Here is a 134,428-nt window from a genome sequence, read left to right on the forward strand (position 1 = left end):
AAAAAGAAAAAAAAAAAACCCAACCCCCCAAAAAAACAGCGACCAAAAGCCTTTTTGTTTGTTGATTTTAAATCTGCCTTTTACTCCACCCCGCTCCCACTGGCCTCCCGGGACGCCGGGTGCAGGAGCCCGGCTGCACCGGCAGCTCCCCGGCGCTGGAGCGGCCCTTGCTCTCGGGTGGGTCCCTGCCCCGAGGGACCTGGCGGTGGCCGTGCTCGTCCCCAGCCCCACGGCAGCGCCGCCGGCCCTGCCCCGCTGCCCGCCGCCGTGTGCCAGCCAGGCCGGGCGGCCCCGGGCCCGGATTAGCCCCCGCTCCCCGCTGGCACCGGGAGCGGCTCGGCCGCCCTTGCCGCGGCTCGCTGCTCCGTAAGCCCGGCTTTGACGTAGCCCGGAAAGTAGGCCAGTAAGAGCAACCGCAGCCGCTCGAGGCTCTCGGGGGACGCGGCGCTCGGGCTGCCGAGGGAGGGCTGCGTGTTCGCACCGCGGCTCCGGGGCTCCCGTGGCCCACGCGGTGGCCGGCGACAACAGGGCTTTGTCCAGGTTCTCCTCGACTCGCACCCTGTCTGGCAGCCTGCGGCCGGCCCTGCTGTCACAGGGAGAACGACGATCAGGCTGGGGAAGTCCCCGCAGGGAGCCACCCCAGCCCGCAGCCGTGCCAGGTTCCCCAGCCCGTTCCTGTCCCCTTGCAAAGGGCTCTTGCCCCCTTCCCTGCCGACCTGGGAGGCTGCAAGTGGGCATCCCTGGCATCCCCCTTTCCTGCGGCAGACTTGGAATGCGTTATTAATTGAAAAACCCCAAGCTGCTGTACCCAGTAAAATCATTTCTGCAGAGAAGTCAGAGGGCCAAGTGTTGCCTCGATGTGGGGGCTCCAGAGAAGCCTGTGCTGTAGCAGGAGCCTGGAGGGACGGGGATGACAGCACCAGTGGTCACCCCCCACCAGGGTCCCTCCTATGCAACCCAGCAGCTCATGCTAATGCTGTCCCCATTTATTTTTGAAGCATCTCTGGATACTGGAAGCCCCAGTTCAAGCCAGTCCAGTCTGCTGCTGCCGTTCCTCACAGGATGAGGCAGCTCCAGATGTGTGGCTACAGCTGTTCCCTCCCACGCTGAGCATCACCCCCACTCAGGCTGCCAGATCCACCAGCCCTATGTGACACAGGGATCCATTCAGGGATCCACACCTCAGCAGGTCTTGTTGCTGCTCCAGGTGATCCAATTTGTGACAACTGCAGCCCTGCTTGCTCCAGGTCTGAGCTGGTGTTACACTGGTGTTACTGAGCTGAGGCCTCGGTCCTCTGCAGGATCTGCCCCTGAGCACTGCCCTGGTGCCACCATCTCCCCGGCCCTGGAGGGAGCATCGCATCGGATCTGGGGAGGTCCCAGCTCAGGCTGGAGCAGGGCTAGATCTTGCGGGGCAGTGCTCCCCTCTTCAGGGACACAGGTGACACCACGCACAGCAGCAGCATCCTTTGCCGTGGGGTGGGCCCAATCCGGGGCTGAAGGCACGTGGGGGGTTCCCCCTCCCTGCAGAGAGGACAGCACCCCGCAGGTCCTGCTGAGCCCGAAACAGCTCTGCTGTAACAGGCCCCCCGGACCGTTCCCAGCCCGCGGACCCTGAGCATCCCGGGGCTGGAGCCGAGGAGGTGGGCTGGGTGCTGGAACAGCCCATCTTGTCTAGCCAAACACTGTCCGGGCTGGGGAGGAGGAAGGCAGAGCCATTGGCCAGGGCAGGCGAGGGAGGGCCCCTGCAAGAGGGACAGGGATAGCGGTGCCGCGATCTCCTGGCCTCAGTGGCAGGAGGCTGGGGGCGGTTCTGGGGGACTGCAGGCAGGTGGAAGCGCTGGCAGGGGACGCTGCCTCCCCCTCTTCAGGACGCTTCACCTTTTATTAAAACAAACACGACCCCCTCCGCCCTTCACGACATCTCCGAGGCAAAGGTTTCCCATGGCAGAGGCACGCAGGCTCTGCTGGGGCCACCAGCCTCGCGAGGGGCTCTCGGTGTCACGGCACGAAAATGCTCTCTGCTTCCTTTCCTTTTTGTTTTTTCCCCCCCAAGCAACACAACCGTGGCCCCATCACGGGCCAGCGCCCTCTGACTCCCTGGCCCCGGGTGCTGCAGGGGCCAGAGGCACTCGGGATGGGTCCCCGGCAAAGCTGTGACACGTGTCCCACGCCAGCTCCCAGTCCCCTCCCAGCCTAGGAAGGGCCCTGCGGGAGTCTCGGATACCTGCAGCCAGCACGGAGTACCCCGTTTCTTGCTCTGACCCAGCTGCAGAGAAGGGCGGCCGTGGGGACAGGCCGTGCCCAGGGCGGGCTGCAGTGCCAAGGTGGGAGGAGGCGTCCTTGACACAAGGGACGTTTCCTGGGATCAGCAGCAGCTCCAGCTCCTGCGCTGGGGCTGGGAAGTTTTTCTCCAACTGGTGCTGAGCACAGGCCACGTTGTAAGTTGGGGGAGAGGCCTAGAGGGGTCCCTGCCCAGTCCGTAAGGCTCTGGCACATCCCTCCACTTGTGCTGAATGCACCAACCACCCCCTGAGAGGCACCTCACTGTCCCACTCTGAGGGGTTGGAGATGGGCAGCCGTAGTGGAGGCTGCCCGTGGACAGAGCCAGCTCCCAGCACGTGCAGAACAGCAGAAGCACCTGACAGAGCCATTGCCAGGTGATCAGGTTTACTAGGGCTGAGCAGGTACTTTGGGAGTGCAGGTGGGATCTGAGAAACACTCCCGAGGCCAGGCTCAGCATGACAAGGTGGGGAGAAAGCCCCTTTGGCCAAGATTTAAAGATCTATATAGGTACAAAAATGGGGATATAAAAGACAAAGGACAGGATGTTGGCAGCTATTCCAATCCCTCACCATGCTCCTAGACATGCCCCACTATGAGCTCCTGACCAAACTTCCACCCTCAACTCAGCCAAAGCACCTGACCCTGCATGGACCCCAAGGAGAGGATGAAGGGCCCAACCTAGCCCTGGACACTGCCAAGGCAGCCATGCAGACAGCACAGGAAGGGCAGCCCTGGGTTTTATTGCAGAGAAAGAGGTAGAAGGAACTGGACAGAACCAGGAGCTGCTGCTGCTGGTTCCTCCGCTCGCTCCAGTTTGAGCCTCCAGGCTGCAGACACAGAGCTACTGCGCTCTGCAGCGCCGGGGCTGTGCCTTCGCCCCAGGAACAGCCTTCCCCCTGGACACAGCCTTCTGCCCAGGCACAGCCTTCCCCCTGGACACAGCCTTCTGCCCAGGCACAGCCTTCCCCCTGGACACAGCCTTCTTCCCGGGCCCAGCCTTCCTGCTGGGCATGGCCTCCCCCTCAAGCCTGGCCTCGCTGCCAGGGGCCGTGTTGGAGACGTCCTCGGCCGAGATGGGCTGGATGATGTGGCCGGTGCGGGTGATGACTCGAGGGGCTGTCAGCTTCTGGAAGGCACGCTGAGTGTTCCACGTGGGGCCCACGGGCGTCCGCATGCTCTGCTCAAACTGCTGGTGCCGCTCGAAGGGGAAGGGCAGCTCGCTGACCTGTGGGGACACCACAGGGGCAATGGCCCTGAGCCACCCAGCCCAGCTTTTCCAGCCCATGCTGCTCCCAATGCTCACTGCTTCCCATTTGTCCAGGACCCACTCACACTCTGCTTCCCTTTCCGTTGCCAGCAGAGCCCAAGAGGGCTGGAACAACCACCACCACCAAGGGAGCAGCCCTGTACATCCCTCCTCCTTCAGTTCTGAGCTGTTTAAGCTGGAAGCTAAGCTTTGGGCAGGGATTTCAGGCAGGGATTGTGGACGTTTTGGGAAGGGATCACAGGAATGCCCCAGGCTTGCCCAGGTGCTGGAGCTCTTATGGAGACCAGGTGTGCCCCACCTGATGCGCTGCTGCGTGGATGTTGCGCTTCTCACTCATGATGACGTGGGGCAAGTGCTGGTCCTTCCGCTGAGGCGCCGGCGGTGGCTTGATCAGGAACCTGTGGGCAAGTCAGGGGTCAGGGCTGGCACAGGGCTGGGCGCAACCCTGAGCTCTCCCCCACTCACCTCTTGACCTTCCTAGCGCTGGGTTTCAGGCCCGTGCCGCCCCACTCGCCCCAGCCTGGCAGCACCAGGTTCACCGGCTGCGGCTTCCCTGCCTCCTCTGCCTTGCGCTTCTCCCGGCGGAAATCAGCGACCACATCATCCCCAGCAAAGGCCTCCGTGATCATCCCGCGCTGCTCGATGCCACCCTCCTGCACGAGGACAAGACTGAGTGGGTTTAATGGTTACTGGGGGAATTCGGAGAGACTGGAACAAACTGGAAGGCGAGGGTTTGTGGGTACTGGGGAGAATGGGAAGGGGGTGAAAGTTACTGGGCATTACTGGAGGGGGTTTGGGGTGTACTGTAAGGGGGTTTAGAAGTACTGCGAGTTACTAGTTTGGGGCTTCTAATTACTGGGAGGAGGTTTAGAGTAACTGGCTTGGGGTTACTGGGAGTTACTGAAAGGAGGTTTGGGGTTACTGGAAGGGAGTTTAGAGTTACCAGGAGAGGGTTTGGGGTTATTGGGACTTAAAGGTTTGGGCATTACTGGATGGGTGTTTTGGGTGCTGGGGAGCATGGGAGAGGCACGTCCCACTCACCTCCTCTTCCAGGACTACAGGCAGGCTGGGGCAGTCCATCTCCTGGGGCTTCCCATCCAGCACAGCCTCCAAGCTGATCATCTTCCTCTTGGCTGGTGCTTTCTTGGTATGTCTGTCCCCAGCTCTGCCTTCCTCCTGCTGCTGTGCTTGCTTCCCTGCTCTCAGGACTACCAGCTTCTCCTGCTCTTCCACAAGCTCGTCCTTAGCCAGATTCTCCACATCCTCCATGGTCCGCACGCGGCGCGGCTGCTCCGAGAGCAGGAGCTGTTCCTGGGCCTGAGGGGGAGGCTCTAGCCCTGTGCTCACCAACTCCTCAGCACAGACTGGGGGGACTGGGCTGTCCCTGGGCTGCTCAGCACCAATCTCAGTCTCATCAGCACCTACTTGTTGAGGGTAGAAATGGTCACTCCACAGGGCAGAGAGTAAGGACAGCTGTGTGAAATCAGCCAAAAACTGTCCCCAGATCCCCCTCCCTTTGTCCAGCCCCCAGCACTCCCAGCCCACCCAGCTCTGGGCCTTGAGCTCCTCACCATGGTCTCTGCCCTGCCCCTCGGGGCTCCCTGTCCGCTCCCGTCGTTTCTGCTCGAAGTCTTGCAGCAGAGCTTCTTCTTCTGACAGCTCCTCTTCCTCCTCCTCCATCTTGTCCTTGTTCTCCACAGCACCAGGCACTATGTCATCTCTTGGACCCTCCTGTGCCTCAGGCTCTGGGGCCAGGCCACTGGGCCTGCCCAGCATCCAGGGATTAGCCCCGCTGGGCATGGGCAAGGCCGTGGTGTCCTCCTCAAGCACCTCACACAGCTCCTCCTCAGGGGGCTCCACCCGCACCTTCTGCATCAGCTCCTTGTTCCTGGCCAGCTGCTCCTGCATGGCCTTGCGGGCCTGGGAGGCACCGAGAGGCTTTAACATAGGACAGAGAAAACATTCCCAACCTTCCCCGCCCACCCCAGCCTACCCCCCTTCCCTAAGCAATGCTGAACACCCTGTCATGGCATTCCAATATATAAATGGGATTATAAGAGATAGAGAGACTTTAAACCGTGGCTTGGAGGGACAGAATAAGGGGGAATGGCTGCACACTGACACAAGGCAGGGATAGACAGGATATTGGGAAGAAATTCTTTCCTGTGAGGGTGGCGAAGCCCAGGTAGAGATTGCCCAGAGAAGCTGTGGCTGCCCCATTCCCAAAAATGTTCAAGGGCAGGCTGGCCAGGGCTTGGAGCAACTTGGTCTAGCGGAAAGTGTCCCTGCCCATGCAAGGGGGTGGAACTGGATGGGCTTTAAGGTCCTTTCTCACCAAACCATTCTGTGGCTCCATCTTACCTCGAGGTCATACTTAGCCATAATGGCCCTGGATTTGGCCCATTTTCCCTTGTTCTGGTGCTTAAGGCTCATCCGCTCCTGGGGGAAGAGAAGCATCACACAGAGCTCCTCAAGGAGCAGGGCCGTCCCGAGGGGTGAGGCAGAGGTGCCAATGCAGCACCTGCATCCTGAGCTGCTCCAGCTCCTCCAGCCGTGCCAAGGCGGCTGCAGGGTCCGATTTGTGCAGCTGCTCGAACTCTTTCAGGGCCTGGCGCCTCCGGCTCTTCTTGAGCACACGGTGGTACCTGCGGCACAGGGGCGGCTCAGGAGCCGGGCAGGCCCCGGGTGAGGCAGGGCCGCCCTGCCCTCCCAGCGTGCCCAGCCCAGCTCAGGCACAGCCTCACTTCTTGCTCTTGATCCGCTTTGCTCGCCGAGCCTTGGCCTCATAGTAGGACTGCACTGCCCGGGCCTTCTGCAGCTCTGCCCGCCGGCGCCGGGCCTGCCAGGGGGAAAGGGGTGAGGGATGGGGAGCATGGGGTGAGGCATGGGGCAAAGGAAGAGTTCCCCATAGCCATGCCCCAACGGGGTGAAGCCTCACCTCCTCCAAGCTCATGGCCTGCACTGAGGCCATCTCCTCAGGTGTCAACAGCGGGTCTGTGACAGGCTGCTGTGTCTTGTGGAGCAATCCAAAGATCTCCTGCTCCAGTGGAGTTCGAGCCTGTTGGGACAGTAGACATGGCAAGAGGATGAGGAGAACTGCAAGGGCCAGTGCTCCCCTGGATGTCCCCATCCATTCTCACTGTGGAAGGCCCAGAGAAATGTCCCCCTGCCTTGGGGGACTGAGTGGTCACAGCCCCACTCGCAGGTCCCACACCACAGCCCTTGGGCACTCTCCCAGTCACATGGCCAGATGAGAGCAGGTAGAATTCCTCTCACATTAGAAAAATGGCCTCCTAACAGCCAGGCAGCAGTGGTCAGGGGGCAGAGAAGCATGGAGCAGGAGTTCCAGGCCACACAATGCCATTGTCCCTCCAAAAACAGAAAGAGACTTTTGGGCAGATCAGTGTGAGTGACAGGTTTGTTGGGAGTTCAGCAGGGGCTGCCCCTCCCTCACCTGGGCATCTGACAACTCCCAGGGATAACAGTGGATTCCTGCCAGCAGCACAACCCAACAGGAACTTGCATTCAAACCTAAACATAGCCCTCTTTTGTAAGGAGTGTTTCCAGGCTTGCAGGATTTGGCAAACCAATCCCTCTGTCTCAGCACTTGTGGCCAAGGCATACTTCCATGTGCCTGGCCCTGAGAGGCTACAAGGAGGAGAAGGGACAGAGCAGGCTCCAAACCCTCTCACTTGGCTTGTCCCAGATGGCATTTGCACACCTGTGAGACGAACACAGACTGCCCTTCTAACCTTCCCAGGCTGGCGGGCACCTGCCCAGTGTCACCGCTGGGCTGAGCCTGCCATTACTGCTCCCAGCACAGCCAGGGGACATCGACCTGCCCCAGCTGCTCCTGGAGCCACCCTGGCTGCTCCCCCAGAGCCACCCAGCCTGTGACCCGCAGTGGGCACCTTCCACGCCGAGGTGACTCTCTCCAGAGGGGTGACGGTGGCGATGTCCTGCCGCAGAGGGAACACCAGCTGCTCCGCGCGCCGGTTCTGCAGCACCACCTGCTGCCACTTCCCCACGTCCTTCGAGGTGGTCACGTAGGCGGCCTCCCTCACCACCTGGGGGGAACAGGATGGGCAGAGAAAGGTGATGCCGGCATCAGGGAGGAGCACGGGAGTCCTGGAGACTCAGCTTGGACCCCCTTGGCTCCCTGCACTCACCCTCTTGGCCTCCTCTTTGCTCAGTGGCAGCTCGACCGCTGCCTTCCGCTTCACTCTGGCCAGCTCCTTCCTCACACTGCCCAGCGTGGATTTGGGATGAATGGGCTGCAGCAGCTCCGACAGGACCAGCTTTTCCCCAGCGCCTACGCACAGGTGTGGCACTGCCAGGTGAGGGAGCTGTCCCAGCCCTCAGAGTGGCTCTCGGTGGGCAGCGCCATCCCAGATCCCCGAGCTCTGCCCAGCTCCCTGCCTCACCTTTGCAGGTGACATTGAACTCAGACACCTGCCCGCTCGCCTCCGAGCGCTCTGCCAGCTTCCGCCTGCGAGAGAGAGACAGAAAACAACCCCAAAGGTTCCTCGTATTCCCCGGGTGCTCTGGAGCGTTTGAGGCCGGTGCCGAGGGCAGGAGCGGGGAACCGTCCCCCCTGCCCCCCCTTCCTGTGCAACCTCTCGCGATGCGGCTGCTGCAGGAGCCCCCGGGCCTAAACGCGGGACGCCCGTAGCCCCCACTCACCGCTTCCGTCCGGACAAGGCGCTGATGGCCTCCAGGAGCTGCCGGTGCCGCCGCTCGCCATCCTCCTGCTACACAGCACATGCGGTCACAGACCCAACCTGGCAGAGCGCGGGCATGGCCCCAGCGCCCGCTCCCACGTGCTCCTCGGGGCCCCCACGGCACCGCCCGGCCGGGCCCCGGGCCCGACATCCTCGGCCCGATATCCCCGGCCAGGCCACGCCGTCCTCCGCTGCGCCCATCCCGGCCAGAAGAGCGCCTGGAGCCCCGCTAAGTGCGGCGAAGGCCGCCCGGAGAGCCCGTCGCACTCTTTCCGGCCCCGCTCACCCCCTCCTCGCTCTCGCTGCCGCTCCCCGCCGCCGCAGCTGCCGGGTCCTCCTCCGCCATGGCCCCGCACGCCGGTACTGCCGCAAAGCGCCACCGAGTGTCGCGCCGAGACCTCGCGCCCTGCCGCAAAGCGCGCCCCTATGACGTCCAGGTTGCCATGGCAGCGGGTCCGGCGGGCGGGGTGGGAAAACCGGAGGGGACCGAGGGGGGCCCGGGAGGGAGCGGGGCACGGACAGCACCGTCCCGGCCTCGGGCGGCGCCTCCGGGACGGCTCTGGCGCTCCCGGGACGCCCCCGGCTCGCCGGGCAGCGGTAGCCGGCGGTGCCACCGCGGGCCAGAGCAGCTCTGAGGGTCTTCGCTCCGTCTGTGACCCTCGTCGGTCCCGCCGGTCCCAGGGATTGCAGGATTCGCTGTTTCCCCCTGGGACGCGCCAGTGGGCTCGGGGACGTCGCTGCCGCACCTACGCTTCCTCCCGCCCGGCCGGACCCGGCTTCTGGGAGCATTTTTGGGGTTGATGGGATCCAAAGGTTCGTTGGAGCAAATACATGGAGTTTTCAGCCACAAAGCGGTGTCAGTGTTTGTCACTGCGCCCGCAGCATCCGTCCTCCTCGTCGTTCTTCTCCTCCGTCCCGAGCTGGGCGCACAGGGCGGACAGGGCGCTCGGGGCAGGAGGGAGAGGGATAACGAGCTGTTCCCGTCTGCTCCAGTCTCCATAGCAACAACCGCAGGAAAAGTTCTGTATTTTCCCTCAGGTTTAACGCTCCGGGCCCTGCCTTTGCTGGCAGCCACGTGCCCAGCGGGAGCGCTGTGTGTGGGATTCCAGAGAGGGCTGCCGGGGGTGGGATGCCAGGGGCGGGACGCCCCGAGGTGGGATTCCGGGGATCGATGGGATGCCGGTGGCAGGATGCCGGCGATGGGATCCTGGGGGGCTCCCCGAACCCAACCCCACGGTCTGGGTGTGCAAAACCGTGGGAAAACTACTGTGCGAAATGTGGGAATGTGCGGATGGGCTGGGAGGGGCGGGGAACCCACGGCGGGAGCATCCCGTGCGCTCTCCGCGGCGCTGGGGCTGGGAAGCCCGGTGCTTGTGGGCATCCCGTGAGAGAAAACGAAAAAGAGGAACGGAGGGCGGCGCCGGTCGTGCCCCGCCGGGGGCTGCACCAGGAGGTCTGGCGGGAGACGCCGGGGGGGCCGGGGCAAGCCGAACCAAACCGGAGCACCGCCGCCCGCCGCCCGCCGCCCGCCGCCCGCCGCCCGCCGCCCGCCGCCCGCCGCCCGCCGCCCGCCGCCCGCCGCCCGCCGCCCGCCCCGGCTCCGCCCCGCCCACACCCTGCCCTCCCTTGTCCGCAAGGGCGGGGCCAACCACGCGAAGTGGCAGCGCATACGGCCAATGGGCGGGCAAGAAGCGGCGGGGAGGGACGAGTCGCTGCAAAGTGACAGCGCTGGTGACCAATGGAGTGGCGAGAAGCGGCGCGGTGGGAGGATCTGCCTCGGACTGACAGCGCACGCGCCCAATGGAAAGGCGGGAAGCGGCAGGGCGGGGCGGAGGGCGCGGCGGGACCAATGGCCGCGGCGGCCCCACCCCGTTCGGGCGCGGGGCGTGGCGGCCCCTCCCGGCGCGGTGGGAGCGACCGGCGCGGCCCGAGCGGCACCGGCATCTGGTGAGCGGCGGCGCGGGCCCCTCCCGTCCTCTTCCCTCCCTTGCCGTCTTCTCCCGTCTCCTCTCTAACCCTTCCCTTCCGCTCTCTCCCCGCCGGCTCCCGGCACGCTCGCAGAGCCGGGGCTGCCTTGCCCTGTGCGGCCCGGCCCTGCCGCGTCCCCTCCCGCTGCGGAGCCGCCCAGCCGAGGGTCTTCCTGCCGCGCCCCGCTCCCCCTCCCTGGTGGATTCCCACGGCAACGCCCCTCCCGGGCGCGGGATTTCCATGGCGACGGCGGCCGCCGCCCCCCGTGCCGGTGCCGCCGCCGCCCTGGTGCTGACCGAGCGCTCTCCCCGTTCCCTCTCCCGCAGCCGCCGGCCCGGCCCAGCCCAGCTCGGCCCCGCGGGGCCCCGATGATGCTGGGCGCGCGGGCGGCGGAGGAGCAGCAGCAGCGCCCGAACGTGCGGCGGCCGCTGCCGCCCCAGTGACGGCCCCGCCATGTCGGTGATGGTGGCGAGGAAGAAGGTGGTTCGGAAATGGGAGAAGCTGCCGGGCAGGAACACCTTCTGCTGCGACGGCCGTATCATGATGGCCCGGCAGAAGGGCATCTTCTACCTGACACTCTTCCTCATCCTCGGCACCTGCGCCCTCTTCTTCGCCTTCGAGTGAGTTCCCCGGGGACCCCACGGGATGGGCATGGGGATGGACCCGTGTGCCCGGGGCCTCGGGAGAGGGAGGGGAGCCTGGCACAGCGCAGCCTGGCACGAAGTGTGGCTGTCCCTGTCCAGATCTGCTTCCTCACCCTCAGCTGACTGACCCCGGAGGTTTTGAGGGTAATGGGCCCTGCTGGAGCCCTGCCAGGGGGTGACACTGGCCCTGCTTCCCCGTGGGTCACCTTCTGTCTGGGACTTGGCAGTCCCTTGTCCCGAGTGTTCCTGGCTCCAGGATAGTCGGAGTGCAAGGGTACTGCTGCTGCAGCCCTGGGGCACAGCCTGTGTCCCCACCCACAGGGGGATGTGCAGCCCCCGCATCAGCCCCACCAGGGGGGTGACCCCAGCTGGAGGATTAATAAGGAATGAGCTTGGGGGTCCTGCCAGTCTGACCTACCCCTAGCCCCAGGCTGCACTGCAGCTGGAGCCATGCTGGTGTTTCGGAAGGATCCGACCACCCCTTACATCACCTTGGCAGCCTAAAGACCTTCAGCCAAAACCTTTGATCCTGATAAAAAAGAGGGATCTGCCCCCTCCCCTCAGCTCTCCCTGGGAGCTGGGCTGGGGAGTTGGACTGGCCTTAGACTTATCCTAAAATCAAAAAATAACAAGCAAAAAGGGAAAAGCATATGTTTGTCTGGGCTGATGCTGTGGGAAGGGGCAGGATACCTCTGTTGTGTAGCTAGAGGATGAACCTGGATCAGCTAAACAACTGAAAAACTTCCCTTCCTCTGTCTCCTTGGGCGTGTTTGTATTTTGGGGCAGCAGAAGGGCTGAATCAGGGTCGGATGATAGAAAAGGTCACAAAGCCAAGAAGAACGAGTGGAAGGACCTGCTTGCTGGCTAAGCCCTGGCTATTCCTGCAGTTCCAAAAAGCCCTTGGCCCAGATGCTGTCCTCTTCAGCATCGTTCCTAAGCCAGGGAACTTGTTTCCACATTCCCTGGCCCAGCATGTCTCTCCCTAGTTTCCTGCCCAAATTATCCCTGGCTCAGTCTGAGGTACCAACTGACACCACTCTTGGTTTGATGTTTGGGGTTTTTTCCATCTGAAAAATGGAAGGGCTGAGCCTTCCTGCCTTACAGGAAGAACTAATAAGTGTTGCTGCTCCAGAAACGCTTATTGCTGCACCAGAAACACTGATTTGAGGTTTAATTGCTCTGGCTCCCTGTGGATCCTGTCCGTAGCAGGAGAGTGAACCACATCCCGCTCTGCTGTGGCTGCGCTAAGGCAGAGTGAGCCGAGGCTGTTTTCCAGACCTAGGCTGTGGTTAGTCAGGAACGTGACTGGAAATTCCTTGAGAAGCCCCTTTCCATGCTCTGGCAGGCAGAGGCCTGTGGAGGAGTCGCTTGCACCAAGACATCCAGGCCGTGCCTAGACCTGGAGGGTGGGCTCTGTGGGGGGAATGCTGCTGGGAACAGGATCACCTCTGAATTTTGGTTAAATCATTCAAGGGAGATAAGGAAAAGTTTGGGAAAATCCAAATACCCATTTGGTTCTTCCAGTGCAGAACACCTCAGTGTTTTTTTGTTTGGAAGAGAGAGGGTTGTTTTGAACTTGTTTGGGGGATTTTTGAATTTGGGATAGGGATGAAATGTTGCCTTCCCAGCTGGAAGCACTCCCCAACGTCTCTGTTGCACTGATCAGGCTGAGATAAGCAGCTTGGCTGCTCAGGAGCCCTGCCTGCCCTGCATGTGTAGGGAGCTCTGGGTGAGGATCTCAGCCTCGATCTTTCACCGTGTTGTCCGTTTGTCTCGGCGTTTGGCAGATTCTTTAGTGTTTGCATGGAAATTCCTGGTTTCCCCCTTAAAGTTGGTGTCTGGATTTGGAGCGCGGCAGCCGGCGGTGGGCGGAGGAGCCTTTCCCTGGCTGCCCCTCACTGCAGGCTGCCTGTGCCGTGCTGCCTGCTCCATTCAGCTGAATCACTTGCGCAGTCACACCTTGTCTGAGCACGGCTCCGGGGTGCCTGGAGCCAGGACCTGTCTGGCTGCTCGCCCTGCGCCGGGCTGGGCTCGATCCCGGCGCTCCGGGCTGCGCTGGCTCCGGTTACAGCTGAGGCCGGTGGGGACCGGCACCCACGGCGGCAGAAAAGCCGCAGCCCTTCCTTCCCAGCCCTGGAGCCATGGTCGCACTCGCGGGGCTGCTGCTGGTGCTGTTTTTTCCTCCCAAGTTTCTCCAGTGCTGCCAGCTGCTCCGCGGTGTCCACAGGCGAGCGGGCTGAGCGCCTCAGCCTGTGGGTGGGAATTCTGTGTGTTCATCCCCAAACCGCAGCGCTGTGTTCTGGGACTGGGGAAATCTCTCCAGCCAGGAGCAAACAGGAGCCAGAGGCTGGCAGAACTCAGTGCTATACCTGAGATCCGACTCCTCCCTCGTAGATAAGGCAGAGGGACGGAGCTGTGCTGGCTCTCGGGAAGGGCTCTGCAGCCACCACTGAAGTCCTTTGCCCAAGGGCACCTCTCAGCACTACGGGAGCAGCTCCCGCGGCCTGGGGCTGCTCCAGCAGAGTCCGAGACCTGTGCTTAACTGGGTCTGCTCCATAACACGTCCCATAAAATACAGTTTCACATCCTCTTGGCATTATTTCAGACTCCTAATGGTACGTCAGCCCTGTGGTTGGGCACTTAGCTGCTGTCTGCTTGAGGTGTTCCAGCATGAGGAGACCAGATAAAGCATTTGTAAAAAATGCCTTTAGGAGCAGGGATGATGGGATGCAGTGCCTGCTCTCAGGCTGGAAGTTCCCTTTACAGTTCCTATCTCTCCTGGAGTTCCACGCTCAGCTGAAGGGAATGAGATTTCTTTTGTCTCTGGCTTTTCAGCACAAAACTTGACATCTGTAGATGTTAGAGGCATGATAGCACCAGCAACATTGGCTCCTCGTGGGAAGGGGCTGCTCTTGGATTTTCCAGTGCCCAGGCATATTTGCCACTTTCTTTTTCCTACTTTTTTAGCTTTGTAGAGATGAAAATGTCTTTGTTTTCTGATGAGTTGAAAACACCTACATTGCCCTTTGTGTGACTTTATTTTTTAGTTTTGATTTCCAAAGCCCAGAGACCCAAGACTCAGAGGGGGGCCTCTGAGCTGCCGTTACCTCTGGTTAGATCTGTGTCAAGCATGGTCAAAACTTACATGTGAGTTAATTCATGCTTTTTAATCACTGTAATTTCTCTCAATAGAAGTGAGCTTTTTGGTGTCCAGAGTTCAGCTTGTTTTGTTTGTGTTTCTGGGGGAAGTGGCCACTCCTGGGGTTTGGATTGACCTTTTTTTCATATGTGGGCTCCTTCTCAGGAGATGACTTTGCCCTCTCTGCAGCCTCCACATCCTCTGTGGCACCCCAGTTCCTGTGTGGATCTTGGGGTGATTTGTCTGTGCAGAGATTTGAGATTTTAGCTGGGAAAGGAGCAGTGACATTGGCATAACATACCTGTCTCCTGCCTCAGTTGTGTCAGAAACACATGCTGTGTGCTGACAGTTGATGTGTCACTGCAGGCAGGTAGGGAGAGGTTCCTGGGAGAGCTCCAGCCCTGACTGGTGCTGCTGGAAAGGGCCTGGACACAGTGGTGTGGTGTGGTGTGGCCGGGCTTTGGAGCAGCTGCTTCCACGCTTACTGCAAACACAGCAGCTGCTAGACACCATCCCTTCCCTGGTGTGAGCACCCAGCACAGCCAGGCTGAAGTGAGGGTCAGGCACTGGGGAAAGATACAGCTCTGCTGGCACCCAGAACAGGCACACAGTGTGGCTGTGCTGTAGCTGAGGAAGGTTAAACAGGTGATTTGCAGGTGAGATGTGGGTAAGTGATACTGTGGAGCTTGTGCTGAGCCCTGGTGGGGCCTGCCTGGGGGATGTCCTGCCCTGTGGCCATGGCTGTGCAGTCCCTGTGGCTTTTCCCTTCCTCCAGAGCTTTGCTCAGCGTGCAGAATAACCAGCCAAGCACCATAACTCATGGCACCTCCCAGCTGCTTCTCCCCCTGCTCCCCATTCCAATGATCCCTTTGTTCAGCTTTCCTGCCTCAGCCCACCCCACTGTGATGATGAGTTGTGATAGTGCTGTTATTGTCTGCTTTTTGGTGACAAAATGCTCCAGAGCACAGAAATGGTGCTGGGAATGGGGGAGCAGCATCTTCACAGGCCAACAGAGCATCTCTGTTGGCTCTGAGCTCTGCCAAACAAAAGGTCTTTAAATGCCTGTTCCTGAGCAGTGAAATCATCTTAGAGACAAGGCGTAGGCTGAAGATACCCCAGTGCTAGTGAGTACCTGAGTACCAAGTCAGGACCTTGGGTGGCTGCTTTCCCTGCCATGGACAAGTTCCCTGGAAGTCACATGAAGAGTGAGGCCCCATCAGCACAGGGAAAGTGGGAGGCACGTGGGGGGCTCCACACTGGGCTCCATGCTAGGCCTGGCAATGCAGTTTCACCGTGGTGGGAGCTCCTCTGGCTCTCACCTCTGCCCTCGCCTGCAAGGGGCCACAGACACCAGCCCAGCTAAGGGGAGCTAAGCTAAGCCTGTGTGGAAGCAGGAGAGCTGTGGCTCAGCTTTAACACAGCTCATGGATCCATATTTAAACCCACAATAGGTTCATGTTGTCACAGCAGTTCCAAAAGCTGGACAAGGGTCAGGCTGCAGCCTTTTGGGGCAGGCAGTGTCCAGCTCTTAAAGGAATAATCACAGAATTGTTTAGGGTGGAAAAGACCCCCCAAGACCACCAAGTCCTGTCACTGGTAACCACATTGTCAACCAGACCAGAACACTGAGTGCCACATCCAATTGTTCCTTGGACACCTCCAGAGATGGGTGGTTCACCACCTCCCTTGGCAGCCTCTTCCAATGCCTGACAGCCCTTTCTATGGAGAACCTTCTCCTGATGTCCAACCTGAACCTCCCCTGGCACAGCTTGAGGCTGTGTCCTCTTGTCCTGTCACTGATTGCCCGGGAGAAGAGGCTGACCTGCACCTAAATTCATGTTCCATCTTCCTAACCCCATACTTCTACCCCAAATGGGCTCCAAGGCTTTTGTTTACTTGCTGACTGACTTGCAGCTGTCCCTGGACTTTGCCCTTGCAGAGGGAATGCAAAGTTATCTTAGGCTGCCTGAAGATGATAAGCTCGGCACTCCAGTTCTTTGTCTGTGGCCAGGGCTGGGCACCGGGACATTGTTTTGGGGAACAGCAGAGTGTGCAGTGTCCGAAGTGAAGGATGTTGGTTTAAGGCCCAGGCCCTTTGTGTTGCTGTGGGCTTCTGGTGTTGCAGCTGTGACTGAAGTGTGCTGTAACTTCAGTGTGCAGGCCTTCTGTCCCTGCCACACGTGGGGGACAGCGCTGGAGTCAGGCAATGGCCCACGAAATGTTTCTGCAGTGGGCCTGCGGAGCCTGGTGCTGCCAGCTGGAGCTGGAAACTGCATTGTGTTTGGGGAATCTGTGGTGGGAATGCTGTCCAGAATTAAATAGTGCTGTGGAGGTAATGGAAATGGCCTTGCTTGGGATGGCAGCCCCCCAGGGAGGATAATCCCTGGCCCCTCACTGCAGTAGCCTGATGCTTGCATGGAAAGTAACAGTGGAACAGCAGGAGTCTGGGTTGGATCCATCCCTCACCAGCAGGGATAAAGGGTGCATTCTAGAAAGCCAAGTGCCTGAAAGCCTGGGTGCCCAGCTGCATCAGGAGGCTGGGGGAGGGATACGTGCGAGGAGTGGTGAGATATGACACAAGTGGTGGGATTTAGGTGAGGTTTCCCTTAAACCGTAGCAAAGCTCCATAGGAACTTCACCCCAACATCAGTAGGGTTTTCTGAAGGAATCAGGGTAAAATATGGATTTTTTCAGCCCAGTATGTCTCTAAAATGTGACTTCTGCCCAGGCCTCCCACATGGCTAGGGCTGCAGCACCTCTGGGGACATGGCTGTGAGTGTCCAGGAGCAGCACGGCCACGGTGAGATGAGTCCCGTGCTCCCTTTGCATCCTCTATCAGCAGGATCAGCACCATAAACTCCTCATTGGGCCTTGTTGTATTTATAGAGGATACAAACCTTGTTCCCCTTTGAGCTGGGGGAGTCTTGAAGCAGGAGCCTTTCTGCTTTATTTGGAGTGTTCTAGTCCGTTGTCTCAGGAAAGCCAAAGGAAGCCAGATGTCTTCTTGCATGGGAATGTTGCACTTTCACAGGAATCCATTCCTAAGAAGTACAGGATCCACTTAATCCCAATAATTTCTGTGATATGGGAAGCTCCTGCTCTTTAGGGGTTAGCTAGAGATTCCCACTATCCCCACAGGCTTCTATTCCTTCTTCCAGCTTTCCAGGTATGGGGTCCCTGACCAGGCCTTGGATGCTTCTCCCAGTGGTCTGGCCCATTCCTTGGCAGCAGGAATGTAATGGACAAGGTCTCTCCCGCTGCCTGGTTGTGTTTCTGGCATTGCTTAAAATGGGAGCTGAAAACAGAACAAATGCTGGGAAATATCTGTGCCTAGCTGGTGGAAAACGTGGAGATGCTGTGATGGTGCCTGGTTGTTGGAGCTGCCCCAGGAGTGTTCCCCTGTGGTGGTGGGATCAGAAGGATGTTCTGAACAGCTTCTCTGCTCCAGATCTGAGCAGTGCTGCGGAGTGCCCGGGCTCTGACGCTGTGCCAGGAGATGAGACTCTGACTCATTGTCTCCTGCCCCGTGTCCGCAGGTGCCGGTACCTGGCGGTCCAGCTCTCCCCGGCCATCCCCGTGTTTGCAGCAGTTCTCTTCCTGTTCGCCATGGCCACGCTGCTGCGGACAAGCTTCAGTGACCCTGGCGTGATCCCGAGGGCCCTGCCCGATGAGGCAGCCTTCATTGAGATGGAGATTGGTGAGTGAGTGTGGAGTGGCCAAGCTGGTGAGGGATGGAAAAGCCTCCCTATTTATGGCATATTTCTAGGCTACAGTCCCTGCAAGAGCTTATCTTCCTGGCTGGACCTCCAAAAGTGAGGATTGCCCCAATCTGCTGGCTCACCGTACTTGGCCAAGTTTCAAGAAAGCAGCATGTTGTACCTGCGTCCCTCTCTGGGAGCCATTTCACCTGCTGCTTCCTCTCCCATAGGCGTGTACATACAAACTCAGTTTGCTTTTGAGAAGGGGTGCAGAAAGCTTGGAGTGGTCCCCTTGATCCTTCAGGGAGGGAGGAGGTTTGGTGGATGCAGGTGATAACACCCAGCCCACTCTCAACATGCCCATGAAAGCTCTGGCATCCCTTTTCCTGCCTCCAAGCTGCCAGGTTGGCTCTGGCCTGCATGAGCAGAGCTGCAGCCTCCAGCTCCAGAGCCAGCGGGCTCCGATCCCGCTGGGAGGAAAGGCAGGGAAGCGAGTTGTTGTTTGAGGCCTGTCATGTTGTAGCAGCAGTTCTGACCTGTGCCCGGTTCTCTCTGGCAGAGGCCACCAACGGGACCGTGCCGCAGGGTCAGCGCCCGCCCCCGCGCATCAAGAACTTCCAGATCAACAATCAGATTGTGAAGCTCAAGTACTGCTACACGTGTAAGATCTTCCGGCCACCCCGCGCCTCGCACTGCAGCATCTGCGACAACTGCGTGGGTGAGTGGTGCTGGGCCTGGCCTGGCCCTGCTCCTCACGGAGAGCCTTGGCACAGGGACAGACCCGCGCCCAGGCTCGTGCTGGGTGGCTCTGGGCTGCTGCAGTGTCCAGGCTGCCTCATCTTGTGCTCGAGGAGCTTGAGGTTTGCTCAGAACCTGGAGCCAGGTGCTTCCTCTTTGCCAGGACTTTGGCAATAACCGAGTCCAGCTGCTGTGTGTACATGTGCAGCCCATTTTTGAATCCCACTGGACTCTGGCCTTGCAGGACTGGAGGGTTCCAGTGGAGAGTTGTGTCTCAGGTGACAGCAGATCCTTCATCAGCACAGAGATTGTGCCATTCCCTGGGGTGCCCTGGTTGTTGTCTTCCTTCTGTGTATGTAACTGGCTCATGTTCAGCATCACTGCTCCAGGCAGAAATCCTGTCCTTTTGGACCCCTTTCCTCCTCTTCAGATTCCCAGCCTTTGTGTGTTTATGCAGTTTGTTGAACCTTCTCCTGATTATTCCAGGGTAAGAACATGGGGACTCCCAGGCCTTCATCTAATCCATGTGCTGTGGCTGTTGTCCTCCAGGGAGAGAAGACACATGGGGGGGGGGTCAAGCTCAAATTCTCTCTTAATGTGCAAAATGACTCATTATAAAACAATTTTGGACTTTTTGACCTCCTGAAAGGAGGCCAGGATATGAGGTCCTGACTGAGCAGAGGGTTGAACTTGGCAGTTTTTGTCAGCCTGGGGGATTTTTGAAGTGGAAGCACAGGGGCAAGGATCTAGACGTGGGCAGGCAGTGCTAATTTTCATCTTGGCTTCCCCAGAGCGCTTTGACCATCACTGTCCCTGGGTGGGCAACTGCGTGGGAAAGAGGAACTACCGCTACTTCTACCTCTTCATCCTCTCGCTTTCCCTCCTCACCATCTACATCTTCACCTTCAACATCGTCTACGTAGCACTGAGTGAGTCTGCCTGGAGAGCTGGAGAGCTGGGAGGGAGGGAGTAGGACTACAGATGGTGGTGTGAAACCAGAGTTAGGGAGTGGGAAAGGGAGCTGGACTCAGTGGGATGTTCCAGGTGAAAAAAATCTCTCTTTCTGTATTGCAGAATCTCTGAAGATTGGGTTTCTGAACACGCTGAAGGAAACCCCAGGGACATATCCTTCCATGGTCCCAAGTGCTTGACCTCTCCACAATTGGGGGTTAGTGGGAGCTGCATTGTGGAGTGGCTGCTTAGACCACTCTGAGTCTTTCCGGGCGTTTTCCCCTGGATGACAATGTGGGGAGCAGTTTCTTGGCTCTTGGGAGAAGAATAAAACAGAAAACAGTGGCTAGGAGAGGAAGAGAAGTTGATGTTTGTGGGGGCAGTAACAGGTGGGCTGGGCCTGCTCTCAGGCTGTTCCCGTCCTTAACTGTTCTCACTGTACTGGAGGTGCTCATCTGTTTCTTCACGCTGTGGTCGGTGGTGGGGTTAACTGGGTTCCACACCTTCCTGGTGGCACTGAATCAGACAACCAACGAAGACGTAAGTAGAGCCTTCCTCTTCCTCTGAGCTGTCGGTGTTTCTCAGTGTGTCAAGGCTGAGCAGAACACAGGGATCTGGGGGCTGGGGCAGGGCGGCCTTGGAGTAAACCTGAGTTTGTGCCCAACTATTTCAGATTAAGGGGTCCTGGACTGGGAAGAACCGTGTGCAGAATCCCTACAGCCACGGCAACATAGTGAAGAACTGCTGCGAGGTGCTCTGCGGGCCCCTGCCCCCCAGGTGAGCTCTTGAGTGGCCTTGACCTTTGTCTTCCACCAGCACTTCTGCTGGGAAGAGAGGTGGGATTTGGGGAGACATGGGTGTCTGATGGCGTTGCTGTGTTCTTGCAGTGTCCTGGACAGACGGGGCATCCTGCAGCAGGAGGAGAGCACAGCTCAGGAGGGGTTGTGCCCGCAGGGACCTGGCACGCAGGAGCCCCTGGCCACTCAGGGCCCTGGGCAGGCCCAGGAGGGTGGCATGAAGCAGCAGGATGGCAGCATTCTTCCCCCCAGTGCTGTGAGTGATCCCCTTGGGAGCTGGGGGGGCTCTGGGAGAGTGGAAGAAAGCTCAGAGTGTGACTTAGGAAGGACAAAACTACGCGAGGGGTCATGTGAGAGGCTGCTGCTGAAAAGCTTGTTTGCTCTAACCTTGGAAACCAGCGTCTTGGTTTCCTTGGATTTCCTAAAAGGAGATCACAGCTGGCTGCTGTTTTGGAGATCAGTCCTGCCATGAGAGCACTCAGGAGCTGTTGCCCATGGAGCTCGGCAGGGCTGGGGAGGGCTGAGAGGTTGCAGACATCATGTTCTGGTTCTGCGTGTGAGCTGCAGGGCTGTCCCTGGGATCTCCGTCTGTGGAGAAAGCTGTTGTGGCCCTGAGCAGCCTCCTGTGTTTGAAATTAGTCTGCATTAAGGACACAGTTTGACAGGAGACTTCCAGAGTGCCCTTCCCACCTAAATTATTCCAATAACATGGTGGGAAATGCCTTGGCTTGCTCCTGCTTGGGCATGAGCTGCCCTTCCCTGGTGGGAAGTCAGTCCAAGACACCTTCTGCTGGAGCAGTCCAGTGCTCCAGTTCTTCCTGAAGCTGCTATGTTGCCTGTTGGGTGGCCCCTGATTTTAGTTTCTCATTTTCCCAAGCGCACCTGAGACTGCTGCTAGTGGAGCTGGAGGTGGAAGCGGAGCAGTGGGGCCTGTGTGCTTGGGCTCTGCACTGGGGGTGTCCCTGCAGGTCACTCTGTCCTCTCTCTCCAGGTCCCTGCCCCATCTGTGAGTGACACCGAGATGCCAGAGGAGAAGCAGCGAACGCCTGGGGAGCTCCCGGTGCCCCCCCTGGACACTGGGCGAGCGGAGCACTAGCATCTGCTTGGAAAGGAGAACTTTGTTGTTTTGTCTAATCGAAGCTGGAAGTGGTGGAGGAGAGGAGAAGGGCTGGATGGCAGGCACCTGATTCCCCATGGCCATTTTGCTTTAGTCATTACTCACCACGGTGCGGGCAGCGCTGGCCTTGCGCAGTGGCACCCCCCGGTCACCGTGGGGCACTGCCAGCACCAGGTCTGCCTGGGGCCGGGCCTCTGGCTCTGTGGGCTGTCCTGGATGCTCCATCCCAGCTCAGGGCTGGGGCTGTCCCCTCTGCCCGGGCCCAGCTCTGACAGGGTGAGGCTGTCAGGGCCAGCCTGCGACCTTCTGCTGAGGAATCCCCAAGGAAAGGGAAAGCAATCGTGGCAGCAATGTCCTCTCTCCCCTCCTCCCTCCTTCCTCTAATCCGTGGCGTTGTTTTGTGGTTGGTGTGGCAAGGCTTGTCAGGAGATGTTTTGGTGCCCCAAGGACACAAACAAGTGGGAAGGAGTTCTGCTGGCAGCGGTTTTTAGGTAGCTGTCTTCCTGTGCCCCTATCTGCGTGATGTAACAAGGCAGCAGCTATGAGGCGACCCTCCTTCCATCTGCTCTGGTGCTCACATCACCCTGGGCTTTGAGGGAGGGAGAAGGCAGCCAAGGTGGACAGCTGCAGGGAAAGGTTTGCCTGTGTGCCTGTGCCACTGGCTCCTGGCTGGTGCTGGGGCTGCATTTGTTTCTGGGTGTCTGCATTGAGCCCTCCCCAGCTGTGGCACAGCAGCTCTGCAGAACCTCAGCCCCAATCTGTGTTGTGTCATTGCATCCCCATGTCCCCCCTTTGCCTTGCTCTGCTGTTCTCAGCCATCCTAGACTGGCTTTGGGAGCCTTGGATCTTCCTAGGATTGTACCAGCTGCCTAGGGCTGGGCTTGTGTGTCCTCAACAGAGGAGGAGAGGCTGGGGGGATGGCAGGAGAGCTCTGTGCCGTGGCAGGGCTCCCCCACTCCACAGTCCCTGTCCTGCACTGGCAGGACCCTCACACCTCTGGGATCCCCGCAGAGGTCGCTGGTGGAGGAGAGGCCGTTCTGTGCCCTGGCAGCTCCGGGTCCCTTGTCACAGTGCTGGGCACTCACTCATTCAGTTCCTCCCGGCAGGTGTGTGGTGGCTGCTGGGGGGTGTCCTGACGGGCCAGTCCTGTCTGTGTGTCCGTGATGCTCCTGGCTGGCAGTGAGGGGTGTGGTTGAACCTGGCTCCGGCACTGCCCCCTCTCCCGCGGTGCAGGGCCTCTTCTCCTCGGTGAGAGGGCAGAGCTGCCACAGCTGCTCTCCGTTGGAATGTGGCTGGAAAAGAGCCCCTGCCGCCCTGCCATGGCCCGCAGCCAGCCCAGCCCCATCCTGTTCCATCCTCCGGGGACAGGGCTCCTGTGCCCCACCCCGTGGGAGTCGCCCCAACGCGCTACTGACCAAAACTCCAATTCAGTGCGGAAAACTGTGTATTTTGGCTTTGCTGCTCTCTGTTCCATGAGGTGTGTGGAGTGCTGCCTGCCGGGACCTGCCTGCACGGGTCAGGGTCTCCAGAAGGAAGGAACGGGGTTGGGTGAGGGCTGGGTGTTCTTTATTTTTTTCTTCTTATTATTTTTTTTTTAATTTTAAAACAATGAAGGAAACTTAATTGGTTTGAAAATGGCTGAGCTGTAGCCCCTGCGTTTCTGTGCTGCCCCAAGCCAGCTGCCTCTTCCCTCTTCCCTGTGCATTTCCAGGACTCTCCATCTCACACTTCCAGGGTGTCTTAGCTATGTTATTTGCATCTTGCTGTCCCCCATGGCAGGTGACGGGGGGGGGGGGTGGGGGGGGGGGGGTGGGGGGTGGTCTCTGTGTGTCCATGCTGAGAAGTGACAGTGTCCTAGGCAGGCTTCAGTGGCCTGCACACACAGCTTCCATCCCTAGCTCCCTTCCTGAGCCTGCTGGCAAACCTGGGGAAAGCAGCCAATGCCTGTGGTGTCTTGGCAGGGGGTGCAATGCCCCAGCATGCCCAGAGTCCCTGCCTCGGGGCAGTGGTGCCAGGCAGTGCCATGCAAAATGTCCTGGGGCACCTCATGCCCACCCAGCATCTGGCTCTGGTGCAGGGGCCAAGCTGGGCCCTGAGGTGCCACCACTGGGGCTCCCCTGTCCCCCACCAGCAGCCATCCCCTCCAATCCAGCTCCCCTATTAGGGCCAGAGTGGAAAGTGGCGGTGCTGGTGGGCTCAGGGGGATTCTGCCATGGAGAGACCCCCCAGCTGCTCCTCAGGACCCGCCAGCTGCTCCTCAGGACCCCCCAGCTCGGCCTCCTCCCGGCTGCCATCCAGGGTCTCTGATCCCTCGAAGCAGCCGGAGTCCCGGGGAATGTCCCCCTTGGGCTCTGAGGGTGATGGCAGGGCCTCAGTGCTGTCACCATCCTCTGGCTCACTGGCTGCTGGGAAAGGGGCTGTGGTGTTAGTGGTGCTGCTGGGGTACCCAGTCAGGGTCCCCGCCCCTCCCCAGGACTCTTACTGTCATAGTCCAGGAGGAGCTCGGCAGCCGTCAGCAGCTTGGCGCGGTGCTGGGGGTCCATGATGTGCAGTTCATTCAGGTGGGTCTCCCGCAGCTCCTTGAAGTCCTCCAGGGTCTGGTACCCATTCAGCAGGAGGGTGGGGGTGTGTTCCTGGGTGGGGGGTGGGGGTAGGGGTGAGCAGGGCATGGGTGGCTCCCCTGGCTCCTCCTGACCCCCAGTGATGGCCTGTAGCTCCCCCCTCAGTGGGTCCACGGTGGGCACTTAGCCCACATTACCAAGAAATGCCCTACATGTCCCCTCTGTGCCCCTGGGTGCTTGGTGGAAGGACCCACAAGGTGGGGGATAGTGAAGGGGAGAGGGCTTGGTCACACTGCTGGTCCCGTGCTGGGTGCTGCTGGGTGCTGGGTCCCTGGACAGCGGGGTGCTGCTGTCCCCCACAGCCCCTGTCCCTCACCTGCAGGTTGATGCGCTCCAGCAGCTCATGGAGGGTCTTGGGCTTGAGGCGCTTGTTCCGGCTGGAGCTCCGGCTCCTGCGGGCAGGGACCGTCTCCTCAGGGATCACATCCACGTAGATGAACTTGAAGGAGCCCACCCTGTTGTGGAGCAGCCCGGTCCAGGTGCCCACAGGTGGCTTCTCAATGATGCCGATGATGTCCCCTTTCTAGGCCAAGGGACATGGGATGGTGAGGGGCACAGGCTTGGGGACAGCCAGGGAACACTCCCAGCTCAGGGGGTCCCCAGCTGCCCTCCCTCCCTCCCCAGGGCCACAGTGACCATGGCTCACCCGCAGCTTCAGGGAGTCCTTGTCATAGGGGCTGGGGGTGAAGTCGGTGTGGACACGGGCCCGGCCGCAGAAGGGGCCAGTGTAGGCTGGGACGGTCTCCTCCAGCTGCTGGCTGTCCCTGGGATCGCCAGGGCTGGGAATGTCGCTGCCTGCAGAGAGGAGGGGGTCAAGCAGGATATGCCCGGCTGGGGATGTGGGACCAGTGTCCCATCGGGGCTGGCCTCACCGCTGGACATCTGGCGTCTGAGGGCTGGGCGCCCATCCTCCTCCTCCTCCAGCTCCAGGTACGACAGGGGCACCTTGTCATGGCTCTGCTCTTCCACGCTGCTGGCTGGGGACAGGGGGCATGGCCTCTCTGCCTCCACCTCTCCCTGCTGGGGGTACCGGGGTCAGGCCGAGGGAGGGGGAGCTGTCCCCCACTCACCTGTCTGTGTCCCCACGCCTCCTGCTCACCTTGCCCTCGGCCAGCGCTCTCACAGCCATCCTGCCCATCTTGCGGTTCATGGTGCGGGAGATGACTGCCCGCCACTTCCTGCCCAGCTTGGTCCCGCTGCTCCGCGCGCCCTCCTCAGCACTGGCACTGCTGGCATCATCCTCAGGGATCTGCCAGAGGGATGGAGAGTGAAGGCAGAGCCCCCCACCCTGGGCAAGCCTCAACAGGGTCACACAGGGACTGTGAGATCCCAAATGCCACCAGTGCTGACGCTCTGGGGCTGCTCTATGACATATAGGCCACTGGTAAGACCAGGAGTTTCAGGAAACCAGCCCTGAAATGGGCTGTTCCCAGGGGAGCAGGATGTGTCAAGGGTGCTAGGAACTCACATTCTCCTCCAGGCTGAACTCCTCGCTTGACACGGGGGAACTGACCTTGGACTTGTTGAAATCCTTGAAGCTGCTGGAACGCTGTAGGGAAAGCTGAGAGCAGGGGCAGAGGTGTGAGGGGGGAAATGGAAAGGTGTGATATGGGTTTCTTCCTGCATTCCCTGCCCCAGCTCCTCTCTGCTCTTTGAGCTGCTCTGCCAATCCCAGGGTAATGCCAGTGCTGGGAAGAGTTTTTTGCTCTCTTCCAGGAGCTGCCATGTGTCATCAACCCCCCAGAACTGGGATGTGGAGCTCTTGGTGCTTGTGTAGCTGCTTGGCACAGCATTCCCAGGGCAGGGATGCTCTAGTGTGGAGCCTGGCACTGCCATGCCAGGAACAGCCCAGGGCTGTGCCATGATGCCACCCTGGCACATGGGCCAGGACGTGGAGGCACACAGAGCTCTGCATCTCCTCTCAGCACAGGTGGGCAGGCAGTGAAGGGCAGGTAGCACCAGAGCAGCCCTGCTGCTACCCACAGGGTCAGCTGCAGGACTGAAATCCTGGAGCATTCATCACAAATCCGTGTTTTCCACCTGTGAGTGTCACTCCATAGCCCAGAGAGCACACCCCCAGCATCACCAGCTGGCTTGGTGCCACCTCCTGCTTAAGCCATCAAAGCTCATTTTGGATCTCAGTCCTGGTACACCTCTCTGTCCCTTGCTCTTTTTAGTCTTTGCTGTGCCCCCTGCCTGCCTTTCTCTCCATGGCCTAAGGTGCCTGTCTCACATGGAAGGGTTTCTTTACGCCAGGAACGTCCTTGGTGCCAGCACGGCCACATGTGTCCCAGGTGTCCCTCATCTCTGGATGCCAGCACCAGCGTGCTCACACACTGGGGCACAGTGAGCTCAGCTGCCACTGCCAGCACTCTGAGGCCCTCAGAGCACACACCACGGTGCTTGCTCTGCCATCACCACAACCAGGGATTCCTGTTCTCAAGCAGCTCTGCCAGCTCCTGTGGTGGCAGAGGCCTTTCCCAGCCCTGCACAGCCTGGCCCTGTGCTGTTCCCTCTTTATTCTCCTTCTCATCAGCTCCACCGAGCACCCTGAGCACTTGGTTTTGCCATTCCTTGCAGAGGGCTGGCTCACGAAGCCACACCCAGCTGCACACCCACTGTGGCTTCATGCCAGCTCCAGGTGCATCTGTGCAGACGGGATGCTGGCTTTTGCCCTGCTCCCACCCCAGTGCCTGAATCCACCACATCCAGGTCCACTGAACCTCCCAGGACTTCACTGCTGAGATAAAACAGCTCTGAGATAGAAGTGCCCCGGGGCTGGAGGAGCCATGGAGAGCCTGGCAGTGAGATGTGAGTCAGGGGGGTCGGGCTCTCCCGGAGCAGAGCAGGAGGGGGAAGTGAGAATGGCTGTCACTGGGCAAGGGGAGGGGATGCCCACTGGGACTGGCCCGGCTGGATGGGCCACCCCCCGTGCAGGGAGGGGACTTCACCCAGGTTTCCTGGCGGAGCTTGGCAGCACAGAGGAGCTGCCAGGGCAGGATTTGTGCCTGTCATGGGCAGGACCCTGCCACCAGGCACTGCCCCTGCTCCCCGTGGTGACTTGCTGATGCTGATGCCAGCCCAGCAAAGCTTGGCAAGAGCTGAAATGCCAGCTGGTGTGAGACCTGGCGGGGGATGAGGAGCCAGTTTTGGCCCCCACTGGTGACTTCAGCCTCCAGACTTCAGCCACAGGGTGGCACACGGCCGTGGCACGCAGGGGGCTCTCGAGAGGCCGTGGCACTGGCAGCTGTGCTCCTGTGGCTCGCACCTCGCAGCAGGGCTGCCGGAGGAAGCGGCTGGCGCACGTGACGAAGCTGCGGCCCCGACCGCAGCACCTTGCTGCGCAAGAGCTGCACAGCCGCCACCGCAGCCATGGCCCCCAGGAAATGACAGGCGGCCGCCCACGCCCGGGGAGGCCATGGCGGGGCGGGAGGCACAGCCGCCCCCAGCAGAGCTCTGCGCGTCCCACCGGCACCTGAGCTGGCACCCATGTGGATCCCGGGGGCTGTGCATCCCAGCCACACGTCCCAACAGGATGGCAGGCAGAGTGGGAGGCAGACAAGGCCAGGACCACGCACTGGCGAGGCCACGGTGGCTGATGGCAGCAGAGACGAACTGATGGCAGGGCAGCTGCCGTGCGATCCCAGCCCCCGGGGCCCTGCCCCAGCCCTCCTGCTCAGCATCCCACGGCAGCCCAGGCTCGGACAGCTCTGGATGCGCCGGGATGTCTGCGGTGCTGAGGGCACCTGGATTCCGCCAGGACTCACCTTCCTGTGTCCCGGCTCCTTGTCGCTGGCGTTGGAAGGCTTGCGGCGCAGCATGGCCTGGGGCTCAGCGTCCAGCAGCGGCGAGCGCGGCCCGTCCCGTCCCGTCTCGTCCCGCGGCACCGGCACCGAGCCGGGAGCGCACAGGAAGCCGGCGGTCACATGAGAGGCGCTTGCAGCCGTGCTCGGGGTGGCTGGCGAAGCGCGGGCTGGGGCAGGAGGAAGGAAACCCTCCAGCGAGCTGCTGCCCTGCCCGGGGCCCCTGGGTGGGGACGGTGCCTGCGCCCTGACACTGCTCGGCCGTGCCGCCCCTCGGTGATGCTGCCCGTGCCCTGCCTCCCCTCGGCAGTGCTGCCGCCCCTCGGTGATGTTGCCCCTTGGCCATCTGCACATGGGCATCGTGTGTCCCCGCCATGGAGAAAGTGACAAACCCCAACCCCTCCGTCGTGCCCACCCCCATGCCTGCTCATCCTGCTGGGACATGGTAGCCAAGCCCTATGCGGGACACTTGGTCTGGGATGTCCCCTGTATCCGCAGGTCCTCCCGGCTCGGCATCACACCCAGGTGGGATGTGCTCATGGTCACCCCGCTGCTAGCACCCGCGGGGACATCCGTGGTTGGCTGCCCTGCATCTTCTCACTCCAAATCCTCCAGCTTTTGCCCCAGAATTATAATCTGCCCAAATCCATCTCCTCACTGTCGCCGTTGGCTTGGTCGCCTCAGGGCTGGACAAGATGGCACAAGCAGGGTCACAGGGGTGGGCTTGAGGGCGGGACTCCAGCCCTAGCTGGCCGGCGAGGCAGCGCGCAGCACATCGGGCACAGCAGGGCCCGCCTTGCTCATGTTTAATCACAGACGAGCAAATAGAATACACCAAAAAAAAGGAAGTGAGGGCGGGGGAAGACCCGGCCGTGGTGGGGGGGTGGGGGAGTGGGGGAGTGGGGCCACGGGTGCGGGATCAGGCGCCCAGCCCGCTGAGCAGCACCGAGAGCAGCGAGACGAGGGCCAGCAAGCCCGCGGCGGTGCCGGCGCTGCTCACCGGGAAGGGCTCGGTGCTCTCCTGCAGCCAGACATATGCCGCCTCCAGCCGCTGCCGCCGCAGCTCCGGCCCCACGTGTGCCCGGATCCTCTCGTAGTAGGAGTTCAGGTACCGGATCTGCAGCCAGGCACCACGGGGAGCTGTCGGCCTGGGTGTCACACCTGCCTTTGGCCTTCCCCGTCCAGCTGCCCCACACTCTGACCACTGACCCCACCTGCAGAGCTCATTGCCCCTCTTCATCCATGCACGAATACTTGCTCTGTCCTCATTTACCCACTCCAGCCTCATGCCACGGTCCTGGTTTTTCCTGCATCCACCCCCTAAGCCCCTGTGCTGACCTTTCATCCCTGCTCACCCCAAGCACACAGCCGTACCTGCTCTGGGGACAGGAGGCTGAGGTCGATGAGGTTGCGGTCATAGGGCACCAGGGACACCACCTCGAAGGTCAGAAAAGGCTTCTCCCCGCTCTGGTGCTGCCACAGAGAGGTGTCATTGCACGTCCCCTACCCCCTTGGAGGTGCCTCCACCCCTGACTCAATGCAGGCCCATGGTGTGCCACCCCTGTCACCCCCTCCCCATTGCCCTACCTCAGTCTGTGCCTCCACCACGAGGGCGACATCCTCGATGCGGATCCCGAACTCGCCATCCTGGTAATACCCGGGCTCTGAGGGCCGTGAACGTGCCTGGTGAGCTCCCAGCCCCAGCAGCTCCCCCAGCCCACCCCCCAGCAGGGCTGGATCTGGCCCTGAGTGGGCTGAGAGCTGACAGCCCATCCCTGGTTGGGCTCTGTCCCTGCGGTTGTCCTGGAGAGCCGGCGTGCCGGTCAGGGTGCTGGGACATACCAATGGAGGTGAACATGCCGGCCTCCAGTGGCACGTTGTTGGACTGGAAACCCACGGGCCCTGCAGGGACATGAGGTGGGTTAGAGCTCTGTGGATGGCAGGTGCTGCAGGGACACCCCAGCAAGGATGAAGGTGCCACACCAGAGAGAACCATGGGGCCAACACAAGGACACCCCAGCAAGGACCACAGAGCCACCAAGGCAAGGACTATGGGGCCACCATGGCAAGGACCACTACAAGGACAAGGATCATCCCAGTAAGGACCTTGGGACCACCTCAGCAAGGATGATGGGGCCACCCTGGCAAAGACCACAAGATGTTGCAAGCGGGGATTTCTCTGCCTGTTATAGAGGCTCTGCTGGGAAGCCCCCAGTGAGCTCCTGTCCTCATCCCTGTCCCCATAGCTCAGCCCACATGCCCAGCACCAGTGCTGGTGGCACCTACACTCATGGACTGAGAGGAAGTTGCCAATGCCGTGGCCAGTCCCATGGCCATAGTTGAGTCCAACATCCCAGAGTGCCCGGCGGGCGAAGGACTCCACCGTTCTCCCTGGGGAATGAAGAGGTGAGATGGAGGCCAAGGAGTCTATGGGGCTCCCCTGTGCCATCCTGCACCCTGTGCCAGGGGTTCTGTGCAGGGCCAATGCTGGGTTTGGCACCCACCTGCTGTGTTGGATGGGAAGACGAGGCGGGAGAGGTCAATGTTGCCCATCAGCACACGGGTGTAGGCTTCCTGTAGGGCATGGCAGGGGGTGAGTGTGGTGCTACCCAGACACCCACCCCTGCACATCCAGCCCTGGCCAGGACTGTGATGCTGAGTGCCATAGGGAGTGCTGGGCAGTGTAGGGGTATGCTGGGCATCTCAGGGTTGCCCTGGGCAATGCAGGGGGATGTTGGCTGACATGGGAGGGGCTGGTACCTTCTGGAGAGGGGTGGGCTCGCCCCAGTGCACTGTGCGAGTGATGTCTGTTGTCCCATCCCTGCAAAGCGGCCTCATGAATGGGGCTGATGCAGCCCCAGCGCTGGCTTTGGGGGCCCCTGGATGTGGGCTGTGGTGGGGGGGGGATCTCTGTTCAAGGCTACGTACAGATACTGCCCTCCGGTGTCAAAGAGATACATCTCTCTCGCAGACAGCGTCCGGCTGCTCCCGTTGGAGGGGCTGCGAGGGGAGGGGGGTCAGAGCCCTCTCCCAGCTGCCCATTGCCCACTGCCCCCTGCCCAGTGCCCACCGCTGCTCCAGCCCTACCTGTAGTGAGCCAGTGCTGCGTTGAGCCCGCTGGCTGAGATGGACTCGAAGCTGGGCCCACGGCTGTGCTCCTGGGCCCTGGAAGGCAGCAGGGAGGAAGGAGGGTGCTGAGGGTGCCCGGCTGCCCTTCCCTGGGCAGGGCAGGCCCGAGGGGCAGCACTGACCAGCGAAATGCATCGATGCGCTGAGCTCCCGAAAACTCGTCCACCTGCCCCTGCGGGACTGTGTTCTCCAGCCACAGCAGGTACTGGATGACAGCCACTGCGTCCCGGACCTGGGGGTGCGCAGTGACAGCGGGGGGGGGGCATCAGCACCCTGCTTCCTCCGCTCTCCCCCTGATTCTGTAGGGCACTGTGGGGACGGGGACAGCCCTTACGTGGGCGGCTCGCAGCATCTCCTGCTCATGGGCGTTTTTCACAGCTTTGGCCATCATCACAGGCGAGTAGCTCTCCTCCAGCAGCTTCTCCTGTGAGGGCAGGCAGAAGGTGACACAGCTACCTGTCCCCTCAGGCACCAAGTGCGGCCACAACGTGGTGACACGGGGCCGTCCCCGAGCCTGCAGGACCCGCATGCCCCATGGCAGGTTCGGTGCCCACCTGGGGGATGATGGCGTAGAGGCCGTAGGTGGTGTACTCGGTGCCCAGCCACACGGTGACGTTGCCCTGGGCGTAGCGACGCAGGTGGGCGCTCACCTGCCCGTACTCCTGCAGCTCCACGCACAGCGGCCCCGGGCAGCCCGAGCGCAGGGACTGCCGCACCTGCACCGAGAGCCGGGACTGCTCCACGAACAGGCTGCGGAGGGAGCGGGATTGGGGCGGGCACAGACGTGGTCACCTGCTGCCTTTGGTCCCTCCAACTCCGGCCACGCCAGCAGAGAGGAGGGACCTGGGGGGCTGTGAGGGGATGCTGGGCTGGGAACGGGAGAAACTCAGGCTGTGAGGAAAGGGAGTGTGCCGTACCCTGGAGTGGGCTGGGAGCGGGGGGGGCGGATTGGGAAAGATGTGTGGCTCAGAAGGACAGTCAGTGGGGCTGGGCATGGCAGGATGGAGTCACTCTGGGGATAAGGGGCAACGGGGCTGAGAGGAGGGTCCCATGGGGGCTGGCTCAGGAAAGGAAGGCTGGAAGGGGGGGTGGGTGGTGGGCCCGCTCCAAGCCCTGTGCCCACAGGGATGTGCTGCCCACCTTATGGTTGTGTCGGTCAGGAGGGTGTAGGAGTAGAAGACAGGGTTGTAGGGGATGTCATCTCCGCGGAGGTTGAAGAGCCCTGCCGGGAACGAGAGCTCTGCATCCGCGACTGTCACTGCCCTCCCACCCTCAGGCTTTGAGCCCACGGCCCCTGCCATGGCCCCACGGCACCGTGCCTTCTTACAGGCCGTCTCCTCCAGCCCCGACAGCAGCACGGCTGTGGGGCGCCGCACGTGCTGCTCCATCCGCTGCCGGATCCCGGCCACCTTCTCCTGCCAGCTGCTCCCTGCGAGTTGGGCAAGTGGTCGGCTCAGGGCACAGCCCACTGCGGCCCCAGGCTGGGAGTGCTGTGAGTGAGCTGCGGGAGGCTGGGGTCAGACCTGTGAACTCTGCTGGGAGGCTGTAGATCTCACTGGAAGAGGGAGGGGGTCTCTGGTCACCCCATCCCTGATCAACAAGGTTGGTCTCGAGGGGGAGCAGGGTCCGGCTGGAGCCGTGCAGAGCCCGGCTGTAGCTGTTCCAGGTGTCTGGGGGGTGAACAGCCCGCAGGTTTGGGCTCCTGGTAAATTCATACCCAGGGGCTGCCCTCCCGTGGGGAGGGTGACCCCCAGTGTCAGCCAGCCCTACCGATGGAGAAGAGGAAGGGGTCCAAACTGATGTTCCCCTCCGCGGGAACCACCTTCAGGATCCACGTCCCGATGGACTCGATTGAGGCTGCAGGAGAGAACTGGGTGGCACCGCGAATTTCCACTGCATCCCAACCCACGCGGAGCCAAGAGAAGGCTGTGGCAGGGGCTGGGGGGGTCCCTGGGAGTGGGGAGACTCAGAAGGGCCCCATCCTGCCCCCACTGACTTGTCCTCTGCAGCTCCCAGTTGCAGTCCAGCTCCCGCTCTGCCTGGGTCCAGTAGCGGCTGTCGGTCCACAGGGCAGCCTTGTCCCGCGTCACCACAGCGGTGCCTGGGACAAGGGAGGGGGCTCAGGGGTCACCTCTTTCTCTGTCCCTGCAGCCGGCAGGGAACTCCCAGCGGCTCTCAGGGAATGGGACCATGCCGTGAGCACGGATCCCCAGGAATGAGAACCAGCAGGCTGGTGCCAGCCCCCGAGCAGCGACCCGAGGGTTTGGGGGATGCCCTCACCTGCGGAGCCGGTGAAACCAGTGAGCCAGCCCAGCCGGGCGTCCCGCTCGGAGATGTACTCGCTCTGGAGCCGGGATGGAGCCGTGAGAGGTGGCTGTGGGCAGGGAGCGGGTCTCCAGGGGTGCAGGGGACTCCCACCTTACCATGTGGGCATCCGTGGAGGGCACGATGTAGGCGTGGACGCCGTGGGTCCGCAGGATGTCCCGCAGCACGGCCAGACGCGCCGTCGTGTTGGTGGCCGTTGGTGGCAGGTACTGGTGGCACAGGGAGACGTGCTGGGACTGGGGGGGACCCTGTGCCCGGGGTGCCAGGAACAGGGAGGGGGAGCAAGGCGGGGCTCACCGGTGGGTCCGCGGAGCAGTCCCGGATGTCATTCCTGGTGGAAGGAGCCTGTGGCGCCCGCCCTGCAGCACAGCCTGGGGGCACGGCAACACCCGGGAGCCTCAGGCTGCAGCCTGGGGGCTTGCTGGACCTTTGCTCCCGCCCGGAACTGCACCAGGCAGCTGTGACCCTCGTCCCCAGCCCCAAACACCAGCCAGCCAAGCTTGGGGCTTTTTGCAAAACCCAGTGGTTTTAGCTCCAGGAATGGTGGATGAAAAGCAACGTCATCCCCTGGTTCAAGAGGAGGTAAATCTCCCTTAGGTGCCTGTGGGATCATCACCGAGATCAGCTGGTGCCCAGCACAGAGCACGGAGGGGCTGGCAGGAGCCTGCCTGGAGCATCCCAGCACTGGGGCTGCAGAAGGAACTGGCTGATGGTGGGGCCATGTCCAGCTGGACCTGATCTCTGCCCAGGGCTGCTCGACGTGTGGTTCCACTGCCACTCCCTGGGCTCTCCATCACCAGCTGGCACCTGGCCTCTCACTTTGGGCCAAGGGCACACAGCTTGGGTCCGTGGGACAATGCATGATGGAGTCATCCTCAGCATGAGAGGTCTTGGGTACCAGGTGTCTGCACCCTGGGGGTCTGTTCTTACCTGTCACCTGCCCCGGGTCCATCCCTGAGGCAGCTGGGAAGGGTGAGCCCCGTGATACAGTCTGGCTCCTACCCCGGGGTGGACCCACCTCTGCTTCACCCAGAGCTGTGGCTGGGACATCCCACGTTCCCCACATCTGGCTCCTGGGGGACCCCAGTTGCGCCGTCCCACCCCAGCGCCCCGCCCACCCTGTGCCGTACCGTGGAGCAGGAGCGCCCAGGCTGCGATCCAGAGCCGGGGGGACATGGCTGCCCTGGCCAGGCGCGACGGGGCACCGAGGGGACACTGAGCGTGACAGGTCCCTCCTCCTGTGCCTTTGCCCTGGGGGCAGAGGGATGCGGAATGGGAGGGACGAGGCCTCAGCAGATACAGGGCGTGGGGAGCAGGGTTTGTTGTCCCTTTGAAAAGTGAATTCCGCTGCTAAATAAAAGCAAACAGCAAAATCAGCACAAAGTCCAAAGATCCTGCAGGAGCAGAAGTGGGAGTGTGCCAGCTAAGCCTGGCACCGCCTGATGGCCAGGGAGAGGTCAGGGAAAGGCTTTGGTTCCTGAGGAAGCCCCGTGTTTTGGATCTGTGGAGAGCTGACAGGGGATCTCTGGGGTGAGGGCCAGATGCCCCCCAAGCCAATCAGCCCCCAAAGCCATCTGTCCTCCTCCACAGGACATGGAGCCATGCAGGTGGGCACCAGCCCCTGTTCAGTGCCCAGGACCAGCAGCTCTGCTGAGGCTGCACAGGGACCTGTGCTCCACACGAGGATTCTGCTGGGATGTGCCCTTTGTCCCTCCAGGCCCATCAGCTCCGCACCTCCGTGCATCTGCCTTGCTAAAACCTCATTATCTTCATGATAAGGAGCCTTGATCCCGAGGCTGTCACTTTGCTTGCACAGGTACTTCCTCCAGCGGCTTTAATGACTGCTTGTGGAGAGAAGGGCTGGGAGAGGGGCAGACTTGCTGCCACGGGCATTGGAGGTGTCCATCCCTGGCACAGACACAGATCTCCAGGGGTGAATGCACATCCCCACCCAGGACAGGTCATGGAGTCACAGATTGGTTGGGTCTGGAAAGGACATTAGAGATCCTCTCGTTTTGACCCCCTGCCATGGGCAGGGACAGCTTCCACTATTCCAGGTGGCTCCAAGCCCCTTCCAGCCTGGCCTTGGGCACTGCCAGGGATGGGGCAGCCACAGCTGCTCTGGGGAACCTCTGTCAGGACCCCCCCCACTTCATAGGGAAGATTTTCCTCCCTCTATCTAATCCACATCAACACTCTTTAATTTAAAACCACCCTGCCTTGATCTGCCAAAACAATTGTCCCCACAGATTCATATCCCCACCCTCCCAGAGCACTTCATACAGGATCATTACTCATCACAGCCCATGAAGATCTTTGGGATGTGACCTCCTCTTCCTGGGCTTGGGGTCCCTGCACCCCAGCTGCCACAGGCTCAGCTCAAGGCTGGACAAAGCTGGATCTGTGTGGGGACCACGAACCCTCCGAGCTGCTGCCTCTTCCCAGTGGCACTTCATGGCCTGTTGGGCACACAGGTGTTAACCCTGCCCTTGCAGTGACTGTCTGGCTGTGTCACTGCTCTGACGGTCCGGCTGTGTCCCCTCAGGGACTGTCCGGCTGTGTCCCCACACTGTACAGTCTGTCCACGCTTGCCTGTCCAGCAGTGTCACCATTCTACCCGCGGTGACACCGCTCCGGCTGTCCAGCTGTGGCACTGAGACCCTGCTCACCACGAGGTGGCACCAGGACTGCGCCGTGGAGCCGCAGACCCCTGTCCCGTGTTCCACTGTCCTGTTCCTAACCAACCTGCAGCTCCGGCAGCAGCAGCGCCGGTGGAACCCCTGGCCATCCGCTCCCTCCGGCTGAGGCCTGAACGCTCATGTCACGAATCTCTCGGGCTGTGTCTGGCGTCACCCGCTGGTCCCTGCTCTGCGAGAGGAACCCAGAAAGGGGCAGGGCGGGGTCCCCATCAGGGGCAAGACAGGGACAGGTGGGAGAGGGACACCAAAGCTGCTGTGATTGTTACGCAGATTCCCAAGGATGTCTTGGGGACAGTCAGACAGCGCTTTGCTGCCATCCTGTTCCTTAGTGAGAGGCGTTAATGGGGTTTCGTCCTCCCTGCCTGGTTCCTGCCGGGGCCGGGGATGGGGGTGCACCCATCACCCCACAGCTGCATCCCAGCAGGTCCCCACGGTGAGGCCCCCCCCGCCCCACCTTTATTCCTGCCCTTTGAGCTGCACCCTGCTGTGCCCTCACACCCAGGGCCATTCCCGGTGCCATCACCCGCAATGGCAGCCCCCTCCTGGCCCAGCCCGGGGGTGGCACGGGCCGTCCCCGGGGACCCCAGGGCCGCGTGTCACTCCGAGCCAGCGTCAACAGGACGAAGCTCCTTGGCCGCCGTGCGTCCGGTGGGGCCCGTCCCTCCCGCGGGAGGTTTCCTCGAAGACGAGCCGGAGGAAGGCTTTGGGGGGGACATCCTCCCTTTGTGGGCTATTGTTGGCCTTCCGTCACCTGCAGAGGCCGCGGGTGACTCAGGCCGGGGAGACGCGCCCGGCAAACAGGACGCGGGGCGGGCGTGCGGCCGCAGGAATGCGGAAGCCGGCGGTGGCACCGGGATGCTGCCAGGATCCCTGAGGTGCCCTGGCAGGCAGGGTGTGCCCAGTGATGCCTGCCCAGGGATGGGCTGGGGCGTCCTCCCTGCACCGCAGAGCTCGGCAGCCGGGCTGCGGGGACGAGGCTGCAGCTCCTACTCCCCCTGAAGAAGCACCGGAGGGGAGTGCTGGCCCCACATTGCGCCAGAAGCGGGGGCCGCAGGAGAACCTGGCTGGGGCGAGAGGCTGCAGCCAACAGGGCTGGAACAGGTTCGGAGGATGTGTCCCTCCTGTGGTACCACAGACGTGTGGGGCTGTGACATGATACCCGCACACCAGGTACAGCCCCTCCACACACCCCCCCCTCCTCCTGTAGCCCCTCCCAGAGTGCCCCCTCACAGCCCAATGCAGTCAGCAGCCCCTCCTAGAGCCCCCCGTACACCCACGCCCCACACAACTCCTCCTGCAGTCCCCCCATATGCCTCCCTTTGCCCCCACACCCTGTCTGAGCCCTCCGCTGGCAGGGGCTCTCTCGGGGTGCAGTTGTAGTTGTGATCCACCTTTTTGAGGGTTGATGACACCCACCTTTGTGGAGGCTCACCCTGGCCAGGTGCCCCCAAAGCTACTGCATCACTCCCTCTTCAACTGAGTAGGGAGGGAAAATGCAAGGAAAAGATCAAACTAAGGACCGGTACATCCCCAGATGCAGGCATGGGTAAAATAGACTAAATTTGGGGAAATTAATGGAATTTCATAAAATAATGGAATAATGGATTGGTTTGGGCTGGAAGGGACCTTAAAGCCTATCTTGTTCCAAGCTCCTGCCATGGGCAGGGACACCTTTCACTACCCCAGGTTGCTCCAAGCCCTGTCCAACCTGGCCTTGGACACTTCCAGGAATCCAGGGGCAGCTACAGCTGCTCTGGGCACCCTGTGCCAGGCCCTTACCCTCTCACAGCCAAGAATTTCTTCCTAATATCTGATCTAAATCTCCCCTTTTATATATTTATCACCAATCAAATCAGAGCAGGGTAATGAGAAAAATCCCCAAATCCCCTTTTCCCACCTCTCCCTTCCTCCTGGGCTCAAAGTCATTCCTGATTTCTCTCCCTTCTCCCCTCTGCAATGGTGGCTGTGGGCAGTTCACCAGACCCCTCTGCAGACACTGCCTGCCTGGGGGGGCTGGAGAGGACAGTGGGCAGGCAGGACAGACCCCTGCTTCCTTGGGTGCTGAGGGAACAGGGGCACTGGGAGGGGTTGCATGAGCCAGGAGGGTCCCAGAATCTGAGGATCACGCTGGGAGAGGGGTCTCAGGACTGGGGTGGAAGGGGACATGCTGGATCCAGGCTGTGCAGGGGTCCCAAGCCAAGCTGGCTGCAGTGTTAGGGTCTGGGGGCCATTCTGGGAGTGCACCATCCGGAGTAGGGAGTCCTGCACCAGGCTGGGCACAGAGACCGGGCTGGGCTGGGAGTGGATCCCAGATTCGGGCTGGATGGGGGTCTCCGGACAAACTGGGGTGGTCTCAGAGCACTGGGGACGCCATGAGGGGACCGTGGGCAGGGAATCCCCCGGAGGATGCGCCGGGAGGGGATCAGACAGCAGACCGGGATCGGGGGAAACCCGCGGAGGTGTTCCGGCTGCGGGGCGGGGCAGGGCGGGGGGCGGACACCTCCCCCCCATCCCGGGGGCCAGATGACGGGAGGCGGCGGGGCCGGGCCGGCCTCTCACCGCCTACAAATGCGGCTCCCCCGGCGGCCGCCCCCGCCGCCCCCCGCCATGGCCGCACCGCGCCGGCTCCTGGCCCCGCTGCTGCTGCTGCTGCTGCTGCTCGGGCTCGTCCTGGCCGCCCCCGGTGAGAGCGGAACACCCGCGGGGACCCCACGCCGGCAGCGGGGGATGAAGGGAGGCAGCGAGGAAAGAGAGGACCGAGGGGACCCCGCCGGGGTGGCCGCGGGTTGGGGGGGTCGGGGGGACCGGCACCCCGCCCGCACCGCCGGGATCCGCTGCCGCTGGGCTGGGGAAAGACAAAGCGCTTTCTTTGGAGCCAAAACCCTCCCGGTCCCCGTGCAGAGCGGGAGCGTCCGGAGCCGCGGTGACAGCCCCGGGCATCGCCGGGTCCCGCAACCGGACCCACGCGGGGCCCCGCCTGCCAACCGAGCCCGCGGGGGTGCCGGGACAGGAGCTGGGACCAAAGCATCCCCGCGAGGCACCCAGGGTAGCGGGACCGGAGAGTGCTTAGGGAGCAAAGCATCCCGGCCAGGGGCTCCAGGGCCCCGACGGAACGGAACCACTGGAGCACCAGCACCAGGCACGACGGGGATACGGGAACCGGCTCAGGGTGAAGGGCTGAGTGTCTCGGTGGCATAGAGAAGGGGGTGGCTGTGGGGAGGGCTGGGGCCGAAAGCAGAGGCTGAGCAGCCCCATGCCCTGCTGCTGGCCATGTTTGGCACAGGTGGCCGGGCCGTGCCGGCACAGGAAGCGCTTGGCACTGATGGCTCTCGTTGGGGACAATCCAGAAAACGGGCCGGCCCAGGGCCAGGCAGCCCCACGGCACTGCTGTCCCTGTCCTGCGTGCGGGGACACGTGGCTAACGCTGTTCCTGATCTCCTCAGGGCCGCTGGGGAAGGCGCCGGACGGGAAGGATGCCCAGGACGGCCTCACCCGGAGGCTAGTGCGGCCGCGGGGTGCACGGCGTGGGCCCGGCCAGCGGCCTGGGGGCTGGCGCAGGTACCGGCGGCCCCGGCCCCGGCTCTCCCACAAGGGCCCCATGCCATTCTGAGCCAGGTGAGCTGCAGAGGGGCACGGGGGATGCAGGGAAACCTGTGATGGTGCCATGAGGGAACTCATACGTACTTGGGCTTGCTCTCGTTGCAGGGCTGCCACCAGCCTTCCACGGACACGGCCTCCATTGCTCGCACCGTGTTCTCGCCTGATCTGCTCATCCTCCGGCCCTGAGCCTGGGGCTCCCCCTGTAAGCCCTCAGCCGGCCCCATCTTCTCCCGGCGGTTGGCCCTGGTGGCCCTGGTGCCATGTCTGGCACTGTGGGTGCATTCTGCCCCTCCTCACTGCCTCGCAGGGCCGGCTGGATCGGGGTTGCCCACAGAGGGGCCAGGGTTGCCACGATGCCCTGTCCCGGTGGGCACGGAACTGGCTCGGGCATTGGCCCGCTGGGACCATAGGCTTTGTGCACTTTGTCAGGCAGAGCAGCTTCTCCTCAGGGGTGTGTGATCTCCCTTGGGGTTCTGCCCCAGCCCTGTCACCCCCATGCCAGGGGGAGCACACAGCTTGTCCTGGGTCTATTTATTCCCATGGTGCTCATCTCACACCCTGGGTGAGTTGCCCTCCCTTTCCCGCTGGCAGACTCACCTCGTGATGGAGTGGGGTGCCCACCCAGGACACACTGTGGGGCCCTGGGCCCCTCTGCTTCATGCCATGGGACAGTAGGAATGGGGGGGGTACTGGGGTCTCTGTCAAGCTCTGCCATACACCAAAGGAGGGGCCCTGGCTCTGAGCTGGTCCCTGCTGATTGTCTCTTGTGTCTGTAAAGATTTATTCCATGTAAATACATCTTTATAATAAAGAGTTATGATTATTAACTCAGTAAATGCTGATTTCTGGAAGGGCAGGTAGGGGTTGCTCTCCTGCTGGTGGGGAGGGATCTCAGGTCCCTCTGCTGTCTCCTGGGGCTGTCTATAGGCACTGAGGGTCATGGCTGGGGCCATGGCAGCCCCTTTCCCAGCTCAATGATGGCAGAGAAGGTGCTCAGCAAGGAGTGAAGCCATGTGCTGAGCCTGTGGAATTGGCAAGGAGGGTGGGAAAACACAGGTCAGAGGGGCTGGGAGATGGAGGAGGGGATGCTGGAAGGGCACAGGGATGCTGGTCTTCCTGGGCATCCCTGTTCCTTGTGTTCAGTCACTGCTATCCCTGGCATCCCTGTTTCTGGTGTTCAGTCACTGCTATCCCTGGCATCCCTGTTTCTGGTGTCCCTGTCCCTGGTATCCCTGACATTCCTCCCCTACGTGTCCCCACCCCATGGGGCTGGGTGTGAGCATGACCCATATGGGGGGCAGGGTGGGTCAAAGCTCAGGGGAGTGAGGGTCCCAGAAGGACCCTGCAGATGGAGAGAAGGAGCTGAGCCCTGCAAAGGGATCGGACCCCATGGGACAGGACACCCCCAGCCGTGGCTGGGACTCTGGCAGAGGGGGTGCCCATGCGGGGCCTCCAAACCCCTGACTGTTCGCAGGGGGCTGCCCACATCCCGGGCACGGGGCTGCGGGTAGGGGTCGGCAGTGCCGGCGGGGAGGGGGTTAAGGGGCTGAGGAGGAGCGGAAGGGCTGCAGCTGCGGGCTGGGAGCGGGGCTGGGGAAGCGCCGGGACCCAGCTGGCCTCCATTAGCTCATCCGCCGGGACCGGGAGGGATGCGCTGCCCGGCCCCGCGCCAGCCACCGCGCCCGCCGCACGATCCACGAGCCCCGCCAGCCGCGGGGCCCTGCGAGCCACTGCTGCCCCACCGCCAGCTGCCCCGAGAGACCCTGCCACCCCCAGCTGGCTTCACGGCCACCCCACGAGCTACTGCCAGTGCCCCCATGACGGTCTGGGCGGGTGGGCAAGGGTTGCCTGCCCACTGCCCAGTCCTGTCCTGGCCACCATGCCCAGTTTTCCAGACCCAGCAGCCTCCCAGAGCTGGAGTGGGGCAGGACATGGTGCCCCAGCCACAGCCCCCTCCAGCTACCCCCAGCTCCAGCTCTGGGATGTTGAGGGGTTATTGTTCCTCCACTGCCAGCCTACAGTGCTGCTGCTACTGGTTTGAACTGGGAGGGCTCTCCCCCTGCACTTCATATTGCCCCTCCATGCCCGTGCTCTGCTTCCCCAGCTGCAGCAGCAGGTACCTTGCCCAAGAGATGTGGTGAGGTCCCTGACTGGGCACAGGCAGGACTAGCAGTGGGGGGCCCAGTAGACCCTTGGAGGAACTGCTGTGGCCATGGCAGCAAGGCAGCGATGTCCTACGTCCCCCAGGCATTGCCCAGCCCCAAGTGCTTGGGCTGCAGCCAGGGGTGGCACGGCTGAGCCCTGACCCCAGCCCTCCTGCACCAACCTGAAAGGAGGAGGCCAGGGAGGACCTCCTGGCTGGGCTGTGGCCAGCCTGGAAGGAGGAAAAGGCTTCTGGGCCGGGAGACCTAAGGAATCTCTGGCTCTTCCTGGCCTGGCTGGCTGCCCACAGGCAGGTGGGAGCTGCTGAGCTTGGCCGTGCTCCCTGTGCCTCGTGTGCCATGGCAGTGCCAGAGCTCCTGTACTGCAACAGGAGGTGGGGCAGAGTGAGCAGTGGGCACAGGGGCAGTGCTGGGGACATGGGCAAAGAGGCATGGGGCAGTCCTGTCCCACTTGCTGTGCAAGCAGGGCAAAGATGGGCTCTGCCAGGTCCCAGCTCACTGAGCAAGGAAAGAGGGATGCCAGGGGCACGGGGAGAGCGCTCAGCCGTCGTAGGAGCCCAACAGTCCTTGGGGACCTCTGGATGTCCCCAGGGGAGACAGGAGAGCTCACTGCCACCTAGGGCTGGCAAGGGATGTTCAGTGTGGCTGTGGGACAGCACCAGCTCCTCCAGCACCACCACCTGGGTACCACCCGCATCCCTCAGTGCCCATGTTCACGGTGGGCCGATGCATGAGTGAGAGCCCCAGAGCTGCACCCCCAACAGCCTCCAGGGTCCCCCACAAGGATCCCTGCAGCCTCATGAGGAGGAGGATGGGCAGGCCCAGGCTGTGTCCCATCCCCAGGGAGCATGAGAGCTTCCCTCTCGCTCCGGCATTTCCGCCGGCAGTGGCAGGAATGTGGTGGCCGCGGGAACAATGCCGGCACCTAGCACTGGTCACCTCGGTGACAGCACGGGAGCAGCTGCCAGGCACAGCCCTGCTCCCAAGGAGCCGGCAGGAAGCAGATGGAGATGACACCGGCTGCCATTTCCTGCAGCAGGACGTGCGGGCTTTCTCCACCACGCTGCCCTTGCTGGCCCAGCAGGGCCATGGGCACACAGGCATCACTGCTCTGGGCTGCCAAAGCTGTGTGCCACACACTGGCACCAGCACCCTCCTGCACCCAGCTGGACTCAGTGCCATCTCCATCCCGGTGGGGCACGTGCCACCACCCACTGTGGGATGGGCACTGGGCTGCAGTGCCAGCACATCAGGGGTGCACCCAGGAGCCCAACCAGCAGGAACCAGCAGCATGGGACCTTCTGCCACTGTCTCCACCTGTGCCCAGCACACTCCTGAAGTGGCTGGGGGAGAGCCCAGCCCTCAGCTGTCCCCAGAGTGAGCCTGGAGCTCCAGGCAGGGCTCCATGACAGTGCAGAACTGCATGAGGAAAGGCAGGTGTGCCCTGCACAGCCCCCAGGCCTTGCACAACGAAGGTTTATTTGGAACGAACAGTTTCCCAATAAATTATGTAATTTAAAAATTTTAAGGATAAGAAAAAGGCAAAAGGGAGGGGAGCCTGCAGCAGCTCAGCCAGTGCATGGGGACCACAGGGCCACACGATGCCCTGGGCTGAGCCCAGGCATCAGTGGGGGCTCTGTGACCACAACCTCCTCCCCTTGGCTTTGGCCTCCCTCACCTGAGGCCACATGGCCCCACAGGCCTTAGTGTTTCAGTGGGACAGACCACTCTTGCACCCTCAGTCACCAGCCCCAGGGCTGTCCCCTCAGACAGCTGTGTGTGACCCTCGCACAGCAGCCCCCGTGCACAGCCCCCACAGCTGCTCCTCTGGCCCCTGAGGAGCATTTGTGGCTCCTTTCACTCCCCCAAAACCCACACCCTCTGCTAGCACCCCAGGAAGGAGACAATGGACTCCATCTGCACCTGGTGACCCAGCCTGTCCTACCCCCACACTGTAGGCTGGGCGAGAGGGACAGGGGTCCCATCCTGCTCCAAATGCACAGAACAGCCCAAGAGGAGCAGAGGGCAGCTCATGGCTCTATCTGACCCTGGTCACTGCAAGCCACCCACCATCCTGTGCCCTTGGGGGAAGCTGAGGCAGGGAAGGGAGAGGAAATTGAAGGCAGAGTGGGGGGTGCAGGGACAGACTTGTGTGCTGAGGCCCTGTGTCCTGGGAGGGAGGGAGGGGAGAGGGGGGAGGCCATGTGAAGGGGAGAGGCCAAATGTCCAAACAACGTTCCTGGGTCAGCACGGTCCATAGCACAGTGATGGCATCAGGGCTGGCACGGCTGTGTGGCAGAGGGTGGCACATGTCCCACAGCAGTCTGGGGTGATGTACACACCAGCACACACACCTGGCACTGGAGGGACACAGTGTGCCACAGCCTCCAAGAGCACCAGCCATCCCCACCTTTCTCTACAGCAGCTCTTGGGAGATGGAGGTGACACAGAGAGAAGCGTGACCTGGGAACTGGTGATACTGCCACGGGACGATGGGTGCTGGCACAGTGCTCGGGTATCGACACATCCACCTGGCTCCCACGGGGAAGCCGGAGGCTCCAGAGGTGGATGGCAGTGCAATGAGCGTGCAGGTCCTCTGCAGCGTGGGGTATGGCGTGGCAAGGAGGGGGAACTGTCCCTTCCCACTGTAAACACAGCACTTGGAGAGCTTCGAGCCTTTACCCCTCGGAGCTGTCAGAGGCCCGGCTGGAGCGCGGGCCTGCCTTTGGCACACGGCACGAGTCACTCCTCGTCCCCGCTGAGCAGGAAGCTGTAGAGGAAGTTGATGGCACGCTGGCGGTCCTGCTGGGTCTGCCTGGCCATCAGGTTGGGCGGAGGGCGCAGGAGGAGGCTGGAGAACAGGGCAGCTGTGGAGGCAGGTAAAATCAGTCACTGGTGAGGAACGGAGACCTTGGGAGGCACAGGAAGAGGCTGGGATGGAGCGAGGGCCACAGAGGAACAACACTCACCGATCATGGTAGCACTGATGTTGTTGTCCTCTGAGTACTTGAGCAGCTCCCGCAGGAAGGACATTAGGTACCGAAACACGTTGCGGTGGCAGCTCGGCAGCTGAAGGATCACCTGCAAGGAAATGGTCTCAGGAAGCTCTTCCAGCTCCCACTGCTGCAGCCTGGGTATGTGTGGCACTCCAGGTTCCACAGCAACTTACCGACAGCTGGCAGCCCTAGTACTGATGGCACTTGTGGACTGTGGCTCCTGGTGACACTACTTCAAGGAAAGCTGTGTCACCAGGAAAAAATCCCCAGTGCCTTGTGGCTGCTTCCTGCTTGTTTTTAGTTGGATCCCAGCTCTCAATGCCTCAAAAATTCCCCATCTGCTCAGGGACATGCTTGAGCTGGCCTGCTGCCCCACCAGCTGTTAAGAGCCATGCACAGCCCTCCATGAAGGACAGGAACTGTAGCTCTGAGCAGGTGCTCAAGCCCTCAGAACCAGGGGTGACTTGGCCCCTCCCCGTTCCCCATGTGCTCAGGGTAAGACAGGGCTCACTTGGGGTCTCTCTGGAAGAGCTGTCCACTCTCCCAGAGCCACTGTCAGCCCCCAGGCAGGGAGCAGGGCCCAGGCAGGCCCAGAGGCATGGCACAGCCCACAGCAGCAGGAGCTGCCCTGAGCTGGCAGCAGACGCACCTGTCGGCACAGCCGGCTGCTGTGGGACCCCTCCAGGCATCGCTGGTACAACTCATAGCAGATCACAGGCTCTGGCAGAGCCTCCAGGAAGATGAGGAGAGCTTCAGCCACAGAGTGATTACTGCCCGCTGGAGGGCTGGGAATCAAGGGTCATGCTGAGCAGAGAGAGCCCCTCCCTACCCAGATGCTCATCTCACAGGAGGACACACAAGTTTCCTGCCTGTCTAACCTCTCCTTCTCCTCCACTGTCCCCCATCCATAAAAAACCCTACACTGCATTTCCCACCCTCTGGCTGCACAGAAGCCCCCTGCTCCATTAGCTTCTTCTCCAGACCATGCTCTTCAGTATCCCAGCTCCTGCACTTGGCACAGCCCTGCAGAAGCTTCCAGAGCCCCCGGCTGCTTTGGCCAGCCCTGATTCAACTTTGAGAGAGGTTGTGGGGGGACCAAGGGGAGCCCATCCTTGCCAGGAACCCTGCCAGGTAAAGGTGACAGACAAGCTCTCCCGAGAGTGAACTCTCCCAGCAGAGTTGAGATCCATCACAGAAGGATACGGATTGTCTCGGGAATGCTGGTGTCCAGGCAGTCAATGATCTGCTCCAGCTCTTCCTGCATGCCTGGAGTCTGGAACAGGTCCTCCTGTCAAAAACAGCACAGGAATGGAGTAAGTTACCTTCCCCACAAAGGCACATGGTGACTCCCAGTGAATGGTGAACCCTGGGACACCCAGCCAGTGCTTTCAGCCCAGGGAAAAGCCTTGCCCTGTAAACAACAAACTGGAGCTGATCACCAGGTGTGTGTGAGGAACCAGGTCACCAGGAGAGTGTGGCACAGGCCCCCTCCCTCCAGTGTGGCACAGGCCCCCTCCCTCACCCTCCCTCTCACCTGGTGGAGGGCATGCTTGAATAGGTGGTCCACCAAGAGCCAGATCTCCTTTGGCACCTGCAGCGGCACCTCACTTGCTTCCTCACTGTCCAGGGAGCCCATCTGCAGGATGGATTTCTCCTGGAGAGAAAGCACACAAGGGCTCAGGGAAACCTCAGTCCCTTCTGCCTCACTCCCTTAGTCCCTGGTAGGGAAAGCTGAGACAGGGGAAGCAGCAGGACCCTGGGGTGCTCTAGCCCTGAATCACTTCCACAGCACCAGCCATTGCCCCACAGGTCCTGGCTCCTCTCCCTTCTGCTGCCCCATGGAACAACCTGCCCGGTCTCTCCAACAGCCCCAGCCCCCTCAGACCCCCAGGAGGTGGCTCTGGCTGCCCACGGTGCCCTGGCCCCATCCCAGCTCCCATCCTGCAGCCAACAGAGGCTGGGACCCAGCCGGTCCTTGTGCTGCAGGAGCTGCCACACTGGGGAGCCCAGCCCCATCCCCACCGACCCCACCACCCCTTCCCTGCCTCCGGGTGCTCCAGCCACGGCTGCTCTCAGGGCTCTGCAACTGTCCTGACTCCTCAAGTTTCTTCCTTGATTTTCCCAAGGAGAGCTCTCACTGAGTAGAGGCCACCACTGTCACAGTTCCTGCTTACTCCTGTGGAGCAGCTGATGTGCTCCTGTGGCTCAGATGTCTCCATCACACCAAGCTTTAACCGGATCCACGTTCTTGGCTTGATTTTATTCTCACTTCACGATCGCTCACATTCCTGTGACCTCCAAGGAGGAAGCCATGCCCAGCACTCCCAAAGCACCCAGGAACCAGCAGCACAAGCAGGAACACAACCCCGCCACCAGCAGAGGAGTCCAAAAGCCACACAGAAAGCACCTCACACCAGCTGAGGAAAAACTGCCATGGCTGTTCCTGCAGCACACACAGCCACTGACAGCAGTCAGGGGCGGCTTCCCTGCTATGCCCAGAGACACACCAAGCTGACACAAGCCCTGGTGGCACGGGCAGTAGCCCCAGTTGCCACACAGCACAGCTCTGCCCTGCACAGCATCAGGTCTGACCCTGCCAGCAGATGAGGAGTCACGGCTGCACAGCTGCCTTGCTCAGCCGCATGCACTGGCAAGGTCGGGAAGCAGCATGTCAGGCAAGAGCATTACAGAATTTCTCTAAAAGGGAAAGGGGGAGAGCTGCAGACCCTCTCCCAGATCTGTGGACTCTCTACCCGGGCTGAGGCTCTTCTACAGAAACCCCGTGTCAGGGCATCACTGGAGCCAAGAGCTGGAGCAGCCCTTTGCATGACTGGGGGAGCTGTGGAGACCCCCATACAGGAGATCCCAGGTATTCAGAGAAGGCTCAAGGTGCCTCGGGGCAGACGAGAAGGAAGAGGAGCAGGGGGAGGAGGCGGGCGCACGTTGGCCGGGCCCCGAGCGCCCTCTCCTGCCGCGTGTGAGGAAGAGAGGTACGCCAGGTCCTTCCCACGGGAAGATGCTCCCAAAAATCAAAACTCCTCCCTTCTCCTCTGCCAGGAGGGAGTATGTGAGTTTCATGAGGTTAAACACCCGAGCTTGATCCCCTCTTGGAGAGGGAACATTCCTTCCCTCTCCTGTTGTGCTCTGCTACTGTGCTGACAGCCCAGAGAGGAACAACTCCCTCAGACTGGGAAGCCGGTGCAGAACCAGCCCGAACAAGTTACAAATGTCAGACCCAGCGCAGGGAGAGTTACTGAACACCCCCAGCATTTCCCACTTGCTCTCCCAAGGAAGTTTTCCTTGCTTGGCTCCAGCACCAAGCATGGGTGCCAAGGGAAGCAGTGATCCCACTTGGGCATTGTGGCCATCAGAGCCAGCAGTCTCAGCTCCCCTGCTTGAGGAGGCACAGAAATATCCACCTCCTGCACAAGGCCCTCCCTCGGCCTCCACAGGGACACAACCAGATGGAAGGAACAAAAGACCTGAGTTTCCTCCTCCAGCCCTCTTCTCACAGGTCTGAGAGGATGCTGTGGTGAAGCCCTCCTTATGGTCAGAGGTATGTCAAAGGCTGCCAATCTTTTTTGGGAATATCTAACATTGCTGTCAGGATCAAGAAAGTAATTTTTTTTTCCTCCCAAAGCGAATTTGATGAGCTTCAACATTGCAGTTGGGCTTGGCTCTGGGGTCACTCTATGCTTCTCCATGCTCTCATCCAGCCCACAGCTGTGCTAAGAAGCTTTGCTGGCAGCCATGTCCCCTCTGTGCTCCCCTCCCCTTCCCTCTGCCACAGAAAACAAGGGAAAAGCTCCCATTCTTTACAAACACACCACTGAGAAGCAGACTGCCACGCAGCAATTGCTCGTGTTACCTTTTCTAAGAAGCTGTCTTCTTCCTGAGAGCAGCAGGAAAGAGAGGAGAGGAAAAAGTGTGGTTAAGAGGGAGAAAGCACTCTCGGATCAACTCTTGTGATTAAGCAGAAGCCTAATTTGCATTACAAGAACCCACTGAACACCAGGTCCTTCACACATTTTGCTGACACGGCCAAAGTTAAACCTGTGGTGAGAGATTTGCCTGCCAATTAACAACAATCCTGCTCATATGATGCACAGCCTCATCAGGATTTCTGGAAAGCCCTCCAAGGGGCTTAGACAGCACTGTTCACTGGCCAACAGCTGGGCCATGGGCAGATGAGACGTGACCACCAAGAAGTTCCCTAGTCACAATCACTGTCCCTACATTATTTCAGCCATCTTCCCTTGTGATCAGGCCAGAGATAAAACGTTCCCTGGGCTAAATCTGTGTTTCTGAGTGTGTGGCAGCTGTGGAGCTCACAGGGCCCCTAAGCAGCTTTCGGTACCGTCAGGGAAATGAGGGTTTGTGCTCAAACCCGGCTGCTGCTGCTGCAGCCTAAGAGCATTAGCATTGCACAGAGAGGAGTGTGCCAAGCCCTCCGGCAGCACAGCCAAGCCCTCAGCATCCCCAAACAGCCATCCCTGTAGAGCCAGGGCCGGCTGGACACTGCTCATAGGTTTGCAGGAAGAAACAGAAGCAGGCTGTCCATACAGAGTCTTGGCAGATTGACCTTTTGTGGTGGGAACTGCCCCAGCGCATTCCCAGGCTGAGCTGGGAGCAGCTGCAGCTCCCATGGCACAGGGACACCAGGAGGGAGGAGCATCTCAGGGTCCCCTGTGGCCTCTGCAGTGCCTGCTTCCTCTGGAGCCTCCCTGAGCCACAACAGACTGTCCTCTTCCTGAGAACAGCTTGCTTCGAACAGGAGCTGGCACAGGTTTCTCTCCTGAGGCACAGGGGGAGGGACACAGTCACAGGCTTGGGAGGGCAGACGGCCACCTGCACTTTTTGTAACGGGTGAGTCATGTGCACCTCACCCCCCAACCTGAGCCTGGCTGCTCACCTCTCCACAGAATCACAGAGTGGTTCGGGTTGGGAGGGACCTTAAAGCTCATCTCATTCCACTCTTCTGTCATGGGCAGGGACATCTTCCACTATCCTCAGGTTGCTCCAAGCCCCTTCCAACCTGGCCTTGGACACTTCCAGGAATTGGGCAGCTCTGGGCAAAGAGTGCCAGGGCCTCCCCACCCTTCCAGGGAACAATTTCTCCCTAATGTTGAGCCTTCAGCACGATCTGTTCCACAAGACTCACCTGTTCCTCACAGGGGTTCTTCAAGAGGCTTTTTAAAACCCAAAATAGGATCCCAAGAAAAAACAGGATGAGACACTAATACTGAAATCCCAAAGGAGAGGTGCTCAAGTGACAGCAGCCATGTCACTGTCTCCCTCCTTGGAGAACCAGGAAAGCCATTCCCAGACAAACTCCCACCTGCATGGTGCTATCCCGCACCCACCTACCTCAGCCCCTCAGTGACTGGATCTCCAGACCTCTCTCCACTGAAATACACAGAAAAAGTCTAGCTAGGCTCAGGAAGATGTTTGGTCCAGTGAAGGATGAGCCCATGCAAGTGCAGAAGGTTCTTAATGCACACACACTGCCAGCCTCACACAGCCTGAGCAGCACAAAAACTCAGGGAACTGCACCCAAATGCTCCAGCTTGCAGGGCAGGCAGCCCCAGTACCACTGACCCAGGCAGCAAGTGCTCAGCTTGGTCTGATTCCAAGGATTTCTCAGCTCACAGGTAAAATCAGAACCAAAAAACTTAAAATATGCCCCCATGCCCATAAGGAGAGCTGTGTCCCTGCTGCAGACACTGGAGCAGGTGCTCCTTGCTGACTGTTTTGCCTGCTTTATTTCTAGATGCTTCACTGAGTAGCAGGAGAAGGAAATCTTTAGATGGAAGGAGAAGAAGCCTCAATGAACTCTTACAAATCTAACAGTGTGTTAGTGTCTGTGAGGGCAGAGCGAAGGGTCTGGGCCCAAATTCCTCTCTATCAAGCAAGAAGTTGGTGCTGAGCTGGAAAAAGCAGGTAGAAAAGCAACCAAGGCCAGTGAAATGTTCCAGACCCACTTCTAGAACAAGACTGACCATAACCAAATCCTCAGAAATCTGAGGAGCTGAAGCCTGGATCAGTTGCTTGACCTGAGGAGGCAAACACCGTATCTTGCCACCTGCATCCTGCCTAGCCTGATCAGTGTCAAAAAAGTCAAAAGATTAAAAAGTCAAAATTCTCATATAAAATGGACTTCTCTGTCTATTGGACTTGTGAGAAAAGTAGATACCTACAATAAAAGATGGGAACTGAAAGAGGCAGGGAGAGGCACTGGACAACTGCTGAAGGGATAAGAAAATGTGGAAACAATGGGAGTGGAGGCTGGCAAATCTACAGAGGTGGAAAAGCAGCAGCTTGCTGGACAAAAAGCCCCTCATGTAAGGGTGAGACTGTGAGATAGGAGAGGAGAGGAAAGATATCACATGGCAGAGAGACTCAAATAATGGGGCTGAGCTTTCAGGTGGAGAGAAAGAAAGGACTCTCCTGCCTGAACAAGAATGGGGACATGAACTGGCACTCGGGAGCTGCTGCACCTCACTGGAACATGGCCAGGTAAGGCAGTAAGGAGAGATGAAGGAAACCAGCCTGGAAATCAGAATTACATCCCCAAAATGGGACAACCACAGAAACAGCTGAGAGTACCCAAAAAACAAGAGGTGACAAGGGCACCACTGCACCCTCTCTCATGCACACAATGAGCAGTGGGAGGAGGAAAATTGATGCTGGGGGCTGGCATAGGCTGGGGAGAGGAACAGTTTGCTGCACCACAGAGAGATCTCTCCCTGATGAACTATCTCTCACCCGAGGCATTATCTCTCACTGTGGTTGGTGTGGGAGGAAATGGCCAGAGAGGCTGTGACATTGCTCATCTGCTGAGCTGTGTCCTTCAGCACCCCACACCACACACTTTGGTCCTTCTGCTTCTGCTTGCTCCTTCCCCTGAGCAGTGGGAATGTATCCAGAAGGAAAAGGCCTCCAAGGCACTCATCATAGCAAAAGAAGCTCATATACCTTGGATGAGAGGACGCTAATCACATCTCTTATGACACTGCAGTGCCATCCAGCTGAGCCTGCCAGCACCAGTAACACCAACATGAGGTGCTGGGATCACTTTTTCATCCCATCAAACAATATTCAGAGCTCACTCAGTAAAAAGGCTGTCAAAACCATTGGCTGTGGTAGACAGGAAGAATAAAAGAGCACCTCAAGCTCTGTGAAGTCACTCATCTCAGAGCCAGCACAGACAGCCTAACCTGCAGGTACTGCTCCTGCTTTTGGGAGCAATCAGGAGGGAATCAGGCTTCTCTGGGTTAGAAGAGCCCTTCAGAACTCACCAGGTCTATGAGTTTGGTGACTGGAACTTCTCGGATGGGTCGCTTCATCCGGCACAAGGCCTCAAGCGAAGTGCCAAAGCAGCTGGGCAGGTAGGTCCCACTGATGGTCAGAAAATAGTCCTTCCCTCGGTCCAGGTGCAGGACAAGAATATCCTCAATTTTATCCTCGCCAGAGTTCAGGAGGGTGACTGAGTCCTTGCTGACGTACACATCCAGGGAGATCTCTGTGCTCTCATCTGCAACACACTGGAGCACTCAAGAACAGACAGACACTCTCCAAAAGGGATGATGGGGACAAACATACAGTGGAAGGGACAAAGGCCACAACAGCATAGACAGACAAGACTGATGGCAAGGAAGGTGGGACACAGGAAAGACAGGAAGGACTGTATGGAAATGGGATTGGGGGGGTCTACAGCACTACACTCACCTGGCTCCAGGTAACCTTCACAAGGCTCGGCCCGAAGCCATGGCTTGCAGTAGTGGTTGTCATTGAGCTTTGGGATGAAGGAGAAGTGACAGGTGACTTGCCCATTATTGGTAATCTGGAACTTCTGTTTCTGCAGCTGACGGAACTTCACGTTCTCGAACTCGAACTGTAGAGCAAAAAGAAATCGAGCGATATTAGTGGCCAGGATATGGCCCATGGCCAGCCCCCCCACAGACTCTGAAGTGGCCCCCTGAGGCTGAGAGGAGCCCACCTAATGCAGAATTCCTCACAGAAGTCCTGCCAAAGAGCCAAGACAACATGTCCTCGCTAACCCAATTCCTGATCATAAGATAAAGGATAGAGTTCAATTTTCTATAATCCAGTTAATTGAAACAAGGTCTTTGAAAGAAGTTCTGGCACTTTGAAGGTTGTTGTGTTTGGGCAGGGACAGTGATCCCAGGTTCATCCTCACCTCTCTCCTGCTCAGCTCTAGCGAAGGAAGAAAGTCATTCTCCATCCTGTCCATTACACGAACAATGTCTTCAAACAGCTTCCGATACTTCTGCTCATCCACAACCTTCACCTGTGGGAGACAAAAAACACTCAAGGAAACTTCTGACTGGCTTTCACAGGAACTCTCTTGATCATGAGCTGCAGAAGTGAATTATTTATCTAAGCACTTGCTTCTGTAGCTGCAAGGCTGAGAGAGTTCACACACATGTGTGCAGTCCCAAGCTGTGTCTGCAACTTTACACAGATTTCACTGCTGCAGGTGTTACCAGGGTCTGTCTGGCCACTGGTCACACAACTGGGAGATCACTGGAGGCAACCTCTGTGAGACAACACTGGCATGCTGCAGCATTTCTCATGATTGTCCACAGGGAAAGGGGAAAGGCTTTTCTTTAAATAGACTCAGCCTATTCTACTCAGCGCAGGTGAGGCACACATGATATGCCATGTCTGGTTCTGGGCTCCCCAGTACAGGAGAGATATAGAGGCCCCAGAGTGGGGCCAACAAAAACTATGCAGATGCTAAAGTGCCTGGAGCATCTCCCTTACACAGAAAGGCTGAGGGAGCTGGGGCTGTTCATCCTCAAGAGGACACACAGCTGAGAGGGGCTCTGTCTGTTCCTGACTGCAGGGAGGGCTCAGAGCAGGGCCCAGGCTCTGCTCTGTGGGGGCCAGCAATGGCACAAGAGGCATGGGAACATGAGGAAGAACTTCTTCACTGTGTGGGTGACAGAGCACTGAAATGGATTTCCCAGAGAGGCTGTGAAATCTCCCTCAGTGGAGAGAGTCCAGAACTGCCTGGACACAATCCTGTGCCGTGTGCTCTAGGATGGCCCTGCTGGAGCAGGGAGATGGGACCCAACAACCGACCATGGTCCCTTCCAAGCTGACCCATTCTGTGACCTGAGCCACCCAGGGAGCAGGAGGTAGCAAAAATGGACATGAAGTGTCCCCATTGGCTGCGCCAAAAAACCTGAATTTGCTGTCACTCTCCACTGAAGACATCCAGGTGTGAAACAGATGACACATCCGACGCAGCACAGTACAGCCAGGTCCAGGCTGCTGCTGTGTCTCCATGTGGAGGAGGGAACAGCAGGACTCATGCATTCCCATGCTGCCAGAGGCAGCACCCCCACAGCAGGCACACCTCAGTTGGGTTCATGTGTCCTCTTGCAACTCTTGCCTTAGCAGAGGTGCCCTGACTCTGTCACCGCCTCCCACAGTAATGCCTGGAATGCCTGGCAGCGCTGGGATCCTGCCCCAACAAACACACAAACCCACCCCGATGCGGAACAGGGCGCTGACAGGCTTGTGGTCACTGGTCTTGAGGTCCATGTGACTGCAGTACCGGAGCTGACTGACATCCCCTCCTCTCCAAAGGATCCGGTCACACCACGCTGGCACACGACACTTACCACTACAAAGAAAAACAGGTTACCAGGGGAATCCAACAATCCTATCAAGCCATCCAAGCTGTTCCTCTTCCCAACAAGGCAGTTCTCTCCACCCACATCATCACAGCAGTGATGGAATGAACTCCTATCACTTACCCCAACTTGAATTCTGTTATTTCTTCTGCTCTCTCCGCCTTTCCCAATACAGCGGATAAAATTCCCATCCTTTCCAGCACCAGAAAACAAAATAACCCTCAGTCAAGCCCACCACAGCCTGACCCCATGTGTGCTGTGACCCAAGCTGCATGACTTTCTTGTGCTGCCAGACTTTCTGCCAACAATCCAACCCATCACTTATTGTCTCCACTCCAGAAAGTCTACTCAGTGACTAGTATTATGTTGTGAAGCCTGAATCCTGGGTTATCCTTCTTCAGATTAACTACTGTGGTGATTCATAAACATGGCAAGTCAAGTTCAATCACTACATTGTTTGGAAGTCCTTCTTGGGAGTTTCTCCCTTCGGAGCAGCCCCTGCAGCAGATGCAGCCATGTCTGTGGGAGGCACCAAGCAGGAACCACAGCTGCTATCACAGTGCAGCCACCCTGTGGGTGTGCAAGTCAGGGGACAGGGTGACTCAGAGAGCCTGTTTCCTTAGCTCTTCAATTCCTTTTTTATACTGTTTGCCTGTCCCTGGTAATAGAAGAAGGCCCCAGTGCAGGGTCACCTGAGCTCCCACTTCACCTGCCTTCATCCAGTGGGATCAGCAGCTACAGAGGTTTAAGGGATGTGCCTGCTCAACGTACACAGGGGGCTGCTTATTGCAGAAAGCAGGAAAGAAACGAAGGCCAAACATAACACTGACAGGTATGCAGTTCTAAGAAGCAGGAAATCAAATTTTGTGAAAAATGTGTTTCATGTCATAGGCAAATACACCCAGTTGCAGCCAATGTACCTGGAGTCCCAGCGATCTGTTTTAGAGTCATATTTATACGTGGGGATGAATTTAATATCTCCCTCCATGAAATCTGCAAATGCTTTCTTCTGAGTGCGCTGAATATTCAGCTAAAGCAGAAAAAAAAAGCTTTAAAAAGAAAAAAAACCAAACCCAACCAAACCCAAGAAACCCTCCCTTGCCACAGCAGTGTTAGAGAGCAGATCTACAGGCAGAGAAAGCGTGGCCTGTGGCCATTCTGTGGGATTCACAGACAACCCCAAACTGCCTCTCAGACCTCACACCTTTAACACACAAGTGGAAAGTTTTCCAAACAGACTGAGTACAAATGAGCATCGTACTGCTCACCAGACCATGCAGGCAGCTTCAAGCAAGAGTTAAGGGAAATATTAATTACTAAATGCTTTCATCAGTTTTCAGGCTTAGGATTGTCATCATTAATTGTTCCCCACCAATCATTTTAGCAAGAGCCTCCAGGATTGCACTTGCCTGACAACCTGGCACCACCCTCCTTTGCTCCTTTCCTCTTCTGGATGTTTTCCTCAGTAAGACCTAAGCTACAGCTGTTTCCTGAACAAAGCTCTGTAGCACAGCAAAATTGAGCTACAGAGGACAACCAACCAAATTTATTGTTAAACTGTGTCAGAGGTGACATTGCACCACTGCTGTTCATGTTTCCCAGGTGCAACCCTTCACCTGAAAGGAACCTGCCACCAGCTTCTGTGTGCTGCAGGGAAGTGCCGAGCAGGGAAGGCGACAGCACAGAATTCAGGTCAAACTGGCTGAGCAGATTTGGACTCCAAATCAATACCTCTTTCACAACACTGATCGCAGCAGCTTTTGTTGCTGTTACAAATGCTTGTGTTCAGCTTGTAGAGGGAACTCCTGCACTGAGACACAGACTCACTTACACAGTGACTGCCTGAGTTACCCAGTTACCCCAATATGGACAATTTGGTTTTGTTAGGGGGATGTTGCAACCAGCACACTCAGAGCTCTGTCAGGGTCCAGTGTCGATGTCTGTGTCCAGACCTTTATTGCAGTGTGCAATGGAATTACATAGGTTGGAAAAGTCCTCCAAAACCATTGACTCGAATGGTTCCTCCAGCACTGTCAAGGCCCCAACTAACCTATGTCCCCACGTGCCACCTCTACATGTCTGTTAAATCCCTCCAGGAATGGGGACATCACTGCCCTGGGCAGTCTGTGCCATGGCTGGACAGCATTTTCCATTAAAAAATTTTGCCTAATATCCAACCCGAACCTCTCCTGGCACAACTTGAGGCCATTTCCTCTTGTCCTCCCAGTTGTTACCTGGGAGAAGAGACCAACCCTGACCTGGCTGCACCGTCCTCTCAGGGAGTTGTAGAGAGCAAGAAGATCCCCCTGAGCCTTCTCTTTTCCAGGCTGAGTTCCTCCAGCTGCTCCTCATCAGATCTGTGCTCCAGCCCCATCCCCAGCTCCGTGTCTGCCAGCTCCTCCCTAGCAGAGGCACCTCCCAAACCAAGATGACCTCCCAGGGATGGGGTGAATGTGAGCGAGTTCACTCACCTGGTCATAAGTCAGCAGTTTCTGAAGTTCATTCTTGCTGATGAGATTCTTCACTTCACTGGCATCCAGCAGACACAGCCTGTAGTTCAGGTCTCCCAGCCAGATAACAACGCTGCAAACAAAGATACACAAACGATCATGGAATGGTCTGGTTTGGAAATGAGCTTAAGCCTTATCTTGTACCAGCTGGGGAGGGACACCTTCCACTCTCCCAGGTTGATCCAAGAGAACAGCACTGACTCTAATGAAGCAAGACCAGTGTTCACACAAAGTCCAGCTGGTGTTGAGGCTCTTCTCATATTAAGAAGAGAGCCATGGTGTAGCTCATTAAGCAGAGTCAGCTGGTCATCCAGTGGGACAGGTGAGGCATCTGCAGGGTTATCCCTCATGTACACCCTGCTTTTACCTGTTGCCTTTTCACTGCCTTTCCTTCAACCAGAGCAGGCCACTGCTGCACCACCTACTGAGCCAAGACCGCCTGACGCTGAATTAGCAGGAGCAGAATTAGGTTCCTGAAGGTTACAACCTTTTGGACATTGTTTCCCATCCCTGCCATCAGCCATACCTCAGCAGCACCTGCTCCCACCCCAGTCTTCTCCAGGCTTCCAAACAGGCCTACAGCCTTCTTGCTGTCAGCAGCTAAAGAAGCACTCATGGGATGCACTCTTTACTCCATAAAGGTTTCCTTTAAAGATTAAAATTTAAACCCCTTGCTAGTACTAAAGCTCTTCCTGTTTATAGTCAAACCTCAACATTTCCATTAGTAGATTATCAAGGATAATCTAATATTGCAAGGTTTTTTTCTGTACTAATCCACTCTACATTTTTGGTTTTTAAATGGTTTAAGTATTAATTACAGAAATACCAACCATTTGTATTCTGTTTAGGCCTGCTGAAAAGGAAGTTATACACAAACACAAGGAGAGGGACACTGGGCACAGGTGCATAAGGCACTGCAACAAGGAGGTGACCAGTTTGTCTGCAGGAACTGCAGCACATCACAGCCCTTAGGATTTCAAATTATTTTATTAAACCAAATTATTTATCTGCATGAAACCTCCTGTTGCTGCAGTTCTGACTTGACTTGGATTACTCAACACCACTGCCAAAGGGTGCAACTCACTCATGCTTCATGATGTTGAGCTCAGACAGACAGTCTGAGGTGGAGATCAGGAAGCTCATCCGGGCACAGATGTCCTTGTAGTCCTGGTTTCGACGCTCAAAGTCCTCCACATGGGCAGCCAGGTGGGAGTTGACGACACAGAACGTGGTGTTGTAGAACATGAACCTGATGGCCACACCACCCTTGTTGCCCTAGGGACAGGAGGGACCAGTGGGGAGTGGGTGACAGGTGAGAGGATTGGGATGGCACAGGTGAACCAAACCAGACTGTGCCACTTCTTGCATGGATACAAGGAAGCAACAAGCTGGCCTTGGTGACTCACCATCTTTCCCATGACTCCTGTGCCCACAGACTCTGTCACAATCTCTTTGATATTGCTCAGATGATCCTTCTTAGCAAATATGAGCAACATCATCCCAACCAGGCGGACCATTTGCACCTGCAAAAATAAACGGGATCCTGAATTCCCGGAGAGGCAGCGGGAATGCAGTTCTGATCTGCTCTGCCTGATGCTCTGCTGCTCTGGCTCTCCCTGTTCCTCATGTTCTCTACTCAATCCCTAATTGCAACAACAGAACCCAAAGAGTCTCCTGTCCTGAACAGCAAGGTTCTTGGGGTCCATCTGTCTCCGCCCAGGAGCTGTCAGCGGTGCTGAGCCCACTGCATTCCCTACTCTGGTCCCTCCCTACAACAGGGTAGACAAAGAGAAACTGAATAAATGTCCAGCAAGTTTGTGACTTGGGTCTCAGCCCTTGCCGTGCTCTAGCCAGCACAAGCAGAGTGCTCCAGCCAGGCCCAGGGCTGGGGCTGTCCTGAGGCTGCAGATGCAGTGGGAGTCAGAGCCCACCTTGGCTTACTGCGGACTCCAGTGCAGAGGGGAATGGACAGAGATGTTCCTATTTCCCTGAGGCAGACGTGCCTGATGCACAGGATAGCAAAAGGTATCTCTGAGCTACATAGACTGACTCATTCTCAGGAAATACTTGTTCCCTAAAGCCAAGGGCCTCTCTGGATCTGAGCAGTTATCTGCTCCCACAGAGCTCAGCCCACAGAGGCTAACACTGTGCTCATGTGCCCTGTCCCAGTGGGGATCTCAGGTCTGCTGCTGATCTTTTACATGTGCTAAGCCAACACTGTCCAGTCTGTGACCTTCCTGCACCTCCAAAACAGTGGTATCATCCCTGTGAAACAGTGACATCACCACTCTGAAACAATGACAAGGCCTCACCTGCTTGAGCACAGTCTGCATGCTCACCTCTATGCACAGAAACATTCACATGTGTTGGGATTAAGTCTATGGAGTGAGGAAAGAAGCTGAGAGCAGAGAATTTGGCTGCAAGGGCCCAGAAGATGGTGTGCTCTGCAGGAGCAGAATTTGCAGGTGACCACAAGTCTTATCTACAGCTTCAGCCACCTCCACCTCCTGCAGCCCTATCCTGCACTCTCCCTTTCACTACAGTAGGAGAAATTCACCCAAAACTAAAGTGAAGCAAAGGGAGAAGAGGGAGCAGGAGCCTCTGCGGTTCAGGCCCTGACTCCTGGCTCCCCTTGATAGGTCTCAGTTCAGCAAGATACTCTATTCCCTGTTTCATTTCCTGTAACATCTGCTCAGAGCAAGCAGTATGGGCTGTGACAGCAAACACATAGGCTAAGGAAGAAAGGGAAACCCATTAATGTATTCAGGACTGGTCCCTGCAGCATAAAAGTTTGTCATAGCAGAGATAAAACCAGTGTCCTGCTCTAAACCAGCCAGAACAAAGTCCTGCTGCCACAGCTGAAGCAATTCTGACTCAAGGCAGCAGCACCCAGAAGATTGCACTTCATAAATCATCCTATTCCTTCAGAGAAAATCTATTAATTTAATTTACCAGCTCAGGACACACCTGGCTTCTATAGTACAGGATGAGAAGGTAATATAGATGGAGAATTTGAACCTGCTGCTTCCCTTACAACTACCTCCTATTTGATAAAGGTATTGTGGTCCCCACCTTTATAAATTTCCACTTCAAAGGACAATATTTCCTACAACTGTAGTGCAGAAACAGACTCTCCAGATTTAACTTGACACATTTGACAGATGCCCAGGTATGCACATGCCCAGTATCACGCTTGGTTTCTCCAAGCCTTGCTCCTTGGACAGGGAGGAAAAGGGAAGCCCTTTTCCTTTTTCCTTCCTTCCCATCATGCCAGCTCCATGACAAGCCCCCATGCCACTGAGCAGAACTCACTTTCTTGTATTTGGCCTTAGGGTGCAGGGACCTCTCCACAGCAGACAGCCACTCCTGTTCCTTCGTAGAATCAAGGTAGAAAAAGGCCTCCGTGCTGAGGTCCAGCTCCTGGAACCTGGAAACCCAAGAGCTTAGCACCTCCAGCCTTCCTGCAAATCCTCCTCTACCTACAGAAATGTGAAACCTCCAACAACAGCCCTTGGAAGAACAGCTCTTTATGGCCACTTGCTATATAAAGCAGTAGAATTTCCCCATGTGCCTTTGAGATCCTACCCCAAGTCCCCAGCAACCCTTTCCCTGAGAAACACCATTTTAGACAGAGGACAATGAGTGAGCTCTGCAGATACCTCCAGGAAAATCTACTGTCGTGCTAGCTTTGTTCAACTTGATCCTCTGCCTCATCCAATGGCTTTTTGCCCTCAGACAGCCCCTGTGTGACACAGCTCAGCTCTGTGCAGCCTCTGAGAGCACGACACGAACCTAAACCCTACCCAGCCCTCCTGGATCCCCAACTGCTCACCCGATGCAGTAGAAGTCTGGAGGCTCCATGTCATACACCAGCCATGGGTTCAAGAAGCTGTCAGGAGACTGCCCATTCACATTCCATGTACCCACAAAGAACCTACAACACAAACGCAGCTGAGCTGTTAGAAAACACAATGAAAACCACAGCAGCACAGCAGTGTTCTGGCTGGAAGCATGCACTATATGAGCTGTCCCTGCATGGAGCAATGACTGCCATGGGGGAACTGAAAGTCACAGAATCATTGAGGTTGGAAAAGACCTCCAGGATCATTGAGTCCAAGCTGCGCCCAATGCCCACCTTGTCACCCAGCCCAGAGCTCTGAGTGCCATGTCCAGGCATTCCTTGCACACCTCCAGAGATGGGGACTCCACCACCTCCCTGGGCAGCCCCTTCCAATGCCTGACCACCCTTTCCATGAAGAAATTCCTCCTGGTGTCCAACCTGAACCTTTCCTGCTGCAGTCTGAGGCCATTTCCTCTTGTACTCTCCCTTGCTCCCTGGGAGCAGAGCCCAACCCCCTTGGCTGCCCCCTCCTGTCAGGGAGTTGGGGAGAGCCAGAAAGTCCCCCTGAGCCTCCTCTTCTCGAGGCTGAGGCTTCTCTGCTCCCTCAGCTGCTCCTCAAAAATTCTCCCAGGCTTGGCTCCCTCCCAGTGACATTCCTCTCAGAGTAAGGCATTCCACCAGCAAACACCTGGCTCTTTTAACATCACGTCACGAGGGGCAATACCACAACACTATGGTGGGACATCTGTCTTCACTCTTTCTGCCCATCTGCTCCAGCCTTACCAAGGCTCAGGAGATCTGACATACACAGAGATAACACAAAAGCAGCAGCTGCCCCATGGACACGAGACTTTTGGTTGTACCATCCTCACTGGCCACCTGAGCTGCAACCCACCACCAGCTGCCAGGGTCCAATCCTGGGTGAGATTCAAGCTCAAAGGAGAGATCCCACAGCTCTGTCCTTCCCTCCCAGCTCTCACCTGAAGTTGTGCAGGTTGATGTAGGCCTTCTCCCTCTTGGCCAGCACATGTTTGATGAGTCCCTCTCTCTGCCCCGAATGTGTGCTGGGCAAAAAGATCTTGCGCATAGTGTTTGTCACCTTGGGCTGGTCTCTGGATGCGCCTTCTCTCTCTCGGTGAAATCTAGGAAGGAAGCAAGAGCAGCACTAGAACTAGTTCTGCTGTCTAGGAAGAAAAGTAAAAAAGGGAACAGATCCCCTACATTACTTACTGCTTATTCTGAGGGACAGGAGGAGGTGGGGGTTCCCGTCGAGATCCCGTCTGGTGGTTCTGCATGTTCCTTTTCTCTTCTAGGCTCAGGGTGTTGAAGTCATCCTCAAACCCCAGAGCTCCTGTAATGAAAAATCCAAGAAAAACACCCTGAGAAACAACCTGAAAGAGCTCAGATCAAGAAGGAAAAAATGTAACTTCACAGAAAGCAAAAAACCAAATGACAGTAGGAATACATCAATTGTGTTACCCTGGAAATGGGAGAAAGGGGCACTTAACCACAAGGGAAGGCAGGAAGGAGCTTAACATGCACAAACCAAGGGTGAAAATAGCACTCAGGAAGGAATTAACAGACAAGGAGGTGTGGCCAGACCCAGCTCCTACCCTGGGCACCCCAGCACTGCACAGGCCCCGCAGCAAAGCCAACTGTACCTGGAGATAGACCTGTGAGGCTCTTCTCCACCTGATGCCAAATGGCTGAGTCCTTAGGTTCAGGAAGAGATGCTTTCAGGTGGGCTGGAAAAAAACCCATCCCTGTCAGAAACTGCTGGCAGAGAATTTCACAAGCACAGGGGCAACTCTGCTCACCTTCCTGTATGCTCTGCACTTCTGACAGGAATCCCAAGCAGCGCTCCTCATCAGGGATCTCGAAGAGCCGCTCCGGTGCCTCCTCACCCTGGATCCTGACCTTGCAGCCTGCTTCAAACACACTCACTGAATCAGCCCAGGCTGCCTCAGAGTCCCCAGGCTTCCCACCCAGCTTCCAGGTGCTGTTTGTGATGGAAATCTGCACCTAAGTTATCCTCCCTGCGCTTCTGAGGTCTCCCCACCCTGCTTGGGGTATCCCCAGCACATTCTCCTGTCTTTAGGAATCGTCCCTACTGCAATTTTGCAGAGAAGAGCTCTAAAAGCAGGAAGAAAAATTGCAGACATTTTGACCATTTGCATTTCAAACCTTGTCTGTCATGGCAACTGAGTGTCATGACACAGCCAGATGACAATATCAGAGGGAAAACCATCGCTGTTTGAGCAGAGGACAAACACTGAGCCTGGGGGAAGACTGGAAGGCAAAACAAGCACCAGTGGCTCTTCCCTAACAGGATCTTTAGCTACACCACTGCCCTTATGAAACTTACTGTTTGTAGCTATATCAATCAGCAGAGTTTCTTCTGCCTCTAGAAAAGAGAAAGCCAGGATCAGTAGAGCTTACGCTGGATGCTGCAGTAATTGAGGACTCATATAATTACACTACCAGTCATGAGAGAGTCCTGACAGGAACAAAGAGCTCTAATTTACATCTGTACATTCCTAACGGTTCTGGCTGAGAGAACCTGGACAGTCACCTCCCAACAAGTGTCCCAGGGAGATTCCCACCACACAGTTCTCATACACCTGGATGGTTTTTCACCATCAGTGCAGGTACTTTGGGAAAGACCAACTTGACAAGGAACTTCAGAGCTTCTCTACAGAGCAAGACCAAGGGCAGAACATCCCTGAGCTGCACACAAGGGAATGAGCAAATTCAGAAAAACGGACTTGTACTCCTCACAAGGATTTGCCCCAGGGTCACTTGTTGCTATTTAAGTTCTTCCAAGAAAAGGCCTAAAGCCCTTCCTCATCCAATAGGTGGGATGCTGAGAGCTTGCTAGACCTTAGGAAGTTTAGATGTAAACATGCAGGAAAAGGCAACAGCTCCCAACTCTTGGCATAGCAGAGAACTCTGAGAGACAGACACCAAATTCCAGACCCTGAAACCAGGTTCTGCATGTGTTGGCTCTGTGTGATGCCAAGCCCAACACGCACTGGAGCCAGCCAAGTTCTTCACAAGTGCATGCTGACATGGAATGACAACCTGCTTGGATGAGGAACAAGGGGATGCCATAAAATGTGACTTGCTGTTTCACAAGGAAAGGATTCAATATGCTGTGGCTCAGGAGACAGGTCAGGAAACACCATTAAATTTAAGGTTTGTGGATGAACAGCAGGGGATTCTCAACCTTCCCCCCAGCAGTCAATACCTTGCACACATTTAAAACGGCTATTGATGGGAATATAATCCGGATCAGAGTTTTCTTTCTCCTGGGAGCGAATAACGACCCTGCAGACAGAAGGAAGGCTTATAAAAACCTGGCAGCAACGCACACAAACGGGAGCTGTGTGTACAGAGACAGTGTTTGATTTTTATCGTTAAACTTCTGGGGCAGGAGGAGGAAAAAGGCAACGAAGGTGAGACCGTGCAGGACGCGGATACCCCGTGGGAGAAGTAAGAGCTGTTGAACTCTCCCTGCCACGGGGCAGGTCCAACACCGGGATGGCAGCGGCTCTGCTTGCCGGAGGAGCATCGGGGAGTCTCCTCCGCAGCGCCGGTCTCGCGGGCCCCCGCCCGCAGGGTGAGGAGAGCCCGCCAGGGGAGCACGCAGGGATCCCGAGAGTCACGTCGGCTGTGGCCACTCGGCGAAGAACCAAGCCGTGCACGGGCACGGCGCGTCCCGCCCCGGCCCCGCCGCGGCGGCACCGACCGAGGCGAGCCGGGCCCCGCCACGCTCGCACTCACCCGTAGCGGCCGGCCCGCCGCTCCAGGCCGAGCACGCACGGCTCCCGCCGCCCGGCCCGCACCTCCGTGCCAGCAACGCTCTGCGCCGCAGTTAAGAAAACCTGGTCACCGGCCTGCCCCGCCCCACCGCTGCCCCCCGCTCGCCCAGCCCCTCGCGCACGGTGGATACGAGCAGGCCACATCCCGCGGCGCGCGCCTCCATGGCGGCGCTCGGTCTCCCGGCGACTCCGCGCTGGGCACGGGCGCGGAGCAGAGCGGCGCCCGCCGCCGCGCCCCCTGCTGGCGGGAGGACCCCACCGCCCTTGCCCGCGACGTACACCGACTGCGCGGCAGGAACCGAGAGTGCACCGGGGGCGGGGGACCTGTGGATCTGCCGGGTTCCCCTGAATGTCCGGCACCTCGCTTCCCACCGCGCGGCGGGAAATGGACCAGCCGGGACCGGTACTCGTCCCGGTATTGCCCCAAACCGGGAGGAGCGCTCGACCCCGCCTCTTTCCTCCCGTCCCCGGCGTTGATTGGCTGCGAGAGCTGCTGATTTACATGTGGCGCGGTGCAGGCCGGGAAGGGCCGGGTTTGAAGCGCAGGGCGGCAGCGCTGGCGGCATGGCCGCTCCTGGACTGGGAGAGGCGGCGGTGGGGGCGGAAGAGGAGCGGTACCGGGGGTGAGCGGAAACGGGGCTGAGCGGCCGGGGAGGCTGGAGGGGGCCGGGGCCGGGGCCGGGGCCGGGGCCGGGGCCGGGGCCGGGCCGCGGCCGGGCCGCGGCCGGGCCGCGGGTGGCGGTGGTGGGCTGGCACTCCAGGGTGTAGCCGGGGCCTGGCCACCCGGTGCTCACGGTAACTCCCACAGGCTCGTGACCAGTGCGAAGGCGGCGGCGGCCGACGGGGACCTGGAAGAGGCGCTGCGGCTGTTCCGACTGGCGGCTGCCATCCGCCCCAGCGAGAAGCTGCGGAGCCGCATGCAGCGGGTGCAGGAGGCACTGGCGGCGGCCGAGCAGGAGCAGCAGCAGGAGGAGGAGGATGAGGGCTTCGTGGACGTGTGCGGCAGCGGCCTGCTGATATACGGGGAGATGCACAGGAAGCTGTTCCAGCACCAGCGGGAAGGTATTGCGTTCCTGTACCGCCTGCACCGGGAGGGCAAGCCTGGTGGCATCCTGGCAGATGACATGGGCCTGGGCAAGACCATCCAGGTGATTGCCTTCCTCTCAGGTATGTTCGACGCCGAGCTCATCCAGCACGTCCTGCTCATCATGCCCACCACCCTTGTTAGCAGCTGGCTGGCTGAGTTCGCTCGCTGGACGCCCGGCCTACGCGTCAAGGAATTCCATGGCACCAGCAAGACAGAGCGCACCAGGAACCTGGAGAGGGTCCAGAGGAAGAATGGCATCATCATCACGAGCTACCAGATGCTCATTAACAATTGGAAGCAGCTGGCCAGCCGCCATGAGCAGGAGTTTGTCTGGGACTACATCATTCTCGACGAAGCACATAAGATCAAGTGCCCGTCAAACAAGACAACCAAGTGTGTGTATGCAATCCCAGCCCAGTACCGCATCCTGCTTACAGGCACCCCTGTGCAGAACAACCTGCGGGAAATGTGGTCCTTGTTTGACTTTGCCTGTCAAGGCTCCCTCCTGGGTACTGCCAAAACTTTTAAAATGGAATATGAAAATCCCATTACCAGGGCAAGGGAGAAGGATGCAACTCCAGGTGAGAAAGCACTGGGGCTAAAGATATCAGAGAATCTCATGGCAATTATAAAGCCCTATTTCCTCAGAAGGACCAAGGAAGACATCAAAAGCTATCATGCTGATAAAGCTGATGCTCCTCTTCCTGAGGATCCAAGTGAGAACAAGGCTCCTGTCATGCCATCTCTCACTAGGAAAAATGACTTTGTTGTGTGGGTGTACCTGGCACCGGTGCAGGAAGAAATCTACAGGAACTTTCTCTGCCTGGATCATGTGAAGGAAGTACTGATGACGACTCGATCACCTTTGGCTGAGCTGACAGTCCTGAAGAAAATCTGTGACCACCCCAGGCTTCTGTCTGCAAGAGCCTGTATCCAGCTGGGCTTGGAAGAGCAGGTGGGCTCCGAGCAGGATTACACGATGGAAACAGGTATGTTTTTAGGCATGAATAAAATAGATCATCTCTCTGATGAGACTGTGATCCAGGAGTCTGGGAAGATGCAGTTCCTTGTTGGACTGCTGGAACGGCTGAGAGAAGAGGGACACCGAACCCTGGTGTTCTCACAGTCGAGGAAGATGCTGGATATCATAGAGCTCGTCCTGTCTCGCCGACAATTCCAGATCCTGCGCATTGATGGCACAGTGACCCACCTGATGGAGCGGGAGAGGCGCATCAACGCCTTCCAGAGCAGCACTGACTACTCTGTCTTCCTGCTCACCACACAGGTTGGGGGTGTCGGCATAACCTTGACAGCAGCCAGCCGAGTGGTGATCTTTGATCCCAGCTGGAATCCAGCAACCGATGCTCAGGCTGTGGACAGAGCTTATAGAATTGGGCAAAAAGAGAATGTAGTGATTTACAGATTGATCACCTGTGGCACTGTGGAAGAGAAGATATACAGGCGGCAGGTATTCAAGGACTCGTTAATCAGACAGACCACCGGTGACAAAAAGAACCCGTTCCGTTATTTCTCCAAACAGGAGCTAAGGGAGCTCTTCACGTTGGAAGATACTCAGACGTCTGCAACTCAGATCCAGCTGCAGTCCTTGCATGCCATGCAAAGGAAGTCTGACCTGCAGCTGGATGAGCACCTTGCTTACCTGCATTCCCTGGCAATGTTTGGCATTTCTGACCACGATCTGATGTACACAAGGGAGATGGCTCACGAGGAGCAGGTGGAGAGCGAGGAAGCCCATCAGTACATCCAGCGGAGGGTACAGAAAGCCCATGAGCTGGTCCAGCTGGAGTCCCAGCTCGGAGATCAGAGGATGGAGGGGATCAGAAATGCTTGTGAAGAGAACTGGCAAAGACCATCGGGATCAGTTTCCAGGCCAAAGAAGTTGTCTCCAGGGTTAAATGACAAAAATAACTTCATTTTACCGCCAGTAGCTGATGCCCATGAAAAAGACAAAGTTGTTGATCTTACAGAGGATGAAGAGGCCCAGATGCTCGATGTCAGCTCCAGAATGACAACTCTGACTGTTGGTGACTTGGATGAAGAGCAACTGGCACAAGGTGTGTCCAGTATGGAGATGGAAGTGCTCAATACCAGCAAGACAGCAGAACAATCTGATATACAAGAATCTGAGCAAAATCCTGACTCTAGTATTGCACCATCATCCCCTGCACTCGAGAAGGAGAGTCAGAGCCTTCAAGAGAAACAGCATTCGCAGGTACATTCAGAGAGCTTGGCCAAGACAAGGAATGACCTGTCTTGGCATTGTCACAATTCCTCTGAGTCTGGCATGGCTGACGATCCTAGAAGTGAGGCAGAATTGTCAGTTCAGGTACTTGACCCACACACTGCCCTGGGGACAGAGCAGAACAATGTTCCTGAGCTGGCTTCTGCTTCTGCAGTGCTGAGTTTATCAAATACTATGCCAGAAATCAATGCTGAGCTCTACAAGTCTCACGTGTTGGAAGACAGCTTGGAGGGTACATCTGCTCCTTCCTTCCAGGATCAAGTTGACTTCAACCTGGTTTTGGAAGAGTCTGAAGAGGGATGGCAGGATGCCTCAAATAGAGGAGGATCAGTGGAAGGATCTCCTGAGAAGGAGAGCTTACAGCTCCAGGCAGAAAGCTTGTGTAAATCTCCAGACAAAGAATCTCCAAACAAAACTTGGCCAAGTGAGACCAGTAGCCATGGCAAACCCTGTCCCACAGCTGAGGAAGAGCCAAATGCCTCCCTGCAAGGGAGTAAATCATTGGAGGAAAGCAGTGGTCTCTTTACTTTTGGTAGGAAGAAACACTTAAACAGAATTGCTTCAGACAGTGAGAGTGAAGAGCAACCTGAACAAGTGCCCTCCTCTCCCTTGGACAGCACTAGGCATGGACTTCTGGAAGGAATTAGTGCTTCCACCCCTAAATATGACACAACAAGTGCTAAAGCCATCTTTTCTCCCCAACTAAATAACAGTGGGAACAGGTCCAATGCTTCCAGGCGCTCATTCATCAGCAGGTTGGTAGATGAGGTGGAGGATATTGGGGAAATTATGGGAACCGCTGGTGAAGAAGATGATGATGATGAGGAGCAAGATGGGCTTGTGGAAGACGAAGCTGAGGAGTGCACTGGGGAATCTGCTGAGCCTGAAGAAGAACCTAGTGGAGAAACACTTGATACAGGTGAAGAGTCCTCCCACACAGACAGCATGGAATCTGAGCAGTCCGAGGCAGAGGAGATGGAGTCATCTCAGGAGGAATCCACAGGTGACACTGAGCTCCAGTCAGGTGAGCAGATTGAGTACTTTACCCAAGAAAGCAGCTCTGAAAAGGACATTGGGCAGAGTTCCTCTCCTGCTGCAGATTATGACACTTTAGTACACAGTGGGAAGAAACTTCAGAATGATGGAAAACTCCAGGAGGCTTTGGACTGCTTCCTGCAAGCTCTTGACATAAAAAGTGGAGATCCTGAAGTTATGCTTCTGACTCTGAACTTGTACAGACAGCTGGCCCAGAAGTGACATCTATGTGTCTCGGAGAAGACAGTCTGGCTGTTCCTTGTTACCATGTGTCTGCACCATGGCCCTGGGATCCCTGAGCCAGCTCCAGGCTGGTGCCTGCCATATCCTCGTGTGACTGAGCAAATTCAGCACCTCTTGCTTAAGGAAACAGCCCAAACATCCAGGTGTTGGATGCTGGGGAGGGAGCTTCACTGGGGAGTCAACTCACAAAGGTGAAAATGGTTCATGTTCCTGTCTGATTATTCAATAAAAGAATGGTATTGTTGATGTCTAAGCCCCTCTCCATCAGTTTCTCGAGGTTGGGATGGAAGGCACTTGAGGAGGTAGTTCATGCTGGGACTCAGGTGTTTATTATTTCTTATCAGTAAAACAGCCTCACAACCATGAGTTGTGCAGCCTTTTATTAGCAAGGCACAAAAATGGCTATCTCTTGTTACAAGGTTTTTTAAGACTAAACTATTCAATTAAGAAATGACACCTAGTTTATTTTCCCTTTTAACCCAATAACTGATTCCTCAAAGCCTGCAATGCGGACTTTTCTGTTCAATTACAAAACATCACCCAAACCCATGAAGAACAAGGAAGTAGAAGGTAAAGAAGAGCAACCTGCTTTGGCCCTAAAACCTCCATCTTGGTTCATATTTATTTCTATAGTCTTAAGACCCCAAACTCTCTAATTTTCCACCCTTTGATATTACACACTTCTAACCAACTACACACCCATATTCCCAGTGCTATCAATCAATTTTGGAAGTCTTCTCCACAGCCTCAGGTCAATTGCAGTATTCTCTTGTGGCTCTGTGCCTTTAAGCACAGAAAGTTTAAAATTCTCAGCATCTAGGATTCCAACACCTCTCCATGCTGGCAGCCCTGGATTCACATTTCTACCCTCCAGGTTTTGCTGCTCCTCTCCCCTGAGAAGATGGGGACAGTACAGTCCCATGGCCACTGTACAGGCCAGCTCTGTGGTGCTGTGGTTCCTCCCTCCTTTGGGTTTTAAATAAGCCAATTTGGGTGCCTGAAGGTCACCCACCATTTGGGTGCCTTATAGACCTTCCAATTCCAACCCCTGCCACGAGCAAGGACTCCTTCCACTAGACCGGGTTCCTCCAAGCCTGACCTTGAAACACTTCCATGGATGGGGCAGCCACAGCTTCTCTGCGCAACCTGTGCCAGTGTTTTATCACTCTCACAAGAAAGAATTTCTTCCCAATATCCCTTCTGTCCTATGTCAGCCTGAATACATTACTCTGTATCCTGTCATGCCAGTTCTTGATAGAATCCCTCTCTGGCTCCCTTGTAGGCCCTTTCAGATACTGAAATGTGCTCTGAGGTGTCCATACAACCTTCCCCAGGCTAAACACTGAAAAGCCCCAACTCTCTCAGCCTTTCTTCACAGGGGAGATGCTCCAGTCCTCTTATCGACTTCATGGCATCTTCTGGACTTGCTCCAACAGTTCCATGTCCTTCTTATGCTGGGGCCCCCAGAACTGTGTGCAGGACTCTAGGCAGGATCTTGGGAGTGCAGAGTGGTGAGGGAAAATCCCCTCCCTCACCTGCTGCCCATGTTCCTTTGGGTACAGCCCAGGACACAGTGGGTTGCTCACTGCTGGCTCATGGTTTTTCATGAGTTTTTTGTTAGCCATCACCCCCAAGCCCTTCTCCCAGGACTGCTCTCAATCCCTTCTCTGCCCCTTCTTCAGCTGTGCCTGAGAATGTTCTAACCCAGGTGTAAAACCTTGTACTTTTCACATGGTCTCACCTCTCCAGCCTGTCCAGGTCCCTCTGGATCCATCCTTCCTTTCCAGTGTGTAACCACACCACACAGCTCAGTGTTGTCAGCAAACTGGCTGAGAGTGCCTCAATCCTACAAACCAGCAGCTCAAAAGTTCCTGGTTCTGGCTTTGAGTAACTCTGCCCCTCACCAACACAGCCTCAGTCTGGTGTGCTTGTCCTGCCAGTCTCACCTGGTAACAGCACAGCAGCAGATTCCTTGTTTCCTTGTGCCATGGCATTGCCTTCTGCAATACACACCGTAGCACAGGACCCCATACCTGGCTGAGCTGTGCAGTTGGGAGAGGAGCTCTTTGTATTCGGAACCACAGCAAACACGGCAGATTTGCTGGTACAGTTGTGTCAATGTGTTTTTGCCAAAAGAAAGAACAGGGCTCTGGTAGCCTGGAAACAAGTGATTTATTAACAGAGGACCTTTACATGGGGCAATGTCTGCTCTCCACTGGCAGCCTGTCTGCCCTCCACTGCAAGCCATTCGTTGGCTTCTCTGAGCATTCCATACTCAGCAAAACCAACACCCTGAAAAGGGAGGGAAGAGAAGGACCTTTTTTTCTTTGACGTTTCCTCCTCATCTCTGAGCTCTGTGCATGGTGCTCACCTGTAAACAAAGCTGGTGCCTGTTGCTGGAGCTGTGGCTGGTTCGGAGGCTCTGTGGGCAGGAAGGGGATCATGGCTCTGGGCTGGATTCCTGAGATAGCAGGAATCTTGCTGGGCTGCTTCCCTTGCACACCGCACAGCACAGGGGAGCACGAGAAGCAGCACACAAGTGTTTAGTTGCTTTTTTTCTTATCTAAACCTGAATTATCCAGTCTCTTCCCCCAGCTCTGAGTGGGCAAGGTGGAGCTGTAGGAAGAGATCAGTCTGTGCTCAGGAGAGCTTGTCCTCCCCTCCAACCGCCAGGTCACTTCCCTGTCTGCCTGACCCAGCTCCAGTGTTACCCACCCTCCACTGAAGGGATTGTCCTTCAGCTCTGGAGCACAAACTGCACCATGGGAGCTGACTGCATCCTCTTGGGGAGGATAGAGACCATAGAGACCAAGCCCTCGGGCCCCCTCTGTCCCTTTCTGCATCATTTCTGTTTGCAGATAAAAACCTGGGCACCTCATTCCGCTGACAGGCCATTATCTCCACAGATAATGTGGAGAAGGAAGAGGCTGGCCTGCCAGGCAACAGAGACATCAACATCTATAAAAGGCTCTTGTTTCGCCCTTCCCAGGGACACTTTACCTCTTCAGGCAGGGCCCTGCTCTGCTAGCACAGTGGCAGGGACAGCCAGCCTGCCTCCAGGCATGTTGCTGGTTGTGCCCAACTTGCTCCAAGGCCAAGGTGTCTGGGACTTGGGATTCAAGCAGTCAACAAGGTCATCATGGTCATTCATATTTTATTTTCTGCCTTCCACCATGATAATGTGGTATCCGAACTTGGTCTTGACGGGAGGGTCCGTGTACACAGGCTTGTCCATGCTGCTCACAGGCAGGGCAAATGCTGCCTCCTGGAATGGTCCCACCATGGAGCCTCTGGTCATCCAGCCCAGGTCTCCCTGCAGCAAGGGACCGTTGGGGGTTAAACTCTGAGACTCGGAGCAGGAAGGGTGGGTGATGTGGCCGTGGGACAGGTCCTGCTGGTGACGAGCAGGACCCAGGCTCCCGCAGCCGCTGCCCGGCCCCACTGCCCTGTCCCGGTGCAGCACTCACTCACCCCTTGCCTGGCCTTGTCCTCGCTGTACTGTGCCGCCACCTCGCTAAAGCGCTGTCCGGACTTCAGCTTCTCCATGGCCTCCATGGCCCGGCCGTGCTTTTCGCACAAGATGTGCCGAACCTGGAGGGGCGGGCAGCGGGGCTGTGGCGAGCGGGGCCGGCGGGCGGGACGAGCCTGCAGGTGCTGGGGCAGAGAACCCGCATCCCGCCTGGTCCCCGACGCCCCCCGCACTCACCTTGACGGCACTGCCGCCTCCCTTCGGGCCCTGTGCTTTGCTCTCGCTGCTGTTGCCGCTGTCGCCGCCTGTGAACCGATCACCCTGACACCGGCCCGGTCCCCACCGACCCTGCCGGGCTCTGAGACCGGCCGGGCCCCCACCGCCCCCGGGCCCCAGCCCGGCCGGTCCCGGTGCCGTCCCAGCACCCCCGCCCGGCCGGTCCCGGTGCCATCCCAGCACCCCCGCCCGGCCGGTCCCGGTGCCGGCCCAGCACCCCCGCCCGGCCGGCCCCGGTGCTGGTCCAGCACCCCCGCCCGGCAGGTCCCGGTGCCGGCCCAGCCCCGCTCACCCTTCCCAGCTTTGCCGCCGCCTTTCCCTTTGGGCGCCATCTTGCCGCCGTAAAGCCCCCACGCTGCACACCCCACGCCGGGCGGGGCCGCCTCTGTCCCGCCCCCAGGCCCCCGGCTGCCCGCGCTGTGCCGGGACACGGGGCCGCGGGGCTGCGTGACACGGGGTTGTGCCGCCCGGACGGGGCTGCAGCCACCCGGCACACAGGGCTGCGTTCGGCATCCACGGCCGTACCCAGCGCCCGCCCAGGTTTGGCCCCAACACTGAGGGCTGTACCCTCATCCATCCCACCGGCCCCAGGATTCCAATTCCTGGTCCACCCCTCCCCACTTGAAGTCCTCCCCCCGGCCTGTGCCCAGGGTCCAGGGCTGTCCCCAGCTCCCTCCCAGCACGAGGGCTGACCCCAGCAGTCCCCCCGGGCTGCTCTGTCCCTCTCATCCATCCCACCTTCCCCCCGGACGCCAAGTCGGTCCGCAGCCCCTCACACCACCCCCGGGCCCCGCTCCGGCCTGTCCCCAGCGCCCAGCCTGGGCCGCCCCTGACACCTCACGGTGTCCCTGCGCCTCCCCCGCCCCAGAGCCATGGGGACACAGGAGTGCGCGGCAAACGCTGTGAAAAGCCCCAGCTAATAGGGCCGGTTCTTCTCCCAGGGCAGTCAGGGGGTGCCCACCTCCCCAGCCCCGGTTTCTCAGCAGCCCAAAGAAGAACAGTCACAGGCAGGCAGCAGGGAGCACTTTACCAAGCTGGCGAGATAAAAAGTACAACATTCCATAGTTGGCACCTTGGCGGCCCCACGCCGGGGCAGGGCTGACCCACTGCCAGCCGGACTCTTCCCGGGAACCCACTGCCTTTCCAGTGGAATAGCTAGCTGCAGCCAGGGGGAGCAGGGAGAGAGCGGCCAGAGACGAGCGCTCAGCCAGGAAGAGCCCCAGGAAGAGCACGTTCCTCCGGCCAGGGAAATTAGGATCTCCATCCCATGGCCAATCTCCATCGCACAGCCGATCTCCATCCCATGGCCAACCTCTGTCCCACAGTTGACCTCTGGTCCACTTGGATATTTCACCCCAGCAGCATCGGCCACTCCAGCCGCCAGTGGTGCTGGGGGTGTTGCAGGGGGGTCCCTGCCCTGTGCATGCCCCCAGCCCCCTTTACCGACTCTGTCCTGGTTTCCTGAGCAGTCATGTGCAAAATGTACCTGTCCCCAGAGCTTCCCAAGCTGTGCCCTGGCCCCATCCCACGCCAGCACCCTGCCACTAGCTGAGGCCATGGGATGGGGGTGAAATGTGGACATTCATTAGAGCTTTTTTTGTGATTTTTTTTTCCTGAGTTTCTCAGCCTGGCTCTTAATTACAGGCTTAAATCTGCAGCCGTGGGAGAGGAAAGAGAGGGATGGGTGAGTACCAGGAGGGAGGGGAGGGGAACCCACTGGAGCCTCAGTGGGATCAGATCCAGGGTGGTGGCAAGGATGGGGAAGTGTTTGCCTGGGCCGTGCTCCCCAGGGATGCAGAGCTCCTGGTGGGGCAGAGACCCCCCAGAGCAGCCCAGGCCCCTCAGAGGGGCAGCTGAAGCGGTGCTGTGGTGCCCTGCTGCTGCCTGGACCCACTGCACCACTCCTCCCGCAGCACAGGAAGGCTGGAGTGTGTGGAAATACATCAAGAAATCAAGCAGAACTTTCCCTAAACACTCTGTTTCCTTGTCAGCCGTGGCTGGCCCTTCCTGTTTCTCTGGGCGTGCGGCTGTGCTCCTGCTCAGAGCTCGTGTTTCCTCCCTGCCCTGCCCTGAGCCCACACCACAGCCTCTGTTACTGGCTGCTGGGCCCCCATGATGGAGCCTGGCCAGGAAGAGGCAGCTGGGAGTGAAGGGGACAAATCCCACCTGGGCACGTGCAAACCCTCTTCCATGGCCCCATGCACATGCCCTGATGGCACGTGTCCCACTTGGCCTTGCTCAGCTCTCTGGTGGCCAGTGGGCACACGTGAGTGGTGGGCAATCCTGGGGGGATCCCAGACCCAGAGGTCACCAGGGAGGTGGCTCAGGTGAAGTCCATCTGGATTCCAGCCACTATCTTGGTAGTATCTCAGGACCTCTGGTGGCCAGGGCAGCAGGAGAAGTTGTCGCAGGGTCTGTTATGGAGATGCAGGAGGCTGAGCTGGGGACGAGCTTCCTTCCCATGGCACAGCACCCTCATTGCCCCAGCTGGCAGCTGGGTGCAGGACCCCTGGTGTGGGAGTGGGGTGGCTGCCAGACCCCCTGTGCAGTGAGGCCAGGGGGACTGGTAGTGGAGAAGACCCCAAGGTTTGTTTTTGGACTGAGAGCTGAGGAGCTCCAAAATGCAGCATTTTGGGGGCTTTCAAGGGGTGGGGGTTTGGCTTGAGGTGGTGGTGCTGGCTGTGGACACCAGGTGCCAGTTCCCTGTGTGACAGGGAGGATGTTCAGGGCAATGACAGGGAACCTCCTGTGACTCTTCAAAAGCAACCACAGATCCAGCTGAACCCCTGGCGTCTTCCCAAAGTGCATCTGTGTGTCCAGCTGAATTCAACCAGGGGATCTCTGCATGGGAAACTCAAGGTACAATGTCAAAGGGAAGAGAATCAAACATCACCACCACTGTGCATTAGAAAATCTGTTTAAAGTACCACATGCCGAAGGGACCAAAGAGTCTCAAGCTGCTTTGCTGCAGGCATCAGGCAACACCAGGGGCTGTGATCCTGTTCTGCTTCCTGGGCAGGTGCCTTCAATCCCAGGAGCTGGCTCAGCCAGGGCCAGTTCCAGCAACTTCTCCCATGGGAAGGGCCCAGAGTCATGAGAGCTTGGGCTCCAGCCACTGCCTCTCTGCAGCAGCTCTCCAGGTAAGGAACAAAAGCAGAAGAACCCCCCAGCAGGATACAGGGGCTCCCCAGCAGCCAGGACAGCCCTTTGCAGCAGTGCTCTCTCTGCAGCGCTCTCTCCTCTTGGCTGGAGGAGCCCCTGTGTGGTCAGGGCTGGCTTTTGGGGCTGTTTGCACCATCCAGCTCAGGGGCAAACTCTGTGATGACCCTCCGGGCCAGCGGGTTTGTGGTCTTGAGCAGTTCGGCGGCAGATTGCCGAGTACCAGGGCTTGTTTTGCTGCTCTTCTTCTGAAGCAGGGCTTTAAAATCCTCATTCCTGCTGGAAGACTTCCCACTGCTGCCTGCTGCTGCCAGAGACTCACCAGCTGGGGAGCTTGAAGTCTTTACAGGTGAGTGGGAGGTGGGTCGGCTGCTGAAGGTGTCACCAGGCTCTTTCCGCCCCAAGACCTTCCTCTTTGACCTAGGCACCAAAGGGACACGGGTGGGAGCGGTCTAGGGCTGGGGTGAGGTCCAAGAGCTAGGGGCATGGTAGTACCCAGCCTGCTCTGCTGGGGCAAGGTGATAACATGAGCGTGGGAGGTGGTGCTCCTGGCAGGACTAATCTGGACTCTCCCTGCTGGTTGCACTCTGCTCAAGGTAGCAGCAACTGGGCTGTCCCCAAGGATGAACATTGGCCCCCGTATGGAAAATGGAGCTGTTGTGGTGGAGAGACACTACACCCAGAGCTGTGACAGTGGGTGCAGAGGCTGTCCCCTCCGGTGCATGCACCAGCCTTACCTGTGGATCACTGTGAAGAGATCCTCTGTAGTGCGGGATGTTGTGAACACCTCATCGTCCTCCTCCACGATGGACTCAGCTGTCTTGTCGCTGGCAAAGCTCTTCTCCTCCATGCTGGCTTTTGCTGAGTTGCCTGTGGGCAGGGAGAAGACAGCAGTGAATCCCCTGTGCAGCATGGAGACCCGTTATCCCTGGGGTGATCCCACCACAGTGGTGGAGAGACCCTCACCTTGCTCTGAGGCAGGCTCACTGGCAGCCATGGTGCCCACGGCCTTGGGGGATGGCGGATCCTCAGCGTCAGGGTCGCAGCAGGTGGGGTCAGTGTCCAGAGTGATGATGGGGCTGGGGGTGGGTGGCAGGTCCCCCACACCAGCTCCCAGCTGTGCTGGGGCTGGGATGAGTGGCAGGTACAGCACGCTGGGCTTTTTGGGCACTGGCGGGGGTACCTTGGCCTTCCTGCGCTCCCCCTCGGCACGGCTCTGCTCTGGCCGCAGCTCATCCAGGCTGCCCTGGGAGAGCCGCCGGGGCCCCGCTGGGGTCAGGGACAAGTGGGGCTCCCCCAGAGCTGAGCTCCTCCTCAGCTCCCCTCTCCGCAGCACCACAAAGGCATCCTGTGCCAGCCCCTTCTCCTTGGCGGTAGTGCCTGGTGGGGATTTGGGGGACACGGGACCCTCCTCCCTCAGAACTGGGGGCTTGGGTAGGATGCACGGGGGGCGCCTGGCCAGTGGTGGCTTCTCTGCCACAGGTGGCTTCACTTTTTTCTCCGGCCCTGGGCAGGAGATGTGTGCTGGCTCCTCTGTGTGCTCTGGGCCATCAGTGTTGTCCTCTGGCTCTGAGCGGCTGATGGAGCGGAGACGGACAGAGCGCAGGTCGGACTGTGTCACCACGGGCATGATGGGTGTGATGGGACAGGTCTTCTGGGCCAGCTTGGTGCCGAAGGTGGAGTCAGAGTGGTGCCGGCTGACCTTAGTCTTCCCCTTCAGGGAGATCTTCAGCCCTGAGAGGTCAAGGTGGGCAGGTGGAGTCAGTGGGAGGTCGAAGGACAGCCTGCCCTTGGGGCTCCTCTCCATGGGGGATGTGGGGGGCAGAGAGGATTTCCTCTCGGGGACCAGTGGCCTCACACGCACCTGGTGCGGGGAGTGCCCGAGGATGGTGGAGGTGGGTACGGTGGGGGTTGGGGTCTCCGACTGACTGGAGTACCCGCTGGATGGGGACATCAGCCCTGTGGGCCTGCCTGGCGAGGAGGTCTTGAGGTCTGCCTCAGCAGAGAGCTGGGAGGGCGTTGTGGCCCTGGAGACTGAAGGGGACACAAGGGACTCAGAGCTGCCCCGTGTCTTGGCACACTCAACAGCCGTGGTCCCTGTAGTTGTGCTTGAGCCAGAGAGGGACTGGTAGGGATCACTGCCAGCCCTCCAGTCTGTGAGATGCCACTGGTGGGGGGCAGTTGTGCTGTTGGGCTCCCTGCCTGCACTCCCCTGAGGGTCGGCATGCACCAGCCGGTGACCCTGGAGCTCTGGTGGGATGCACAGGCTCTTGGGCCGCTGGTCCTTGGGCAGTGCTGCACTGAGCCCCACATCACCATCCTGCCCCTCTTTGATCAGTGAGACACTGCGCATGGGTGGTGAAGGCTTCTTCTTGGCCTTCTTCAGGGAGATGCTCTTGGAGCGCCGCCGCCGCTGCCCCTCGGGCTCCAGCCCCAGGGAGATGTTGTCGGTGCTGGTGCTGCCTTCGGAGCTGGCGCTGGGGTAGCCCAGGGCATAGTTGGCACTGCCCCGCCGGGTCTCAGCATATGTGATGTCCACAGAGCAGAGGGACCCCGAGTCAGTGGGCACTGACAGTGACCGCTCACGGAACCGGCACCCTGCCCGCTCCACCTCCAGCTGCGCTGGCCCTGCTGCTGGCTCCAGCTCCTCTTGGCTTCCTGGCAAGAAATTCCCCTTGGCTCCCTGGATGCACCTGGAGCTGGGGGGGGAAGCAGGCACTGGGCCAGAGAAAAAGCTGGGCCCATTGCTGCCTATGCGCTCTTCTGTGGTGATGAAGAAGGAGGTGGAGGCAGCGGGTGAACCTGGGCTGGGTGATGGGATGAAGCCACCCGGCGGGGTGCAGGTGGGCCCCTTGCCTGGGCCAGTGGTAAGGCTGGCGGGGCTCCCATAACCCAGGGGGGTCCAGGGTGGAGAAAAAGGGGTGCCCTGTGTCCCATTGCAGGCACTGGCACAGGGGTGGGCTGTCCCATCCATGGCAGCAGGTGGCTGGCAGCGGTGGGCCCCGAGGTCACTGAAGGTCTTCCTCAGTGGGGCTGAGAGCGGCGGACGAGGGCTGATCTCCTGGGGTGTCGTCCCCCTGCTTGTGGTCTCAGGCACAAAGCTGCAGGACAGGGACTCACTGATGGGCGTGTGTGTGCTGGATGTGGGGCCGTTGGCACTGCCTGCGGGGAGAGACACAGCCTGGTGAGCACATCCTGCCTCCCTCACAGGGACATGGCCCTCCTCTGCATGCTCTCCCAGCCTGTGGCCAGTCTGGAGGCTGCACCTCTGCCCAGGCATAAAATGTGGATCTGATGGCATGCTGGAATGTGCCAGGGGCAAATAACCAGCCATAGCAGGAGGCTCTACCTATGAGGACATCAGTCCCATGGCAACCAAAGTGTTGCCCTGGTGCTGCTCCATGGTGGGGACTCAGATGGGGTTCAGGAGGAGCCAGGTCAGGCATTGCCAGCTGGGAGAGAGAGGGACATGGTGGCTCACAGTGCCACTCCATCACAGGAGCCAGCAACCCCACTCTGAACACCCCCAGCAGACAGGGATGCTCAAGGCTGTGGTGGGCTGAGGTCTGACTGACTCCAAGGAGGAGCTGTGACCATCCTATTGGTGGTCTGACCACTGTCATGGGAAGAAACTTTCCTCCTACCCCGTGGAAACTGCCTTGGAGCAGCTGGTGCCATGGCTTCTCTCCCTGTCTCTACCTCCCTTCAGAGAAAGGCTGGCTCTGATTTCTCTACACCTTCCACAGGGGACAGCAGGACAGAGCCCCTGAGCCACAGTGGCTGCTGTTCCCAAGGGTCCAATGCCAGCCTGGAAGCACTCCAGCCACTCTCACATGGCATGGCTTGCCAGCCCCAGCAAAGATCTGGCCAAGTGTGTGCCCCACAGCCATGGCAGCCTGAGACAGGGTCTGCCCATGGGGAAATGGGCACAGGGAGCCCTCCTTGTTGGAGCTGAGGCTGGGTAACTCCTGCCTCAGAATCCTGACTCAGGACGAAGGGGCTGTTCCTGATGCCATGCTGGCCCCAGGCCAGCCCAGTGTCACTAGTGAGCCCAGCACCTCAGTGCCTTGGGAGGGCGCAGAGTCAGTGTGGTGCCTGCACCTCCCCGTGGGCTGGGTGTCCCCGGGAGCCCGTCTGTGCCTGGGCTGGCTGCCAGCCTCGGGATGGCTATGCCACCATCAGGGCAGCTCTGGGGGTTGCCAGCCCTGCCCGGGTGCAGCCTGCGCGGTTCTTGCCGTCACCTTGGTCTCGCAGGGACAGGTTAGGGAATCCAATAATGGTCCGTCTACGCCGCAGGGTGGACTTTGGGTTCATCGCAGTCTCTGTGTTAAACAGGGAGTGACGAGCACTCGCATGCCTAGCAAAGTGCTGCCCTGTAGCCAAAACAAACAGCGGTACGCCGCGGTGCCGGAGCTGCTGCTGGGCCGGGAGCTCAGCCCCTCCATCACCCGTGTTCTCTGTGTGTCCCCAGCCTGGGATGGTGACACAGGTGGGAGTGTGGATGCAGGACGATGGTGTGAGCCATGTGAGGTGAGCACGGGGGAAATGGAGGCATGGTGGGAATACTGCAGATGGAAGTGGGATGGATGGAAAGCCACAGAGACCAGCCCTGCACTGTGTGACAGGCACTAGTCTGTGCTGGTGAGGCTGGGCCCCACACCACTGTGCTGAGCCAGCTCGGGGATGGGTACATGAGGCATGGGGAGGGAAAGGGACCAATGTGGCCCTGGCACAGCTCTCCATGATGGAGGGAAAGTGCAGAGAGACACCTTTGCCCTTCAGAAGGGGCACCTCACCCAGTCACCAGCCCCTGACTCTGACCTGGGCCAGAGCACGGCACCTGTTTCTGCAAGGACTGGGCAGGACTGTGCTGCTGGGAGCTGTGGCCCTGAGAGGATGAGCAGATGGACAGACAGGGGAGACAGGTGAGACAGGCAAGGTGCACAGTATGTGGTGAGAGTCCAGGTGACAACAGACCTGACTGGCTGGACATTACATCAGGGATGTGAGACCTGCCAGCAGCATGGCCAGTGGACCAGACACACAAAGTTGCAGATGGCACGAGAGATGGCTGGGAGTGATGTATGCCAGCATGGCCCTGCTGTCCCCTCTCTGCCCTGGTGCCCACCTAACCCATAGGAACACAGCTTGCAGCCACAGCTGCCTCCCACCACCCGTGCCCTGCCCCAGATGGCTGCTGGGGCACATCTCTGCCTGCACCCCATGTCCCCCCACCTTACCATGGGGTGCTGCCCTACCGGAGACATTGATGGGAACAATGTTGGTCTGGATGGAGCTGGGCTGGTGCCACTGCTTCTCCTCCTCAGGGGACAAGGGGAAGGCCCTGGGCCAGGGGTGCTCCTTGTCTGGGCTGGTGGGGAGGCTCAGGGAGGTGTCAGGAGGCCGAGCACTGAGCACAGTGCTGCTGGTGGTCTCCTCTTCGGCCGCTCGTTGGCTCGGGGGCTATGGGGAGAAAGGCACGTCAGCCACTAAAGGGACAAGGGTGGAACACAAACAGGGACTTGCTGCCCGCCCTGCCACCTCAGAACTCACCATAAGCACAAACTCAAGGCGCTTGGCAGGTGGGGGTCGAGGTGATGGTTCAGGGGAGGTGTCGGGGGGCAGGTGACCAGCAGCGCGGAAGGTCTGCCCAGTGACCCTGCTCTCAGTGTACTGCTCCTCATACTCCTCTGCAAGAAAAACAGCACCTGGGACCCTGCTCCTGCTGCCAGATCCTGGAGCAGGGGGCATGTGAAGGGATGGTGACTGTCCCCTCTGGCTGTCCCCAGCCTAGCTGGCCGTCCCTGCTCAGGAGAGGCAGCTCAGAAGGTGAGGAATGGAGACCCCAAGGAGGAGAACTGAAGAAGTCCAAAGATGCCAGCAGCTTGCCTCACTCCTCCTGGGGTGCAGTCAAGTGATGCGGTGGGTGTCACTGGGACACAGTCCCACGGGGGACAGCCAGAACTCAGTGCGTCCCCATCCTGTAATTGTTGAGCTAATTAATGCTGGTGGCTATGGACTGGCAGAAAGCAGGGCTGCTCAGGCTGACTTAATGAGATTACAAGCTGGGGGATGGCTGGGCTGCTGATCTCATCTGATGCCTGAGGAGCATCTGAGCCAGGGCCGCGTGACAGCCTGGGCCAGAGACTGGAAGGAAACAAAACCACTGGCCACGTTGATCAAGTTAGGCAGATCAGTGGCAGGTCCCTTAGGCCCTTGTGAGAACTGTGCTGTGTAGGGGCTCGTGGGTGCCCTGGAGGCCCCACTGGCATCAGTGGCCCCAGCAGGCAAACGTGGTCCCGGTTGCTTTGGCACCTGCAGCCGTGACTTGGGAGCAGAGATCAGTGAGGGACTACTGGAGGCTGGGACCCCCAGGACCCAACTCCTGCAGCTTGGTGAGGTCCAAGGAATGGCTTGGACATGCATGTGGGAGATGAGCTCAGCCTCATGGTGGTCACCTAGCCTGGGGAGCACCCACCCACCACCTTCACCCAGCCCATTACTCCAGCCCCTCTCCTTGCTACCTTGCAGCAAGCTCTGGAGGTTGAGCTGGGCCTCCTGGTGCAGCTGCTCCATGCCCGGTGGGCGCCCAGCTGCCAGGAAGACGTTCACAGGCTGCTGCCATGGCAGCTTGGCAGGGGCGGCTTTCTTGCTCTCGAGGTCCAGGTTAGAGGTGGCTGCAGGCAGAGGAGAGTGGGATCAGAGGCAGGTGGGGGGTTGCTTTCCTGTGGGTGCTGCCGTGGGATAGTATGGTGCCAGCACAATGCTCATCCCACCCCAGCTCTCCAGGAATGCTGGGATGTGGCTGCATCCCACTCTGGCAGGCTGCTGGCAGCCCTCATTGCTGCCACCACTTTGGGGACTGGACGCTGTCCCTGAGGGCTGCCAAGAAGGGAGCTGGCTGAAATTGGGGAAGGAAGCCAGCCCTGCCACCCGTGCCTAACCGCGCCCAGGCGCAGGAAACGCTGCACGCTCTGGTGGAGCAACATCCTGGCTGTGGAGGAGCAGAAGTTGCAACTGAAAGGCAGAAGCCAGGGACCCACCACGTCCATTGCACTGCAGCTTGGGGCCCACATGCCCTTCCCTGGCATGGACACCCCCAAAGCTCTCCAGGGAAGGAAACCTCTGTGAGGATTGCTCAGACCCTCTGAAACACCCTGATGGGTGGAAAAGTCCCTGGGAGCAGGATCTGGGCTCAGCAGTGAACTGGCTCTGTGGGGAGCTGAGCGCTGCTCCCATGAACATGCTTTGCCATGGGAACACTGCAGCCCTGGCTGCGCTGCTCTGAGTGGATGTGGGTTTTTACCAAGCATGGATTCAAGGGAGTGCCACCACTGGCACACTGCCTCCAAGGGGACCCACACCCTGTCAGGCACAGACTGGGTCTCTGTGAGCTTTACACAGGGATATGGATGACCAGGGTTTCAACCCTGGAGATTTAGGGCTCATCCTCCACTGCATGGTCTTGTCCCCATCCCCATCAGCTGAGACGCTCCAACTACCAGTGTGTGACAAACACTTCCCCTCTACCACCTGCAGCACAGTGCCTGGCCCCAGGAGCACACCACTGCCCTGCTGCCAAAGCCTGCTCTGTGCCAGGCTCCAGCTGAGGCAGCAGAAGCAATCCCACGTACCTGGGAAGGGGAATGGCCCCAAAACATGCGTGGGACCCCTAGCACAAGCCACATTTCCCTTGGCTCCCATTGGTCAGGCAGCTGTGGTCCAGCTCATCTGCACTTCATCATAAGCATCCCCCCTGCTGCTCATGGTGCCTTCCTGCCCCCAGATGCCCTCCTGCCTACAACACCTGTACCCCTGGGTGCCCTCATGCCCACCCTTCCCCCAGCTGATGGAGCCTGCACAACGCCCAGCACCCAAAGCAAGGTGCCATGTCCCCACCCTAGTTACTTTTATGATTTGTTTCCATAACGACAGGCCTTAACACTGGGAACACTGGTTTTTTTTCCTTTTTTTTTTTCCCATTCCTCCTCCTCTAAATAATTTGACTTGTTTCCATACCAACCAAGAGGTGTTGGGGCACATGTGTGCATGTGTGTGCCATGCACAGGGTAAGGTTGGACATCTCCCCAAAAACCTGACCCCCAGTGCCAGGGGCAGAGACCACACCTTCCCCTCTGCAGACTCCAGACCCCACAACCTGCTGGTTTTGGCGAGGTGGGGGATCCAGTGCTGTCCTGTCATTTCTGAGAACAGCCCAATGGTGCACCCCAAATCCTGGCTTGCTGCACCCCCTGCCTGGGTCACGCAGCCCCAGCCTTTGGCCTCAGCACAGGTGATGCTCCTCATCTTCTGCCACTATATCCCCCTGCAGCCACCCCCCACCAAAGGCTCAGGGACATCCTGAGCAGCCCCTGCTGCCCCTGCAGCTCTCCAAGCCCCTGATGCCATGCCCGGAATACGAGAGCTCACCTCTGCTCCTCGGCCCTGCTGCCGAGTCACCCCTGCCACCCACCTCGGGCGCCGACCACGTGGGGAAACCACAGCCCCAAAGCCGGGGCCGCCCTGGGCGCGGCGGAAACGTGGCAGCACCCACGCCCAGCACCCTGCCCCGCCTAGGGGCAGCTTCGGCCAGAAGGGGAACACGCAGTGCCGGAGGTCCTCCCCTGTGGAGCCCTCCCCTCTTTGCTGACACATGCTTATTTGGGACTGTGAGTGACACAGTGCAGTCCTGAGCCGGTGTGGGCTGTGGTGCAGGCACTGCTGGGCTGCTGGCATTGCCACGATGCCTATGCCTGGCATCACCAAGGCATAGGCATCGTGGGCTCCATCTCCCCAGCAGGGGAGAAGGGGTGGGGGCAAGAACCGATGAGCTGAGCACTCTCCTGGCACCCAGGTGGCCCAAACGTGCACTGCAAGGACAGCACTGTGCCAGAGTGAGCAGCACCCTGAGGCTTTGGCTCCCTGGGAGCAGCCACTCCGAGGGTGCTTCGTGAGCAGTGGCTCTGAGGGTGTTTTGGGAGTAGCACGCCAAGCCCAGCACCACACGGCAGCTCAGCGATGGGATGTAAGGAGCCAGCAGTCCTGATTCACTGCCACAGTGCTCCCGAGGGAGAGGCAGTATTTGGGAGCAGCCTGATGCAGGCTCAGTACAGGGGCAGGTTCTAAGTGTCCAAGGAAGCCCAGCTGCCACACCCATATGTGGGCACGGGATGGCTGAGCCAAGCGGGAGTGTCCGGCAAGAGGAGATGGCGACTGGCTGGGATAGTGGAGCTGAGCTGAGCCAATGCCCTTGGCAGTGACCCTCCTACCACGCTTATCAGCAACAGGCTCAGAGCACAAAATACCTCTGAGGGGCTCCCACCCTGTGGCAAATGCCTGCAGGAGATGAAGGCATCCTGGGACAGCAGAGCCAGAAGGACAGCTCCATCCCACCAACCCCAGCATCCTAGACCTGAGCCTGGCCAGCCTTGCTGCTCAGGGAAACTGAGGCATATCTGGTGGGGGGTTCACCATACTCCCTGCTGGCACCAGGTTCCCTCCTGGCCCTACGGCATGCAGAGAGGAGCAGGCAGAATCCCCTACCCTGCTGCCAACGGACATCTGCCTGGAATGTTCCCAAAGTCAGCAACACCAGCTGCAGCAGATGCTGCAGCCTCGGAGTCCTGCTGAGCGTGAGCCAGTGTCCAGGCTCAGGGTGTTGTGGCCATGGCAGCTACACAAGGACTGAAGCTGAATTCCAGGGCAGTTCGCTTGAAGGGGAGCTGGGCTCTGCTCTCTCCTGCAGGAATGGCATCCCTGCAGGATCCCCAGCCCCTCAGTATCTCCTGAGTCACCCCTGCTCCATGCCAGCATCCCTACTCACCCACAGCCCAGGCATCCCGAATCCACAAGGAGATATTTGACAGAGCCATCAGAGCTGTTTCAATCCAGGCTGAAGCTCCTGTGAAACGATGCCTCTCGCTTGAATTCACTGCCAAACTTCTGCCTCTCAGGCTCGCTCCCCACGTGCAGGAGGTGCCGGGGGCACGTCTGGAGCCGCTCGGACCCTCTGCCAGCGTGGAGCACTGTCAGGAATGATGTAACGGCAGCAGCAGGCGATGCGCCATCAGCAGAGCAGCCATGGCAACGGGTACAGGCACAGCGGCAGCTGCCGCCGCGGGTCCAGAGCACCGAGCACGCCGGAGGGCGAGGGCAGTGAACCTGGGGGCCGAGACCGATCCTGAGAGCACCCCGAGCCCCCGGCCGGAGCCGTGTGCCGCAGTGCTGGGACCGTGTGCCACCAGCTTCAAGCGAGTGCCCGGCCTGCCCTCGATCCTGGGCTGCTCGTTGCCGGCGCGTGCGGCTTGGGGACATTCCCGTGGTATGAGCCAGGCGCACGCTGCTCCACGGCGAGCGGAGAGGAAGTGAAAAGAGCACACAGAGGGAGCTGGCAGCAGCCGCAGAAACACCTCCTGTCCCAAGCTCACCCCCTGCCAAACCGGACCTGCCGGACCAGCTCCCTGCGGGATGGGGAGGCGCGTCTGCGTGCACGGCAGCCCCAGGGCCGGATGCCCACCCAGGTCTGAAAGAAATCCTGAAGCGATCCCCTGCTGACACCCCCAGGCCCAGTGCCACAAGGCAGCGGTGCTCACTGAGCAGACCTGCCCCGTGTGCCACTTGCACATGCTGTGCCTGGGATGAGCCCTCACTGGGGAAGCCAAGAGACTATGCCCTCTCCAAATTTGATCCTCTCCAGGACACTTCCAACTGCCACATGTCTGGTGGCACGGCTTCAATCCCCCAGCAAGGCAGGGCCACCTGCACAGGTGTCTGACTTGCTGGTGGTTGAGGCCAGAGGGGCATGAAGCCTTTCAGGGGTGCCTTGGCCAGACCCCAGCTTGGCCATGCCAGGACTCTCTGTACAGCACGTCCCCATGCTCCCACGCAGGTGCCCAGCAGGACCAGAGGCACTGAGAAACAGCACTGTCTCGACACACCGGATCTGCCTGAGGTTTTTGGCTCCTCCAAGCTCCTTGTCTAACAAGGAATCAGTTGTTTTTGTACTGATGGGAGATAAGGGGACTGCAGAAGTTGCTGGTGGCAGGGCGGATTTGACAGCTGTGGGGGTCCCTCAGCTCATGGGGAGAAGACTGGATTATGTGAGGTTTCTATGAAAACCACTAGCAGCAAACCAGTCAATAACATCCCTGTCCATTGGTGGGACTCAGAGCTGCAGTGTGCAAGGACATTCAGTCCCAGCAGTGCAATGGGCCCTGGTCAGGGAGTTTTGGCAGGAGGGGAGGTGTGTGTGCTGCAGGATTTGGCCAGAGAGCCTGGCCCAGGAGGAACCCCCTGTGCCATTCGCCCATGCTGTGGGGATGGGAACTGCCCGCAGCTGTTCTGGCAGCAGGGCTTGGCCCGGGACCATGCCAGCCAAGGTGGACTCAGGCTGCTCCCTGACAAGGGGCTGAGATCCACTGCTCCCAGGGCCAGAGCAGCTGCATTGGGGCAGGCACTGGAGCCCCAGAGTCTGGCTGGACCCAGATTCCTGCACCAAGCTCTCTACCATTGGCAGTAGGACCCAGAGCCCTCTCCCAGTCCTGCTGTGGCTCCCTGGGAGCCTGGCAGCCTCCTCATACTGCAACCCTCACTCTCCCATGCTTCCCAGCAAAACGCCAGCTACAAATCTTTCCTGAGAGCCTCAGGAAGCCTGGCATGGCAACCTGTCAGATCCAGCCAGTTCTGGCAGCCCAACATCGCTGCATCATGGCCAAAGGAACCATGGCTGGTTGCCCACCAGCCTTCCCACAGTGATGTCCCAGCCTGGCTGGGATTGTTTGGTGGCACATGGAAGCCCAGGCACTGCTCACCACTCTGCCCAGTGTGGGCTGCCTGTGCCAGAGGCTGCTTCCAGAGGCTGCTTCCAGGAAAGCATGGCTTCCCCTGTGCCCAGCTGGTTTTACACTCCGCGGGGCTGGGACAATGTGAGGAAGTCGCCTGAGAGGGGAATGTGGCCAGAGGTCCTGGGACAAAGGGGCCTGAGACCTGAAATCAGCTACAGCAGGACTGAGAGCAGTGACAACAGCGAGGGTCCTGGGTGTCTGTGATGTTTGTGTCAACCCATGGTCCATGGATCCATGGTCCCATGGTCCTCCCTTCTGCTGTCAGCAGCACGTGGAAGCTGCCAGGAGGGCACAGAACCACCAGGACAGGCAGGACCTGTCCCCACAGGACTGATGAGTGGTCAGTGGGACACGTGGGCTGGGAGTCTCAGTCTTTCTCTTGCTTTGTCAGAGAAAAGACACCCCCAGAGAAAGGCTGGGGTATGGCAGAAGGATTTAAAAGGGACAGGGACACTCTGCAGCTCAAGTCAGTCTGGGGAAGGTGGCACAAAGACTGGTACTGCTGGACAGCCCTGACCCCAGGGGCTATTGCATGGCCTCCAGAGGGTCTGTGTCCAAGAGCTGCCCCCAGCCCGGGGTCCTCCCCTGCAGAGTGAGCAGTGCCTGCAGATCCCACCACCCCCACTGCCCGCCTCAGCCCTGCCCTGCTGCCTGCCTTACCTGCCCGCTGCCAGGGTGCCAGGAGCCACTCCACCTTGGCCATGGCTGTGAGTGCCGGGGGAGCCCGCTCGCTCTGGCCACCCAGGAGCTCCTGCCTCAAACCAAGCCGAGAGCACTGAGCTTCCCCCCGTCCTTGCTGCCTCCAGCTCCAGCGGGGAGAGGAAGCGACCAGGAACTGACTGTTTGAGTCAGCGCCACAGCCCATTGTCCTGGCCCCGGCCCCTCTTCCTTCCCCAGGGAAGGATGGTGGAGGGACTGTGACTCTGCACAGCCCATCCCACATCCACACCCTCACAGCGGGCCACCCAGGAATGCACATCCCTCTATGTACATCCCTGCTGCAGCACCTGGAGAGGGATGCTATAGCCAGGACAGGAAGGACTCTCCGAGCTGGACAGGGTCATGGAACCAAAATATCCCCTGGCTGTGGCTGGAGCACTGTCTGAGAGCAGTGGGTGACCTGGGGGGACATAGCACGTGGGGCCCTGTCCTCTCAGCAGAGCATGGCTGTTCCTACATGGAGCAACCACAAGACTCCTTGTGAGGAAAGCAGCATCTGGAGCCTGTGGCTGTGCCTGGCCCAGCTGAACCGCTGCCCGCCAGCTCCTCCAGTCCTTACAGCTAACAAAACCAGGGGCCCTTCTGAATCCCCTGGCTCTGACCTGGGAGCTGCCAGAGCTCCCAGAGCTTCATCTCACTTCAGCTCCTTCCAAAGCCTAGAGCAAAGGCTCCTTGGGGACCACTTTCCCAGTGCCCCAGGGCTTTGTAAAGCTGAGCTGGCTTCTCCCAGAGGATGGAGGCTCCTGGAAGCCAGGGCTGCAGGAGAGCCAAGAATGCTGCCACAAGCACAGGCTTCATTCAGGAATATCTCACAGCAGCAGCAACCCACACCCACCACAGGGCTGCTCCTTATGGAGCCTCAGCTCCCTCCCCTTAGCAGATAAGCTCCAGCCTGGATCTGCTGCCACCTCTCTGCATGGAAGCTTGTGTGCAACTGCTCAGGAATGCCCCAGGCACTGAGGTCCCAGCAGCCCTATGAGTGTCCAAGTATTTGCTCAAGCTTTACACCCAAGATGAGTTTTGAGCCATGCAGTGCCAAATCCCACCCTTCCCTGACCCCAGCAGCCAGATACAGGTCTCTCCAGGGAGACCACGCACCTGAGGGAGATCTGCTGGAGATCTCCAGGCTGGCAGGGAACTGTGACCTGAGGACAGAGATGAACCAGCTCTGGCCAGGGCCTGACTCCACAATCCCCCTTGGGCCCTTCCCACAGCTCCAAGAATTCCTTTGACAATCCAGAAATGTGATTAATTCTCCCTCTGACTGGCACCAGGTGGGAGAGGCAGGCAGGGAGCAGAGCAGCATCCGATGGTCTGGGCACTGCTCATCTTGCATGCCTGCAAATGGGAGAAGGGCACTGTGCTAGGTAGTGGTGGCACAGCATCCTTCATCCCCCCACCACCAGCAGGCCAGCACCCCGTGGTCCAGGCACTGCCTCCCAGCAGAGAACGGGCCAGCATCCCATGATCCCTCTGAGTCCCACAGTCCAATCCCTGTCCGCTCCCCATGCCTCCAAGAGGGGAGCCAAGGATGATGCCATGGATACCGACCAGCCCCATCCCTCTCACCCCCTCTGACCCGTAGCTCAGCCTTTCTCCTGGTCGCCTCCTGTGCAGCCCCAAGTTCTTGTGCCCCATTTCAGTGCTTTGCACCCACCGCTACAGCAGCGGTTGCAAAATTAGACAGCGTCAGGTTGTGCTGCCGCCCTCTCTGCCCACTGATTATTAAGCTGTGACAGTCATTTGGGCTGTGACAAGCAGTCCCCATTCTCCTACAGTTTCTAAGCAATCTCCCCGAGGTCTCTCCCAGGGCTGTCAGTTCCCTGCTGCTGCCCACACTGCTGTGTCCCACTCCCAACCAGCAGGCAGGGAAAGGGCAGCAGGAGCTGGGGCCAGCAGAGCCCAGCATGCTGCACTCCGGGACTCCAGGACTCTGATGGGCCTGGCGCCAGGAGCTGTGGCAGACCCCAGCTCCCGGCTCTTCTGGCATTCCCAGGAGCTGGCCTGGAAGAAGAGCTGGAGTACTGGGGAGGGTTGCTGAACTGCCTGGACCAGCTACATGGGGACAAAGGAGTGACCAGACAGGTCCTGCTTCTCTGACCCTGCTTCCTCAGAGTGCACTGCCCTCACTGCCCGCTCCCAGCTCCAAGTGAGTCCTCTGCTCCCTCTGCTCCTCCTCAAAAAGCTCCCTGCAGAGCTGCAGGGTTGTCCGCCTCCCCGAGATTGTTTGTGGAACAGGAGCCCTCAGACACCCACCACCACTGCGATGTGTGGGAGAAGGGAGCTGGGCTGTTGGAGCTGCACAGGCACTGGGCTCCCTGCCTGGGGGGGGCCCAGCTCGGGGGACAGCAACCCATACCTTGGGGCTGCATCCCTGTCCCCAGGGCTGGCTCCCCACTGCCGGGACTGCAGCCCCAGGCCCAGGACTGGCTTCCCACAGCTTGGGACTGGATCCCCGTGCCCAGGGCTGGATCCCCACTGCCCAGGGCTGGATCCCCACTGCCCAGGCTGGCTCCCCACACCTTGGGGCTGGATCCCCGTGCCCAGGGTTGGATTCCCACTGTATGGGGCTGGCTCCCTGTAACCCGGGGCTGGATCCCCGCAGCTCGGACAGCCAGCACCTGTCCCACACGCTGGGGGACCGCGGTGGCCCCACCGCCAGCCCCGTCCTGTGCCGTCCCCGTCAGGAGGCCAAGCCTCGGCCGGGGTGACCTCTCCCGTGTCCTCCAAGCGACCCACCGGGACCGGGGAGCGAGGAGTGCCGAGCCGCAGCCCGAGCGAGCCCGAGCCGCCCCTGCCCGCCGCCGCAGCCGGGGGTCGCGGGGGTGGCGGTGCTCCCGGGGGCGGCGGGGGCGCGGGTTCGGTCCCGCCCCGCCCGCGCCGGTACCTGTTGCCGAGCGCATCCTGCCCCGCCGCTGGCTGCGCGGCCCCTTCCGCTGCGCGTTGCCCATCCTCCGCCGCCGCCCAGCCCGGGCTCCGCGCGCCGCCGCCCCCGGGCCGCCCCCCGGCCGCCCCCCGGCGGGCCCGCCGCGCCGCGCGGGGAGGAGCCGCGGGGCCGGGCCGGGCCGGGCCGGGCCGCATCGCTCCGCTCCGCGCCGCTCCGAGCCCAGGCGAGCAGAGCCGAGCCGCGCCGGGCGGCACCGGCACCGGCCCCCGCCCTGCCGCCCCCTCGGAGACGAACGGGCGCCCAATGGCGGCGGCTGCGGGGGCCGGGCGGGGGCGGCGCGGGACTCGAGAATACCGGGGTGATGGGGATGGGGTGGGGGGATTGGGGCTGGGGAGTACTGGAGTGATGGGGATAGCGGTAACGGGGCTGGACATCCCCCGAGGAGACAGGGATTATGGGGTATCAGGGTGATTGTGGGGCGGTGCCGGAGCCGGGCACCCTGAGACCACCAGTGTGGGGATACCAGGGCTGGACGGCCCCCAGGGCGATAGGATTGGGCTGGGGGCCCTCGGGCTGGGTAACCCCTGGGGATTAGGGATGAGTGGAGGAAGTCCAGGTGGTGGGGCTGGGCATCCCTGAGGCAATGGGGCTGCGTGTGAGGTCCTGGGGCTGGGCACACCAGGGGTGTTGGGGCTGGGTAGGGACCCCAGTGCTGGCCCTGTGGGGCGGGTGGCTGATCAGGGGATAGATGGCAGCAAGGGGTCGGGGACATCTGACAGGAGGCAGAGGTCAGCTCCAAGAGAGCAGCTGGAGTCATGCACAGAGGGAAACAGGAGGTGTTGGGAAGAGCTTTGGGACTGGGTTCGGTCAGGAAACGTGTGTGAGAGCTGCAAGACATTGCCAAGGCCAGGTCTGGGGGTGATGTCATCTCAGGTAGGACAAACAGGATCGTCTCTGTCTGCCAGTGCCTCCAAGGTCCCCATTCCTAGTATTGAGAGTCCCGGGCAGTGCCATGACTGCACAAAGCTCAACTGCATGCAGGGACCCCCAGGAGTCTTGGATCAGGTACTGCCCTTGGGTTTCTTCCCCTGGCTCAAACCTCACCATATCCCTCTCATGGGGAGAAAAGCCCTTCTGGAGTGGGGAAACCTCTCCAGCGTGCCAAGACACCCACGTGCAGAGTGCTTCACCCCTGGGAGCCAAGAGGCATTGGGATGGCTCAGCCCAGTCGCTGTGTCCCAGGACTGAGCATCCCTGACACATCGGATCTTGGCATCCATATAGCAACAGAAAGGACCAGAAAGCGCTGGGAGGTTGTTATGGAAACAGCCACAAATTGGATCAGTACTTGGTGCAAGGAGCAGTTTGTGTGACTGATGTGGGAGCAGGTGGGTGTGACAGCCGCAGCGGTGCGGGGGTCCCGCAGTGGCACCCCTCTGCCCTTGCTGGGCTGTGGCAGTGCCTCAGCCCTCAGGGACCCGGGCATGGGGCTGTAGGTATCTCACCCAGCCTCTGCACTCCCCAGGGAGGTGAAGGACTGGGACGAGTTGGGGGTGGTTCACAGAAATTCCAACAAGAAAATACTTTCTGCCACTTCCCCAAGTTCCAGCCCAGCCCAGCACACGGTGTCAGGCAGGGGGGCAGCGGCCCCTGCACAAACAGCCACACTGTGACTCATGGTGCTGCGATCCGGCAGCGCGGCCATTGTTCTGCTCCCTGCCCTGGAGAGCCACACCGGGTGCCGATCACTCCGAGCCACTTGTCACCTTGTGCGGGGCAGCCCCAGACCCTGCATCCTCCTCGAGCCCCGTGGGCACCCACGGCTGCCTGCACTGTCCTGGCCCACACGGCTCCCGGAAGCCCAGACAGATCCGGGCTGTCTGGATCTGTTTCTGGATGGATGGCTCATCCAGAACACCGGGCTCACCGTGCCGGGCCAAGGGCAGGGAGGGTGCAGGTGGCTGTGCCGGCGCCATGGCTCCGTCCGGCCCGAGCCCTGTGCGGCTCCGCTCTGTGCTCCCGGAGCAGACCCTCTACCCTCTCCTGGCAGAGAACCCAGCTATGAAGAAGCCATAAACATTTGCTAAGTGGCCGAGCTGGTTATTTTCGGGCCAAGAGGCCATATTAAAGCTCACAGTCAGCGAGGCAGATGAGCTCATTGGAGAACAACGGCTTGGGGCCGGGCCAGAGCCGAGGAGCAGGGCCAGGGCTCCCAGCCCCGCGCCGGCACCATGGCTAGTCACTCCCAGGGCTGTACTGGACCCTGAAAGGTGCCACGTTCCAGCAGAGCCACCGGCAGGGTTCCCGCCAAGCTGGAGGGCAGAGCTGGGACACCAAGCCCCACAACACCTTATGTTGCTGAAGGTGACCCCCAAGCTGCCCCCCGGGGCCGGCAGGGAATCCAGTGCAGGGCTGGAACTGCCGTGACACCTTCGTGCCACCTCGAGTCCCCTCCAGGCTCTGCATTCCTAGGATTCCTTCCGTGCACCAAACATAATTGGTTGCTCTGTGTCCTGGTAACTGCGCTGGGGGCCTGACCGTCCTGCCCAGGACTGGCACTGTCAGGGCTGCCCTCCCTGCTCCCTGTGTGCCAGGGCTGCAGGATGCACTCACCTGGCTCTGCTGCACCCCTGGAGCGAGAGCTCGGCATGAAGCGGTGTGTGGGGTCAGGCAGAGGGAACAGGGGTGCCCCAGCCCCGATCACCCCACAAGTGCACCCACACGCCCAGAGCTTCCTCTGAATGCCCCCCTAAACAGCTGTGCCAGAGAGCAGCACGCAGCCAGGCTGCCACCACGTGCCGTGGCACTATCACTAGTACCTGTCATTTGTGAGCCTCTTACGGGAGACGTGGGATGCCAGGGGTGGCATTGGCACCTCCCCCGCACTGCCGCTGGATCCCCCAGCCCCTCTGCAGGAGCACGCCGTGCACCTTCCTCCGGGCGGGGTCTCTTGGGAGGCTTCCTATGCCAGCCCGAGTGGGTGAGGAGGAAGAGGAGGGACACATTCAGTCCTTGGGCTGGGCACGGGCACTGCCAGGGAGCAGAGGGCACCGCACCCTCCCGGGGCTCTGCCTGCCGCCATCATCGATGTGTCCTGCCTGCGAGCCCTCCCGTGATGGGCACTGGGTGCCCAGCTGGCCCCATCCCACCGTCCCCATCCCTTGGTGCGCACAGGCAGGAGCGAGGGCCCGAGCAGGCAGCTGTGCCAGCCCCGGGGCTGCTGCTGCCTGCACCCACCTGCAGTGACAGCCACCATGCCGTGCACCGACGACTCCCTGCCCTTGTCCTGCGGTGCTGCCAGGCCCTCCCGGGGCGGGGCAGGGAGTCCCACAGGCAGGAAAGGACAAAACTCTTACTTACCCAACTCTGCCTCCTCCTCTTCCTCTCCCCACGGGGCCCCAGGTCCGGGGTACGGCAGCTGCCCCACAGCTCAGGGGATGCCCCGAGCCCCCATGGCCGGGATGGACTGGCGGCTGCCCTGGCCGGGAGCGGGAGGCAGCCACAGCGCCAGCTCTGGCAGTCGCTTGCTCGCACTAAATCGAACCAGGTTTCTGGAGAAAGGCTGGATGGAAACGCTTCTCCCACCCCAGCCCAGGCCCTTCTTAAAGACATAGCTACACAACCCTGCTGGGGGTGCTGGAGCCGTGGAGATTGAGCGGGGATGGAGCATCCTGCCAGCCGGCGTCTTTCCGGTGGGTCTGAGAACCACAGCAAGGGATGAGATTGGTGGAGAGGAGATGGCATCCATTACCTCTGCTGTCAGCCGTGCCATCCTGCGTGGGTGCTGTGGGCAGTGCCAGCTGACCCTCCTGTAATTAACAGGGGCCAGGCATCCAGGTGAAGGTTTCCTGCGGCTGGCAGCACCCTATGGCTGTCAGGGAGGGTGCTGTCCATTCCCCCCTCCCCTTGGCTGGGGTCCCAGTGCAGCTGGAAGAGAGCTGGTCCCACACAGGCAGTGCCTTGCAGGTGGCCTCGGCAGCCCACGCTGTGCCTGACAGCCAGGACCACCCGGGAGGCTGCTGCCTGCAGCTGTGGGGAGGGAACGCCCGGGGGATGGCCACCCCATGCTGGGTGTGCAGTGGGGGATCTGCTCTCCCTGCTCACAGGACACAGCTATGTGAGAGGCCCTGGGGTCGGCTATGACTGGATGGCAATGGACCTCTCCCTGTCCAGTGGAGGGGTGTGGGCATTGGGCAGCCATGGCCACAGCAGCCAGCTGGGAGGGATGGGAAAGCACTGGAGCAAAATCCTGACACAAGGGGAAGTGATCTCAGGGCTGACTCCACAGTCCCCCCATTTCCACAGAGCACAGACCAAGCACACGACAACTCAGGAGCGTCCTTCCAGAAGCACCGACAGCACAGATCCTGGCATCCTCAGCATGCCAGGAGCCCCCATCTCTGCAACAGACACACGTGTGCACACTCAGACACATACAGAATCACAGACACACGTGTGCACACTCAGACACATACAGAATCACAGACACACGTGTGCCGGGGGGTTTGCTCTGTGCTGGGGATATTTGGTGCACTGCTGTCCCCTTCCTTCTGCCTGGCTATGGGGACACTGAGTCGGGATCCAAGCTCACAGTGGGGCCATGCTGCTCCATATAAATGCAGCCGGCCACTCAGGGTGCCAGGAAGGGAGGAAATGGCCTCTCACAGCCACTTTCTGGGTAACAGGCAGAATTACCTTTTTCCCTGTCTGCTTCGATCTGCTGCCATTAGTTAACTCAAGGAGTAACGATCCTCCCCTGATCCCTGCCCTGCCCACCATGCTCAGTCTCCCCATGCAATGCCGTTCCATGTTGGCTCCTGGAGCTGTCCCCAGCTGCCAGACACTGTGCTGTGCCAGGCTGGCATCTGTGAGGGGTCAGGCTCCAGCAGACAGAGGGGACAGTCACCGTCTGTGTTGGTGGGTACTCCCACAGAGCCACATGCCTGCCACTGCCCGAGGTGCCAGCCCAATTCCCTGCCAGGCATCCCGGTGCCAAGGTGGGCAGGCAGCGGGAGAGCAGGAGGAGGATGGCAGAGCCTGCTGGCATGGCTAAGGAGAAGATTCTCCTTGCCAGCATCCTTGGCCTGTTGGGCACTGTGCCGGCTCCTGCTCAATCCAGACTTTGTGCTCGCAGGCAGTGGCTCCTGTGCACACGCGGGGACTGGAGGGTGGCCAGCCCTGTGCCAGCACCTGCAGGGCTGGTGGACCCTGCAGCCAGCCGTGGCATCCTTGGCCAGTGGGCATGGCACTGGGTACCCAGGGAGTGCAGACCACGCTGGGAGCTGGAAACGCATCCCCAAGGGACTGCTGGGTTCCTAAGTGGCCAGGAGGGTTCCTGTGGGTTCCCCAAGGGTCATCTTCTCTCCAAAGCACAGCCCTGCAGCCATTGGTGCCTCGCTGCATGGATAACTTGCACAGGCGCCATGGGGAGCCGTCCTGCACTCCCACCTCTGCCTCCATGGAGCACCACGGAGCTCCCTACAGCTGGAGAACCATCCTGCACTCCCACCTCTGCCTCCATGGAGCACCACAGAGCTCCCTACAGCTGCAGAACCGGCTGCCAAGGCACGCTCCAGCACTTGCTTCCACACGGAGGTGAACGCATCCCACATGCTGACTTAGGATGACGCAAACTCCAAGGAGACACATAGTTGAAGGCAATCCATGTTCCTGGTAAGTGCTGCCATATTCCCAGCCAAAGTGAGGCTGTAAGTACTTCCTAAGAAGAACCAGGAGCACCGGTGCTCATGGAGTTCCTTCTAAGCTTGCTCTGCAGAGGTGGGCCCAGGCAGGAGGAACCAGAAACACCAGGGGTGTCCAAGGCTGCGAGGGAACAGCAGTGGCTGTACTCCCTCATGTTTTCATACGGTTCTTACTGGGTGATGGGAGTCCTGAGGACCTGCTCTCCCCAGGCGACCCACTGCCTCTGAGGGCCACAGCCCAGCTCCTGAGCAAGGGCCACCAGCTCAGCTCTCACACGAATCCTTCCAAAACACCACACAAGGGTGAAAACACTTCTTTTGGAATGAACATTTAGATCCATCTAAGCAGGAATCTCAGCCCTGAAGAAAACCCAGCAGGGTGGAAGAGAGGTTGCAGCAATGAGCTGGAGATGCTATCCTCAACATCAGCTCTAAGGATGTCCCACATGTCCCCCCCAGCAGAGTCAGGCTCTGCAGGAACCCCACACCCACGGGCAGGGGAGCCAGGGGAAACTGTGGAGGTTGGAAAAGCCCAGACAGGGCTGCCCTTTCATTGCAGGAACATCAGCAGGGTATCCTGCCCCTCACGTTTCCTGCAGCACACATTTTCAGGGAGTGGCCATCAGCCCACTGCTGAAGATGGCTTTCATCCAGAGCAGGGCCATGGGAGCCGTGTGTTATCCATCCATCCATCCATCCATCCATCCATCCATCCATCCATCCATCCATCCATCCCCCTCTCGCTGAGCCCTCAGACGGTTCCTGTTAAGAGGAGCGTGTGGCTCCTCTCCTCCTCCTCTGGCAACCAAGCCAACTATCCAGCCTTGGTCAGCATCCCATTTCCCACCCACACCAGCAGCCTGGGGAGATGTGCTTGCCCCTCTGACACTGCAATCACCACTGGCTCAGGGAAATGCAGGCAGAGAAAATGTCTTGGAGATCTGGAAGGGTTTTGGGAGCTGCTCTTCCCTGCAGAGGAGGCTGCAGTAGGTTGTGGCTGGGATGAGCAGTGCTGGGCTCCTGAGGGGGAGACCCCCACAAGCCTCTTCAGCATTAATGTGAGGCTTTGGCACTTCTGTGGGGTGAGCAACCCTCACCCCACACTGTCCACAGCCTGTCCTGGTGGCTAAGAATGTTCCAAGAGCCATTTCACAGTGGTGGTTGTGGCCACAGCAGGCCGGGGCTGCTTGGGAAGAGAGCATCAGGGTGAGCTAAGACCACATCTCACTCCAAACTGATGCCTCTTGTCCCCTGAATTTGGGACATCTCCTTCCCATGGTCCTGCAGTGAGAGCCCTGCCCCATTCCTGGCACTTTGTTCTAACTTGAAGGGCACTGACCCCATGGACAGGTGCTGACAAGGGCAGCTGTGGGATCAAAGGAGTGAGGCTCAAGTAGGTTCACATGGGTGAGCCTTGGGACCGCAGTTACAGCTTCAGCCCCTGTCCCCTGTCCCAGGGACTGAAGGACAGACAGCCACTTCAGCCTGGCAGGAAACTCCAGCATATCAGAAGGGTTTTTTTCTTTCTTTCATTCCTTTTTAAAAAATCCAGTCTCAGAATATGGGGGGAAACACCTGTGCTAGCTCAGCCAGGGAAGAGCTGAGCAGAGGGTGTGGGGAGCAGCAGCCCTGGCTGGCAGACAGCTCTGTCTATCTCCATGGCTGGTTTCAGAGAAGGCTGGGAGGTCAGAGGATGGGAACACTGCACATTTCAGCAGGAGCAGTAAACAGCTGCTCCTGCCAGCACAGCCTGGGGCTCCTTCCAGAGAACGGTCCTGCAGCTCTTCAGGGACTGCACCTTGAACAGCTCTCGGCGCTGGCCCCATCCTCTGCTTTGCTGAGATTTATTTCTGGAGCTGCAGGGTTCTGAAGAGGAGATTGAGCCATACTGGCATGTGTCACCCTCCAGGACGTGGCTGTGCCAGTGGGACAGGGGGCCTGTCCCTGCTCTGCTCTGGCCACAGTGGGACCCTGCAGCCAGCCGTGGCATCCTTGTCTGGCTGCACCAAGGGATGAGGGATGCTCCCTGCTCCCAGTGCCAGGCGTGCAAGGCCCTGCTCCCAGCACAGCCGGGGAATGAGAGCAGAGGAATCCAACAGCCCTTGGCTGCCGTCTCCTGCTGGAAACAGCCACACTGCCTCGTTGGACAAGTGTTTCCCCAGCCCTTTGCTGTGTGATTTCTTCATCTGGAAGCAACACTGCTCTACTAGCATTTCCTCTTCCCGAGGAGGATGAGGCAGCTCCCTCAGCTCACAGCCTCTGGAAACACCAGTGGCCATGTCCTTCTTCACAGTAGTGACCTGACCTCCCCAGCCATGGGGTGAGGAGGCCCATGGCTTTTGAATCTTTCTAACCTGGCTGGTAGGAACCAAAACGAGGCAAAGGCTCGTGACCCAGCTGATGATACCCACATCTGGGAGCTGGCCAAGAACCATGATTGGGCAGGGCAAACCACCACAGGCCCATGGAGCTGGAGTCAGGTCATCTGTGAGGGCTGGACAGCCACCCCCATGCCCTGTCTGCACTGCAGCTGGGCTTTGGTCATGCCTGGAGCATTTCTTCTTCCTGAGAACTGTCTGGTCCCCATCTTGTGTGCTCAGAGGAGCTAAAGGATGGAACTACTCCAGCCCAGGATGATGTCGGGTGTGCAGCAAGGATGTGCTGCGGCTGGTGCTGGGCTGATGTTGTCTCCAGCCCTGCCTGGGAGACAGCTGCTGGATCTCCAGCCTGATCCATCCCTATCCTTATGAGCTGGCCAGACAGGCTGTGACATGTCACCTGGACTCACACTGGCTAAGTAGAGGCTGCGCCAGGGCATGACTGGTCCTGGATGAGCTCCCCTGAAGCATCTTCCATGGGCTTCCATTCAATTTTAAGAGGGAAATTGTGATTTTTGCCATTGGATCCTCTTCAAGAAATGAAAACAGAGGAGAAAATAAGCCCCAAACCCAGTGCACTCCTGGGTACCTTCTGTGCTGCAACTCAGTGGGAAGTGCTCCCTCAAGCCCTGGGCAGCCATCACTGTCCCGCAGTGCTGGGGCCTCACAAGGAACTCCGTCAGCCCAAGACATGATTTGATCCCCCACCATGGGCTGATGTTGGAGCACTCAGCAAAGCAAACTGCCACTGAAGTATCAGTGAGAATTTGATTCTTTACCCAAGTAAGTTCAGTCACACTGGAAGCTCTGGCATCCTGCTGGTTGGTGGTGAATGGATGTGGAGCAGGTGGGGGTGAATGAGCTCTATTCCCTTAGGATGCAGGAAGAAATGAACCTCCTAAGCCTCTATGCCACTGAGCAGCAAGGAAGGTGAGCTTGGCTCTGTTCATACTGCCCCAGCCCTTCCCACAAGATAAATCTCAGCATTTTTATCACTACACACCTCTGACCCCAGCTCTGAGCCAGCCCAGCACATGCTCACATGCATATTCATGGCTCTGATGAGGAACTGTAGCACAGGAGGAGAATTTGCTGCTGCCTTACACACACACCTGCTGCTACTGGTGGTGCTGCTTGCCAGGTGCATGGAATTAGCTGAACACACAAGGTGGGCCTACACACTTCACCTGCCCACAGCAGCTCCTGCAGGGTCCCCTGACAATCCCCCCTGCACCATCCCACTGCTGACCCTGTCCCCCACCATCTCCTCCATGGTGTCCTCCTCTGTCCCCCCACACTAATGCCCTGCCACCACGGTGGCACACGCACAGCACTCCTGTGGCCACCTGGAGCAGTCCCGGCCTGCTGGCCAGACACAGGCAGTGAGGGACCATCTGGCTACGGGCACTCAGCTCCTCCTCCAGCAGAGCTCATTCCAGCATGTATGGTGATGCTGCTGCCAGGTTTGGCACACGCTGGTGCAGTGCCTGGGTCAGCTTGGGTGACCGTGAAACCTCTGTGTCCCGTCACTCGTCCTGGGCCATGCACAGGACAGTGGGAGCCTCTTCCCAGTCTAATGACGGGTCCACAGCGCTGTCAGGAGTAGTGCAGCTCCCACACCGAGGCTGGGTGCTTCGCTCGCTCCCGGCATCCGGGACGCTGGCTGTGAGGATCTGGTAGTCATTTCCCATGGCTCCAGGCAGATGGAGCAGCAGGGGAGCTCTTGCGCGGGGATTTGCCGACAGCAGAGGCACACGCTCTGCCAAGGGCCTGGGAAAAGCGCGGTGCTTGAGGGGAATGTGCTGGAGCAGTGCTGCCCTCCCTGCCCCACAAAGCCTTTAAAATAAACTTCTATAAACAACTCCGAAATGAGCTTATTTTAAGATCTTCTGAAACGGCGCTGCCTGTTCCTGACCCAGCACAGCAGCCTGTGCCAGACCAAAATACTTGGAATGGGAAGTGGAAGCAGTCCAAGGCAACCCAAACCCTGTGGCTGCCAGGAGAGGGGACGAGCTGACACGATGCCTGGATGACAACCCAACATTTTCCTCAGATACACAACACCCCAAGTGAAAACTGCCCCACACTGGGCAGGACAGCCCCCTTGGTCCCCTGCCCCACGATGAGGTGAAGCACCTGAGGCAGGGACAGTGTGGGGGTGGCAAGGACCGGCCCTGAAAGCCCAGTGTCCCCGCTTTCTCAAAACAGCCCCCAGTAATTGCAGACACAGCGTGAGGTGTGCTTGGCTGGCAGCCTAGAAAATGCCCACTGTGAGCAGGGAAATAAAGTCTGGGCAGAAGGAAAGGGTGCAGGGTTTTCCTGGCCTCACCCCAATGCCCTGGCCACCAGCATCCCAATGACACCTCACCCCAGTGCCCGGCACGGTTCCCTGGCCACTGGCACCACGGGCCTTGGCGAGGCATTGCCACCCCCAGCCCTCCCTGCCGATGGAGCAGGGATGATGGGTCCCAAAAGCAGGAGCTGGCATGGGTCACCCGCCAGGGGAGGGGACACTGGGTGACAACGTCGAGGGAGCAGCAGCGTAGTCCTCCGGCACTAGGGCAGGGAGCGGAAGCCCTGGGAGCGGGAAGCGGCCCCAGCAGTGGCGATGGGGCCCGCGGGACGCCCCGTCCCACGGGGGTGTCCCCTTACCTGTGGCGGCGGCGCGGAGCGGGCGGCCCCGCAGCAGCGACTGCAGGCGGGCGGCGCGGCGGTGCAGGCGGGCGGCGCGACGGGCCAGCGCCCGCAGGTGGCCCTCGATGTCCCCCAGGAGAGCGACCGAGTGGCCGCAGAGCTCGGCCAGCTGCCGCAGCAGGGCGAGGGCCGCCAGGCTGCAGGTGTCCCGCAGATCGGTCAGCGGCCCCGCCGGCCGGACCCGCACTGCCACGCTCCGTCGGTAGAACGGCATGGGGCGGATCGGCTGGGGGCGGATCGGCTCTGTTTCCCCCGGTCCGGTTGCCCCCAGGCCCCGTTCGGTTCCGCCCAGGCAGGCACTGTTCCCTCCGTCGAGCCCCGCGGCTGCGAGGGCTGTGGTCCGGCCGCAGCGCCGGGGCTCGGAGCCGGTCTGTGGGAAGGGGAGGAGGAGGAGGAGGAGGAGGAGGAGGAGGAAGGGGAGGGAGGGGCGGCCCCGCTCGGGGATGCTCGGGCCGGCGGCGGGGCACGGCGGCAGGAGCTGCGGGGACGCTGCCGGCCGGAGCCGGCGGGCTCGGGCTGGGGCACGGGCACCCCGGCCAGTGCCGGCTGCTCCCTCCCGGTGCCTTGCCCGGGGGCACGGGCACCCTTCGGTATCGGCAATTCCCCGCTGCGGGCTCCTCCAGCGCTGTCTCCAGCTGCAGCCGTCCTTCCTGTGCTGGGACCAAGGAGCCCCCCGAGTCCTGCCCCGGCCTCCTCGGGCTCCAGGGCTTCATGGTCCCCCGAGGCGGGCAGCGCCCAGCAGCCGCCCCAGGACAGACACTTAATCCCGCTTTTCCCCCGAATCTCCCGTGGATGTTCCTGCTCTAGCAGCTGCTCCCTCCCCATCTTCCCTGCTCCAGCTCCCGCTAAAGCCAATTTTGTGTGGCCCCGGGGTGGCACCAGGGTACAGTGGGGATGTCTGGGCTGCCCAGCCCCGGGGAGATCCAGGCTCCATGGCTCCTGGCGGCAGTGAGAGCACCAGCAAAACTGAGAAAAGAGTGGCTGTGGTACATCTAAACCTCCAATCCAAATGGCTCATCCAGCACCCCATCCCCAGCAGCTCCAGTTGCCTGGGACAGAGCAGGACTAGAATTCCTACTGGGAATTTCTTGTGATACCGTTTCTCCATGCATGGTGAACCTTCCTGGACTCCTGAACTATTCCTGCTCTGCTTGGGTTTGTGTAAATGTTTGTGCATCCAAACCCAGCTCAGTGGGGCTGCTACCACTGAGAACTATCTTTTCCTTTTCCCTTTCCCTTTCCCTTTCCCTTTCCCTTTCCCTTTCCCTTTCCCTTTCCCTTTCCCATTTCTTCTCCCCTTTCCCCTTTCAGCTTTGTGAAGTGCCCTGAGCTCCTCTCTGTGCAGAGAGCTGAGCAACATCTCCTGTAGGAGTCTTGGAGCTCTCCCATGTTGTCATTCCCTGGGCTGATGGACTGCAGTGGTTGCCACCTGCCTGGATGGAATTGAGGCAGAAGGAGCTGAGGAGTGCTGGTGCCTTGGCTCTGTTCCTAGCACAGATGGGGAAACTGAGGCACAGTGGCACACCCTGCTAGGATGTGGGGAAGGATGAAGTCAGCTCGATTCTCTTGGCTTGCGCAGCCTCAATTATGAATCATCATCTGGGTAAGGAGAGCATCTGGAGCCCATCAGGGCTCTGCTCACTCCCCATTCCCAGCCCAGCTGCCTTTCCCAGCACTGACCTCTCCTCCTGCTGGCCGAGAAGGAACACATGGACAGTGTGCCTGTTTCTGTGGTTTTTTCAACACAGATCTTGAAATTTAAGCGTGTCTTGAAATTCAAGCACGAGGCCTAAACTGTCTTCCTCAACACCCACTTGGGCAATGTCCTGCTGGTCAGGGCAAGGGCAAACAACCCTGCTGAAATGGGAATTTATTGCATTTTTTGTTTGGTTTTTAGGTGGTTTTCCTCTTGTTCTGCCTCATGATGCAGGTTTGTTGTGGCAGCAGTGCCCAGGTCTCGAGGCTGGCTTAGCGAGGAGGATTTTAAGCCAGGTAAGTCCAAGGGCTTTCCCTTTTGCTTTCTGATTGCCTTGGACTCATTTCCAAACCTTTTTCTGTAGCTGGAGAGGTGAGAACACCTTGCCACTGAGTGTGAGCCAAGATCCAGACTCTCTCCCCCTAGGAGCCAAGGGATTCCTAAAACCATCGTGCAGTGCAACAACCTCAATAAATGATAAAAATCTGGTCACTTAGCAACTTAAACTGGCTTTTTTTTTTTTTCCTAAATGGATTGTGTTTTCTTGAAATCTTCTGTCAAAGATTTAGCGTGAGAAAATGACAAGGGCCTTTTCCATGTGAAGTAAACTGCACCATGAAGTCACCACATTATTGTGATGATCAGGAGTGGGGCTGGCCAGGGTGGAAGGGCTGGAAATGAGGAGCCACAGCCCCGTGATGGCCCTGGAGCTGTGGACAAGCCCAGGGAGAGATGCCGGGAGCAGCGGTGCCAGAGCATTGTTTTGGCTCTCGGCGGGACCGGCTGCCCTGGCGCGGGCAGAGCGGGGTCCGGGGCTGCTCGGGACGCAGTTGCTGTTCCGGACGTGCGGACCCTGGCGCGGGGAGCGACGGGCTCGGCATCCCGTGGGAAACAGCCCCGCTGGCCAGTGGCCGGGCGGGAGCGAGGCCAGTTCTGCAAATACTGATTACAACCAGATGTCACAGGGATTGCCTTCCCTTCTCCGGCTCCGCTCCGCCCCGCGGAGAGCATCCCCTCCGAGGAAGGGGAGGCGTGCCCAGAGGGGACACCTCGGGTGGGCTTTGTGGGGCTTTGGCTGAGTCTCACTGGGGGGAGGGGGTCAGGGGATGGTGGTGCCCAGACCCTGGAGGGGGTCCTGACCTTCTTCCCGGTTTGTCCTGAGGACTCCCACTGCCTCTGCCTTGTGCCTTCTCACCAAACATCTGGTGACTGAGTGAGGATCATCGGCTCTCCACACAACTGCCCGTCCCACGTTGCATCCCTGGATGCTGGTGAATCCAGAGCAGTGTCACTGGTTGGGCCAGCCCCAAGACGTTCAGTGTCCAACAGCCAAATTCTCTACTTTTGCAGAACTGCTTCTTACTGCTCCAAGACCTCTGGTGCCAGGGCAACGCTCAGCTAGAGCCCACAGCCGTGCAGGTGAGCCAAACGTGGCTCCTTGTGGACAGCTTCTGATGGAGCTGCTCCAGCTGCCTCAGCACCCCTCACCACGGGCTCGCTCCTGCTGCAGGGACGCTGGAGCCCCCCGTGCCCAGCGCGGGGACTCTCCTGGCCTCCCAGTGCCCGCTGGAGGGTGCTCTCTGCCAAGATTTGCACCGTGGATGCTTCTAAGCGGCTCTTGATGAGAAAGAGATGAGGGACGGGTTGGAGCGGTTTTGGTGGAATCTGCGAGAGACAGCACTGGACCCTGCTGGGCACCACGCGGGATCCTCACGCAGCCACATGCCCCAGCACCAGGTCCTGCCCCCGTTTGCTTCCCGCCTTGGATTTGTCCTCGCAGGCTCTGCTGTGGGGCAGTGGCTCTGTGCCCCAGCCGTGGGTGAACGCCTCCGGCCCACGCTGCTGGCCCCAGAGCTCCCTGCCTTGGAGCCTTGGAGCCTGGGAGCCTGTGCCTGCCAGGCCACCCTTTGGGATGCCTTTTCTGCTCCAGAGCCCGACAGTTCCAGCAGCCCCCCTGCTCTCCCTGTGCCTCCTCCAGCCATCCTGTGCAATGGTGCCAAGGAGATCCAGCATGGACACACAGGCTGCCGTGGGTCTGCTCAGACATGATCCCGTGCCCCAGGACACTGAGGCAGGACAGGGAACAGCACCTGGGATCAAGATTTTCTCCCACACCGTTCACTTTATTTCCCAAGCTACGTACAGGTTTTTTGGAACTTCATCTGAGGAGCGTAAAATATCCCCAACCAGGCCCATGGATCCAGCTCCCACCACCTCCCAGTCCCTGTCCTCCTGCTAAAAATTAATTGGCACAGCCATTACCCCAAGGGTGTCCTACAACCAGGTCTGGTCACTGATGCCTTTTGCTACGAAAATGTGCTACAGCATCCACTGTTCTTGGCTCACACATGGTCCTAATCATTATAGCAGCTCCTTTTCCCTCCAAATTCATTCCCTCCCACCCTGGCAGTCCCTACCGTGCACTCCAGGGGCTGGGCTTTAATCTCTTGAATAACTTGTTCATTCAAGAGAATGTTCAGCTACAAACTTGTCGTCCACCTCCCTGGCTTGGCTGTTTGGAGGTGCAATGGACTTTCTGAGTTCAGTTGACTTCCCTCTGTGTCATCTGTGGACTGGGCTGCACTGCCCAGCCCTTCATCCTTTTCAGATTGTTGTGGAAAACATTAGTGTGCACAGTGGTGAGATCCATGGTGAAAAATTGAATATCAAGTCCCTCAGTTCTCTGTTCAAGTAATTTTTTCCATACAGGCACCATTCCCCTGGCTCTTACCTGTGTGTAGTCCTGCAGGCCTCTGGCTGCCCCAACCATCTGCACCTCCTGCTGGGAGCAGGAGCAGGACCAGGGATGTTTTGGAGGCACTGACACGTTTTCCATCACAGAATCCATGTCATCCCATCTGTGCTTCATTAGCCTATTTTTAATCACAATTTAAAGCCATTTTCCAGGAACAAACACAGACTCACTGGCCTGTAACTCCTTCAGCCCCAGTGATGTTTTGGTTCCAGGTATATGAATTGCTCCCAGGTAGAGTAGAGGCTGCACTAGCAGGATGAATCTTCATAGAATCATGGAATAGCTTGTGTTGGAAGGAACATTAAAGGTCATCTCATTCCATCCCCTGCCATGTGCAGGGACACCTTCCACTATCCCAGGTTGCTCTAAGCCTCATCCAAACTGTCCTTAGCCACTTCCAGGGATCCAGGAGCAGCCATAGTTTCTTTGGGCACCCTGTGCCAGGGTCTCATCTCCCTCACAGGGAAGAATTTTGAGAGCAGATCAGCAATTAACAACTCCCTTGTTGTATAATTACATTATTACACCCGCTGAGTCACTGTTGCACCAAATTGGTTTTTATTCCCTACAAACCTCAGCTCCTGCAACCCAAGATGCTGAATTCCTCTGATGCCCCAGTTGTATGTGCAGACTCCTGGCACCACAGCCCTCCTGGGTAGGGAATGTCAGGATGAAACTCTGCACTTCAGTGAGGAAGTGATGTGGATTTCACAGGTTTCACGTATTTTTTGAATTTACTCCCTCCAGATTTCCTTCCACACCCGGACAGCAGGTGGTGTGCTTGCTTTGTGATGAGCCCCCCAAGCCCCGTGTTCCAGAACAGCACAAACAGGAGTGGGAGGGGGTCCACGGTTGGTCCCTTGGGGGCTTCCTCCCATGGGAGGGGCCATTCCCTCATACTCACATGGAAAGTGCCTCAGTACTGGAGACAAGCTTGTGCAGTGCTGCCCATGGCTGGTCCCTGTGGGATCCCTCTCCAACCACTGCAGGGGAAACAGGGGAAACAGGGGAGGGAGAGAGTGGCAGTGTGCTTCGGAGAGTCTCGGAGGGGGCACTGAACTGGGGGTATTGCTCCTACACCACGAGATCCTCCAAGTGGGAAAACATCCCAGCAAGCACTGTGAAGCAAAGAGCATGTGGGGCAGGAGGAGCCTGAGCAGGAGAGGGGACCTGAGGATCATCCCAGAGGGGCAGGACCTCTGTCCATCAGCACTCACCCCCGGTGGCCCAGCTGGGCTCACAGCAGCGCAGGGAGCAGTCACAGACACACTCATGGACTTTGGGGGGCTTAGAGCAAAGCACCTCTCTGCCAAAATGTGACTTTACATTTTGGGCTTCACACTGTGTCCTTTCCTAATCCAAATTTTTAATGTCTGATGTGGCTGTGAATGGCTGAACTGAGCTGTGTGTGTGATGCAGCTCAGATCCAAATAATAGGGGCTGCTTTACATGCAACCTATACCTCAAAGGCACACTACATCCCAGTGTATTTTTCCCTGGCTTCATATAAATATTTCTAGGGCCCAGATGGGGGGGTGGTGGTGTCAGTACATGAAAATAAATAGTGTCACTTTTTTGTAGGACAGAAACGAGTTATTTCAGGTGTGCCTATCCAGCACCAACGCAGACCACGGAAGGGAGAATTTGACCCCGTGCTCACCCCTGGGTGGCTCTGAAGAGCTCCTCTGTGAGGATGTCCCTGTCCTTTCCTTTGGGGTATCCCTGTCAGCTCCCTCCCGGCACTGGCACGGTGGCTGGGTGTGATGGGGACAGCTTGGGGGCCTCTCCTGTGGGTGTCACTGTGCAATCGCTCTAGAGCTGCCGAGCAGCGCTGCCTGGGAGGGGATTTGGCCCAGCAGAGGGAAGGAAAATATTCCTCATGGCCTGACATGCTGCCAGTGCTGCTGACGGCCAAGAGCTCTGGATTTGGGTGCCGGTCCTCACTGGCCTGTCCTTTTCCAGTTACTCTCCCCCTCCTGCTAAAATCTTGGACGTCACTCTGGTTCTCTCCTCCTGCCTCTGGCTCAGGTTCCTGCTCCTCCTGGGCAGCTGGTGGGGCTCTGAAGGGCTGTGGTAGCTCCTGAAAGTCCAGAGCTGGTGGGAAGCAGACATGGAGGAGAGGACCTGCCATGGGTACAGGTTTATTTATGACCCCCTTTTATCCCTGCTCTGATGCATTCAGCTGTTTTGAGCCTCCTACACCTTCAAAAGCCACTTGTTCCAGTTTCTCTTCAGGTAAAACTTCACTTTTGGGTTAAAAAGCTCTTTTTGGAGGAAGAACTCGATCCACCTTAAACTTCTCACTGCTCAGAACCCTTCTTCCTGCCTCAAGACACAATCACCAGATGCCAAAATGCGGGGTGCAGCCTCTGCCTTGTCAGTGCCCAGGCAGCCCCAGGCCCTCCCGCGGGGTAAGCAGGGGCAGAAGATGCTCCCGGAGCCCAGAGCTGTGCGGCAGCTCCGGTGGGAACGGAGCAGCCCCGGCTGGAGAGGGAGGAAAGCGATGGCAGGGAATGGGCGGAGCTGTGATTGCTTTCGTCGGGAAATCAATGAATCAACGGGTCTGGCACTTCTCTGGCATCTCATCCCACTCAGACATCCAGGCGGGAAGCCGTGCAGGGAGCCGGGGGCTCTGCCGTGCAACTGAAGTCGGAATCCAGTAAATACCTAAAAATAGCAACCAGCTGATCCCTGACCCCATTAGTCATCTCCCTCCCCAAAAGTACAGAGGAGACCAGCCTGGACTCCAGCTGAAGCCCTGCTCCTTGCCCGAGGGAGCTTTACTGGAGTGCCATGTGTCCGCAGCAGCCCAGCAGTGTCATTCCATTGCTGGTGGTGAAGGTGGGGTGGGAGGAGGGGTGGGATGTGGGGTGGAAACGCCTCTACTTCCTTTTACAAGCAGATCCACCTGAAACAAAAGTTGATGGTTTTGATTTCTCCTTTTATCTCGCAGCAGTTATGACATTTATGCCCCAGCACTTCTGGCCATTTCAAACTCAGCATTCCTGGTGAAATCAACCAGAGGCACTTGATGGTTTAACTTGTGACAGTTTAATTCCCTGTCCCCTGTTTTAGCATCAGCTGGTCTCCGTTTCAGAATTAGCAATGGTAATTGACACCTGAGCACGGGATAACTGCTCCTGGACTGTGCTCCAGTCAGCCCCAGTGACAGCTCTGTCAGTCACCAGGTGATTTATGCAGGCTCAGGGCCTCACAGGGATGGGTTTTGGCGCTCCTGATGCAAACTGCTTTTATTTTTTCCTCACTGCCTCTCATGCTCACTCACAAGTTGATGCTCATCGTTATCATGGTTTATTTGTCTGAGCACAGAACAGGGTGAGCACAGCATTTGTTACACAGACACAGGGGTGGGCACACCCTGGACCTGCGAGTGAGTCCACATTCCAAGGCTCCTGTGCATGCCAGGAACAGCTCTGTGATGTGCCAGCTGCGGGCACCTCTGGGGGCGCTGGGCAGCATCTTGCAGAGCTGTCCCCCGGCAGGGCTGGGCAGAGGGGTCAGCATCCTGCCCAGCTGTTCTTGATTAGGTGGAACCTGCTTGGATGGTGAGCACCTCAGCACAGGGACAGTGCCCCGTCTCTGACAAGGAGCGGAGCTGCAGTCTGGAGCTTGTCTGGCACCACTGCAGGACCCTCAGAAGCCAGCCTGAGGTGTCTGGCAGTCCCTGCAGGGTGCCTGATGCTGCCAGCAGAGCTCCTTCCCCGGTCCTTGTGGGCTGGAAAGAGGTGCTGTCTGCTGGGGAGGGTGGGGAGCTGTACAACTTTGCCTGGACAGGTGTGGTGCTGCCCTGAGGGATGGGGGCCAGGAGCAGCTGCACCCCACGGGGAAGACTCCTGTCCCAAGCACACCTCGCTGCCTGAGGCTGGGCACCTGTGGCCGCAGGTGTCCCAGCTCCATCTGGGACACGTGGAGGCAGACGCTGCCCCGGGAGCCCAGGATGGCTCAGCAAGGAGCAGGGAGGCACAGGGAAAGCACACACCAGTGTTAGCACACAGCCAAAAATTAAATAAAAGGCCCTTTGTCCTCCTTCTCATTAGTCTGTGTCTCCCCATGCAGGGGAAGTAATTATGCATTTCTTCACGCTGTTGTGTGTTCTTCACACTGCCTGGGGTTCATGCCCAAACACCTTGTCTGCAGAGTGAATTGATGCTTCTCACTCCCCCATTCCCTGAAAGGGCTCTGTGTTTCCTGTGTTCCACGTGGTTGGGCTTTGTCTGCCTTTGGTTTGCCTTTTTTTTTTTTCTCCCTGGTGCCCACTTAATTAACCAAATAGGGGCAATTTTGCCTTTAGGGCAGGATTATTTCCCTCATGGGAGAAGCAGCTCCAGCTCTCCAGGCTGTGGCACAGGGATACTCACCAGAGCTGAACCAGTGTGGGAGCTTAGGGTTCTGGACCCCCAGCTCCAGGATACCTCTCTACCCATGGGATGTGGCCACCTCTTCAGGAAAAGTAGATTCAAGGTTATGAAAGTTAAATCTCTGCTGTCTCCCACCAGATGTTACCCAAGGGAGTCTGAATTGCTGTGACCCAAAGAGCAGGAGGTGATTTTCTGGGACAGCATCTCATGGTGGCTTAGGAAGGAATAACTGGCTGTGCCAGGTTTAATTCAGATGGCAAATTGTGTGCTCAGCTCCTGGGCAGTGTGTGAACTGCCTCAGCCTGCGTGTCCCACACAGGGTGTCCCCAGGTGGGATGGAATGTCCTGAGAGAGATGGGATTCCTGCATGCTGCTTTGACAGCCCTGATGGTTTTCCATTTTAGCCTTGAGTATTTAAAACTCACCTCCTGTCTCCTGGTTATGATTAACCAGGAAGACATTGTTGAATTAAGACTATTGATGTCCCCTCCTGAAGATTGGGCTGGTAATAAAGTCATATGATAGTGTTTATGCTCATACTAAATTAATTACCTGCCATTTTCCTGCCTGTTAATGATTTATTTGTGATGCTCTTCATTGTTGTAATGGGGGACCAGTGACTGATGGACCTCCCTTCTTTATGAGTGTAATTTAAAAGGCAGCAATTAGGGCATTTATGCAGAAATAACAGCCGGGATCCAAACCTTGGGTAGGGTGTGTGATCTACACTGTCTGTTAAATGTCACAGTCACAGTTAGGGGCTCCTGCCGGGCTTTACATCAGGTTGCTGCAGTGGGATGCAATCTTTGATAAATCCACGAATGTTTTCCTCATAGCATCTTGGTTTCTCCTGTCCAAAGGGACGGTTTTAAAACTGGCATTTCACAGCTGAGACTTGGAAGTGAGGTTTATTGTAGAACAGAGATGTGATGAGGCTGTTCCCATTGGAGCTGGGAACATGCAGGGCTGCATCCCTGCTTTGCTGGTTTAGGATCTCTCTGTAAAGCCAGGTGTGGAGCTACTCCAGCCCAAGGTGGGGATGCGAGTCACTGAGCTGAGCTTAGCCACATTCCAGCTGGGGCCGGAAGCACTGGAATTGGTGTGGATATTGCACAGAGTCATGGAAAATCCCTCCTCCCTCCAAGTTCATCAAGTACAGCTGTCCCCCAGCACTGCCAAGGCCACCACTAACCCATGTCCCCAAGTGCCACATCCACACATCTTAAATTCCACATGTTTGGGGTTGTCCTTCCTGGCTCTGTCCAGTGCCCTCTGGGGCCAGCTCACAGTGGGGTGTGTGGGGCTGGTCTGAACTTCCTGTTCTTGTGAAGCATCTCCAGAGCTCCCCGTTGTCACACACAACTCTGTCTATCTTGCAGGAAACAAAAGATCAGAACAGGCTTCAGAAGAACGGCTTCTCGGCAGATTAGCTCTGAAAATGGAAATGGGTCCTCACAGAACTGAAGTTTCCGACTCTGTTATAACCACTTCTCAATATTCTAAAAATATTTAAGGCATTTTCTGAACATACACAGGGGATTTACTTTGGGTCTCTGTCATTGAGACCAGCACGGATCTGTGACTTCTTCTGGGGACAAGCTTGTCACCTATCTCTAGTTCCAGCAGAAGATGCAACCCATCCTCTCACAACCCTACTGTGCAGAGTAAAGCCAGGAAGCACCAGCACTTGTCACACGGCCTTCACAGTGCAGGATTGTCACTCCTGGCACTTCACCTGTTTTTCTGCCACTGGCAACCACAATTGTCCCTAATTTAGTGGGACTGCAGTCAGGGCCAGGGCAGAGAGGGAGCTGGGTGCCCTTCACCCTCCCAAGGGCAGTATGGCATTGGAGCAGATGGGCAGGGGCCACGCCGTGGGGTTCATGTACTTCCCTACATTTTCAGCCAGCACTTATGCAGGGAGGGAACAATATTCCCTGTGTCTGATGAGTATCAAACATTCCCCAAGCCACGAGGTCCTGGGGTGCATCAGCATATGGCAGAGCTGCCTCAGTGCTGGCCACTGAGAGGGGCATTCATTAGTAAGACATTTCTATGCATGAAAAGAAAAACATTCTGATCCCTGTGGCTGGCAGCAGGCTGGTGTTTTACAGTTCTGGGAGGAATAGAAGGATCTGCTTGTTGGCACACTGCCCTGAAATGTTTATCAGCAAACATTTGTCCTTGTTTTCTTAAATAAAAAAATTGCATATTGCATGTTGGAGTAACAGTCTGCTGGAAACGGGCCCTTTGGAAGGGAATGGGCAGTGGAATCTCTGCTGCAGAGATGCACTTCTCTTCCTTTAATCAGAAATATACACATGGTTTGGGGGAGAGTTCAGCTGGGAAGAGGAGTGGGGGGATGGAGGAGGTTGGTAGCAGAGCCATTGGGAACACTGGGAAGCAGAAATGGAGATGCAGGGGTATGGAAGCACCAGGAGCAGCTGGGGATGGGGAATTAGATGGAACAGTGGACACAGATGGAACAGTGTTCCATCTAATGTCAGGCTTGGGCTGACATTAGCCTCTGTCATCCCTCTGGCTGGACCCAGAGGCCAATGGTACCCAGACCACATCGCACACTTGATCAGAAGGAGCCTTTGTTCCAGTAATGGGAAAGTGGCACCAAGGGACAGCATCACACAGGGATTTCTCTTCCAGAGGGCAAATGGTGCATGAAGATGCCCAAAACCAAAGGACAAAACACTGAGCAGGATGGCATCTGGGCACTGAATTAGCAAATGTGGTCCCCAGACAGAAAAACCCTCAGTAAATGCTTGGCTTCTGAAATAGATGAGGTGCTGCCCTAAGCTGCAGGTGTTACAGTGTGATTTCAGGGTTTACCTCAGAACCCCGGGTCCCTCCCCTGAAGATTCCCTCCCAGGTGTGTCAATCATTCTTCCTTTCCCCTCCCTGACCCCTCCCAGCACTGTCTGTCAATCCTGGCATTCCAGAAGGGCCTCGAGTGATTGGCAGATCCAAAGGATGCCCTCTACCCCTGGGGGGCCCTGGGCCTTCCAGGTGTCCTCTGTCCCTTTGTCCCTCCCCTCCTGTCCCTGCTTGGTGGCTCCCTGCCCCTACCCTGCCCCTCTCCCCGGGGTTCAAAGGAGCAGCACCCACGGGCTCAGGGAGTTCTGTTGGAGCTGGTGCTGCATTCAGAGGCCTGAGGGCCAGAATAAAGCTCTGGATCCAAACCCTCCATCAGAACCGACTCCTTTCCTTCACCATTGCCTTAAAGCTTCTCCAGCAGAGGGAAACCTGAGGAGCAGCCCCTGTTATGGGGGAAAGCTCCATCCCAGCACCACCAGAGCTCCTGCAGGCCTGGACTTGTCCCCACGTGCCCAGCTGCAGCACCCAGCCAGCCAAAAGTGTCTGTGGGGTGAAACACCACACACCCAGCCAGCCAAAAGTGTCTGTGGGGTGAAACACCACAGTTGCCACTATTTGGTTCAGCAGCAAGGGCCAGACAAGCTCAGGCACCTCCTGTCCGGCTGTATTGGTAAATATTAATATGCAGGGGCTGTGGAAACAGCAGCACATGCTCCTCCAGGATGGAGACCCTGAGGTCACCTGCTCGAGGCCCTCCTGCAGTTTCCAGGCATTCCCAGGACCAGCTCCTTTGGTGACACCACTCCCCAAGTCCTTGCACTACTGGCTGCGGGGAGAAAATTGTGTCAAACTACAGGCAGGGTCAGCTCACCTTGGCCTCTTCATGGGCTTGGTGTGCAGCACAGAAAACTTTCTTTTGATCCTTTCCTGAATCACTCTATCTCCTTTAAGGCACTGATGTCACATTGTGGCTTAGAAAAAGTATTGATTCATGTGGGCACAGGACTTGCACAGCAACGCATGGTGGCCGCAGATTATCACTCCAGAAACCTCCCCAGCAGAGGGCCTAAGGGAGATGCACTTTAGCCATGTCCTTGCTGGAAGACTGAAACTGGAGCCCAGCTTTGGAGGAATCCTGGAGAGACCACCAGCTTTTGTCCCCAGCTCGTGGCCACAGGGCAAACTCTGCCTGTGCCGATGCCACTGCAGACACTTCCCCTCCCTCTGCAGCCCGGAATGGATTGACTCTCAAGGTCCATGTGCAAGGATTTCTCTTCCCTTGCTTCCCCTTTGTTGAATCAGTGGAGGCAAATTAGGTCATGTGGAGCTAAATTGAGCATTAACTGTACTCCCTTCAGAACTGCATCTGCAGCCTCTCTTGGGAAATCAAAATCATTTCAAAATGTGACTGGGATCAGATCCTTTCCTTTCCAGTGCTGAAGAACTCTGGGCTTTTCAGAGGAGACTCTGAGAGAAAGCTCCTCATGAAGAGCAGGGCTTTGTGGAGGCAGGAGGATGCAGATAGACTGGGAAGGGGCTGGGGTGTCCCACCTGCCTTGGTGGCTCCCCCTCCTCAGCTCTGCTCCCACATCTCACGGTGCTGCTGTGCCTTTCCCTTCTTTCTGCACACCCACGATGCTCCTCGTGCAGAGTCAGCAGCTCGGGGTGGTGGGATCAGTCCCTGCAGTATCTCTGACAACCCAACTCTCCCACTGCTGCTGCAGGACTTGGGAAAGCTGCTGAGAGTCTGGAGTGAGAGCTCCAGACACTGTCCCACCCCTGTGGAACTTTGTGTGGATTTGACCTGTGCTGGAGCCCCCATCCCTGCCCACTGCACTGCCCACAGCTCAGCTTCCTCCTACAGGAATCCCTGGCAGCAAGGACCGCATGGGTTCCCTGAGTCCTGGGGAACCAGACCCTCCCTTTGGGCACTCCTGTACCACGGGAAGATCTGTGGCTGGAGCTGCTCTCCATTACCCTGTGACCAGGAGCTGTTCTCTATCACTGCCTTCACGTATTTCTTCCAGATTAGCAAGCTCTAAAGGCAGCCTGATGGTGACCCACCACCAGCACGTGGAGTAGTGAGGGACGTTCCTCCTCACTCTGAACGCACCTGGACTAGGGCAGCTCCTGCCTCTCTTGGAGGAGCCCAGCCCACCTGGCCAAGCCTGAGAACCCTGGGATCAGTATTTCATAGGCACAATTTGGCCAGTGTTGGTGGAAAGGTGCAGGAAACTCCTACTTGGCATCTCGTGGCTTCTGTGGCACAAGGTGAGAAATCCTGTCTGGAATGGTGCCTGCAGGAATAATGGGGTAAAACCTGAGAAAAGCTGAGTGCAGGGAATGGCTCCAGTAGTAAGGCTGGACTGGGTGGGAGGGAGCCTCTGGCTACACATACCAGAGTCTTTCTGGGGCTCTTTCCCCCTTCCCACTCTTTTCCCAAGCTGCCCTCTCCAAAAAAGGCTTGTCCTCACAGGCTGGTTCCATGGATAAATTCCAGGTAAGTTAATGAGACCTGAGAGGTGCTCATGGCTGCCTCAGCGTCAGTGAAATGGTGCTCTCCAGTGCGTGAGGTGGTGAAAAATTCAGCAAGAGCACCACACCTGGTGTGGGCTGTCCATCCATCCTGCTCCCAGTACCAGCACCAGGAAGGGGGGATGGCAGCAGGATGAGTCCAGAAGCTTTGATTGCAGGGTGAAAGCTGCACTTGGGGCCTGCTGAGGGTGCCAGAGCAGAAGGCTGGATCCATGGAAGCTGCTGACACAGGAGAGCAATGTGTGGCTGGCTGGACTTCCCTCAGGAAGCATGCACCTGATGGAGGCTTTTCTTGCTGCCTGAGGTGAGCAGCTAAGTCAGGCTGTGTATCTCAGGAAAGTCCACGTGCTCAGGGGCTGCAGGAGCTTCACCAGCCCCTTGGGAACTCTGAGTGACTCCTGGAGAATCCTTACATGTACGGAAAACCCTCCTGCACTCACCAGCTATTCACCAGCAAACCTCTGCCAGCTAAAACCAGAGAACCTGAGTGCTGCACAGAGGAGGAGAAAACCCTGAGAGAGTGGTCTGGTACCTCAAGAAACACCTGATACCCTCTGGAAACAGATTGTGTCTCTTCCTCATGCTCCTGACCTGACCCTCCCTCCCTGCCCTGTGGTTGCCGGTCTCAGGCACTGTCAGGCTCCAGGAGCAGCAGCTCCCAGGTGCTCCTCTTGCTCATTTGGTGGGAATTGAGAAAGAGTTGCAAGTGGTCTGATAAGGTTTGGAAGGAACCTTAAAGATCATCTAGTTCCAACCCCCCTGCCATGGGTAGGGGTGCCGAGGTGCCTGAGGGATTTTCCTGGGATGCCCAGTAGCCTGTTGAAAATACCCTGGGGATATTGCAGAACACACATGGCCTTTGGAAAAACACCCACATTCCCTAAAATAGTTTCCCAGCCAAAGCTGAGATGTTATTTAATGAGCCTTGAGTTTGGATAAGGCTGGTTTAAGCAGATCCTTGGGTTTTCTCAGCTATACAGGGCTCTGAATAAGCAAAAATCCAAGTTTCTGCCAGGAACAAATGTGCGTTTGCACAGATGGGAGGGTTACCTGGTTCTCTCCATATGAGATGGGTTATTTACCATAAACATGTTTGCACTGGAGTTGTGAAATGAAGGCATGCTGATTGAAAACCTTGGAGCAGCTGTTGTCTCGGCATCCCCCAGGAAACTGTCACTGCCAGCTTTTCTTCCCATGGAAGTGATACTGCAGATCAGTCTAGGGAATGAATGTTGTGTTGAGGAGGGGTTTCTGTCATGCTGCCAGGGGAATAGCAAATTCCTGTTTGATGCATTAAGCAGCATGTAAAAATTTAATCAAAACCACATTTATTATGCATGATAGTGGGGGAAAAAACCTGGTAAGGGCTTATACTCTTCATTAACTGCCTTTAAATGACTCAAGAGGAGAGGGAAAGAGCTTCAGCTTAGCAGAAAAGCCTGAAAATAAGAGTGTTGCCATTAGTATTGTTGAGGTGACCCAAAAAGTGTTTGGAGCAAATAAACTCCCCCTGGATAAAGTGCAGTGCCTGAGCCAGTGGTTCGGAACAGCCCAAGGGATTGCGGTGTACTGGGGTCCTCATCCCCTGGGGCGCCTCCTGTGTGGCATTGACTGGAGCTGGCACTGGAGCAGGAGAAGCTCTGTCCCTGGAACTGGCTTTTTCCATGCTGGATGCAGTGGCACGGGCACAGCCGTGGGTGTGACTCCGTGGGTGAATTTTGTTTCTCCTCCAGGAAGGACAGTGGTGTCCCCAAGGTGCATCAGGTGTGGGCAGGTCTCCCTGGCTTCAGGGTGACCTTGGGTGGACAGGGGACTGCTTCTGCTGCTCACAGTGCCCTGGATGCTTCCCCAGCAGACAAAAGCTCTTGTCCCCCTTGGCTGGCAGTGGGTAGACTTGGCTGCTCCTCTGCTCTGTTTAAGTAGAGGTTTGGTGAGCTTGGTAACTCGGCAAGCAACATCAGCTTAGGAAGGTAAAGAACTGTTATTTCCAAGGTTACAGCTGAGTGGAGGCATGACAGCATCCTTCATTGGTGGAAGGGAAAACCAACAAGGGAGAGGCTCTTGGACTAACGCAGAGCAGAACGAAAGGAAGGAGTCAGAGCCTTGTGAGGATGAGGGAATGGAAATCTGGGAGGTTTCCTCGGTGGCATTCCTTGTGCTCAGTTTGTCACATTCTCCTTTTCTCCCTAGAGCTGAGGACACCAAGCACAGTGCCCTGGAGCCCACTGGAAGGGAGGGCTCATGCCCAGCCCCATCCAGGCACTGCCTCACTCGGGGTGAGGAGCAGAACCTCATGGGAAGCCGTTCCTGGGAAAGCCTGCTGGGTTAGTGTCCGTCTTGCTGGGACAGCAGGAGCATGTCTCCAGCTTCCTGTAGGGAAGGACGTGGACAGGAGAGCGTGGAACACGGGAACTCACTTCTGGCAACTGCTGTTCTGAGAGCGTGAGGGGCTGAGAAAATATGGGCAGGCTTTTATGGAAAGGCTAAAAGCCTTAAGTGCAGACTGGAATTCTTAATGGAGCACCTCCCTAAGCCTCTTTCCTCATGGTATGCAGCGGTATTGCCAAGGCTGAGAGTTGAGCTGTGCTTGTCTGAGCATGGCTTAAACGGCTGGAAGGGTCTGGAAGGCTCAGCCTGTAGGAGGGGTCGGGGCAGCTGCTCCTGCCCTGCATCCCAGCAACCAGTGCTGTCAGATCCCCTTCATGGGGTGGGAAAGTGCCCCCTCCTCTTAAATAAACGCCTTTGCATTCCCTCCTCTGCCTCTTCTCTGTGCCTGTGGCCCTGGGGCAGCAAAGGAAAGGCTGGGGTTGGCACTGCTGAGAAATCAGATAAATCAGGAGAAGAAAACTTTTATTTTTTTCCCCAGTAGTTAAAGAAAATGAAAAAAAAAAAAAAGAAAAAAAAAAAAGAAGAAAGAAATGAAAGGAGAAAAGCTGGTGAGAGGAAAATTAATTTGGAAATCAGGTCTCTAGGAGCCAGGGGGAAATTGTTTTCAGAGAGAAAATTATTGCAAAATACTGTATGAATAGGATTTTACCCTGTCAGACAAAAAATGCAGCTGAGGGAAGGCTGGGCTGGTGGCAGTGGTAATTGGTTCTGACTGAAATTTAAACAAGGCAGAAGCTGCTGGAGCAGGGCCTGGCAAAGACAGAATTCTCCTGCTTGTGAGAGCAACTGGGTGGCCTATTGCTGGAAAACAACTTTGCTGAAATGTTTAATTTTGTGATTTTTTTTAAAGGAAAACAAGCCTATTTCACTTTCCAAACTGATGTTCTTAAATGCTATGTGGGGATTTTTTTTTCAGATTAAAATGAAACAAACTCCATCCCAATGAAATAGTTCAATAAGAAAATTGTAATACTTCTATTTTGGAGAAACCCAGAGTGGTTTTATTTGTTTTCTTGCTTTAATACTGGGCTGAAAAATAAATGCTTTGCCCTGATTTGGTGTGTGTTTGTGGGGGTGGAGGGGTTAGTTGTGCCAGCTGCAGAGTCTGGGAGCCCTTTTTGTACTGAGGGGAGAAAATGTTGAAATGCAGAAAACACATGTCAAGAACATGATGAGGGGTTGGGAGGTTATTTGGCTCTGGCTGTATTGTTGGGTTTTCATTGGAAAATCAATAATAATGTTGTTCCCATGTGCCAGCAGCAGCCACTCAGTCTCCTGCAGATCCATGGGGATGAGCTGGTCAGTCAAGTCATCTAGATCCAAACCCTTGGAAGGTACTTGGAAAAGGGAAGACTCATTTAAGGCAAACACGATGTTAAAATGATATTTTTTCTGCCAGGACTCCCTGCCAAGGGATCCCTGTCCCCACCACATCCCTTTCACTCCATCCCTGACCCCCCTTGCCTGGAGCTTCCAGCCAGCACCGGGCAGACATGGGAGCTCAGGAGAGCTGTGCCCAAGCACAGCAACAAACCTTTACTCCAGGCCAGCAGCACCAGAGGGCTCCCATTTCAGTCCATTTCACACACTGGACTCTCTCAGGGGTTTGGAAATCCGTGGATGTGTCCATGCCTGTGGTGGCAGCTGGAGATGTCACCAGCCTGGGAATACAAGAGAGAAAATTTTTATTTAATAGCAGCTGTTGCCATAAAAGATGGAAATATGGAGTGAATGCCCCAGAACTTCATCACTATCCATGGATTTTACTGAGGGAAGTTACTGCCATGGCTCATATGCAAAAACTGTCTCCTAATGATTCCTGGGCAGAAGCAGTGCTTCCCAATTTGCGCTTTTTTGGTTTAATCTGATGTCCCAGCACAATGCCATCAGAAGGAGCCAGAGCTGTTAAATCCATCCAAGCCATGCTTCCCTAAACAGCTCCTGAATTTCCTTTCTCTCTATGTGCTATTTATATTCCTTGTGCTTATGGTGAGAACTCAGCTCCAACACTGCCTTTTCTGCGAGTAAATAAACCCTCTATTCCACTTTTGTATTCCTTTTTTTTTTCCCCAGTAGGGCTGAAACAGACACTCAAGCAGCAGCAGCAGGAGGCAGGGGGCTGTGAGCTGGGGCTGAAGGGGTGAACTCCCTCTCTGTCCAAAGGGATGAAGTGAGAGGTGTGTCACAGCCAGGCGTGCTGGAGACCCCCGGGCTGGGAAGGATGCCGGAGAAGGGAAGCCCATCACCCCACTGGAGCTCATCAGCCCAGACCAGCCCCTCTCCACATCACACCACATTTCAGCCATCTCTTTCACGGGCAGACCCCCTGGAAGCCCCCGATTAAGCTTTGCCTCATTTTTTAAATTTAAAATCCAGCTGCCTGCAGATGCATGTGCAGCTTCAGTGACTCCTCAGTCCAAAAAGCTGCTGAGTGGATAAATGGCTTGAAATGGTTGATGCAGAAACTGGGTCTTGTCATTTCCAGGAGGAGGAGCTCCCATGTCTTTTCATTTTACAAAGTGCTTGGAAATGAGTTAAAAGATCAGCTGAAATGGAATGGAAATTGTTTGAAGTTCTCTAAATATGTGTATATAGGTACACACACAGGGGAAAAAAGAGAGAAAGGGAGAATTCTGAATTCAGCTATTTTCTTTTTGCCTTAGGTATATTAATTTTATTTCATCTTTTCATCAGGTTTTGTAAAAAACTCTTGCTTTTTATTTTTAATTTTCTTGAAGATGTTTCTGGGATCAAGATACAGCATCAGCAGCCTGGGGAATAGGGAAGGAGACGGGCACAAAACCTTGATATGTCCTAAGTGATGGAAAATACCTGTGCTAAGGTTTAGGGAAGAAAGGAAAACCTTTGTGCAATATGACTGTATCTCTACTAAAGGGTTACACAGCATCCAGACTAAAGGGTTACATGGCAGAGGTGTGATTATGTGGCTCATGCAATTATCACTATCAGGAAGGTGATTTCCAGCACAGGCTGAGGAATTCCAGTGCTGATGCAATTTCCTTCCTCTCTAATTCCTCTAGACATTAATCTGAACAGACTTTTATCATCCCCTTGCTGCTTTCCTGTGCATGCAGGATGATAAATGATCCACGGGCCACTCTGGGTTGTTGTGTTGTGATTTACTGCACAGCTTTGGCTCTGGGATTGGGCTGGGCTCTCCCTCCTTGCTGTCCCTGGGCCCAGGCTGGGCTGTCAGAGCCTGGCAGGGCAAGGAACCACCACCCAAGACTGTGTTAGGGGACTGGAGGGGGACTTGATTTTTTTTCCAGATAGCAGTTTCTGCTTAATTTTCAGAACTTGGGTCAACAAAAGCATCTTTGGAAGTAATGTAACAACATCCTGCAGTGATGGCAGGTCTGGAGCCAGAGACACTAAGCTTGGGATGTTGTGCAGGGAAAAAGGCAGCTGCTCCTGCTCATCCTCTCCATGGCTCCTCTGTGTCACCAACACTCTGTTTTTTTCCCTGTGTTGTGCACCACGTGGCTGATGCCTCCCTGTCCTGGGGGATGCTGTGGGAATGGCACAGGGATGCCTCCCCTCCCTGTCACCGTTGCTCCCATGTCACACCATTACTTGCTTGGGTCAAGCACCTTTGGTGATGGAGGGGATTTAAGCACCACATTTGATGCTGAGCTAAAGGTGGGAATGTGCACTACTTTTTCCCCCAAAAAACCTCACTGTGGTGGTTTGTCTCTGTTTAAATCACATTTCTTCCCTGGCAGCCAGCACAGCATGCTGCAACCTCATAGAGGGTTTGGGAATGGGGAAGGATAACAACACAAAGAGGACATCTCCCTGGATCCTCCATATGTGTAGTCCTGTTCAATTTACCAGCCCAATGCTGTGCTGAACTATTTTACCATCATCTGTTCTCTTCCACAACATTTCATTTGAATTCCCAGCCCCGATGTTGTGGATGTGTTGGACATCAGTGAAGCTCTCGCTGCCTCTGAGAGCCCTCCTGTGCCTCACTCCTGTGCTCATCCTCCCTGCTTCGATCACATATTCCAAATGCCTCCTTCCTCTTCTGGCCTCATTTCCAGCACGGAACATTCCCTCTTCAGCATGGATGCTGCATACCATGGATGCTGCATACCAAACATGCTGCAGAGCCTCTGACTTGTTCAGTTCAAGGTCTTTTCTCTAATGGCCTCAGGTTTATCTTCTCAAAATCTTTCCAAAGATCTTGCTGATGATTTGGGAGGAGCAAGGCATGTGCTTGGTGGTGTCATTGTGGGTGTGAATCTTAATGTCAGCCTGCAAGGTGGGTCAGACTGAGGGAGAAGTAACACCCCCCTCTGTGCCACCGTGTACCATTAGTCCCATGTGCACTTGGGGATTAAAGAGACCAGTCTAATTAAAACAATACAAATACGGATTTCCTGAAGTTGAGCTGGTTAATGTTGTGTCATGCTGCAGCAACCTGGAGCTGTGAATTAGCCTGGCTGTGCCTGGCCCCAGCAGGCTGCGTGGCCAGGGCTGCCAGCACCAGGCTTTGAATCACATCTGCTCGAGGTCTCCAGCAGACTAGAAAGGCTTAATTCCATGGGTTCAATAAATAATGTGTCTGTTTTAAACACAGAGAGTAATTCATGGCCTCTGTGTAACAGTAGCTCAGAGATCTTAATTTAAAAGGTCTTTATAAGGATGATGCTCTCATGTGCTGGGGATGGTTATGGAGTCTCTCATTTTCAAATTACTGGGTAGAACTGAGCCCTGTTTTAATCTGGCCATTAATTAGAGGGAGTAATTGTTGCCCAGTGTCTCTCCAGGCGCTCTAATGTGAACAGGAGCAGTCATTTAGTGTGGTGCTGGGGGACGGACGCCTGTGGCACTGAGCTCTAATTGGGTCCCAGCCCTGGAGAGGATGGGACTGAGCAGAGCTGGAGGCTCCAGACTGCCTCGTTCCTCCCTTTGGTTGTGATGAATTCACTGTCTGACTCTGGTGACCCAGGGGCGGGGACGATGCAATCCGCGCTAATGAGAGCGGGGTTTGCCTGGCGTCCATGAGCGCAGCCGGCACGGAGCAGCGGGCGAGGATGGCGTCCTGTCCCCTGGGAATGGGCTCTGCAGAGCCCCTGCGCCTGCAACCAGCTGCGAAATTGGCACACACGTGCCCAGATAGTGTCTGACACACTCCACGCCTCTGGGCTGTCCCGACTTTGGGGCATGGCAAGGGGCACTCGGCTCCGTGCAGGAGCTGCGAGGGAAGGGGAATGGAGAGGGAGATGGAGCCGAGGGGCAGCTCCCGGGTAAAGGATGCTCGAGCCATGGGGAGCAAGGAGAGGACCAGGAACAGGGAGTCAGCGAGGATTTGAGAGCTGATGGGGGGGACTCAGAGGGACAGGGCCAGAGAGAGCAACCGAGAACAGGCAGAGGGACGGGGAGCAGAGACCAAGCGAGGGTACAAGAGGGGATGGAAAGGAGGGAGAAGAACTGGGAACAGGGAGAAGGACTGGGAGCAAGATGCAAGGGAGGATATGAGAGGTGACGGAAAGGAGAGAGAGAGAGGAACTGGGAGCAGGAAGTGGGGGAGCATACAAGAAGCAATGGAGAAGAGCCCATCCTATGGAGCAATCGGATCAAGGATGGTCTGAACACCCAATTCACCATTTGCCTTTCCTTGCCCTGTGTCCTGGAGGTGATTTGTTAGAGCAGGGGCTCCCTGGGTCCAGAGCCTGGTGCCCAAGCCCAGTTAGGTTTCTCCCAAAGAAAACATCCAAGATGAGGATGCCAAATCCAGACTGTGTGTTCCCATCTCCCTCTCCACTGGTGTTTTTGTCTGATTCCTGTGCCTCACTCTATCCTGGAGGGCTGCAGCGAGCTCCATTGAGCTCCACAGATTAAGCTCCCAGGATTTACTTGGGGCGAGGGGATGAGCAGAAAAGGTGACTTTAGGAGGTGTTTTCCTTCTGCAGCCAAGGTTTCAGAGCTGTGGCTCTTGGCTCCCACATCGTCCCAGCACAGAGAGGGGGCAGTGGGACAGAAGGAAGGCCTTTGTTGTGGGAAATGGCTGTGGTGGGGCAGATATTTATTGAACCCATTTTCACCAGTGGATATAAAAATTGTTTTCATCCTGATCAGGCTGCAGTTTCCTTCCTCTCCTGTCACATGCTCCTGCTGCCACTCACCCAGTGAAGCCCTGCAGCTCAGAGAGGTGGTTCCTTGGAGTGCCCAAATTTTCATGGGTGCTTCTGGTAGAGATGGATGGGGGTTGATGGGGGCAGTTTTCTGGGATTTGGGGCTGCAGCTGCTGAATGGAACAGTTTGAGTGGGGACCAGCATCACTGTCAGCACTTGCACCCCAAAAGTGTCTGAAAGTGAAATGGGGTCATTTCCCAGCAGAGGGGAGAGGCACTGCCTGGGGATGGATCCTGTGGAGGTGGCACTTGGGGACATGGATGGTGGTGGGCTTGGCAGTTCTGGGAGCATGGTTGGGATTGATGGCCTCAGAGCATTTTTTCAATGAAAATGATTTCATGTTCCTGTGTGCTGTAGGCTTGCAGGGAGAGAAGCAGGCTTGGAATTAAGGATAATCTCCACATGCTGGAAAAATAGCCCAAAATCATAGATAGAAAATTCAATAATAACAAGTGCAAAGCACTGCACTTAGGCAGCAGAAAAAAGAAAAAAAGCACACAAGAAGATTAAAGGAGGAATAATTGGCTCTGCAGTGGACTGCCTATTTTTTAAATTTATTTACTTCTCATTTTTATAAAAGCAACTTCCCAGGCCTGGGGCAGCAGGGCCAGAGACAGGTTTGCACACTTGTGGGGAGCCCAGAGAGTGGGCAGAGGGGCTGGGATATTCTCTGGGTGTCCCCTCCTCCAAGCACCTTGACCCAGTGCCAGGCTCTGCTCTCCCTCAGATGAATTATTTCACAGCCTGACTGTGACTACAGGCAGCCCCCACCCTTCAGAGAAAGCTTGAATGCTTGGGATAAAATGATGTCCAGGCTGCTGAGAGGGACCCTGGCATCATCCCAAATGGGCCCATGGCAGGATCGAGCCAGCCTGGGGCTGCAGCCCCACATCATCCCTCAGCACTGGAGTGACTGCAGGACTGGGAGCTCCAGGCTGCAGAGACAGAAGCACTGGAGTTAATGGATGGGGAGCAGGATTCGATGTGCTTTAGTGTCTGTTTGAAGAGTCATGGAACACTTGGGGCTATTTAATTGAAAGTAACTATGCAAAACCCAGAATTAATTCTTATTAAACATCTGCAGTGACATTTTCTTAAGTGGAAATTAAACAGGGATTAAGGTGAAGCCTCCTAAGACTCTCCCTGTTGTGACCAGGAATATTTTAAGGCACCGGAGTATGTTAAATTTGAAAAAATGAGCTGATCTGGATGCATTCGTGTTTTTCCCTCTCTCTGTAGCTGCTCAGGCAAGCAGGGGGAGCTGGAAGTAGAGCCATAGCAAATGCAATCATGGAATGGGTTGGAAGGGACCTTAAAAAACATCCAGTTCCAACCCTTGTCCATGGACAGGGACAACTTCCACTATCCCAGGTTGCTCCAGGCTCCATCCAGCCTGGCCTTGAACACTTCCAGGGATGGGGCAGCTGCAGCTTCTCTGAGCATCCTATTCCAACAGGAAACCCCATGCGAGCTGTTGGTGTGTTTGAGGTAGGAAAAAGTACAGACAAGGAGAAGGCAAGGGAGGGCTGGGAAGAGTGGCCAGGAGGGATGCAGTGTCAGGGAAAGGGGCACCTTGAAGGCTCTATCCCTCTCTGGGGCTGAGCCCTGGTCACTGGAGCAGCAGCCACATGGCTCACACTGTTCCACTGATGAGAAGCATGACTGGCTGAGAAGATAAAAATTTGGCTGGACATCAGGGCAGGAGAGCTCCTGTGTATTTTATATTATTAGGTTCCCAACAGAGGCTGTGTGACACTGTGCCCAGAGCTGGAAGGAGAAGGCTGCTGCCCACCAGCTCTGTTCAGCACAAGACTCCCAGCTTCCAGGTCCGGCCATCTCCTCATCCAATGTGCTATTCAATTAATTAAATATTCTCTCTTCCAGATTGCTGGCTGAGGGTGACACATGCTTAATGAACAGCTGCAGGTCCCTAATCACATTGGCAATTAGGAATGTAATTAGAGCACTTGCAAATGGTTTTCATGCTGATAAAACATGACAGAATGGAGCATTTTCACTCACTGTCAGCTGCCAGACAATCTGTTACCCATCTAATGGCAATTTAATTACAAATTCCTCCACTCCCCTGGTTTCCGGTCACTCGGGTCCATGGATAATTGGGCATCTCTTGGGTTCTGCTGAAGCGTCACCTGGCAGCACTGGCCTGGAGCTGGGCATGGAGCAGAGGGATTTCTGGAGAGGAGGTCCAGGAAGTGCTCCCTTCCCACCTGCCTCCTGCTGAGCCTGTCTCCACCTGAGGGAAGGGTTCGACCTGTGCCAGGGAGGGTTAGGTGGGAGATTAGGAAAGGTTCTTCCCCCAGAGGGTGCTGGCACTGCCCAGGCTCCCCAGGGAATGGGCACAGCCCCGAGGCTGCCAGAGCTCCAGGAGGGGTTGGACAGCGCTCCAGGGATGCCCAGGGTGGGGTTGTTGGGGGGTCTGGGCAGGGACAGGAATTGGACTTGATCCTGATGGGTTCCTTCCAACTCAGGAGATTCTCTGATTCTCTGATTCTAAGAGGATTGAGGGGAAATCCAGGTTAAATACAGTGGCAGGCCCAGGTACATGGGAAAGGCACAGGGGGTAGATCCCAGAGGGCACAGGGGGTAGATACCAGCTCCCATGGAACCATGCATGGTAGGATTGGTTACCTTGGCTGATCCAGGGGAAAATCCCACTTGGCTGAGGAGCCTTGAGAACACAGGTGTTTGTACATGACATCTGATGTACCCATGCCATCAGGGATAAAGGGCTCCCATGCCATTAACCAGCCCCAAAGTGCTCCAGCACTGCCTGCCCTGGGCAGGTGAGGGTTGCAGTGACACAGAGGGAGCATCCCCACCTGGACACTTCCCCCCTTGCCCACGTTCCCAGGCCATGTGGGGCTTTGGCCATTCCATGCTGGCCACCTTGGGCCCCTGTGGTGGGGACTGGGTTGGGAAGTGCCTGAAGATGTAGCTGGGGCAGTGTGGGGCTGTGCAGGGGACAGGGCTCAGTCTCCATTGTGGCACAAGGATGAAGATGCTCAATGGGCCCAGAGGATGCTGCTGTGTATTTGTGCAGTGAGTGAAATAAAATAACACTGTAATTTTGTCATCAGCAGCACTTCTCTCCATCCTCCAGGTGCTGTGTGAATGTTAAGAGAGTGTTTAATTCATTATCAGGTGGAGCAGGATTAAAAAGCCCATTTTACAAATGAAGACACCACTCAAGAGAAGTTATTCACATCAGGGTGACACACTGGGAACCGAACAGATGGATTTTAATGAAAAATGAAGGGCAAAGGTCTGCCAAATGATGGACATATATTTTGGTACATGAAAGCTCAGAGCCCAGGTATCAATTAAATCATCAAAGCAGCTGAAGGTGGTGATGGTTCCTTGTGACCATCAGTAACCACGGCAGCCAAATTCGTGGCTCTCATGGGCCTTGAGGAAACTCTGCAGGTAATTTTCTCATTGTTCTGTTGTTTAGCTTCCTCAAATCATGGAATGGTTTGGGTTGGAAGGGACCTTAAAAATTATCCAGTTCCATCCTCCAGTTCCATCCAGTTCCTCCTGCTCTGCCCTGCAGCCCCCTCAAACTACTTCCCCCATCGCTGCTGCCCTGACAGCTCAGCACTGGCCCATCACTCAGTTAATTACTGACAGGCTGTGGAGGCAGAGGCCCCTGTGCTCTGGCAGGGGCACGGTGGAGTCTCTGCCACGCGGCTGCTGAGCGCAGAGCAAAGGCAGAGGCTGCACACACAGAGCCAGGCTCCACCCGAGCATCTGGCTGATCAAAGGAGCCCAGCACAGCTCCTGTCAGCAAGGAGCTGTAATGAGGATTTTCACACAGACAGCCTCTGCACAGAGAATCCCAGTGATGGATGTCAGCCTGCCTGCCTGTGTAAATAAACAGGGACAAATTAGAGCCAGGGAGGCAGGAGGGCAAGGGCCATGTGGAGAGAAGGCACTTGGCTCAAAGCAATGGGGAATAGGGGGCAGGGAGGCTGTGGCTGAGGGAGTTTTTGAGGCTCAGTTGCTCACTGTAGCTGTGAAGGTCTGTGTGTGCCTTGGGGACCAGGCAGCCCCTGCTCTGTGCAGCCCTGGATCCACTGTCTTGTGCAGAAGTACCCATGGGAGCCTTCCTGTGCCCCCCTCCCTGGGCAGGACTGGGACCCCACTGCTTTCTGTGACATGTGGTGATGGGGGCTCTACTGCAGCTCTGCGGGTCCCAGGGTTCCCTTGTCCCCCCCAGCTCCTTGTGCCTTAATTTCTGCTGGTGTTTACTTTTAAAACTCCTGGGAATGCTTGGCTCCTTGCATCCTGCACTGACCCAGTTCTTGCTCGTTGCCATGGAGAACTGGACCCAATTCCATTAACAGTCCCTGTGTTGCTCCTGCCTGACTCCGAAGCTTGGAGGATGCAGTGGTGAGCCTGGATGGGATGTTCTCAGGAGAGGGGCCAGGTGGGATTTGCAAGGGCTGATGAAGGGCTGGAGTCTCGAACTGCCTGCTCCAGGTGGGTCAGGACAGTTCCTGCAACTCAGGACAGGCTCCTGGAGCTCAGGGTAGGTCCTGAAACTCAAGATGGGCTCCTGAAGCTCAGGAGAATTCCTGAGGCTCCCCCTGCAGCCATTATTAGTCTGAGACAGAAGCACTGATGTCCTCACCATCTCCTTCCCGCCTCCCTCCCTCCCTTTCACATGCCTTAAACACCAGAATTATTCAATAAAGGTTTCTGGTCTCATTCCAGGCATTGTCCATCACTCCATAGCCAGACCAAGAATATTAAGTGATGCTCAGTCTAATGATCTAGAACACTTGATCAGTTTTAGGGGGTGGTTATTCAGATGAGTATTTAAAATCTCAAGTTCCATTAAGGATTAATTTGGGCCAGCTCAGACTCTAACTCATTCATCCGTGCAGTCTATGAGCAGGTCAGGTTGTCATTTTCTTTTCCATCCATTTATTTAACTATTGTTTTTTTTCCCCCCCAGCCTGGAGTGAAATCACCAGTTAAAGGGATTTTCATTCCTGGATGGGAGAGCTGTAGCATGTATTCCAGTGAGGATTATCCCACCCCAATGCAAGCCATTGCTGCTGCAGATGGGACAGATGAGATATCTTGATGTCCCTCATCATATAAACCCAGTGATTTCTCTTTTCACTTTGCAGCTTCCCAGGGCAGGGGGGAAGCCCCAGGGCTCCCAGGCAGTGTGTTTTTAAGCTTTCTCAAGGGAGGGAGTTTTAAAATTTCCTATTTTGTGAACTACAGAAGAAATGAAAAGTAAAAAAGAAATGAAAGGTCAACACCAACCTTCCACTCAGTCCCCCAAAACCTGCCATTAGCCTTCCCAAGCCCATGCCACACTCTGCTTTTTCCCCTTCTGGCTGACTTGTGGAATGCATTTCTGGTTTGATTTTCAGTATTTGTGATGCTGAAACCTCTTGTGTTTAAAGCACATTCCTCGAAAGCAGCAGCAAAGCTCATTCCATCATCTCAGAGCAGCCTTTTCCTTTCCATGAAACAACCTGCCACGTGAGTGATGGTTTTAAATTGGCTTTCACAACGAGGGATGCAGTTTCCTAGAAACCCAAGGTTGACAGGGAAAGGCACCAGACAAAGCAGGAGGAGAAAGGGCAGAGCTCTTTCCTGGGCTCATGCTGACACCGGCTGTGTCACTGGCTGTTTCGGGCAAAGAGGTGACCAGGGATGACATCCTTTGAGCAGCTTCCAGGAGCTGTGCCAGAGAGCCTCAGGTCATCCCCAGCACTGGCGAGGGCTGGAGCAGTGTTTGGCACTGGCTGGAGGGAATGTGGGAGCAGTCCCACGGTGGGGATGGCGCTCAGGGAGTTTTAGCCACAGCCAGAGGACACACGGGTGGCACTGCCACATTTCTTCTCTGTCAACACCTCAGTACAGGCTGATCCTTTGCCATCTGCTCTTCCCTTGCCTAGCACCCCCCAGTCATGCCCATTTCTCAGGCTAGCACCAAGTGGGCTCTGAGCCAAGGCAGCTTGAGCAGCCCCAGCAGGGACCAGCTCCCGGCTCTGCTGTCCCAGTGCTCCACATCCCTTTGGGCCTTGCCTCGGGCTGTGGTTTGTCCTGGAGATGGATTTCTAGTTAATGAAGCCCATGAGTTTCAGGGATAATGAAGTGCTCCTATGGAAAGCCTCGAGGAAAACGCATCCTCCCCTCCCAGGACTCATTTCCCCACCTAACGCGGTCGTTCTAGGGACAATGAAGCAATCTCTGCAGCTTCCTCTCACTCCATCGGCGTGCAGGGAGGAGGGATGGGCAAGTGTGAGTCCCGGCACCCCCGGGACCCTGCTTTACCAAGGTGTGCCCTTCCCAGCACTTCCCAGCCCTGCCAGCTCTCCAGGCACTGGGCTAACATCCATCCTGGTGATCCACAGCAACGCCCACGGCCAGCCTGAGCCACTGAGACAGGAATCCTGCCAGCAGCACGGGGGAGCAGCGTGTCAGACACATCCACGCAGAGCATTCCTGCCTTTCTGGAAGCTCTGGATGCACTGAGCAGATGGTCCACGCTGTTGAGCTGTTGTGACAGCCGGGATGAGCCCCCCACATGAAGCCCCGCAGGGTCTGGAGGCTCAGCCGGGCCTGCCAGGCTGCATGGGGGTGTTCTCAGGGCAGCTCAGGGTGGGCTGACAGCAGAGCTGGGCAGTGCCTCACCTCTCCAGAACCCAGGCTCTGCCCTTCAAGTGCCCATTTGTGGCCATTTGGGAAATGTTTCTCATTTGGAAGGTTTTATTTTTCAGTTTAAAAGAAAAGAAGGTTCCCACACTGTGTCAATCCCATGGAGGGGGGAGCAGGTTCTCTCCCAGGGAAGACTGTCCCATGGTGAAAGGAGAGGATCTGTGTCCCCTTATATGTGGAAATAGCCAGATTTTTGCTCCTATTGTGTCCTTGCTGCTTGCTGGGTGCTCACTGGGCTCCGGGCTGGGTGGCAGGGCTCTGGGGGGCTCTCTCTCTCTCCTGCCATGGGGGCTGCTCACCAGGATTGGGGCACCTCTGGCTTTTGGCAACCGTGTCAGGGTCTGTTTGATTAGTGGCCAGAGCTCAGGAGCAGCTGCAGATACCTGCCAGACCCCACACACTTGTCCCAGGGCATGCAGCAAACCAGGCTGGAGCAGAGGGATGGGATGGATGAAGGGATGGGGTTGGGACAGCCCCCTGGCAAGCTGTGGTGCTCTGGGGCTACCCTGCCAGTCTCTGGACCAGGGAATAAAAAGTCTGGAAATGGAGGCTGTGGGCCCTGGGCACTGCAGCTCCCCACTCCTCAGTGTGGGGCTCTGGGCAGTGGGGTCTTTGTGGCAGAAACAGGAGCACCAGCACCAGACCCAGCCCATCACTGCTGCGTGGCACTGACAACCCACAGCAAGGGCGGAGCTCTGACCAACACAAATGCCACAGGTTTGTTCCTAGCTGAACCAGCAACTCATCCTCCAGGCAGGTTCCATGTGCTGGTGGTTTAACAGGAGAAGCCTGGAGCAAAGGCATAAAGTAAGAAATATTTAATTCCACAGTGCTGGTATGTTTTCCACTTAACAAATATTTTAGGCACATGTACTCCAAAAATGGGCTCTGTCTCCTGCAGGTTTGTGTGCCTGTGCTCCCCCACATGAGGCTGCCCCCAATTCCCCTTCTCCAGCAGCTTCTGCCCAGTGGCACCATTCCAGCATGGGCTCTCCCCACTCCCCAGGCCAGTCCTGCTTGCTGGGGCCCCTGGGAGAGCCCAGGGATGTGCACCCAGGGCTGGGGTTGGGAGAGGGGAACCACCGAGCTCCTCCCTGCCAGTCCCTGTGCACGGCAGGGCTCTGTGCAGGGGGGGCTGTCACAGCCACATCTCAGCCCCATCACCAGCTTGGCCCCAGCACCTGCTCCATCCCCACCCTCTCCAGGGCACTGGTGGGGCAAGAGCACCCGGACATAGCTGGCACTCAGAGATGTCCAGAACCCCTGTGGCCATCCAGGACTGGGAAAAGGGCAGACTGGCACATGCAGTGTCCTGGGTAATGGAACATCATCCAGGGGCTGGCAGCAGGGTGCTCAGTATTTATGTGTACAGATGTTTTTGGATGGAGCTTTAGCACCCCCTGTGCCTGGCCACCCCACAGGCTCTCCAGTCTGGGCTGAGCCCAGCACAAGGAAAGCTGCTGCTGGGTAGTACCACAAATCCCTTCTGCTCTGTGCATGTATGGCCATATGTTTTGCTAGGTTTGGGGAACACTGTGATGGCCAGCAAGAAGATCCCAGGGCTGTCCTCACCTTATGGCCTCCCTCACACACAGACATACCCAGCAATGTATATATATTATATTATATTATATTTTTATATTTATATTTTTATATTTATATTTTTATATATATATATATATATATATATATATATATATACACACACGTTAACAAAGAAGTTGCAAAAAAACCAACAAAAAGGGAAAAACCCAAGAGGAAGAACAGCCCTCCCCCAAGTAAAATGGAAGCAGGAATGTTACACGTGGAAGAGGAGGCTGAGGGGAGCCAGGAGTCCACACATCCCGAACTTGAACACGGGTGTCACCAGGCGCAGAGGAACCAGCAGCAGCACTCTGGCCCCCCTCCATGTCCTCAGCAGGGCCCAGGGATGGGGTTGCTGCTCCCCAAATCATGGTGACAATTGGGTGGGCTCTGCTTTCAGTACCACAAGAGGACAATGTGGGTGACTGGGAAAGGCCGCCAAGCCCCTGCTCGGGGTGTGGGGCTCCCCCAGTCCCCATCTGGCTGGGTGTGAGACATGTGTGGGGGCCAGGGGGTCCCACAATTAGTGCAATTTCATCAGGTGCAAATGTCACATTAAGGGCTCATGGTCTCTGAGCTGTGGATGCTCCCTGAGCCCATCCCAGCAGCGCTGGCGCCACCCTCGGCATTGCCAGGGCCACCATCCCCCTGCAGGGCCTGGCATCCCTCTGGGCTGGCACAGGCTGAGCAGCCCCATGGGACCGGCACATGCGGAAGGGACTTCCATGAGACCTTCCCATGAAAAACATCCAACTTAAAAGGGTGATTTAACCTCCCAAAGTGAAAGGGGGCATGAGCCAGGCTGTGGGGATGGCAGGCCTGCCCCTGCTGCACCCTCCCTGAGCTCCTGCACTCCGGGGCTGGGAGAAGCAAAGGGAGCTGCTCCTCTGCTCAGGAGGAGTCAAGAAGGAGGGGTGTATCCCCTGTGCCTGCCCTGCCAGGCACCATGGGGAAGCAGCCTGGATCAGAGGGAAAGCCCTCTCAGCTTGGCAGGGCCGGCAGCAGATCCTTCCCCGAGGTGCTGCCCACCTCCCTTTTCCAAAAACCACAGTCCAGACACACAGAGAGATGGCACGCTGGGGAACACTCTCCTCCTGGGCAAAGCTGTCACCACCAGACTCACCAACACGCATCCTCTTGGCCA

At 57.7% G+C, this 134,428-nt stretch overlaps 9 protein-coding genes and 1 pseudogene across 22 annotated transcripts; 3 read left to right on the plus strand and 7 right to left on the minus strand.

Moving 5' to 3' along the window:
• Window positions 1-3,005: 3,005 nt before the first annotated feature.
• On the minus strand, window positions 3,006-8,696 carry UTP14A (UTP14A small subunit processome component). 2 transcript variants are annotated; one of them, XM_071442843.1, is made up of 14 exons: window positions 8,561-8,696; window positions 8,237-8,304; window positions 7,978-8,042; window positions 7,723-7,865; window positions 7,465-7,620; window positions 6,492-6,611; window positions 6,298-6,392; window positions 6,075-6,198; window positions 5,915-5,992; window positions 5,125-5,473; window positions 4,595-4,977; window positions 4,019-4,206; window positions 3,852-3,951; window positions 3,006-3,511 (listed from the first exon to the last, which is right to left on the minus strand). In XM_071442843.1, exons 1-14 carry the CDS (start codon window positions 8,618-8,620, stop codon window positions 3,128-3,130), a joined length of 2,313 nt encoding a protein of 770 aa, XP_071298944.1. In that variant the 5' UTR covers window positions 8,621-8,696; the 3' UTR covers window positions 3,006-3,127. The 2 variants fall into 2 exon arrangements, with proteins under 2 accessions (XP_071298944.1, XP_071298943.1); XM_071442842.1 differs by having other exon boundaries at window positions 4,595-5,473; window positions 8,237-8,301; window positions 8,561-8,659.
• Window positions 8,697-10,113: 1,417 nt separating this feature from the next.
• Window positions 10,114-22,965, plus strand: ZDHHC9 (zinc finger DHHC-type palmitoyltransferase 9). The gene is made up of 10 exons (XM_071442848.1): window positions 10,114-10,221; window positions 10,569-10,862; window positions 17,562-17,722; window positions 18,283-18,441; window positions 19,253-19,390; window positions 19,536-19,589; window positions 19,855-19,952; window positions 20,086-20,189; window positions 20,300-20,465; window positions 21,201-22,965. Exons 2-10 carry the CDS (start codon window positions 10,696-10,698, stop codon window positions 21,303-21,305), a joined length of 1,152 nt encoding a protein of 383 aa, XP_071298949.1. The 5' UTR covers window positions 10,114-10,221; window positions 10,569-10,695; the 3' UTR covers window positions 21,306-22,965.
• Window positions 22,753-28,012, minus strand: SASH3 (SAM and SH3 domain containing 3). 4 transcript variants are annotated; one of them, XM_071442847.1, is made up of 8 exons: window positions 27,715-28,012; window positions 25,416-25,508; window positions 25,047-25,196; window positions 24,820-24,964; window positions 24,594-24,742; window positions 24,264-24,470; window positions 23,809-23,959; window positions 22,753-23,731 (listed from the first exon to the last, which is right to left on the minus strand). In XM_071442847.1, exons 1-8 carry the CDS (start codon window positions 27,766-27,768, stop codon window positions 23,523-23,525), a joined length of 1,158 nt encoding a protein of 385 aa, XP_071298948.1. In that variant the 5' UTR covers window positions 27,769-28,012; the 3' UTR covers window positions 22,753-23,522. The 4 variants fall into 4 exon arrangements, with proteins under 4 accessions (XP_071298948.1, XP_071298947.1, XP_071298946.1 ...); XM_071442846.1 differs by having other exon boundaries at window positions 22,753-23,728; window positions 24,820-24,967; window positions 27,715-28,011; XM_071442845.1 differs by having other exon boundaries at window positions 24,820-24,967; window positions 27,715-28,010.
• A 627-nt stretch (window positions 28,013-28,639) lies between these two features.
• XPNPEP2 (X-prolyl aminopeptidase 2) lies at window positions 28,640-34,380 on the minus strand. Its single transcript, XM_071442085.1, has 21 exons — window positions 34,335-34,380; window positions 33,502-33,575; window positions 33,303-33,413; window positions 33,160-33,223; window positions 32,876-32,980; window positions 32,650-32,736; window positions 32,403-32,549; window positions 32,207-32,308; window positions 32,020-32,101; window positions 31,434-31,629; window positions 31,214-31,303; window positions 31,002-31,111; window positions 30,838-30,915; window positions 30,679-30,750; window positions 30,511-30,571; window positions 30,255-30,324; window positions 30,037-30,141; window positions 29,593-29,652; window positions 29,338-29,414; window positions 29,125-29,223; window positions 28,640-28,867 (listed from the first exon to the last, which is right to left on the minus strand). Exons 1-21 carry the CDS (start codon window positions 34,378-34,380, stop codon window positions 28,670-28,672), a joined length of 2,034 nt encoding a protein of 677 aa, XP_071298186.1. The 3' UTR covers window positions 28,640-28,669.
• Window positions 34,381-38,509: 4,129 nt separating this feature from the next.
• APLN (apelin) lies at window positions 38,510-40,330 on the plus strand. 2 transcript variants are annotated; one of them, XM_071442856.1, is made up of 3 exons: window positions 38,510-38,586; window positions 39,347-39,518; window positions 39,609-40,330. In XM_071442856.1, exons 1-2 carry the CDS (start codon window positions 38,511-38,513, stop codon window positions 39,511-39,513), a joined length of 243 nt encoding a protein of 80 aa, XP_071298957.1. In that variant the 5' UTR covers window position 38,510; the 3' UTR covers window positions 39,514-39,518; window positions 39,609-40,330. The 2 variants fall into 2 exon arrangements, with proteins under 2 accessions (XP_071298957.1, XP_071298956.1); XM_071442855.1 differs by lacking the exon at window positions 38,510-38,586 and having other exon boundaries at window positions 39,107-39,518.
• A 2,793-nt stretch (window positions 40,331-43,123) lies between these two features.
• Window positions 43,124-64,802, minus strand: OCRL (OCRL inositol polyphosphate-5-phosphatase). 5 transcript variants are annotated; one of them, XM_071442851.1, is made up of 25 exons: window positions 64,630-64,738; window positions 64,461-64,540; window positions 63,925-64,004; window positions 63,043-63,081; window positions 62,495-62,602; window positions 62,339-62,422; window positions 61,908-62,028; window positions 61,658-61,819; window positions 60,669-60,770; window positions 60,149-60,263; window positions 58,243-58,359; window positions 57,921-58,111; window positions 56,798-56,909; window positions 55,247-55,356; window positions 54,181-54,316; window positions 52,862-52,972; window positions 52,390-52,555; window positions 51,960-52,195; window positions 48,530-48,553; window positions 46,196-46,315; window positions 45,865-45,949; window positions 45,311-45,438; window positions 44,635-44,746; window positions 43,589-44,532; window positions 43,124-43,549 (listed from the first exon to the last, which is right to left on the minus strand). In XM_071442851.1, exons 1-24 carry the CDS (start codon window positions 64,660-64,662, stop codon window positions 44,408-44,410), a joined length of 2,697 nt encoding a protein of 898 aa, XP_071298952.1. In that variant the 5' UTR covers window positions 64,663-64,738; the 3' UTR covers window positions 43,124-43,549; window positions 43,589-44,407. The 5 variants fall into 5 exon arrangements, with proteins under 5 accessions (XP_071298952.1, XP_071298951.1, XP_071298953.1 ...); XM_071442850.1 differs by having other exon boundaries at window positions 62,495-62,605; XM_071442852.1 differs by lacking the exon at window positions 48,530-48,553 and having other exon boundaries at window positions 62,495-62,605; window positions 64,630-64,802.
• A 522-nt stretch (window positions 64,803-65,324) lies between these two features.
• ERCC6L (ERCC excision repair 6 like, spindle assembly checkpoint helicase) lies at window positions 65,325-69,303 on the plus strand. Its single transcript, XM_071442857.1, has one exon. The coding sequence runs from the start codon at window positions 65,416-65,418 to the stop codon at window positions 69,103-69,105; it is 3,690 nt and encodes a 1,229-aa protein (XP_071298958.1). The 5' UTR covers window positions 65,325-65,415; the 3' UTR covers window positions 69,106-69,303.
• A 2,960-nt stretch (window positions 69,304-72,263) lies between these two features.
• Window positions 72,264-73,311, minus strand: PIN4 (peptidylprolyl cis/trans isomerase, NIMA-interacting 4). The gene is made up of 4 exons (XM_071442858.1): window positions 73,164-73,311; window positions 72,833-72,900; window positions 72,598-72,717; window positions 72,264-72,439 (listed from the first exon to the last, which is right to left on the minus strand). Exons 1-4 carry the CDS (start codon window positions 73,201-73,203, stop codon window positions 72,281-72,283), a joined length of 387 nt encoding a protein of 128 aa, XP_071298959.1. The 5' UTR covers window positions 73,204-73,311; the 3' UTR covers window positions 72,264-72,280.
• Window positions 73,312-73,879: 568 nt separating this feature from the next.
• Window positions 73,880-102,623, minus strand: NHSL2 (NHS like 2). Of its 5 annotated transcripts, none has more exons than XM_071442862.1 (8): window positions 102,213-102,623; window positions 82,555-82,707; window positions 81,584-81,720; window positions 81,289-81,493; window positions 80,272-80,403; window positions 76,997-79,192; window positions 76,768-76,900; window positions 73,880-76,450 (listed from the first exon to the last, which is right to left on the minus strand). In XM_071442862.1, exons 1-8 carry the CDS (start codon window positions 102,466-102,468, stop codon window positions 76,138-76,140), a joined length of 3,525 nt encoding a protein of 1,174 aa, XP_071298963.1. In that variant the 5' UTR covers window positions 102,469-102,623; the 3' UTR covers window positions 73,880-76,137. The 5 variants fall into 5 exon arrangements, with proteins under 5 accessions (XP_071298963.1, XP_071298965.1, XP_071298961.1 ...); XM_071442864.1 differs by lacking the exon at window positions 102,213-102,623 and adding an exon at window positions 94,841-95,000; XM_071442860.1 differs by lacking the exon at window positions 102,213-102,623 and adding an exon at window positions 91,481-91,669.
• On the minus strand, window positions 82,714-85,491 carry LOC139597485 (uncharacterized; annotated as a pseudogene).
• Window positions 102,624-134,428: the final 31,805 nt, after the last annotated feature.

The sequence above is a fragment of the Agelaius tricolor genome, unplaced genomic scaffold (assembly GCF_023055355.1).
Source record: "Agelaius tricolor isolate 1412-34295 unplaced genomic scaffold, bAgeTri1.0.p SCAF_17, whole genome shotgun sequence".
NCBI lineage: Eukaryota > Metazoa > Chordata > Aves > Passeriformes > Icteridae > Agelaius > Agelaius tricolor.

What these genes read in the sequence shown, in the direction of transcription:
- ZDHHC9 (XM_071442848.1), top strand. Translation starts at nt 10,696, where the DNA reads ATGTCGGTGATGGTGGCGAGGAAGAAGGTGGTTCGGAAATGGGAGAAG. An exon ending in GCCCTCTTCTTCGCCTTCGA is followed by an intron (nt 10,863 to 17,561) that starts GTGAGTTCCCCG and finishes CCGTGTCCGCAG; the next exon opens with GTGCCGGTACCTGGCGGTCC. An exon ending in ATCAGACAACCAACGAAGAC is followed by an intron (nt 19,953 to 20,085) that starts GTAAGTAGAGCC and finishes CAACTATTTCAG; the next exon opens with ATTAAGGGGTCCTGGACTGG.
- XPNPEP2 (XM_071442085.1), bottom strand. Translation starts at nt 34,380, where the DNA reads ATGTCCCCCCGGCTCTGGATCGCAGCCTGGGCGCTCCTGCTCCACG. An exon ending in GCAGCACTGGCTCACTACAG is followed by an intron (nt 30,751 to 30,837) that starts GTAGGGCTGGAG and finishes CTCCCCTCGCAG; the next exon opens with CCCCTCCAACGGGAGCAGCC. An exon ending in GCCTCCTGTCCCCAGAGCAG is followed by an intron (nt 28,868 to 29,124) that starts GTACGGCTGTGT and finishes GCCTGGCTGCAG; the next exon opens with ATCCGGTACCTGAACTCCTA.
- SASH3 (XM_071442844.1), bottom strand. Translation starts at nt 25,673, where the DNA reads ATGGCAGCTCCTGGAAGAGAGCAAAAAACTCTTCCCAGCACTGGCATT. An exon ending in AGTTCAGCCTGGAGGAGAAT is followed by an intron (nt 25,197 to 25,415) that starts GTGAGTTCCTAG and finishes TCCCTCTGGCAG; the next exon opens with ATCCCTGAGGATGATGCCAG. An exon ending in AGGACTCCCTGAAGCTGCGG is followed by an intron (nt 24,471 to 24,593) that starts GTGAGCCATGGT and finishes CCCTTGGCCTAG; the next exon opens with AAAGGGGACATCATCGGCAT.
- OCRL (XM_071442850.1), bottom strand. Translation starts at nt 64,662, where the DNA reads ATGGAGGCGCGCGCCGCGGGATGTGGCCTGCTC. An exon ending in CTCAACATCATGAAGCATGA is followed by an intron (nt 56,910 to 57,920) that starts GTGAGTTGCACC and finishes CTTTGTTTGCAG; the next exon opens with CGTTGTTATCTGGCTGGGAG. An exon ending in TGAAGGTTACCTGGAGCCAG is followed by an intron (nt 52,196 to 52,389) that starts GTGAGTGTAGTG and finishes AGTGTGTTGCAG; the next exon opens with ATGAGAGCACAGAGATCTCC.
- UTP14A (XM_071442842.1), bottom strand. Translation starts at nt 8,620, where the DNA reads ATGGCGGAGGAGGACCCGGCAGCTGCGGCGGCGGGGAGCGGCAGCGAG. An exon ending in GCCTTGTCCGGACGGAAGCG is followed by an intron (nt 8,043 to 8,236) that starts GTGAGTGGGGGC and finishes TCTCTCTCGCAG; the next exon opens with GCGGAAGCTGGCAGAGCGCT. An exon ending in TGGAGCAGCTCAGGATGCAG is followed by an intron (nt 5,993 to 6,074) that starts GTGCTGCATTGG and finishes CTCTTCCCCCAG; the next exon opens with GAGCGGATGAGCCTTAAGCA.
- NHSL2 (XM_071442862.1), bottom strand. Translation starts at nt 102,468, where the DNA reads ATGCCGTTCTACCGACGGAGCGTGGCAGTGCGGGTCCGGCCGGCGGGG. An exon ending in CCTGTCCCTGCGAGACCAAG is followed by an intron (nt 79,193 to 80,271) that starts GTGACGGCAAGA and finishes CTCTCCCCGCAG; the next exon opens with GCAGTGCCAACGGCCCCACA. An exon ending in TGAGCCTGCCTCAGAGCAAG is followed by an intron (nt 76,901 to 76,996) that starts GTGAGGGTCTCT and finishes CCCTGCCCACAG; the next exon opens with GCAACTCAGCAAAAGCCAGC.
- ERCC6L (XM_071442857.1), top strand. Translation starts at nt 65,416, where the DNA reads ATGCAGCGGGTGCAGGAGGCACTGGCGGCGGCCGAGCAGGAGCAGCAG.
- PIN4 (XM_071442858.1), bottom strand. Translation starts at nt 73,203, where the DNA reads ATGGCGCCCAAAGGGAAAGGCGGCGGCAAAGCTGGGAAGG. An exon ending in CGGCGGCAAAGCTGGGAAGG is followed by an intron (nt 72,901 to 73,163) that starts GTGAGCGGGGCT and finishes ATCGGTTCACAG; the next exon opens with GCGGCGACAGCGGCAACAGC. An exon ending in GAGGCGGCAGTGCCGTCAAG is followed by an intron (nt 72,718 to 72,832) that starts GTGAGTGCGGGG and finishes CCGCCCCTCCAG; the next exon opens with GTTCGGCACATCTTGTGCGA.
- APLN (XM_071442855.1), top strand. Translation starts at nt 39,157, where the DNA reads ATGCCCTGCTGCTGGCCATGTTTGGCACAGGTGGCCGGGCCGTGCCGG.